Source organism: Nothoprocta perdicaria, unplaced genomic scaffold (genome assembly GCF_003342845.1).
Source record: "Nothoprocta perdicaria isolate Ctin4 unplaced genomic scaffold, notPer1 scaffold_84, whole genome shotgun sequence".
Lineage (NCBI taxonomy): Eukaryota > Metazoa > Chordata > Aves > Tinamiformes > Tinamidae > Nothoprocta > Nothoprocta perdicaria.
Window position 1 is genome coordinate 178,135 of NW_020456132.1, and position 122,691 is coordinate 300,825.

General features: G+C 45.0%; 2 protein-coding genes and 1 long non-coding RNA gene across 3 annotated transcripts; 1 reads left to right on the forward strand and 2 right to left on the reverse strand.

Moving 5' to 3' along the window:
• The first annotated feature begins 24,073 nt into the window (after positions 1–24,073).
• Positions 24,074–42,825, forward strand: LYPD6 (LY6/PLAUR domain containing 6). Its single transcript, XM_026052180.1, has 5 exons — positions 24,074–24,085; positions 38,413–38,598; positions 39,916–40,014; positions 40,975–41,105; positions 41,599–42,825. The coding sequence occupies exons 2-5, from the start codon at positions 38,484–38,486 to the stop codon at positions 41,758–41,760; spliced, it is 507 nt and encodes a 168-aa protein (XP_025907965.1). The 5' UTR covers positions 24,074–24,085; positions 38,413–38,483; the 3' UTR covers positions 41,761–42,825.
• A 2,902-nt stretch (positions 42,826–45,727) lies between these two features.
• On the reverse strand, positions 45,728–51,754 carry LOC112958353. The gene is made up of 3 exons (XR_003251411.1): positions 51,592–51,754; positions 46,420–46,609; positions 45,728–45,754 (listed from the first exon to the last, which is right to left on the reverse strand). It is a non-coding gene; the product is annotated as an uncharacterized LOC112958353 (long non-coding RNA).
• A 1,732-nt stretch (positions 51,755–53,486) lies between these two features.
• On the reverse strand, positions 53,487–64,739 carry MMADHC (metabolism of cobalamin associated D). Its single transcript, XM_026052137.1, has 7 exons — positions 64,695–64,739; positions 62,649–62,793; positions 62,292–62,509; positions 61,075–61,180; positions 59,736–59,866; positions 57,419–57,505; positions 53,487–55,880 (listed from the first exon to the last, which is right to left on the reverse strand). The coding sequence occupies exons 1-7, from the start codon at positions 64,701–64,703 to the stop codon at positions 55,686–55,688; spliced, it is 891 nt and encodes a 296-aa protein (XP_025907922.1). The 5' UTR covers positions 64,704–64,739; the 3' UTR covers positions 53,487–55,685.
• Positions 64,740–122,691: the final 57,952 nt, after the last annotated feature.

Here is a 122,691-nt window from a genome sequence, read left to right on the forward strand (position 1 = left end):
AGCACTGGAATTCAGTGAGAAGGGGGTAAGGAGAGATCCCGAGCACTGGAATTCAGTGAGAAGGGGGTAAGGAGAGATCCCGAGCTCAGCAAGGCGGGAGGGATGGGCGGCCCGCAGAGCCACGGGCTCCGCAAGCCCAGACACGAGAACACGGCCGCCCTGCGGGAGGAAGGGCATGGGAGTCTGACTCTCCCAGCTCCTCGGTAATTGTTTCCAGGGACATCACAGCTCTCACGGGGTGGAGGTTCTTTTTCCCCAGGCAGTGTAAGCGAGAGCTCTTCTAAGGATGTGCAGGAGCTCTGACACCTCAGAAAATGCAAGGAATGAGACACTGTCTAAGTGTATGTGAGCAGCCACGGAGAGAGGCAGCATGCCCTCCGTTTCCCTGTGTCTATATGTTTCTATATGGCAGCTGAAAGCAGCACTCAGGTTTTAATGTGTCCATGCATATATGTGTCTTGGGGAATGCGATTGCTAAACCTGAGGAAACATGGGCAGAGCCTTAGCTGAGCTGAAGTTCTCTCCCACAGTCAGTTTTGTTACAACTTCATCTGCTTTGACTGTCCCAGGGGCTTTGGGAAACTTCATGGGAGCCAGTCCTCCCTTCCCGACGGGGAGCTTATCCTGAAGGACATGCTCTATCCCCCGGCACTTAAAGGCATGGAGAAAATTAGGTGTTTTGTTTATATTTCTGAAAACCTGCTATTGCTGCAACTGTTAGTAGAGTAATTCCACAGTATAGCTGGACAGTGAAAATGTGTTTCACTCCTGCATTTCACCAGTTTCTGTAGTGGCCTTCTATCTGCTAGAAAATCTGAAACCTGGGTCCTGGTTAAAATTAAGAAAAGTGTCAGCGTATGGTCTGCTGCTAGTATTTCAGACAAACTGGGAACTTTTCTCATTTAAACAGGGTAACATGTTGTAGGGATTCATTCTGACTTTATTAAAGCACATAGCATCAAAAGAAGATGTGGGGAAAAAACGGTAGCTCTTTGAGAGCACGGATCCATTTCTGCACAAGGTATTTGTCTGTTTGAGCCAGTGTAACTCTGTAAGAAGCCCATCCCTGTAAGAAGTGGATGATTTCACAGGGCCTGCTGCTTGCAGGTGTTTACAATAAAGAAAACAAGGACCGCAGGTCTTGCAAAGAGGGGGGAGCACATTGCCTCCTATGCACCTGAATAATACAGTTCCTGTACTCTACCTAATGAATTAGAGCAGGTTAATCTGAAGTGGGAGCCATTTATTAAGTTTCGAGGATTTTTCTGGTGCTTGTGCCTGTTTTTCATGGATACTGTTTCTCCTTTTACAGCTAGGGGAGAAATATTGTCAATTGTGGAGCCAGCCCTTTAGATTAATGAAGAACTGCCCTGTTAATCTTTAGCATAGAAGGCCAGAAGAAGGACTAATCCTGACATCTCCCCGGTAGGATATTGCACTGCATTTTTCACAGTTTTCTGAGAAGAATGTCCTGACTTGAAGTTCCCAACCTCTTTTTCTGCAACAAGGGGGACGAGCACCACTAGGCCACTGCTTTATTCACTTTGCTTTTTGAAGCTTGGGGGCCTGCAGACTGTCACGTTTATTTCTTGGGACAGCCAGGGCACATTGGATTCCTCACGCTGGCGGTCAGTAGAATGACACATTTAACTAGGTAGGCAAGCCCAGAGGAAAAATTAGGGACACTGGTGCCCACTAAGGGTTTACAACTGAAAAATGCCTGTTGGTTGAAGGGAGTGAATGTAAAAGCAATGATAAATATCAGCATAACCATAGTGGGGAGGCACTGTGTCAGCTTCTCAGCTGCGACAAATAACAGCCTGATGTAAAGGGCAGGACAGCTTGCTAGCCTGTAGGAGTAGGCAAAGCACCAGGTGACTAATTAGTCCCTGTTATCTACCTGCAGCAAGTACGTATCTGAGGTTCTGTATGAACTTCCAATATCAGCTGCTCTGCTTCAGCTATTACTTTCGAGAAATCAAGAAGATACAGGAAAGAGCTGTAAGTTTGGGGGAGAGGGGTTAGAGGAAATGAGAATGAATAGTTTAGTATTAATAATTCATTATTTTAGACTGATTACATTTCATGGTGATTTGGCAAGGTCACTTCTAAAGTTGCTGTCAGTACTGCATTAAGCTGGAGTTTTTAAATGAAAGAAAACTAAAGATGTTTTGAGTTTGACTGATGGAATGTATTTATACAAGAATAAAGCCAATGTTATTATAGGGAGGTTTAAACTTCTCGTTGCATAGTTCATTTGTGTTAATTAGTTCCAGCCTTAGAAGTTATTTGGGGTTTCTAATCTCTGCCCATGTGTTGTGCCACTGTAAGCAGGGTGATCTGGTGCCGTTTTGAAATGGGAATGCTGGGCAAAATAGAATCTATTTACTTAGAAAATGTGGAGGAGCATGGAGCAGGATAAACAGAATTCCAACTAGTGTGAAAAATTAGGTGAATGACAAATGAGGTTCAACTCCTAGTTGCTTTTTTTAGAACTTAATCAAAATGGGGAATGTCATTGGAAGAGAGTATCTGTTAAAAAGAAGGAAGAGGATCTGTTAGCTCTTACAACTTGGGCTGGTGCTTTCTCATGGTTCTGGTTTTGTGCCTTCCTTGCCTGTGCGAGGGAGAGCTGGCCCACAGGTTCATCCCACCTCTCCTTACTCTTGGGCTTTTCAGTGCTTGTTTGGGGCTACAGTTTAAAGAGTTTTTCCTTCCAAATTTATTCTTGTTTAAAGAATTAACACATGCACACTAAACCACTGAATTTTGGCTTGTGACCAGTCTGCAAAGGAATCCTGAATCTAAAGTTTTGGGAACAGAAGGACAGAGGGAAGAATAAGAAAAAACCTCCAAATTATGGTTGTTTTTAAGTATTTTTAAATCAATTAACCACATTCATTTGTCCCTTATTCTAAAGGTACATTTTAAAAGATGGTAATCTGTCTCTTGGGCTATCTGCAGTCCCCCATAGCAGACTAACCCTCTGTTTATTTGCAGTTTTGACTTACAGTGTGGTTGCCTTGTTCTAATAGTTTGCAGTATTTTGGCTTTTCTTTCTGCCTGTTAGCATGGTTGTGTATAAAGTCACTTGTACGTATCTCAATGGCTATAGCACATCAGAGCTGTTTTGTTTTCTTAAGGTGCAGAATAGTTATTTGTGTGTGAATACTGATCCTTTTGTGTTTTCCCCCTTGCTGAATGAAGACACCCTTCAGATCACTGGTGAATCTGTCATCAAATACGTTTGTGGGGGGCTCGCTTTGTTCTTTGATGGACCAGTATTTCCAGTCCAATATGCTATTAGTGCTTTCCTATTGAACTGTGGAAACAAGAAAATGCTGCCAGAGAAGCCAGTAACACAGAAATGTTGTCATGAGGTGTGTTTGGAAAAGCCTCGTTTGTCATCGCCTGGGCAGGGCTGAAAGCTGCGCGGGAATCTGCTCCAGCAAACATGAGGGGAATTTCTCCCAGCTTCTAGTAGGTTGGGGTTTACCATTACATGTGGTTATTGCTCGTGTGTGGCAGTTGCTGTGTAATCAGCTGATTTATAGTGTCACTGATTAAATTTTAGCTAAATAAAACATGACATAGGAAATATAAAATACTTTGGCTTGCAGCAGCTTGAGTCATGGTGATATGGTCATTGGGATGGACTTATTAAGAAGACCCAATGGTTTTAAGTAAAGCAGAGACGCGTGCTCACTTAATTTTCCTTGCAGCTGAAAATGTTTGTTTGCAAGATAAAGGGAGAAAGACATTAAAGTATGAAAAGTTTATCACAATCAACAATCTCCCTTCTTGCTGTGTTTGGAGGAGGAGAAAGAAGGGGAAAAAAGTTATTTCAGTATTTTTGGGAGACGTTCTTATAATGACATTTAAAATAAATGTCATTAAATACATTAGAAGGCTTCAAGTAATTATTAATAGTTTCCTATAACTGTATTTACCTACGGAAGAGAATTAACCTTTAGAGGAATGTCCTGTATTTCAGCTCACTTGCTGCCTGCTTTCCTGGCAGGCACTCATTCTGTGGGAGCCTCCCTGGAAGTCATTCCAGAATGTGTTTCCCCACAGATATTCTTGCTGTTCTTGCTTTTCTGTATACCACAGGTGAATGACTTTTTTAAGACAGAGGACTGATTTTACAGAAATGATCAGGAGAAGGTGCCAGCTCTGTTCTTTTGCTGTTCCTAATCTGCTTTAGTCTTTCTTTAAGCAGCCTGTGCCGCCATTCCTGGCGGAGCAGGGTGCTCTGCAGGCCCAGCCTTGCCCCTCGCGTGGGGTGCCTGGTGCAGGCGTGCAGCCCTCGCTGTGCCTGTGGCTGCTCAGGCATCTCTGCTGGCATCGAGCTGCTTCAGCTGCGGGAAAGAGTCTTCAGCACTTGGTGGTGCCCAGGTAGCAGTGAGAGGATTTGAAACCCAAGGGTCCAAAGATGTTTAAAACCTAGAAATGAAAGCAACCGTTTTATTTTCTCTATAAAGGGCAAATAGAAAATACTGGCTCCAAGATCTTTAAGGCACCTGATTTGTTGCTTATACTTTTGAATCTACTTCAAGGTCATCTCCATCCATAACGATTCTGTGATTGAAGTATCACATGTGCAGCACTGCAGTGGCTAGAGGGCTGCCCCCTTTGCTCATTACCCCCCCAAAGAAGAGGAACCGTGCCCATTCCTTCAGTTCCAACACTGGGCCTTGCTGAGCTTGGCCGGGGGGTGCTGAGGAGCTGGGCCCGCAGCTTTGCCCAGTGGCCCGGGAGCAGGGAGCCGGCCTGGGCAGACTCTGGGGTGTCGGGAGGTGTTGCCCGCTCAGCAGAGCGCGGTTCTGGTGCTCCAAACCAGACCGTTTCTCACGGTAAGTGGTTCGGAGCGGCACTGAGCGCAAGTGGCTGCATTTGGTGTGAGAGGGCAGTGCTCATGGTTAGTTAGGCTGCTTGTGCTGGCACTAAACTGAGCCACTTAGAGATACGTCCCGTGGACATTTCATTGATGAGTTTCCCCTGCGGAAACCCCTCAGACTTGGACGTTGTTCCTCCGCTCTGGAAAGGGGCCCATGGAACTCGTCAATGAGAAGGAATCCTTGGAATTTCTTTTTGCTCTTGAGTCAGAACAAGACTGATCCATTCTGTGCGTGAGTTTTTTGGAAAGAAAATAATTTTGCTAGAAAATGTGGAACTTGAATTGGAGGAAATTGTAGAAATTGGTGCAATGCCACCTTCTCAGTTCACTGGTGCCTTGTTGAACAGTGTTGGGATTTGTCAGAGGTAAGAGGCAGTGGCGAGAATAATACTGCTTCTTTTGCCAACAAAATATACATATGCAAAAGAATTAAAATATTTTCTTATGTAACATGCTAAAGTCAGAAATTAAGATTATGCTATTTTCTTCATAATTAATGGTGTCTTCTCCATAGAGAAAACCAGCTCTAGGCCTGTGAATCGCTTCATTCCTTTTGAAGTTGTCAAGGATGGATTTAGGGACAGCTTAATTGGTGCCCTAGGACTTGTACTGCCTGAATTACTGGGGTAATACATATGCAAATACCTAAAACCCAGTCATTTGAGGATCATCATCATCGGTGGTTCAAGAGGGCAGTTGCTGTGCCTAGTTAGTGTGTGCGTGCTGGCACAAACACGAGTTTGAAAGAGCAACACGAGGGAAATGAAGAACTTCTCACGGAAGCCCTGTCTTCCTAATGAGCTTTTTCTGTTTGCTGTTGTCTGCTGTTGTTTACCAGCTTTTCATTGGCCTGTGGAAAATAAATCATCTCTTGCTCGCTAGTGCTCTGCGCTAGAATAAATGGAAAGAAAAGATTGAACTGAAAATGAGGAGAAAAGAAATTTCTGAAAATTGCATTGGGATGCCAAGGGTTTTATTGACTGCCTGGTGCTTTTTAAATGCCTGAGTATCCTTCTCTTCTCACTGCGTTTCAGCCCCTTCCAGGAATTCCTTTGTAAATTGTTCAGTGGAAAGAAGTGTGAGAATATTATTTTATTCTTAATCTCTTGGTTAAACTAATTTGTACGTTTGCAATTTTAGAGGGAAGGCATAAAGTTAATTTTTGTTTTCCTTCAGGGAATAGAAAGTTGACAGCAAGGTTGTTTTCTTCAGCCTCCCACTCTAAAACTGTAAATGGATGTACTCGTGCCTGGGAAACCCTGGTAAAGCAGGTAGAAATTATGTGCTGCTGTTTTCATTTGATTCAAAAGTTCTGTGATACATTTTCCTTGGCATTTGCTTAAATACAGTCTGCCAAAATTAATAGATCAAAGCTGTACGGTGAGTAGGATACCATAGGTGCTGATATTGGAGATGCTCTGAACCTGCTGTCGGTCTTGAATTGAAGTCTTAAAGGAAGAAAATCCGGATAAATACTAACCATGTTGTGGCAACTGAGGAGGACTGCAGTGACATGATTATTTCTGCTGGAAAATCATTGCTTAACCACATTAGCCACAGTGATAATTAGCTTTAAATTATCCCTGGCATAGCATGTTAGGTATAGGTGCAACTGTTAGTTATAGGTGCAACTGTTAGTGTGTATTCTAGCCAAGAGAAGAGCAGAGCAGATCCTATAGAAGTTCTGCCCGTTCCTCCATAAAGTAAGAGCTCATTGAACATATTGATGGCATGGCTCTTCTTTTGAAAATTAGTTTTCTCAAGTCTATGGGATCAGTTAGAATATGCTAGTGCAGAGAAAATTTTAGTAGAAATAAAACAAACTCGTATTTCTGTGTGTTAGACAAACATACTTTGCTCTCTTATGCTATGTTGTCAGGGCTAGCTGTTACCTAAATGGAATTTAGGAGTTTAAGGGGACTGTCACATGAGTTTAACTCCATATTTGAAGAGTTAGTATAATTAAAAGTAACAGAGAGGCTGCGGGATTGCTGATCTTCAAACTTCAGAGAGGTTCTGCAGCTGAAACTTGGCACAGGTCCCATCTGAAAATCTTTTTTTACAGTAACTGCACGAGAATGCAGGTGTCTTGGGTTTGGTTGTTGCTGTTTGCCATTGCTGGCAGTTGGGTTGTATTTGTTTAATTCATACACATGCACATATCTGGTCGGGGGCTGCAGTGTCAAGCACAGCTACAGCTGGCAGCTGGGGTTGCTGCTGGCATCTCTTCACAGATCCCTGTTTTCTGCCTTGTGAGTGGACTCCATCCATCACCGACGGGATTCTCCATCCCTCAGACATGTCCTTCTATTTGGTCAGAAAATGCTTTGACTAATTTAAGACTATGATAAATTTCTGTCTTAAACTAATATAAATCTGATATATCTCTTACCCTAACTGTCAAAAATGGGTTTCATTGAATGACATTTGACTCGCAATGTATATTTTTCTGATTGTGAATAATTTCCAGAACTGTTTTTCTTTGTCACCGCAGCTCTAAGTAAGTGTTGTAGTCGCACCCCTAAGATGTCTTAAAAATCCTGGACGTGGTGTTGACATGCAGTTATTTTCCTTTTCTTCACCTATAGTCTAAATACGTCACTAATGAATGACAGCTCTGTACTCGTCCGAGTCTGAAATTTCACATGTACCCGCACTCACAGCAAAATTGCTAAGAGCCAAAGAGAGTGGTGGGAATGCAATTGCCGGGATAGTGCAGCACAGCCGGTAACAGGGAGGGAGCATGGAGCGGGCAGCTCTTCTTGGAAAGCAGCTTTAAAAGAAACGAGACTGAAATCTGGGGAAGGGAAGGCAAGAAACCATAGCAGCAAGAGGAAACTTGACTTATGGAAATCAGCTGTGTAGAGAATGAGAGAGCAACCCGTGGTAGTGAAACTGTGGTAGCTCAACAATTCATAACTGCAGGGTGTAAATCTGATCTGAAACCTAACACCTTTGGAGTTACGGCACGGAGATAACGCTTGCCTTAGAGTGCAGCGTGTCGCAGTTGCAGCCAGGGTTGGGCTGAAGCTGCCGCCTGCACCCGAAGGAAAATGCAGGTGTTGGTGGCGCTTCCTGAGACACCCAACTCGAGACAAGGCTGCCAAGAGGAGAATGACACCCCTTGACGTGAGCACTGGCACTGTGTGAGGAGCAACTCTTTTCCCATCTGTCATCAGCACATCCAGAGCAGTTGTTTTGCCGGTGCTCTAGTGCAGCCTCTTTGGAATTTGCTGTCCTAAGGCGAGTAATTTCAGAGGCTCCTTAAGTGACCTCCAACCCCTGCTGCCATTAAGTCTGTAAATCTCTCTGGTATGAACTCAGCACAGGTAGATAGTTTTGGAGATAGCAAAGGTGACTGATTGAGAAGTTTTCTGAAAAGAGTTGAAGAGTTGGACTTTGGAGATGACCATTACTGGGATGGATTAAAGAATTACTTGATAAAGTGCTTGCTGGGTCCTATGTAAAATGGTGAAGACAGTAACTAGTTCTTTTGGACCTTAGTATATTTGAGATAAAAAAATTCTGGGAGTTTTAGGCTGAATAAAGTAAACCCTGATCACCCTGAGAAAGCAAATGTTTATGTGTGGGTGCTCTTGTGCTTTGTGCTTATGGGTGCTCTTGTGCTTTTATGAGGAGGTTACGAGAACGGGAAGGGCTTGGGATGAGGCGCAGCCCCAGGGTGCCCAAGTGACACACGCCTCCTCCTCGCGTGACTCCTGCTCGTTTTGTCCTGGGTCCCCTTCTGCAAAATGGGGAGCGAAGCCGCTCTCCTCAGCCCTGGAGACCAGGGCCAAAAACACAGGCCACTCAGCCTGGGTTTGGGGGCAAAACCTGTTCAGCCTTAGTGCTCACACGGGACGCGCTCCCTCAGTGTTGGAAGGGAGAAGCCCTTTGGGTCCCTTTGGGTCCCACTTAGTAGTCTGAGCAGTGCTCTAGGGCCTCTTAATCTTTATAGCATAATTACGCTCTCAGACTGGAGGAAGTGTTGGGAGGGTGTCCTGTTTTTCTTCAGCTTGGAGCAGAGTCTTTGCTTTGTCACAAATTGCCTGGGGTGTTTTTGAGTCTCTGAGGCATCAGATGCCTTTCCTTGGAGAAGCAGCCTCTATTAATAGCAAGGCTGCTGCTGGCTGAAGGGGGCATTAGGTTCCTTTCAGCATCTCCCGTGTTCCTTGGGTGGCTCCATGCTGTCCATGCTTCTCCCTAAGTGTTTGGGTGCCCTTGATGCTCATCCTGCTGGTTGGCCTGGGGCGGCAGAGTGTTGGCTAGTGCAGAGATGTGGTTGGTTTTTGGGCAGCATCCTCTGCTTTTGGTTAAATGTGCAACGGGCACTAGGAGCTAGAAAAGGAGCAGGAATCATTGCTCTTCAAGGCCATGCCTCATTTATGTTTATTGGTTGTTCTTACTTCTGATGAACCTTGAGGGAACTCATGGACCCCATCCTTTTGATTTTTAATGGAAAGCTACCAGAAGTCCTTATAGGATGTCATGGGCTTTATTTCCAAGGCCTGTGCATCATGGCCCATAGATGACAACCAGGAGCATGGGATACATGGACTTAGGTGTAAGTTTTCTCCCCTTTCAAAGCTGCGGGTAAACATCTGCCAAGGCCGAGTTTATGTGGGGCCTGGGACTAAAAATGCTCAGGTTTCTCTGGCAGTTGCAAACTGAAGCAAAAGGATCCATCTGACCAAACCGAACCTTCTCCCTGGAAAAAAAAACAGAGGTGGGTGCTGTGCAAAAGAATCATTTTGCAGAAAAATATTTTTTATGTTTTTTTTTTTGGTTTAGTTTTGCATATCTTGCTTTCAGTATCGACAAGCAAGTATCCCGGCAGAAAATAATATTTGTGGCTCCTGCTTGTGTCTGCAAACTGCAAGTCACAGTCTCATTTTTTTTTTGTCCCTGACTTTTATGAGAGGATAATAGTTATTTATTGGTCACTCTTAGGCAGATGACACAGTGTATGTGCACCAGGGCTGGCTGCCTGTGGCCACATCTTGCTCTGATATCCCCAGAACCGTGCAGCTGTTTAAACCCCATCATACTCCCTAGGATTAAGCAGTAATTAGATCTCGAGCCACAGCTAATAAAGTAGCTCTGAGAAAACATTGCCAGTCATAAAGGATTTGGGGGAAAAAAAACAAACACAGAACTGAGCGTTTTGGCTGCTTGGGTGATGCTAATGCTTCATTTTACTTTGCTGCCCTGTGTGATTTTCCCTGTCTTTGCTCTTCTGTACAGAGCACAATTCACATATGTCGGAGGTATTTCAACAGCACAGTAAAGAAATCAGCATACTGCAGATCCTGGTGCTTAGTTGGGTGACTGTTCCTGAGCAGGGAATTGGTTTTTGGAGCATGCAGGGAGGTGGGACAACCTCCTCATCTTGATCAATTTTGTGTGAATGTAAAGCAAACAAGCACACTTGTGGGGCAAAGGCTTGTGAAGAAGCCTTAGGAGAAGTAACGTGGCCTCTCTGGAAGGAAATGAAACAAAATGTAGAGATAGAAGATGATGGCTAAAGTCCTTTTAAATTTTCAAGGCCAGATTTTTGCAAGTGCTACTGAGTAGCATTTTTAAAACATCTGTATTCCACAGGAATTTTACAGCACTTTTAAAAAACTTGGCCAAAAAGAAATACCCCAGCCAAATTTTTATAGCAGGCACAGGTTGAGTAAGCACTCTTCAAAATACTATCCCTGGTCAATAGGAGCAATAATTATTTCTATGACTATGTGGTTAAATTGCTATAGCTGATTAGAAATCCATTGAGGGGCAGATTTTTGAGTGTTTTAATCAGGTGAGTAATCCTGAATGAATTCAAAGGGTAAACCAGCATGAACACGCATTTTGCGGTGTGAATAAGGGCGCAGTCACTCGTCTCTAGTGAAATGCAATTTCACTGGTTTCTCGTGCTCCTGCCTCTACTGAGCTGCCTATCCACAGCCATCATACACAGCAGCAGTTTTGTCTAAAAATGCAGTAAATTGTGTTAGCAAGAGCCTTTGTGGACTGTTTGTTCTTTTGTTTTTCTGGATGTGATAATTGAAGATTAAATAATGATACTACAATGGCAGCAAAGAGATTTTCCTGGCTGCTAGCAAAGGTGAGTGCAGATGGCTGTGAGCAAACTCCGCTTTGGTTTTGAGCCTTGTAAAGCAACTGAACTTGAAATGCAGCCTCCTCTGAAGCTCCTAAGTGCACAGCAATTACATAAAATTTGCTCAACTCTTCCTCGTATCCTTTGAAATCTAAGTGAAGAAGAATGCAGCATTAGACATTAAGATTGATAGAATCCTTGATAGGCCATAACAGCTCAATAGCTCTGTGTTTCCTCTCTGAATTTCTTCAGTATTCCCATTGTTAGGGTAAACTTGATAAATGCAAGGAGATAATGCAAATGGAAGGCTGGGATATTTTGTTGTATTCGGAGAAAAGGCACTGTTTTACCTTTGGTAGCTAATGAAAATGCATATTTTTGATTCTTGAATAAAAGATGCAACATTAGTTGCATCTTTGGAGATGCAACATTAATTCTATAGCATTTGCTGGCTTGCTATGCTCCCCTGCTTTTAAGAAAGTTAAACGTGATACTCAATAGGAGGAGCAATGCGAGCGCTCCCGATCTCCAGCAGTAACGTAACCCTAGCTACGTGGGTAACAAAGCTGTTATTCATGCCGCTCCTCCAAGACGGAAAAGGAGCCACGGAGTAGCCTGTCCTTCGGGTCTGAGAAAATGGGGACCACGTCCCTCGCTCTATTGGGAAAGATACTGGGAAAGACCTATTTTTCATCCTCAGAATAGGAAAGCCATGTCCATTGCTGGCTATTAAACAGCTTCATAAGTGATGGGAAAGCTGAAAATGAGGCACGGAAACTTGCCAATCCAATAAAATGCTGGACCAAAACGCTGGTTTTGCTAAGCTGATCTAAGTGGTCTGCTGGTTTGAGGTCCTCTGGTCTTCTAAGCAGTGGTAGGGGTGGTGTTTGGTTTTTGGTTTTGGGCTTTTTTCCTCTTTTTTTTTCTTACCATTTGAGATCTTATTTTTTGTGGTGTCACAAGTAAAACTTCTGATTTCATCAAGTCTAAGTGCCAAGATACCTTGTCTGACTTTCTTCACACTGTGGCTTTGAGGTTCAGGCTGATCCCCACATTTATGAAACAACTCAATTGTGTTTTCCAGAATTAAGCAAATGATAATTAATCCAAAATATCTGAATTGTACCCCTTCAAAAAAAATTAAAAGCAAACAAAAACAACATTGAGAGAGCGAGATGGCCCAAGTGAGCCTACATAGCTTGCAGATAGATCAAGGGGTGGCATTTCGGAGGCTCCAGCTGATTTTGCAGGATGGATTTCATTGAAAATAATGAAGTTTAGCTTCCCATTTTAGCCCCAGAAACACAGATGGGAAGGATAAGTGTGAATCTCCGGTTCAGTGTGGCTTGGAGCCATCTCCAGCAGCATTCAGCATGTTGGGTTTAGTTTGGTCCTGTCCCAGGCCCTGCTCGTGCTGCCTCCAGACTCAGCTTTTCCTGCATACTTTTCACATGTTCTTCATAGAGCGTGTACCTGCCCAGGCCCATGGCTCTGCACCTGATGGCTTCAGTGGTGCTTCCTCTGATTCCTCCTTTCACGTGCGACTCCTCTGCTAATGCTACAGCTTCACAGAGAAGGAAGAACAGTTGCCAAGTCTTTCTTGTAAGCGCTCCAAGTGCTCCTCTTCCAAGCGCGTCCCTGGGCCGAGGCAGCCAAGGGCTGCAGTTAGTAGAACCTCACCAAGGCTCTCGAGACGCGAGGAGCCGGCAGAGCTGAGACCTGCAGCTCTCCTGGACGGAGATGACTTCCCCCTGCATGCAGGTTTGGGGCTCAGACATCAGGAGAAAGGCAAGTCAGCAGGGGAGGAAAGAGAAGGGTCCGAACATCTTCCCCAATCTTGCCAAATGAACCAGTAAGTTTGTATTTTATTAAAGTTTTCTGGGATGTTGTCCTACAGAAACATTTTTCTTGGTTGTAATGTAATTCATCTTGAGAAGAGAAGAGAACTTCTTTGACAGCTACAGGTCATTAGCAATGATCTTTCTCAGGCAGGTTTTTGTCTTTGTCTTTCCAGTCGTCACTAAAATCTTCAGCTGTGAATCAGTGCCTACTGACTCGGGCACCAGCAGCCCAACATGAAGATTTTTGTATGACTTGCATATGGAAATACACTGTTCATTTAAAATCCTTGAGCTTTCATGCCATTTTAGCAGCTTCAGTGATATGTTTGATTATGGGACAATCTGCCCTCGTTTTGTGTGATTTACACTATGTTCTTGTAGAAGTCTCCAAAATTGTCCCTTAGTTTGTCCCAATTCCAGGAGGATTGACTTAACTATGAAATCTTGAAAGTATACATCTAAATTTCTCTTAATATAATTCCATCCTTGTCATTAATCACTTTGCATTAGCAAAATATGCTCTTGACGTGAAGGAATTTGGAGGGGGGCGATTTGTTTTTACAATTTCTGCTATCAATCTTAAAGACAACCTTTTCCATTTTTTCAGATTAACAAGATAAAGTATTCTTTCATGAGTTGGAAAAGCATGCTTAGAGCTCTCCAGCATTATTTGGAGTGTCCCACACCTGAAAAAGGTCTGTTCCAGGCACTCTTAAAGCTTAAGAGTTCCTAATAGCTCCTAACAGCTCTTTGCAGGGTTGCATCTATTCCCGGTGGCACCGGGATATCCTCGCGGTAGGACACAACTACACTCATCAGCTAGTAGGTGTCACACCAGCACGAGGAAGCAGAATCGCTCTTTTGCAGCACTTGTGCTGTATAAACTTGACGAAGGACATGCCTGAAAGTGTTCAAACTCCTGTCTGCCTAGGGGTGCCCAGTCATCATTGGGGCACAGGGATTATTTCAGTCTATTTTCTTTAGATTATGCATTTTATGGATGTTTCTGTTTGCTGAATACAGTGATGAGCGTATTGGGGACCTCGAGAAGTCTCAGCTAGGCCAGGGAACAATCCTGGCCTGCTCAGAGGTGCTGGTCTAACCCACCCCTAGGGATCTCCACTGAAGCAAGCCCGAGGAGAACTGTTCCTGTGCCTTTCTGCCTATTAGGTTTTCTTTTTTGTTCTATATATTTTTTTTCTGTCTGGATGGAGTTGTTTCTTGTGTAACGGAAGTGTTTTACTTCCCACCCAGCTGAACTGGCTGAATAGATGGTCCCTCGCCAGTCTTTAGTGAACTTGCTATTTATTCTGCTGGAAAACTTCCGTAGCTTGAATAGCCCCCAGTCATTAAGTCTTTTTCTCCAGGTCATGGTTTATAGACCTCTCTTCTTTCTCGTTGCTCTCTTTTTGACACTTCTTGTCCCCTGCTGATTAATCAGAGGAAAGCTGCTGCAGCCTTTCCTGCGCGTCTCCGGTGGTGCTGGAACCCTGCGACGTGGGTTCACGCTTGCTTGTCCTCGGAGCTTTGTGGAGCACAAGTCCTGAGATATTTCCCAGGCGGTTCCCTATCCATGCAGAAGCACCAAGAGCGACGCAGCGACTGTGACTGGTCCTGCTTCTTGTTTCCTTCCGCTCTTGGCTAGTCCCAAACTAAACATGCGGAAGGATGCGGGAGGTGAAATGGGGAGCAGAGGGCAAAGATGAGCATGAGGGGGACAGCAGCAGGAGGCAGGTTCTGCATGGCTGCTGCTCCCTTTGTGTGCTGATCCTTCAGCACTGTGTGGCTGTGCAGCACTGCTGGTGTTTCACGCTCAGCTTCCTTCTCATCTATCTTTTGTCAGCAGTGAGGGACTTTGCAATGTCCTCATGTGGATGGAGGTGTTTACTGCGAGCGTTGCTCTCATTGCTCTTGCCCGGGGTGCGGTGCTTGCCAGCCCCATCTGCTAGAGCTGGAGGTTCTCATCACCTCCTGGCCTTTCAGGATGAGTGCACCAAGTCCTCAATGTCTTGTAGAGCCCCCTTCACCACAATGAGAATCTTTATCCCTCTCTAGCTGCTGGTCCAGATAACCCATTAATGAGTCTATTACAGTTGCCAGCTGGATTAGGTCCCAACCTAAGACTATTTTAGGCACATATGTAGCTTGGATCATGTGAGTGGCTGCACCGAATTGGATTCACTTCTGGGGGTTGACCGTGGAAGGATAGAGGGGGAGCTCTGCGGATGTTAATGAGGCCTTCGCTTCTTCATTATGTTCTTGATTAATGTGCTTGGCTTTCCCAGCAGCACAAGTTAACTCTGAGTGGCAGCAAGTAGCTGCCACGGTTTGTTAGAGCATTAATTATTTGTGGATGGAGAGTTTGTGTTGGTCGTTTTGTTTGAAACTAAGCAGTAGCCTCAGTGATGAAGACTTCTATGAGGAAAATAGGCCGAAGATGATCGGTCACATCATGATCTTTTGTGATCGGAGCAGCTCAAGCGATAGCCGAGGAGTTTGAAAAACACGTGGGAAGGTTGTAAAAAGAAGATTAACTCCCTGTGATTTCTCTTATGACTTAGACCACATAGAAATCAGTACAAACTTATTCGAGCTGGTTTTCCTGGACTTTTGTGCCTACTGAAATTCAAAACTCGTGAGCGTGTTCAAGGAATTGATGTGAGGTTCTTCATTCTGTATGAAAAGCCTGAACTTTTGCCTCTAGCTTATTTTTAGTTCCAGAAATCAAAGGAATTGATTAACTAGGAGTCTAACCAGAATTAGATGTCGAGCAGTAAGGAGCAGTATATGGGGGGAGAGAGGTACTTAAAGTGACAAAAAAGTGCTGCCTTGATCCCTCCAAAGAGTCACAGGAAATAACCCCGAGGTGTTTTTTCTTGCTCAGTTTGTTTTGCATGAGCTGAATGAGAAAGAGGAGGCAGGTTTGCCAAGCAGTGCGATGAACGAAAGAACCAGCAGACCAGGACCCAGGTGGCTGCAATGCTCCAAGAAGCGTGGATTGTAAGAGTACTATGGGGGCAGTACTATGAGGCCCCTGGAAGACCTAACCCGTAAATATGTAAAGGTGTATTAATTTGTAAATAAGCACTTAACACTGAGGTCTTCTAGCTGCTGACTAACCACAGGAGTTGCTTCCTACAGAGTACCCCAACTCTTGGGTTTGGGCATCTTCCTGATTTTCATGTGGCTACGTTGTCCATTTAGGAAGCAGCTACTCTTCAAAGGATTTTACTTAATCGGATAAGAAAATTAATGACCAGAAATAAACTGTTTTTATTGATGAAGTAATTTTCACCCACTTATTTAGAAAGAAGCAGCCTTGCTCTGCAGGGCAGCTGGCCAAACAAGTCCCAGCCTTGACTGGTATTCGACGAGCATGAAGTTGTGGCTGAATTGCAATTGCTGCTCAGGATTGCCTAGTAAATGGTTTGGGGAAAGTATTACAATTTGGGGAAAAGAAAGAGCTCTTCAAACAGAAGAGAGGTCTAAACTTATAATAAATAATGTTTGTAGTAACTGGGTACTCTGTGCTTAGCCTAAGAGGTTGCCAACAGAGTGGGAGAAAGCTGTAGCTGGGATTTTGCTGCTCTGTCTGCAGGTTCTCTGCTGCGGGAACTGGAGGCCTCATTTCGCTCCAGCTCACCACAACAGCCAAGTAAGCGGATCAAATCTGGCCTGGCCATCTTTACATTCATATTATGGAAGTTTATCTCATCCTGTCTCATAAAGATTCTTTTTAGCCAGCTTGGGAGCAGCTTAAAAGAGAATTAAGAAAACAAAGATGCAATCTTGGAGTGACATGCTATAATGAGACCTTTCAGTCTCTCCAAACTTTCTCATTAACTTGCACCAAATGCAGACTTCAAAATTACAAAAGGATTTTTCTCTCGTAGCCCATAAATAGTCTGTGCTTAGAATATACCGCATTGTCTCAATCTTCTTGGCTTTTTCCCAAAGCAGCTTCTTTTGGCACGCCACAGTTGATGGGAATGATATTGTAGGAAGAACAAAGTACAATTTTTCCGAAGGAAATAATAAATCTGCTATGGGCTTTCAAAGCAGCTAACTTAATCAGCAAGTGATTTCTTTTAAGAATGTAGGAAGAACATAGATGTTATTTGGGACCATTTAACATCTAAAGACCTTGCAAAGTATTTCCCGATGGTTCCCCCACTTCTTTTGTTTATTTTTGTATTTTATCGAACTTAGAGCTTTTTAAAATCTATATTAAACATATGGCAACATCACATTGAAGTTCTGCCAAACTGCCTATATGAGCAATTACTGTTCCTCTCTACACAGAATCATTTTTATCCACTTTGCCATTCCGTTACTTCATATTTTATCTGCGTACGATGCAAGCCCAAAGAAGACCACGGGCTGAAAAGCAACTTCGTTGACAAAATAAGGGAAGCAGACAATATAATTAGGTTGCTGACACTCTGTATCCAAGACCCATGACCTAAAATCAAGAGGTAAAAACCAAGATGTCTTGAACAAATCAAAACAAACTGTTAATCCGTTGGCCAAGTTTATCTACATCAGAAACACAAACGTTTGTATTTGTTTTATAGCTTAATCAAGCAACCAGTGCACTTGATGAGAAGCTTGTGTTAATTCGACCTCAGTGGGAACTGGCTCAGGTGCTTAATCAGGTCAGATACCTGACCTCAGCCCAAAGGAGGGCTCTTGGCTTTGGGGCCATCCACAGCTCAAAGGGCCCTAATAAGGGCTGGAACTGCCTCCAAACTGGAAGAATTTTGTGTGTGATGGTGGCAAAGGGTGCAAGGATGGAAATATTTCTCCCCTTTCCCCAAATCGTGCAAAATCTTTTGGGGAAATTTGCATATTAATTTCTTCTTGGAATTTGAAGGTAGAAGGGGAGGTAAATCTGTGTAAATCTGGCTGTGGGGATCCCTGCGAGAGGCGAGGCGGATCTGAGGACAGAGCAAGGTTTGTGCGCTCATGACAGACCAGCTCGCATGTACGTTGGACAGGTATTCATCATGGATTTTTTCCTAAAGAAAATATATATTTTTAGTGGGAATTACCTGTTCTTTGCTTGCTTCTTGAGAAGGGTGAGTGCAACTTTAAAACATATAAACCATAGTATAGAAAGAAGTGCCCCTGGCCGCCTCTGAAAATTTGTAGCTGCTTGAGAAACAAATAGCCCCGGAATATTAAACTGGCAAAACAGCTCGTATCGTTGCCCTAAATTCTGGTGAATGTTTCCGTACCTCTTGCTGCTTGCATTCTGTTTTTCTAATATGTCCATAAAAAGTTCTCACATTTTTGAAATTCCCGTGTAGGGTGGTTTTCCTGTATTCATCCCTACTGGCATTTTAAAAATTTTAACTAATTTTAATGTTGTGATACTGCTCTGTTCGGCATAAGAGGGGAGACAGAGCAAGAAACCTTTTGCAGAGAGGATTAAAGTCCTCAAAAAATCCCTAGGAGCTCTCGTAGTGAGTGGGACGGAGAGCGGACAGTGTTTGCATTTCCACACAGATCCTGGAGAAAGAGTTAACTGTGTCCAGAGCTCTCAGCTTCGTTTCCAGTTTTCCACTAGCCTGTAAGGAAAGGCCGCAGTGCCTCACACCAAACCTCTCATTAGCCTCCCGATTAGTTTTCACTCCAGTAAATAAAGCAATGGTGCTGCCAGCAGTTAATAATGGGCAATCGGGGTCTCTTTCAGAGCTGTCACTTTTCTCCCTGTTCTTTGCAAAAGAAAAAATTCCGGTGTGAGATGCAGGGGGGAAAAAAATCCTCTTTTTATTCCACTGTTTTTTTTTTTTTTCTTTTGATTCCTTTATTTCTTGGCCGTGCTTTCACGCCCTGCTTCCTCGGGCTGGCGCTGCTGCACAGGGGCGCCCTGCGAGGCTCCCCTCGAGGCAGCCGCCCCGTGTCCTCCTGCAAAGCCCCGTGCGGGGCAGGAGCCCCGGAGCCTTCCCGCTGCAGCGACGGAGACACCAGCAGAGACACCCTGGGGAGCAGGCTGCTCAAGTGGTGTCCTCGCTGGCTCTAACCAGCGTGCCGAGCCAGGGCTCCCGCTGCTGCAGCGTGCTGCGGAACCAGCCCACACACCTCCTAGCTGGGTTTGCCTGGGAAATACGACGTTACACGGTTGGGCTCGGGTGCCTTGGTGTTGCAGCTGTCTTGGAATAGGAATGTGCTCCGTAGGGACTCGGGCGTTATATTTTTTTTTTGTACTCCGACCCTGTTACATTTCCAAACCTTAGAGAAATTCTTGGAGTGCGTACGTATGCTTTTGCTGTAGCTCAGCCCCGTGCGCTGGTTAATTAATCGAGTTTCTTGGCAAGGAGAGGGCTGCAGTCCTCCTCTGGGCATGTGGGATTTTCCCAGTCACCCAACGATGGCTTTTCCCAAGTCTGCGGTTCCCTTTCCCCATGCATTTACTTCTCCATGTTGCACTTTTCCCTTGCCCTTGAGGTAATCTTCACTTTTTCCCTCCAATTTTTCTTGATATCCTCCTCTTTCTGCAAACCTTATCTCATTCTGATAATACTTCCTCGTTTAATTGAAGTGCTGTTTTGTTTTACATCGAACAGGTTGGTTGCAGCTGGTTTCTGTTGAGCTGTCCTCTCTCCAAGGGAGAGCTGAAAGAAACCCCATTTGTGCCTCACCATTGAAAAGGAAGGGATGTTGAGTTGATGGAAAACCCTTTTTGGAGATTCCTCTGTAGATTGGGGGGGAGGATGAGACTGGATGCACTTAAAACAAATATTTTACCGTTTTTTAATCTCTCTTCAAGGGATTTCTAAGCTGAGAAATGTATGTAGTCTAATGAATGGCATGACTGCCTGCCCCGTGTGTCTTTTCTTCTTCAAAAATGCTGTGCTCTAGCAGTATTTCTAGTTTTATGACTGGGAAATCTTTTCTAAATGCTAGAGACCAGAATGCCATAGATATTTAATTTCTTTCCGAGGACTGGAAAAATCAGTCTTTCTGAAGTCGGAGAAGGAGAAACCATTTAGACTGCTCAATGAATATTCTGGCTCCGAAAATCTTTTAAACATGATTAAATGTTGTTAGTTATGTCACTAGTTCTGTGTGAAATCAAGCACTGTTGGGGCATGCAAGAAGCTAAGCCTAACATCTGTAATATGGTTATAAATAACGATAATTTAGTGTATGTCTCCAAGCTATTGTCCTTGAATCTTCTATCAATTAAGATAAATGCAATTAAACTTGCATAAAGTTTTGAAATGTGATCCTTTCAGGCTTGTTTCCGTGGCATAAGGTTTCATATCCTTGACGCTGATCTGCAATTTCTTCTTGCTGTGACGGTCCTTTCTGAGAAGGGCGCTCTGCGGGATCAACGTGCGCTTGGGTTCGGGTCATGGCTGGAGATCATCTCCCTGCATCCAGAGTGGTTCTGTGGTGCTTCTGCTTCCCTTTTTGGAGATAAAGCAATGGGAAAAATCAAGCTGTGTTACTCCATCAAATTATAAGAATCTTTCTGAACTGTATCTAAAATATGTGAGTTTGCTAAAGTTTCCAGCAGGAGATTCAAGGTGAGAGCCTAGCTGATGAGGTTAGCAGGACCAGGAGCTCTTGGTTTTGGACTGAGCCCCAAATCATGAGGAGCCAGGAGAAGGCTTGAAAAGAGGGCTGCTTGGAGAGCAGGAGTGCAGCGTGCCATTCGTGCGTTAGCACCTCTGTCGTTCCCTGTGTTTTTCCTGGAAATCCAGCCCCAACTCCATCGAGCCCAAAGATTAATGACAAAGATTAATGACTGATGATTAAAGACTTTGTCTTTCTAAAATCTTGATCTCGGGGCAGGAGGTTATAGCAAATATGCAGTGCACCTTCTGGGGGCTATCGGATATTGCAAGGACTGAGCTGTTCTTTCAGAAACGCAGAGTGCTGGATGCTCTTGGCAAGGCTTCAGTGAAGATATAAAGCTGATTAAAACTGGCAGGAGAAGGCTTTTAAAAAGGATATAGCATAATTTTAGACAGGCATGTTGCATCTGATGCTGGTAGAAGAGAGCTATAAATACACTTTATAGGGGAGTTAATGTCTCTGAGACAAGGGTGCAAAGTTCAGCCCTTTGCCTAAATTAGACTAGTTTATGATGGACACTGAAAATTACAAGATAATAGGCCCAGTTTAGCTATTTCCCTGGATTTACAGGAAATTTGAGGAATCTGATCCAGCAGATTAAGAACCACAGATACATCCTGCTGTTGGCATGAGCCACTGCAGCTGAAGAAATGGCTTTGCTGTTCCCCGTGTATGAAATGAGCATTCACAACCGCTGCAAGCAAGTGGATGAATAAAGTGCATTGAAAGCTGGCGCTGAGCGAAGGGCTGCTGATGTGTTTCAGGCCAGCGTGTCCAAAGAGACTTCAAAATTGAAGGCTATTTTTATACAATGGGTCCAGGCAGTGTCACAGCATTTGTTAAGGCCAATAAAAATAATAAAAATCATGTTCCTTTAAGACAAAAGCAGGATTTAGTATCAACAGAGCTAATCCTGCGAGACAGTTTTGTCTGGTTGTTAATTCTTTCATTTCACCTTTTAAAAGAATGAACAAAAACTAATAACTGCAAATTGCCGGCCTACAATGCATTGGGATTATCCAGCTGAACTCGGAGCGAGCTGCAGCCCTTGGCTGGAGCGCTCGGGGTAATTGCTGCACGTGAGTTTGCCTTCGAGTGTCGTGTGTCAGCGTCCAGAGCCTCCACAAACGGCTGCGTTTGATGCTGTGGCGGTGCTGAGCAATTCTCCCTGGGAAAAGAAATACAGATCTTTTGTAATGAGTTGCCTGGATTTTCTCTTTTTTTATTTATTTTTTTTTCTTCTTTTCCCCTTATTATTGTCAGTTATTTGTCTGCTCCTCTTTAATTCCTCTAGAATTTATAATATTTCATAACCTATGGAACTTCACAAGCTCTTTCAACACAGTTTTATATACAAACTTGCCGGAGTGTTTGAAATTACTCTGTATTTTATACATACGCACACAGAGACATAGGTAGACCTTCTCCTGATGAAGCAGCGAGTGAAATGCACTGATGGATGCCAAGCCCTTTCCGCTCGCACGCTTTGACCTCATTATCTCGCTTCTGAAGCCCAAGGCTTTTATAACCTTTACGAGATGCATGGCCTTGTTATCCCAATAGTGCTGTGGGATTTCTTGCCCGTCCTCTCCAAGGTCTTTCATCTTCCCAGCTGCAAGCTGCTGCAGAGCTTGCTGCTGCTTTTGTCTTCTGGTCATTAAGCTCGCCAGAATAGATGGGCTTAGCTGCGATTGATTCACGGGGGTGATTCAGAAATTCTTGGAGCCCCAGCTGGATGAGTCTATTTTTATTAATAGTATTCATGGGAGTAAGCATGCAATAACTACCTGGGTGATTAAATCCGGTGTACCAGGCTAAAGTTGTGGGGATTTTTGTTTTTTTATCTAAAATATGATCTTTGAGATGAGTCAGGCCTGGGGTGTAGGCTCTCTTTAGTGAAACTCCACGTGTATTCCATGCTCTTAACTTTGCTTTCTTGTTAACTCAAAAGCAGAGGAAATTTCTGCCTCACCTTCACGTTTACAGCCGTCGTGCTGGCTGCCCTCTGTGTCCAGCTGCTTAGGCAGGACTACGGCTGGCATCGAATGCTTGGAGTGCCCCAGCTAGTGAGTTTTAGAGCAACCCTCCAACGAAATCTGTAAGTACTCGCTCGATCAAGGTAACAGCCTATATGGAAGTGGGGATTGCACTGCTTTCCTGCTGCACCCAGGGCTCACATCTGCCTGGGAGATGCCTTTCCAGGTCCTCTGGTCACCTGGATCCTTTCCAGGTGAGCCTAGAAATGCACCTGCCCTGGGCCAACGGGGAAGGGGATGTTCCCCTGCCCATGCAAAGCTCCTCTGGGCTTGGGTCCCTTCAAAGGTTTCCAAGGCTGGTATTTGTTACTGGTTCCACCAGAGCATTTCTCTTTTTTCCAGCCATCTCCCTGAGACTTTTCAGCCTTTGCCTGATTTCTGGGATGTTGTAAACTAGAGAGGGCACTTGCACCGTGCCGTGCAGGTAGGTGGTAAGTGATGAATTTGAAGGCTTGGTCTGACCCTGCAGCCTTCCCAAGGAGTAAGTAGTGCCCAGAAGCTGGAGACCAAACCCCATCACGGTGCCTCGGGACCGCTCAGGGAGCCTCTATTCCATTACCACGTTCACCTAGCCATCCAGACAGGAAATACCGGCGTGGCCGAGCTCAATTCCTGCTGGAGTCAGGGGCGCTTGTGGTGAAACTGCTGCGAGATGCGAATCGGGCCGGGCTGCAAAGCTTCCCGCGTCAGCAGGAGCCTCGCGGCGTCGGAGCAGCTTCCAGCCGGGAGCCAGCGCTGACCTAATGCGGCCGCTTGTGTCATGCACTGCTCGGGTTCTGCTCGGAATACCTTCTGCATGACTAATTAACCTGCCAAAATAAGCTCTGGCATCGAGCTTTGCGCTAAGTTGTACAAATAAGTGGATGGCAGTCATAGCTCTTATTCAGTATTGTGTCTAATCTTTGCCTCTCGAGGGGACGTGGCTGCTGTGCTGCCTCTCCGAATGCCCGCCTTTCTGCTCCGTCTGTTGAGAAAGACACTTCAATGGAGCGAGGTGAATGGAATTACATTCTCCTAACGATAACCAAACCCGCTTGCAGTTGGCAAGAGATGAAAACCTAGAGGCTCCTATCTGGATCTTGCTGGGGTAGAGCGCTCGGCGAGGGAGAGCTGGGCTGGACTGCGCGGCTCCCCTCCAGGGAGACGCTCCCTGCCAGAGCCGGCAGCCGCGTGTCTGCCCCGGTCCCGCAGGAGCCGCGAGGAGCAGAACCGCGGCCCGGGCTCGGAAACGGCTCCGGGGGAACCGGGCGGCCGCGCGCTGGGACGGCCGGAGCGCTGCCGGCGGAGCCCGGCCCGCGCCGCCCGCTGCTGCCTCCTCTGCTCCGCTCCGATCCCAGAGCTCCTCTGCAAGAAGCGAGGAAGAGCTGGCTAAAAGAATCATTGCTTGATGTGTATAGTTATCAGGAGATAGACATTTGCTTGAAATAGGCATCTGCTCGTAAGGAGCGACGGAAGAGCCCGATGTGGAGCTGAGCGCCGTTAAAGCGTCCCCTGAGCGAGCAGGGGCTCCGCTTCGCGCCGCGGCGCAGGGCGGCCCTGGAGCCGGCGGGACCCGCTCTGCTCTGCTCCGCCGAGGAGGAGGAGGAGGAGGAGGAGGAGGCCGAGTCCCGCTCCCGAGGTAGGCGCGCAGGGAGGGGGACGGGCAGGGACCCCCGGCCCGCGGGCGTCACGCTGCCCAGCGGCGCAGCTCTCGGCGGCTCTGCTCGCGGGGGCATCCCTGCAGCTTTCCACAAACTGCTTTCAAAGTAAAAGCAAGCGGGGTCGTTATAGTGACCGTCTGCGAGAGAGCTGAGCTGCTTCTGAGAGCTGCGCTCTTCTGCTTAAAAAGGCATCGCTGCCTAGAAAAAATAATTTCTTGGAGAAATGTTTTCCTTCTCAATTACGACCACATCATGTTCCCTTTTCTGCTCCAATATGCCTTCCTCCAGGGAAATACTAACAGTTTTTTAATGATAATTATGTGCTGTGAGTGCTGAGGCAGAAAGCACTGAATGCTGCAGCATTTACTACTGTACAACTTGTATGCTGCACCGCTATACCAGGCAGGCTGTAGGGCTCGTTGCTGCGCTCCTGAGATTTCTCTTGTATCCAGCAAGCGTTTTCTTAGGAATGGCTATTGACAGGTGGGAAAAGCTGGAACGATCACGGGACTGTGCCCAGCGGGTCGCGGCGTTAGGGCTCCTGCAGCCCCAGGTGCGCGGGGCGGCTGAGGCGCCGGCCGGGGCTCGTCCCTTCCCGTGGCTCCCGAGCAAAGCGGTGGGGAGGCCTGATTCCCGTGGGCGATGACAGCAGTAATAACGAGCCCGAGCTCATTAGCACTGCTCTCCTAGAACGATTCCAGCCCCTCAGCTGGTTGGTTACGCAGCCGCCGCGGACGCCCTTGTGCTCGGGCTTGTCCCTTGGCCTGGCCCTGCTGGCTCCCATCGGGCTCGGGAAGCGCCCATGGGGAAGGAATGTGACCCCTCGGGGTCCCCTGGGCTTTTGGGGCAGCACTTGCATCAAAGTATTTGAAAAGTCACCTCTGGCTTATTGAAGTAGAAGGTGTGTCTGCTGCAAATGTGAAGCTTTATTTATGTGTCAGTGATCCGTCTGTTTAATTACATGTCATCCGCGCCACATCTTGAATCTGATTTCCTCTTATTCTCGGGCAGAAAAGGCCAAGTATAAGTTAATTTAGTCTAAAAGAGAAGGTCTTCCTGTTTTTGAGTGGGACTGGGGTTTGCAGATGAACCTGAATTCCCGGGTTTAAAGCAGCTCCAAAGGGGCTCGATGTCCGTAAGGGACTGTTGGGAACGTTGCAGCGGTTGCGGTGCCTCCCAGAGCCTCTGCCCTGCAGCGGTAGGAGCCAGCCCCGCGTAGCCGGTGCCCCTTCCCGCCCCGCCGCCGTGGGCTCGGCACATCCGTGTGCCGGCGAGCGGAGCAGCTCGGCTGCAGCGGGTGATGCTGGAGCAGGGCTCGGGAACGGGGGCTCCCGCAGCGCGGAGCCATCAGCAGGGTGTATTTAGCTCAAAAGAGCCTTGTTTCCCCTTAAAACAAACTCGCTTTCAGGCCAGGAGGGGCTGGCAGGTCCCTGGGCAAAATGTGATGCATTTTACGGAATTGCTGACGGGCATCTGCCTTCTGCAGGAGACCTTCCCTGCTGGAGAACGGAGCCAGGTGAGAGGTAAGAGCACAAACGCTGCCTCCATCCTCTGGATAGGTGCTTACCTTGGACAGTGCTTGCTATAACCACTGATATTAGTACAAATGTAGGCCGTGGTTGTGTCTCTTTTTTTTCCTTTGGATTCCACGAGTCTTTGGAAGGGCAGGTTAGTGTGAACAGCAGGACTGGCTGCTGCAGAGCTCAGTGCTGCCTATCAAACTGGCCATTCTTCATGTTTCCCTTTTCGCCGAGCGTTGGAATAGTTGCCATAGACCTTGTGTGGATTGTGGGTGACCTACTCGCAGGCGAGCGTAATTCTGATCCCTCGGTCACCACATGTTCCCAGCAATAAACCCGGTTTTTGGTAAGTGCCACTTCTTGTTTTGCTCTGCCTACCTTGCACTTGTCCCTATTACTGATTTCATATTGCTGGCAAAGAGGCAATATACAACCTAGCAGAGGTGCGTGCGGCTGGGAGGCCTGTTTCATCACAGAGTAGCACTTGCAACCCCTAAACATTCTCCTCCTTTGCAAAGCAAAGCAAACGTGGTGCGTTTCCAAATGGGTTTTTGTTTCCCCTTGGCACGTGCCCCAAGGGCAGAGCTGAAGGGGCTGCTGTTGGGCCCCGGTGCCTACGTGCGCCGCCGGCGTTCGCCCTGAATCCACAATGTTGCCCTTGATGGTGGCGCCGCGATGCCAAGCGCTGCCTGCGGGCCCCGCTCCCCTCGCGCAGCTCCCGCAGGCGCCCCGCAGGCTGCAGGATCCCTCCTGGAAGGCTGCAGAGCTCGCGAGTAAATCGGGATCGCTGAGAGCGAGCGTCCGAAACACCCGCCCGGCTCCTGGTTTGCAAGAAAGCTGTTGCAGGGGCGGCTGCTGCTTGTAGCTGAGGTGAGAGCTGAGATAAAATAGCATTGGAAGGGATGGGACGAACGGGGAAGATATAAGTAAATGTTTTGTTGTCTCCTCTTTCCTTGCCTGTGTTTGTCTAGTGCATGAAATCCTGTCTGCTATATTTGAAATCTAGGGATTTTATTTGACCTTTTAGGGTTTTTTTCCTACACGATTGCTTATCTTTAATGGAATTACACAGGTTTCTGTCATCGGTCGCTGTGTGCAATTACGCTGTGTCAGTCACCTAGTGCCTTTGAAGGCACCTCTTCCATCTCGCTGGCTGGTGCACAGGCGAACTGGGACTCGCGCGGGGCGCCCTGTGCCCTCGTGCCCTGCCGTGGAGCACAGAGCTGCTGCAGAGCTGCCCCTCAGCAGGGCTGTGAATTACCCGGGCTTGTATCCGCGGGCTCTGCTGAGACAGGGGCCCTGTGAAAGGAGGGGAATTTGTAGGCAGCGTCAAAAAATCGCGGGAATATTGGGAATTAGCTTTCTGTGCAGTGAGGAAAATGATTCTGGAGGTCATGGAAATGTATTTTTTTGGAATTTTATATTCCGAGGTTCTGAGGGCTCCAATTGCTTGGTCTTGGCTAATTTAGAACATGTTAAGTGTGGGTGTTTGAATTAAACAAAGGAGACTCAGCTAGGTTACTTTGCAGATGTTTTGTTTGTGGAATAATGACATCAGTGTTTTCTTTTTTAAGCCAGTTTGGATAATTGTGTGCCTCTTTGATATTCCTGAAAAGTAAGGGTATGTCGAAAGCCAGGTTCCCAAAGAAGCACAGATGCGAGCAGAAACCACACTCTGCTCTCTAAAAATGATGAAAGCACTTTCTAAAATGTTAGAAGTCTTCAGATACCTTGTCTTAAGTCTGTGCATCTGTTACTGAGGCCGTACGTAACCCGAAATTAAACAAGCAGTGGTTTGATTCCGCAGTGCCAAGGGGCAGCAGGTGCTTGCGGCACCCCAGGCCACTCCAGCCTTTCCCCCCGACCATGTTCTCCCCTTGGACGCGGGGAGCAGAGCGGTGCCCATCGCGACTCGCCGGGGCCGGGGAGTCCCGGGGGACACCACAGTTAAACCTGGCACCGGCCTGTGTTTGCGAGGGCTTCCCGAGCTGCACCAGAGTCCGTTTGCTCTGACACATCAGCAAAGTATATTTGGACTAGATCATCAGCTGGATGGTTTGATGTGCAAATGCAGTTGGTTTAAATTGGGTTCCTGCATAGGTACCATTTGAGATGGTAATTGCATGAGTGCTATTGCAGAGGATTTATGCACTTCGGTTAAATACACGTAAACAAAATCAACTGGTTTCTCATAAGCAAGCGAGACGCTCATGGTTTTGAAAGGGCTACTAGAGGATTTTCATGTCCAGTTTGCCTAATGCTCTTTACACAGTATGGTGAATATATAAATACTTAGTAGAGTTTAGGATATCTCAGGTGGTTTGGTTTTGCTTTATCTATGAGGTTGCTCAGTTTTGTGAAGGCGTCCAAAGCATTCTCACACTTTTCTGGCCTTAAATATTCAGTCAAAGAAGTTTCTTTTCACAGGGTTGTTACGTTAGTTTAACAGTGTAGAGGAGAACCAGCATGGGGCAAATCAAAAACATGCTATGAAAACCTACAGGGAGGATTCAGAGTGATTTACCCGCTTCTTGTGGGAACGTGCGTGGGTTTTAGAGCCGTCTCCCCAGACAAACATTTGGGGTCAAACGGCGAGGAAGCAGCTGCCGGTCTGCAGCTATTAGGAGCTGATAGCACTTTAGATGGGTCCTTCTCCTAAGGAGCTTCCAGCCCAGCGGGGCTCTGGGTGAGCAAGGTGGTGGGTGCAGCGGCGGTGCCGAGCGGCGCTGCAGGATGTTGGACCTGGACCCTGCATCAGCTTCCGAGCAAGGAAGGGCATTTGTGAATTACAACCGCAATTCACTATCTATGTAACTATGTACTGCTATCTAGTGAACTATGTTCACCATGTAACTAACTGTTACACCTATCATTCTGTGGAATGATAGTGAGTGTGTATATATATATATATTTTTTTTTTCTTGATCTAAGAATTGAAAGACTTAGAATTTGTTTTGTCAGCATTGAGCAACCTGTTATGAAAATTTCTCTGCTATTATGCTGTAAGATTCTAGCTCATACAGTACGTTAACATAAAGTACATGTGGAGTTTTGTGTTTTAAACTACTTACTTTAATCGCCCAACTCTTACCTATATACAAAGAGGTTTCAGACACCTTCTACTCCAGCATACGTTTGTCCAGGCTCTCAAATCCAAGTGACAATGTTGCAAGATGTTTTCCTTGCTGTTTTGTGTTTCTCTGGAGAGCTGCTTTGCTGCACAAATCTCAGCAGCCACAGCTGCCAACACTGTTGGCCCAGGGACCTCATATCCTGCTTAATGAAAGGAAAAACTATCGGTTGTAAAATAGTTGGGAATGATCCTGTGTTTAGTTTAACATTCGGACTTGCCAGGGCAACAAGCATCTGGCTTTGTGGAAATGATGAAGTAAAATTTGTAAGATGACCCAGGTGAGCTCCAGCGTGGGTCACTGTGCCCAGGCTCGGCTGGAAGCCGCAGAGCAGACGTGGCAGCGGGGCCAGGGGCCGTAGTTACGGGCTGGACGTTGACTTGCGTTCACCTACTGGAGATGCTGGAGAGGGCAGGAGGCAGCCGGGCGCTCGGTGCACGGGGCTCCGGGTGGGAAACCCTCACGCGTGGAGCCAGGTGCTCGAAGGAGAGGCCAGTTAAAGGACACTCTGGTTCCCTCACCTGGAGGAGCCTGCGGGTGTTAAAAGTTTTTGTCATTTCTAGTAACATAAAAATGCTTATTTCCTCGCTGGCTTCCAAATGCCTCTTAGTGGATTAGTTTGGATTGCATCATCTAAGAGCTTGATCGTCTGCCAGCCGCTAAAGTTGGGCCAAAGCTCTGTAAATTAATGAGCTCAAGGTGATTAGTCCAGGTTATGGTGCTTTGGCCTTCATGCACCCAATGGCTGGCCAGGCAAGCTGGGGAGGGCTCTAGGTCTGTCACTGTCTTCTTACACCTCGAAGGTTCTTGACTAGCGAGCAAATAAGCCCAAATGGAAGGCTCTGTCTATGACACTAATGAACAAAAATGATTCCCCAAAGCAGAATCAACGTTATAACCAATTTCAATTTATGAACATGCTTTTATTGCCATGATAATTCCAGTCCAAGACTTTTCCAAGCCTTGTGTATTTAGCAGACTTGTATCTGAAACCCTTCAGAGGACCCGTTATTTGAAGAGGTATCAAACCTTACAGCAAGGAGACAACGAGAGCCCTTGGGTGCTTGTCCTCTCTGGGCCGTGATACCCTGTGGCCGCCGCGCTTCCCAGTGCCTGCGCTTGTCCCATGCAAGTCCGGGTGGGAATGCCGCCCGGCCCCAGCCCGTGCCCTGTAAGCCCAGTCGCGCTTCTGGCACCCTTACAGTCTTGGCCTGGGCTCTGAAGATGGCCCAGATTTGATGGATATCATAAGCTTTCTTGAGAGGGGATTACTTTCAAGGTGATTTGCCTTGAAATGATTGCATGTGCCTTCAGGAGCAGCATCTGGCAGGGCTGGCCCCCAGTTAACAGTCTTAGCAAGAGCCGTCTGAGCGCATTCTTTTGTTGGGTTCTTCACATTATTCCCAAGCAACTCAAGTAAGACTTTACTTGTTGTTTACTTGTTTACTTGACTTTTGCTTGTTCTTTTTGAGTCCTAGATACCTGCAAGTCTGTTTCAGCTTGGAATGTCTCACAATAGCTCCATTAAAAATAGTTGATCATTTTGGTACGTGCTGTAGTCTCCAGTGAGCAGGCCCCTTGTACCTCCGGGACATGTAAGCCTATGTGTTTCCATAGTCTGTCAGGGTCTGTCCGTGCTGGCTTAAATAGAGCCGAGTTGTGTCATAGGCCACGCTGGGTCTGTGCTCTGCGCATGGGGAGCTGCTACTATGATAAGATGTGCCTGTGTCTCCAACGGGACATGTCTGTTTCCATCAGCACTGCAGAATCGCCGCTTTGTGCCCGTGGCATTGGGGCTGGCCCAGAGCAGCCCCCGTTCCGTGACGTCCCGGCTTCACAGAAAACAAACTCCCACCAATGCACCCAAAACTGGGGTGTCTGTTTAATCCTGTCGTAACAGAAGATGGGTCAGGGCTTCTTTCTGCTGCTGGTGGCAGCCGGTGTCTCCTGACCCGCTCGAGTGAGGCAAGTGCTTCAGTGTGAGCAGGCTCCGGGCCAGGGAGGCAAAGCCGAGCTGAGTGCGACCTGGGTCTAAACATTTATCCAAGAGTTTCAGTCCCTGAGATTGCACGTTTCCACTTCAACTTTAAACGAAAGGGCAGTTGTGCCGTGGAGCCCGTGTGCCTGTTGCCCCTACCCCTACGTCCGGGGGCTCCTCTGTGCACAGCCCAAAGGCAGCTCCTGGAAGGGCACCCTGAAACCCTGGGGACCGTGGCCTTGAACAGACCAAATGCTTGGGATGACTTGGAATGAGCCACGAGTTTCGGGTCTCTCCTGTTCATGGAAGGATCATTAGCCAGGTTGCCCATTTCCCACTCTTGTGCTTTAAGCCCTGGGCAGCCTGATGGGAAAATGCTGCTTAAATCTTGATTTGAGCCTTAGTGGTGTCCTTGCTTTCCAAAGAAATCTCTTCTCCGAGATACAGGGGTTCTCCAGGAGCCCTGGGGCTTCCTGATTGAAGCACCACTTAGGTAGCTCTGCCGCCCCCGTTTCCTTTGGGATAGAAATGCTGGAGAGGCCGCTCCTGGTGGCGGCTCTTGATCTTCCTCCAACTTTATTGCCTTTTCTTTGGCTATTTATTTGAGCTATCATCAAAGCTGCTGGCATCGCCGTCTGGGTCCAGAGCTTGCAGAATGGTCCCCTGTGCTTGGGCCCTTGACGTGCTGCTGAAACTGGGACTACTCCTCTGGGTAAATGGAGTTTTATCAGGGGCTCTAATTTCTTTATAGTGTTGGTTTGCTCCGTGGTGTGTTCCCACTGCAGGGCTCTACAGATCTTGCTTTAATGTCTTTCTTGGGCTGGATGTTCAAGATATTCACAGTTAACGCATGTTTCCCCAAACGAAAAAGAGCACAGAAATTCCTTCCAGCATTTTCCTGCAGATAGATCCCAACGTGGAGTTAAATGCTTAGATGTTCTTATAGTCAGTGAATTGTGGTATCACTGGTAAGGAAATTAAACCCGGCAATTAATCATTTACAGTGCAGGAATGTGTAGCTGTGGGCGAGTATGGTGGGGATGAGGGTAGATATTGTAGCATAGTCTGTTTTATGTAAAATATCCTTGGAGGAGCCACCACGCTCTGGAAGTGCTGGAAGTGTTCGGGAGGTCACAATTAAATATAAAAGAGAATTAATGAGGATAGTGCTGTGGAAATCGATTCGAAATTCCTCTCATTAAGCATATTCTGAAGTATCCTTCCAGACCATTAAGATTTTCGAATTTTCAGTCCATTCACCAATTAACTTCTCTGTTGATCTTCAGTGCTTTTTTCCAGGTCAACTTAAGTGTCTTCTTCTTCTGATTTTTAATGATCCATGACGGTTTGCAAGTAACCAGGTCTTCCTAAAGCTTGACGTATGCTCTTTTTCTGAGTTAATTTTTCTTTTTTTTTTTTTTTCTTTTTTTTTTCTTCCCCTAAAACATCATGTGGGCCCCTTTGCTGTGCTGGTGGTGCTGCCAGCCCTCGTGCTGCCCCCGTGGGCTGAGGGCCCCACTCAGGCTGTGGTGGCCCCAAGGAAGCAAGAACAGGGGCTGGGTCACCAGCTCTGCGTGACCTGATCCTTCCTCCTGCCACCAGCATTGAGGTCCTCAGCGCTCAGGAACATCAGTGTTCACAGTTGGTCTCGGTATAATTTCTGGGTAGGAAGGTTAGAAGGTTTCCAACTTCATTTTCCAACTACAGTTCCAGGAAGGGGTGATGATTTTTGACACTTTTTGGGGATAATTGCTGCTTCATCATGAAATTGCCCCATTGTAAGAGTGTGTGTGGAGGATCCTGGAGAAAGGCAAGAGGTGAGTGAGGTCCTGCTGCCTGGAGGTTGGGGCCTTTCAGACGAGTCGGAAACCCCAGGGGCAACCGATAAGGCCTGTGTGAAAGTGGGCGTTCTTCTGCATAAGCCGGAGAACAAAACTGCACAAAAACTCAATTCAAATATTTTAATGAAAATGGAATCTTTAAATATTTTCCTGTGTTGATTGTGATTTACAAAAATACAGCAGTGCTGGAGGCTGGGCCTGTCGTGTCGCACCCGCTGGGTCAGGGCACATCCTGCAAAACACTCCTGCTTTTAGCATGTTTTTCAGGTGAGTGTTTAAGGCATGTGAGTTTGAGCACAACTCTGGGGTAAATTCCTCTCGCTTTGTTGAAGATACCATCTCTCCCTTGGCAGATGGGAGATGGCATTGCAGATGACACGCCATAACTGTGGAGCCGGGCTTCCACAATTCCACAATGGGGAGCTGGGCTTCCAAGCCCGGTGCACGGCCGGGGGGGAAACGATTCAATTCCTCCTTTGCGGAGGTGTCCTGCGATGAAAGGAGGAAATATTTCCTGAAATGTAAGCCCGATACTGCAGGCTGGTTTCTCTTCTGGAGCTTCCCGGCGTGTTCAGTGAGGCTGCCAAGCAAGGTGTCGTGATTCAGCCTAAGTCGTGCTCCTTTCTGAGCACCGTCCTGCCCACTCCGGCCCCCTTGGCACATTAAGGTAACAGATGTAAGTAATGGCAGAAGAAGGAAAGCTTTCCAAGTGACTAGATCTGCTTTTCCAGCAAATCCAGGAGGATGGGAACCTGCTTCGTGTTTACAGGGGTCTTGGGCAGCAGTGTGGCCTCTGTGCAGTGCCTTCATTTATTATTAGTAAAAAGAAAAAAGAGCAAATGATAATATACATGCATTAAATTTATGGCATGTTTGCTGCTAATTAATTAGCGTGGCAATGTTTTTGCCCTACCAAAATATTTCTGATGAAAACATCACGTTATGCCTCTATGGTTGCTACAATTGGTACATCACGGTAAAATAATGATTGATAGCGATTAGCTATAAGTGAAATACAGCGAGGATACGAAAGTTGTCTTAAAAATTCAGACTCAAATGTAGAAGGAAAGTGGTGCAAAGCAGAATGGAGTTTTCTGGCCACCAAACCCAACTCCAAACAACCAAGCGATTCAGACCGGTGTAGCTTCAGGAAGGTGAATTATAGCTAGGGTTAATTTGACTCTTCAGCTGCTTTTACGAGTGGTGCCCACCAAGGCTAAACGGATTGTGCAGAACGTGTTAAATAGGCGATTACTCTGCTAAGGGCGCTGATCCGCCGCCGTCTGCGCGCCGGGCCCGGCCTTGCTGGGCTGCCCGTGAGCAGCAGCTCCCACCAAGGCCCTTGGGCTCCGGGTGAGCGATTTGGCCCCTGCGCCGGCTCCGGGGGTGTCCGGGGGGTCTCGGGGCTCTCGGCTTGGGGACGTCCCCTCAAACACCCCGGTGTTGGGGCGCGGGCTAAGCTGCCAACGGCCTTTCGGGCTTCCCATCGCGCCAGACACGATCGTTTTCTTTCAGTTGCCCCTTTCCGGCAGCAAATTAAATAAAATGAAGGGATTAAATTGCTTTTCCGAGAGGGTGCCAGATAATTAATCGGTCATTGAGTTCGAATAACCCCGGCAGCTCTGTAGAGGCAGGGGCGGGTTGTTTGTTTTGGGTTGTGTTGGGTTTTGTTTTTCCAGAAAAGCTATTGAAAATGTAAGTGAATTAGTGATGCTGAACAGTCAAGTTTGTTTACTGCATGGGGCAACTGGCCGTGCCCTACTTGGTCAGTTCTAATTTGGGTGTCTTTCACTCAACAGTGTGGAGCTTTTCAGAAGTTCAAACCAAACTAAATGCCCATTAAAACCTGGGAGACAGCCTTTGGACAACCCTGTGCAAAGCTCTGTGAGAAAAGTATTTGTATTTCCGTAGCACGTGATAGAAAATATGAACTGATTTTGCCCTTTTATTTAGACTAATGAAATAAGATTTGACTATGGGAATTGCTGCAAAGGGAGGTTTCCTATGAGGAAATCTCCTCCTCCTCTCCCTACGAGGTGTTTTAAAGTCCTTAGTCAGACTAAGTGCTAATAATGAAGCAGCGCAAGGGAAGGGTCCCGTTTATTTTCGTGCACGGGGCCGATTGCCGCCGCCTCGGGCTCGTCGGCGGGACGTGGACGAGCCCGATGGGCAGCGGGTTCGGGCCTGGTGAGCGGGGCCGGGCTCGGTGCCGCCGGCGCGGTGCCGCACGCAGCGGGAGCCGCGCGTCTGCCGCCCGCGCCACGGGCACCGGCCGGCGGGAAGGGAGCAACGCCGTGAACCCCGCGCGAACCGCCGAGCAGCACAGCCCTCCACAGGTTAATGGATAGGCTGCTCCCGAGCCGGGCCCGCACCTCCCGGCGGTCATTAGCTCCGTGGAAAGATGGTGCGTGGTTTGGGAAAGGCACAGGGCTGTGCGGCATGGACGGGCAAAGCCGGCGGCTTCATTAATACCTCTCCCGCCACCATGACTATTCATGGCCTAATCCTGTTTACATTAAATTCAGCAACAAAGCTCTCGCTTGCGGGGCAAGGCTCAAATTCGGTATTAGTTAATACAATGAGATCTCATTTTTTACCATACCATGTTTTTGGCACTGCTCTTTCATAGCCTCCCTCTGGGTCGGACCTGGGCATGGGGCTGTTTCCTGTTTAATCCAGCATGTCAAATGTGCCGGGTGATGTCCAGCACGGCCTGTCACGGCAGCCCTGCCGCTCCGAGGGCGAAGGCATGAGCGGATTGAAGACACAGTGATGCAGATTGATGTATGGTTTCATTAAAGCACATTTTGGTACATTAGGGACAAGCGTTTCAGCCCACTCCACAACAGCAACGTCTCTGACGTTGTTCAGTCCTGCCGTCTCTGCACGTTTTGCCAGCAAAAGAGGGTTTTTGTTGTCTAGGGTGTTGATTAAAAATATATGTTGAACTAATCCTTGCATGAGAGTAGAAAAGAGCTTAAAATATAGTCTTGGATTTACAGCTGTCCTTTGTGCCAAGCAGATTTTGAGATGTCGCTAAGCTCAGCCCGAGCGGGCTTGGTTAATTGGGGAGAAATCATGTCGGTAATCGGGGGTCAGGGCCGTCTGCTTTGGGTTGTTCCTCTCGCAGCCGTGATCCTGGCCCTGTGGAAAGGGCCCCTTTGCTGTTTTCCAGACAATTCTACTAAGTGCCTCACTGCACTTTTTTCTTGGATTTTTCTTCTTTGACTTTTTTCCTGATGTGGTAACTGCGTGCGTTTCTGCAGGAGTGCCCTCGAGGTGAGTCGCCAGGTGCCTGATCCTTTAAAAACCCTGGGTTTGTGCTGATGATCTGCCTGGTCTCTAGATGGACTCCGTTTCCTGGGCTTAATACAACGACTGTAGTGAAGTTGAGGGGCTGCCCTGCGAACGGACCCACATGCCTCTTGCACTTGTTCCTCTTCTATAACGGGATGACCTGCGTTTTGCAGACCCGAGAGAGCCTTGGCAGCTTTACTGTCTCTCGTATGTCCCAGTAGACACACGTTTCTTGGTGGACATTAGTGTAGTAAGCTCTGTCGTCGTCGTGATTTCTCTTGTCTCCCCGGCATCTGCAGCCCTTGACCAAATGTAGCCCCAGAAGGAGACCTCAGTTGCTGTTGTTACTTGGATTCCTACCAGACCTGAGTTCATCCCGTGGGCTCAGGATCTTGTCTTGCGTTTTCCTGGAACCAGAGCCCTTGCAGTTGCCCTGGTAAATCCAAATGTTTACTTGGAAAGAATGGAATTTCTCCTCGGTTTGCATGGAGCAGCTTGTCTGAAGCTGGGCTCTCACCTGGAGGTGATGTCAGGAGATTTTGATAAAACCCACTAAAGCAACTGGGTCCATATCAGGTGTTTGTACAAGTCCTAAGGAAAACACGAGACTTTGTGGAAAATCGAACTGGAAATGGAAGCAATACTTGGCACAGGCACATGAGCAGTATTTGGTGCAATACTCATAATAAGAATTATCTTCAAAATGCATCTTGTGAAGGATTGAATTGTATCGCAGGGGGGCCGCGTGAGAGGGGATGTGTTGCCCGTCCCCCAGACCTGGCCTTTTAGCTCAGTGAACTTGGGGCTTTGCGACTAGCAGCAGGGAGATTAGGTGGTGCACGTTGAGGCGAGCAGCCTGTTCGCACGGGTCGCTGCTCGTGCTCGAACCGCCGAGGGCTCGAGCCTGGCGGCCGCTCGGCTCAGGGCATCCCAGTGGGAGTGCACGGAGCGGGCCGGCTCCCAGGGGCTGGGAACCCCTTCACCGTGATTCCCGCGTGCCCTGGGACGGGCTCATGCTGCAGGTTTGGGGGGCTGTGTTTGAGCTTAGAAAGGTGCAAACGGGCCCCGTTTTGTGGTTGAGCAGCGGTGTCTGAGGCGCTGGGCGCTGCAGGGTGAGGCGTCTCCCAAGCGCAGGGCAGAGGCGCCCGAGCGGGGACACCTGGAGACGGCCCTGGCAGGGCGCTGGAGCTGGGATGCAGGCAGCAACACAATGTCCCGGGAAGTGCGAACGTGATGGGAAAGGGGCCACCTCCATGCCCAAAAGCAGAGGGACGTTTCGGCTCCCGCAGGATGGAGCGGGAGGGCCCTGGGCGGGACTGGGATGTGGAAGAGGAACCACAGAGACGTCCGCAAACCAAGAATCCCTTCGGGGCCTGTTTGCAGCTGGGGGGTTCTCTTCGGTTCGGAAGAGAAAGCTGCCGAGGGCGGCGGAGACCCCTCCAGAGCGCGGGCGAGGGCCGCACAGCAGCCCGTCAGTCCTCACCAAGAGCTTTGTCTGCGAGAGTCGCCCCGCGCGCCCGCCCCGGCTCCAGAAGCTCCGTCCCGCTTCCCGAGGACCCTGACCTGCCTTTGTCTGCCGAGCAGGTGACAATGCGGGGACATGTGGCCGCCCTAATGAGACCTGACAAAGGAGCAATTGTGAATCTAATGGTTAATTTCCATCGCGCCGGGGCAGGGCAGAGGGCAGGCACCAGTAATCCCGCTGCAGCACCGGGGCCTTTCCGCCCGCGAGGAGCCGGAGAGCCGGAGATAACCGGGATTTGTGTGAGCACCCAGGACCTTTCCCGAATGGACTGTGCCGTCTGCCCGCATGTGGCTGCGTCCCCTCGCCCCAGCCCGCGATGCCGGCTCCTGTCCAGCGCCGCGGCGGCCCTGGCACCAGCGACATCCGCCCAGGGAGACTCTTCTGCGCCACGCTCGGCTGCTTGCGCTGAAAAACCTCACGCTGAGGCGGGCTCGTTGGGAAGGAAAGCCTCCCGATCCCTAAGGAAGCCTTCCAGGGCTTATGTGGCTTGTGAAGGGAAGCCACCTTTCTAGCAAAACCCCGTGCTGGAGAGGAGAGTGCATCGCTGACAGCTTTTCTGGCAAAAGGCTGCGGTTTTCAAATTGTCTGTTACAACTCTGACCATCTTAAGCCTTTGCTTTGAACACAGCAAATTCTGAGCACAGACTGCAGCTCTTTATGTGTTTGTGAAAAGCACAGGGGTCCCTTTTCCCTCCACGGCACTGGCAGAGGTTTGTTTTATTTCCTTGTTTTCCTTCCTTCCTGCTTCCAGGCGGGACTGCCTTGTCCCCTGCCTGTGTGTGTGGTGGGAGCTGTGCAGCCCGGCCCTGCCCCAGGCCGCGCTGCCGGTACCGGTACCGCCGCTCTTAAGGGTTTCGAGGTGTTTAGTAGAGGGCAGCCCTCAGATAAGAGCCAACCATGGGATCGCGCTGCCAGGCTGCATGCGAGCTGGGGACAACCCTCCACCCGGGGCTGTGGAAGCTCCTTTGCCGTGGCTGTGCCGCTCCGCTCACCCTCCGCGCGTGTCATTGCAGGGCCTCTTCCCGCCGGATCCGGAGCTCCGCGGAGCCCAGCGAAGCCGCATGAGCGTGGGGCTGGCGCAGCCATGGCCCCCCAGCCCGCGCTGGCCTGGCTGCTCCTGCTGCTTCTCGCCGCCTGCCTGGAGGCCGCCCAGCCCCGAGACTTCACCGTGCAGGATATTGTCTACCTGCATCCCTCGAGTAAGGCTCATCCGCTCGCTCGCTCCCTTGCGGGGACCTGGGGGGCGGCCTGGAGCCTTCCTGCCGCTCGGCCTCCCTTATGGAGCGGACACCAAGGCCCGCGCGCCGCGGCACTGCGTTGGCTCCAGCGTGGCCGTGGCTTCGGGTACCAGCCCTAGAGGAGAGTCCCCGCCAAGCTGTGCCCGCCACCTCTTCCCCAGGGGCCTTGGGACCCTTCATGGTTTGGTGCAAAGTCGATATTCCCTGCAAGAGGCCAACGTTTGTGTTATATGTCATAGTACATGATTTTATACACACGTGCTCTGATGCAGGGAGAAGAAGGAGTGTTTGCGGCTCCTTGCTGTAATCTGGGGGGCTGAATCGATGGAGTTGTCAAGTCCGCTGTCCTGTGGCGTTAGGCAGACCTGCATTGAATGAGTAAAACCCTGAGCTGTGGAAAAAAATATATATATTGAAAGGAAGTGCAGAACTTGCTATTTCTAAATCAGATCTCGTCTACTGATTGTAGCTGCTCCCTAGATATTAGTGTTTAAGCCCAGTATTAGTCCTGGGTAGCCCATCTGGGGAGAGCCTCACTGAAAATCTTAAATCTGCTGCTCAACCCAGTACACTTTCTTTAAGATTATGTAGTTAATGGAGAGGAACAATAGTACAGGGCTAGGTTCAAAGTTTTGCTTAGAGAGCCCTATGGAGTGGCTGCACCGTTAGTTTGTATAAAGTTTCTTTCTTAAGTTGAGCAGCTGTTTCAAAGTTGATTACTAAACTACTTTAAAGCACGAAATTTTGTGCTGTTAGTAGCCAGTTATCTTAGTTCACTTCCTATAAAATACCAAGATGTTTTTATTGATCTTGTAACATGACATGTGCATATATAAGACAAAATATGTTTTGTTTTAATCTGGCTTTCTGCTGTCTGTACCTGGAATGCCTGAATTTTTTTCATCTCCATTTTTTTCCTGGTCTTTCCCCTTAGCACAGCCAGAGCTAGGCCAGGTTTATGCTACGACCTCTTCTCGAGTTTAACTGCTTATGTTACTCACGTTGTCAGGCTGTTTCCAATGCTAGTGGTAAAGCTTCTCTGTAGCACGTGCAAAATCCACTTGGTCACTGTCCAGATGCCACATGAGATCCATGGAGCTGCTTCCACCTGACCTGGCCGTCCCATTTTCCCCAGGGAGGGTCCCCAGCAGCCAGACCCACCCTGGAGCCCGAGCAGAGTCTGCACCAAGCGTTCGGGCTAAAAATACTGCCACGTACCCGCGAGAAGCGAAGCTGACTGAGGCCGTCCTTTAACCAACTGCTGTTTCTTGCTTCCAGCCACCCCCTATCCGCGTGGATTTAAGTGCTTTACCTGCGAAAGGGCAGCCAATAATTACGAATGCAACCGCTGGGCTCCGGACGTCTATTGCCCACGAGGTAACGAGCTGCACGTTGCGCGCTGCGCCCGGCGGCAGGGGAGCTTGCGCCCAGGCCTGGCCCGTTACCCGTGGCTGGACCCAGCTCAAGCGCCATCCAGCTCCCGCTAGCCCAGATCAGAGGATTTGCAGCTGCTGTGATGGAAGGTGCAGCTTGTGGAAGCATTCGGAGCACCTGTGCCACAAGATTTTACTCAACAGAGAGGGAAATGATGTGGTTGCTTATAAACGGTTCTGAATGGATGGAAATTTGCTGGTCCCAATGAGCTACACTGTGGTAATTAAGGAGCAACTGCTGAGCCTGAGTTACTGTTTTGAACGAGTGGGGAGCTGGGGAAGTAGGGCCTAAGATGCCACAAACCTCCCCACGCTGTCCCAGCAGTTTCCTAGCGTTTTACTGCTATTCCAGAACTGATAAGAGGGATGGAGAGGCCGACTGGTCAGCTCAAGGAGAGCCAGAGAGCAAACAGGGAGGGTAATCTGCAAAGTGCATTAAAATAAAGCGAAAGGGCATTTCTGCTTTACGTTAGGCAGTTCTGAGGACTAAGCGATTGTACTTGAAGCTAGGAAAAAAAAATTCCTAAATGTGAGAAGCACCAACACTTCAGGTGTGACTGGATGCTGCAAGCTCTCATTTTGGCAGGTAATCCCTATAAAACTAGTGGCCTGCAAGGTTTGGGAGGGCTCTGTGCACCCTGCTCCATAATTTGACTGTACACACGTGTGCACGTGGTTCATTTACCAGTGTCATCCAAACCTGCATCAGCTTTGAAGCCAAACCTCTTCCTGGCTCCACGAAGGGCTCTGTGTTTGGTTACACCCATTTGCTGTAACAAACACACACAATTCTTGTGTCCCGTGAAACCCTAACATTTCAAAAGCCAAAAATGTCTTTCCTCTTTGTAGAATATCACCAGCTTTGAACTTGCTGGGAACAATAGCTGTCTTTTCCTCTTCCCAGGTACAAGGTACTGCTTTAGCCAACACATCATGAAAATAACGGGAGAAAGCGTTTCCGTCACCAAGCGCTGCGTGCCCCTGGAGGACTGTCTGTCTCCTGGATGCACATACGTAAAACACGAGGGATACAAGGTTAGAGGAGAAATTACCTGGGTTTTTGGTAGAAGGCCCAGCAGACTTGACAAGGAGCCACTGCGGTTGTTGGAATTGTCCTTCCTGTTCCTCGTGCGCAGGAGCCGTGTGCACCGGCGCCGCGGGGGCTGCGGTTCCCCCCACATGTGTGAGAAATGAAACTGTGAGGCAAACCAAGGCCCTGCAAAAACAAAAGCACCCAAGTAACGTTAGGGCATCTTAGGCTTAGGGGCATTAGCAGCCTCGTTGCTCTGAGTGGGCTCTGCTGGGATATTGGGAATAGATCCCTTAGATCCCTTCAGGAAAGTGTGGGGCACCGCAGGTCAGCTCCTCTACAGGCGGATGCTCTTGGTAAACAGTTGGCTCAATTGATTAAAACAAATAAAAGGCACTGCTGATGTGTAGTATGGCACCGGCTCCACCAAAGCTCTATTTAACAGCATTGCTGTTTGCGCAGATAATACCTGGTTGGTTGACACCTCCTCTCTTTCAGATCTGCACTTCCTGCTGCGAAGGAAGCATCTGCAATTTGCCCCTGCCAAGAAACACAACAAATGCAGTATTCGCCACGCTGTCCCCCATCAACCAGACCCGGAGACTCGCGCGCCCTGCCGTGCTGACCACAGCCTGTCTCTTGTTGGCCTTGATGTCGTAGCACTGGCCGCCGCTGCCGCGTGTGCAGAGTCCAGGGCTAGAGGAAAATGTTTGCATGAACATCCAACCTTTTTGTACGTTCTCAGGACTGATATTTTGGAAATCTCTTCAAAAAACTGATTTTCCTGTATTTTTGTCAATGAGGACCTAGCGACTCTGGTATGTAGCTGCAGCTGAAGGGATAAAACCTGAGTTTCTTTATTGTTTTTATAGCAACTCATGCAAAATTTTCTCACAATCTGTGGCTTACACCAACGCATAGGCTTTTCTTAACGTCTGTCTTTTCTCCATGAAATATGTTTTGTTTAAAAGTAGTTTAACCCTGTCACTACCATTGTCATCTGTTCACGTGACAGTTTCTTGTTGCAATAATTTGTTACAGTAACTCTGTTCTTAACGTGATTTGAGAGCACGCAGTAAATAATATAGACATTGCACCTTCATGTGCACCCAAATCTCCCCTTGTACCCTCTAGAAAAAAGAAAAAAAATGGAGAAAAAAAAAATGTTTGCAAGAGCAGCACAAGCTCAAGCGGCTCCGCTCTCGGCGTCGCAGAGTTTTGGGTGTCCCCATTGTAGCACCCATCATGCAGGGTGTCACTTTGGCCCCTGTCTAGCAAAGCATTTAAATTTCAAGTTTAATTCTAAGCATGAATAATCCTGCCAATGTCTTCAATTATGGAACCACGCGCAGTGCCCTGGGTCTGTACGTGCTCTTCCCAGGGAATTAATGGATGGAGAGGGACTAGCCCAGCTCAGCTGTCCCTACAACAGGACTTTTACAATGGATTAATATAAGGCAGATTTGTTTCCACGCTAGGAAACAACAACTAACACTGAGTTCATCTATTCCATATTCCCATTGACTTCAGTAGATATCCTGCATGCAGGAAAAGTGAGGGTATTTATTAAGGATTTTAAACTGAAAAGGATTAAATTAAAATATATGAAGGGCGGTGACTGCCCGGATGGGGCTGCGGCGGCTACTGAGCAGCCTCTGTTCCCTTCTTGAACAAGCTCCTGTTACGCAGTAGGGGCTCTTCTTATCTATGCAGTTTGATAGCTGATATTTCTTATTTTGCTTGGAAGTAGTTTCTACAATATTTATTTTTGTATCTTGAGTAGGATCCAAAGTGTTTTTTTAAGAAAATTCTTAATTTGATATTGCCAAACAAAGCGGTTACTTTGCAAGTGCATAAGCCTGTAATATATAAATTATCACATATATATAATATTTTAATATTTAAAAAGCATCAGCTTTGTTTTGTAAAGTCAGTAATAAAACTAGGGTGTCTATGGACTGGTTTTATGCCAAACTCTTTCGTTAGGGATTTTTTTTAAATACAGTTGTTGTAAATTGCTTTTATGAGCTTTTATGAGCTAGGCTTCAGTAGTGGTTTCCCAAGGTAACTTGCACTTTATCGAGTTACACTGTGCTTATGCTCTGCAAGGCAAGGGTTCCAATACACTGAAATACGGGGGAAAAGGGAAGAAAATGCTGGAATCTCAACGCTTTGTAAATCCCTGTGCCTGCGCCCTCCCTGCTCGAGGCCTGGCCCGTGTCACACGTGGCACTGAGCAGCAGAGCTGCCCGCGTTCCTGACCGCTGCGGCTGGTCCCTGCAGCCGAGTGGGATTTTAGGGATTTACAGTTTAGATTCGGGGCTCTACTGTGTGCACTTAAGGCCAGTAAATTAGCACACGAGCGGCAGGAATTCCCTCCTGGAATTACCTCTCCGCCAGGTTTGTGTGTCCCTGTTCGTTCCCACCTCTCCCTCCGCCTCCCCGCGTACCAGCAGGAGCTGCCAGAGGGCTATTTAGGCTCTAACATAACTCACCAACTCTCAGCTGTACCGGTGAGCTCGGGAGGGGCAGCCACGCGGATGGGGCTGCCGAAAGGGCTCCCTGTCCCCAGGAGCCAGTGCTGGGAGCGGCCCCCGCGCTGCCGCTCCGCTCGAAGCACAAAAGGCCGAGCTGCCCCCTATTTATTTGTAGGCTTTCTATAACGTTACGTTTCTCTCAAATGGCTAATTTTTAACACTGTTGTAAATTCTGTATGTTTGTATAAATAAACGTTTTCAGTACTCAGATGTGTGACACGCCGGGTAATGCGGCAGGGCTGCAGCTGCCTCCAGCAGAGCTGCCCTCCCAGGCGCTGCCGTCCTGGCTCGGGAACCAGCGACTCCTTCCCCTCGGCCCCTTCCGTCTCACCCTGCATTTTGGGAAAGCAGCTGAAAACCAAAACCACAGCCTTTCAGCAGGCCAGTCTTCCCAGCCTTTGCATTTGGTGCTACAGAAAGCAGTTTTGTGCAATACAAGGCGCAGGGCAGCAGCGGGAAGCTTGGTGCTGTTTTCTTTGCCATGAGCCACAGATCAGCCTTTGCTCTCCTTGCAGTTATTTCACATTCACACTCCTGAGATCAAGATTTTCTGGGATATAAGCAACTTTAAGTAATGTAAGGATTCTGACAAAGCTGTCAAGCATAAGGCAAAGAGGATCTAGCTTAAGGTTAGAAACAGACATTAAAGTTCTAAAAAGATACATAAATTAAAGGCATAAAAGAAAATACCTGTAGTATGAGGTAATGGTGGAAAATCCTCTGCTCTTTTCTCACACTCGCTGTCTATAGAAGTGAAATGCCAAGTTTTTCAATTCCTAAAATAGAGCAGTGTCCTTGGGAACCTGAGGCACAAGGTTTATCAACCGATTTTTGAGACAGGTAGAAATCAGTCAGTAGTGACTGGATAATATTTAAGATCTTAAAACACTATGAGAGCATTTTTTTTCTTCCATCAGAAGCAATACAAAATCCTGGACCTTTTGCATCCCAGGTCCAGCACTGCTAAGAGCTGGAGTGTCCCATGGAGACCCACAAAGGTGGGGACAGGAATAGGTCTCCTCAGCCAAACGCCACCATCCGAGCAGGTGACGGGTGTTTACAGGACAGGGCAGGCTGATGAGGGGCAAAGCTCCCTCCAAAAGGGCTACCAACAGGACAAGCATGGATCAGGGGATGCCTGCAGCAGAGTCTAGGAATGTCAGGCTTTTCTAAGCCCCTCCTCTAGGCCTTTCCAAGGCAACACTGATGGTGGCTCTTTCCTCTCGCCTTTACACCAGGGCAGACCTTGAGCTCATGGCTCCCAACACCATGTGTCCCTGCACATCGCCCCATGGGCTCCATGGGCCATCACGACTTCTCCTTCAACTCCTCACCCAAAGGACTGTGTTAGGACATGGGCTTTCCTTGATTTTAATGGGCAATGAGTCACAGTTGTATCTAGCCCTCACCTCTAGTAAAATAACCCAGAAATAAACCTAAACCAAACACTTTGTACAAGGGAAACAAGCTCACGACTAGTGATCCCGCCTTGCGCTGCTGTAGACGCTGCCTGGGACTGGGAGGTGATTTCAGGACCACAGTGTTTGCACTCCTGGAGAGCCATGAAGGTTCATTTCAGTTTTTCCTGAGCTGAACAGGCTGCTGGGGCGAGACAGTAACGTGGGGGATCTAAAAGACCTGGTGCTCAGCCAACCCCCTGAGCCACATGTCACTGTCCTCACCGCCAAGGTGACTCTAACAACAAGATTAAATAACACAACAGCAGTCAAGAGTCGCCCCACAGGGACCAAGGGCCACCTCCACTAGTTAGTTTTCTGACAAAACAGCATCATGACAAGCTGAACACCCCAACCAGCAGTGTTACGTTCTCAACTTCTCGTAAAGGCCGATCTCAGACTCAGGAGATTTTCCCCTTTAATACAATGCAGGCAGGTTTTCAGTCAAAATGCCAATAAAGTGCAGATATTTTCAAGGCATTTTCATACCTCCTAGTCTGGGGCAGCGGGTTAATCCCGATGCACGTGTTTAAAGCCAAGGACATACTTACCTCATGTGGTGGGAGCTGCTGCAGCCGTGCAGCTTTCCATGGGCCTGTTCCTGGGAGGTCTGGTTGCTTCTGCTCAACAAGCAAACAACTCCCCACCTCTCTTTGAAGCCTGATAGAGAGATCCTTGTTTTAAAACAGCGTGGCATTAGTTACAGCATGGATAACCTTTCTGCAGCTCTACAGCATTATGTAGAGGACCAGACCCGCCCGAAGCTCAGGCCTAAGAACGCATTTCCTTTCCTTAAAGCCTTCCCTGCCTCGGCAGTTTCGGGGCAGCGACTGCTCTCTCAGCCAAGCGTAACATCCAGCTGCATGAAATTTCAGTCTCCTAATCCCGCTGGCTTTCCCGTGCAAGAATCCACACTGATTCAACCTTTGTATTTGTGCAATTCATGAAATAGTAGTCTAAGCCTTATTTAAAAAAAGGCTTACCATTGCCAAGGTGAAACATGGTTACTTGAAAGCATTTCATGGAAGCTACGAGGCCTGGTCATTCTGCAGCCACTACCTGGGTCTCCTGGGGCTGCAGGGTCTTGTGTCACCCTGGGGACCCCTCCAGACGTGGCAGGTTGTCCCAAAGCCCCACACTGAGATCTCCCCAGCCTCGCAGTGGCTGAAGGCCTCATTTGTGACACCGGGACCCTGCCGTAATGGAGCTGGTCACCAGCTGGATCTGTTCTCCTGCTGTAGGGCAGGGCTGCAGAAATGCTCATCCCGACGGGAGGCAGCAGGACGGCGGGGAGGGCTGGGTTTTATTGCTGGCATTTTGCGTACCGACGGTTCAGGAACTGGCGCCGCTGGGGGACCCTGTGATGGTAGCGGGTGCAACCAGGTCCTGCAGAGCCCGTGCAGCCCCAGCGACCGTCCAGCAGCAGGAACCACAGCAGCCTGGTCCGTTATTTTCCTTCACAAAAATCCCGGTGTTTTGACTTTCAGGTTCACTCTCCATAGGATGCCAGTTCTCCTAAATGAGATAATGTTATGTACAATGTCACCCACACGAGAAGCGGCCAGGAAAGCAACTCGCATTACGAAGTGAAAGGTGCCCTAGAGAAACTACCTTTATAAAGGAGAAAACATTTCTGGTTTCAAAAAGCAGATTTTTTTTAGGCTTTGACATATATGCACATAAAGTTGTATATGAACCAGACAGGCACATGAGCACATCTAAATAGCATGCACATTTATACTCACTATGTGTGCCACATGCTGCCTATCTATTGCTTCAGAAAACAAAACACGGGACAGGACATCCCTGAGAAGAAAAACAGGGTGACCACAGACTGCTGCTGCCCTCAAAGAGGAGGGAATCCACATTTAAGATCAAATAAACAGAATAACTACACTAGAACTAACAGCAAGTACAACAACCTCATAGGTGGTGATTTTTTTTAAATGTTATTTACCATTAAACAATAGACTGAACAAATGAACTTAATTGGATGAATCATTAAAAAGAGAGACATAAAAATTTGATTAGATCAACAAAAAGCAGCCCGATCTCAAAGTGACGGTATCTGTGCAGCGCAGCCGGCGCTGTTCTCTTCCCTGCTGTTCCTGGCACACAGACTACATGAGCTTTCCACTCCATCCCCGCCCTACTTTTTCCCCTCAGGGGTATCAAATTTCTGTCAGAATCAGCCCACGATAATCGTGGTTTTGTTAAAAAGAGGAAAAAAAAAAAATCACCATTGGCAAAGGCAAGCCGAGCTCCGTGGCTGGGCTGGGGAACACAAATATTTTTGGATTGCTAATCTCATCCTGCCACAAGCATCGCACATTCTTCAGCACCATTAGTGGCCTCGTGGGGCTCCCACCGACACCGGCTGACCCGGAGGTTTTAGGTTTCCCTGGAGGACGTGGGTCGCCCTCTGGGATGCTCCCCCAAAGGCAGCTCTCAGTCTGCGATGGATAATTATCTAGTCTGCACAACCAGAGCCTTTCTTCACCAAGCTATTTTAGGAATCCCATTGCCATGTTTCTTGCTCCAAAACTTTCATAAATAACAGGATGGAGTTAAGTAATTGGGATTGCCTTGATTCTTACTCCAGGGGGTATAATAACATACCCATGTCTCCATGTCTCATTATCCATGTTTCCATGTCTCAAAATCCTGGACTTTCCAGATGTTCTTTCTTTCCCCTCTCCCAGCTCCTCACTCTTTAGTCCAACCAAGATCACAGGGCATCGAGGTGGCAACGGGCACCGCTCTGCCCATACCCCAACACCCAACCTCCCCTTTCACACAGGTAACTACTTCTCACAGGTAACTCTCCTGCACCTCCAGCTCTTCACATTTTACTGCTCATCACCATCTTTGCTCTGTTTTATGGCATTCCTGAATCTTCACACTTCTGGCTCTAATGCACATTAGTTGTACAAATAGTCCTGCTTAGTTACAGGGAGCAAAGATCACTGGACAAAATAAAAAGGAAAAAGAAAAGCAAATAAAAAAACCCCACAGACCTCTGCAACTCCTGGAAGCAGACAAAGCAGTCCTGAAAATTTTTAACTATGTGTATTTGAGCTTGTTAGCTCCACTCTGAGTTTGACGCTCTATTCAAATTGGTAAGGAATGTGCCCTAAGATTTTTCCAATTTCAGGCTGTCCGCAGTGAGGACAACATTATAGCTGAAGCCACATGGTACCTGGCTGATCAGCAGCCACATGGTTTGTGCAGCAAAACCAGCCCGGAGGAAATTCCAGCCGGTTCCAAACCACCCAAGCTCTCCAGCAACGCGAAACCTCCCCGAATGTCCCCAGGCTTTTTCTCCTCTCGCCGCACGGGCTGCTCAGCACTCAGTGTCACCTTTCATACTCGAGTCTCTTTCCTCAAACTACTGCCCAGAGAGAGATAAGGCTCTCAGACCAAGCAGCAATTCCTGCTAAAAGCCTGGATTGCCCCTCTTCCGAGTCCCATCCTCCCCAGCCACATGCAGGGACAAGCAGGGATGGGCTCAGCCCCAGGGCCCTTCCTTGGGAATCGATGCCTCAGACAGCACTTTCAGGCACCCTTCAGGCTTCACAGGACCCAGAAGCGAAGAAAACCTACCTAGATCGAAGCAAGCCCATCCCATCAATCACATAATCCCACAGAGAGGATGAATTCCCTGGATCCTGCAGCAGATCCACGCTCCAGGAATGCAAGCGGAGCAGGACCTCAGCAGGAGCAGCTTGGAGGAAGGCGCTGCAGGGCCATGTTGGACCCCACTGCACACCTGAAACGTGCTGGGCCCCTGTGGCAACGAGCAGCACCAGGAAGGGGGGTTGCTTAACGAGCAAGGCCCACATTAGCACTCACATACTGAGGTTAAACCTTGTGCATTAGCAGGACACAGCAAACCCTCACACACAGCTCTGCACCTCTGAAAGAGCCCCATGTGCTCTGCATGGTGGGTGCTGCATGCGGCCCACGCGAGGATTTGCTTCTGCCAACTGTCATTATCCTCCTGCAACAAAGAGAACTGTGACAAACAAAGATGCTGTGACAAAGCCAGCCCATGACTTACCCTGCAGCCGACACAGGACGTCATTGTTGCCACCAAGCAGCTGCCCCAAGCTTGGAGCGCGTGTGTGCGTGTGTGTGCATGGAGCTCCTGGACAACCTCCAAGTTTATGGAAAATTTCCCCTATGCAAGTGTCAGCCTGCACGAAACCTTCGGAGCACAACAGGCTTCAAGTGCCTGGCTTGGAAGGCAAGCAGGAAGCACGTGTGCATGGAAAGGCTTCACCTTCCTTAGGTGTGGGGTAGATGTATTTGGAGGGCACTGAAACAATTCTGCTGGCTTCACTATTTCAGCATTGCTATCGGCATTAGACAGTTAAACCCACTTAAAAGTTATGCTTCAAAAGCTAAGGAAAGGTTAATACTTAAAATAAAACGCAGGAATGTTACTATATATTCATATTTTTTCCATAATTATGTTCCTCTGCTGGAAAACAACCGTTTTGCTCATTCCCAATACATCAACTGAATGGAGGGTACATTTTTTTGGAGCTCCCATCTTTGTTTTTCCATCACACTTGTCTACAAACAGCATCCACCATCTGATGCTCTTTCAAGCTAAAAGCAGGAAATAAAACATAGCCTCCTAAAACACAAAATGACACAAAATGAAATAAGATGAAATATTTACATTAAAAGGCAAAACAACATAGCCACCAGTGCTGACGTTTCAGGATTCTGTAAAGTCCCAAGTGCAATTATATTTATGCGAGCATCGAGTTTAAGGCTGTTTTCAAGTGCTTTCATCTTCCACTGTACGACCGTAGCACTATTTGATCTCTGCTGTTGTCTACAGAGCTGGTTCTTTCATTTCTCATCCTACTTTCTACATTTCATTCCAGCTATTTCCCCTGAAAACGTATCATAAGGCAACAGAAGGCTGAATTCCAACTGAACTACAGATTAGTTTCTTTTTGATCTTAAGCTAAGTATTTTACCCCTTTCGGATTAAATGAGATGATAAAGAATGGGCTATTCAGTGGAGCTATCAAAGATTACAAAGAGTTGTTAGTGCTGCAAATGAATATACTGGTTTTACTCTATTCCCATCACGTCCTGAAAACATTTATTCAGAAGGCTGAGGGACTGCAAATCTTGCTGCATCAGTGATACCTCTCCTCAAAAGACTTATATGAAAACTTGGCAAAATGCACACAGTAATTTGTGCAGGAAACAGTCAGCTATGTGAACTTGGCCCTACTAATACCTAAGTACATTTGAGCATATCTTTTTTCCCCCTGGAGGGACGCTGGAATGGAAGCTTTAATGCATTCTGCCTTGTCTTCATTACAAAATAATTCAGGTACATTAACTTGAATTAAAGTCTTAGTGTTGGCCTGAGTTAACAACCAATTGGAGCTCTGTGTTAACTGGACTATACCTTGTTTTTGACATGAGTTAAAAAGAAAGCTGATACTGTCTGAGGTCTTAATCTACTCAGTAAGACATCATCAGGAGCCATGGATATACAAGCTATGGACTTCATGTAAGCCAAAAAGTATATTTTATTCTAATATATTTTCTTTTTCCCATGAAAATGTCCTACTTTTCTAGTAAATGAATATCTAAAAAATCTATATATGAGATGTTTTATTTTGAACCAAAGGAAAGGTTTCAACCCTCTATTCTCCGCTCACCAGGACTTCCACGTAGTCAGTTTTTGCTAGCTCATTCATTTGGTATCACACGCAGTGATCAGCAGTACCTAATAAGAACGTGCCTGACAGCAAGAGAGGGACTTCACTTGATGCACACAATAACTTTAGCAGTTTTATGAAGTGCTAACGTGGTGGTTAAAAAGAAGTTACCCGACTGCTGATTTCAGAGGCACACGTGCTGAGTATCTTGTAATGTAATGTAATGTAATTGTGTCATGATAATGGGACCTCCTTACTTCAATTCATCAGGCATTTCAGAAACTTCAATAGGCCATGCATCCAATAATGCCTTTATAAACACTTAGAATGTGACGTTACAGATGCAAAAATAATATTAAAAGGCAATTCCCTACATATATTTTTAACCATCAGGATTTTTTTCAGTCCAGCAGACAAACTGCTCAGAGAACTGCTCTGTTGCTAAAGAAGAGATGACGAAAACTAGAGCTTAGGAAGGGTGCCCCAGTCTTGAATTAAACTTATCACCAAGTGAATAAAATGGTATTGCCACTCCATACTTAAGTCAGATAGCTTGAGTAGCACCAAGGCACACAGCCGCTATATTCAGAGCTCTTCAAACTCACACTAGTTCCTCAGTGCACCAAAATTCAGCCATGAATGAACATGAGCTGACCATATCTCTCAATGTTCTGGGTATTTACTCACTGTTTAACTTCTAAGCTAACTTAGCCTGTCCACACAGAAGCTTTGAGCGTTAAGACAAGCTCACAGCCCAAACTCTCTGCGTTACCTCCACAAAGCAGTCGCATTCGGAGGCCTTACCTTTCTGGATGCAGTACTTGGAGCTGTCTAAAGTTACAACGTTCCTTTCTTGAAGGTTTATTAACCAGAATAGCCCTTGTTGAATGACACCTCAATTAACGGAAAGGGCAGTAGGCCTGCAGTCAAGATGACAGTGAAGAAAAGGGGTCTTCTTCCCGAAGAGGCATCTTTGACCTTGTAGATTATTTCAATAGCTTTTCCTCATCCAGGTGGCTGTCAGTGGAAAAAGAATATGATTCTTTACCATTTAGGCTGTTATAAGAGAGCACTGTCTGATTATTTGCTTATTTTTCCTATTCTCTGCAAGGGTACGCACAGAAAACATCAGTGTGGTGGCCTGTTTTGAGGATCCAGCACAAAAAGTGAAGCTGTGAAAGTGAACCCTAATGAAGAGGGTCCTTGAAAGCACAGGGCACGTGGGAGCAGGTGACAATTATTTTGCTACTTCTACATCACTGCTAGTAGTATTTTTACTCATTCCTTCCAAATAATATACTCTATATAAAACACTTTTAACATTTGGAGAATGGCTATTTTAAAATGTATTTGTTCTCCTGCAAGTTCAGTATTGTTTAATATGAAGCCAAGTACCAAAATTTGCACTGTTACCTGAAGATGCACCATGAATATATCAACTATCACCACATCTAGACTTTAGGATCTGAGTCTTCAGAGGGAAAGATCCTCCCCTCTGTAGGAATAGGATGGGACCAGGGCCTCTTTGAGAATCCCAAAGTGTGGGACACCTCAAGATAAGGATCTCCCTCTACTGATTCAACCAAGCAAACAACATCCTCCTGTTTCGGTCTCAGCTCAAAGAGGTAGTTATGGCTCTTTTCTCCTATGGGAGAAACACACACCTCTTTCCTGCTATGAGCTGACCATTTCTCTCAATGTCTTGTTCTAGGTATTTGATCACCATTTAACTTCCAAGCTAAGTTACGCATTTATTTCCGTAATTTAAATGAAGACTCTGTCCAAGCAATTGTCCATTGGCAATAACAGCACCAACTCTTCCGGACCATGCTGTTGAAGAGTTTTATCAAGTCAATGGCTCACATCAGACTTTTCTCCCTAAAGTAACCTAACACCAAAAACCATAAAATCAGGAACAGCTCTAGCAGAGTCCAATCAAGCATATACTTGCCCAGAGCACAAGCTTTGTAACTGCAGCAGCAAGAAACAGTAAGCAAAAAACAAAGCGAGAAACAGCAACTGATGTCAAATCAGTAGCTAAGCTGTTTCCAGTTATTTTTCTTGCCTTTAATAGAAACTGTGAAACTTATGCTTAGCTATTTCTTCATTACTCTAAAGCACCTAAGCTACAAATATCTATGCAAATTATTTAGCTTCCTCATTAAGTAATTTATAGACCAGCATCATTTTTTAAAGCATATTTACTATGTACATCAATGTGTTTAAAAGTGCAACTACGTCACAATTGTAGTCAGCATCAACACTTTAAATAACTTTTATGGACTTTATTGCAAAAAAACCAGTTCTGTCATATGTAGTAATGAATGAACAACTCTTTTAAGTTATCAGTGTCTCCAGACTATCAGAAATAGTATTTCCCATAAAACTGTAATCCTACAAGAGATGTGACTTCATATGTAATAGCACTTTTCATGTGTTTATTTTTCTTTACCACAGAAAGAAAAATCACTTTGTAACAGTAAAAAAAAAGTCTTGGCTTTTATTATCAGAAGTTAATTACACTGTATTCAAGAACTTTTATTTCACAGTAGAACGTTAATATACAATAATTCTTTTGATAGAGGAAAGTAGAATTGGAACAGTACTAGCCTCTTCAAAGCATTTTACTATGCAAGTATCAGAAAACGTTATCATTTAGAAAAATATCAGGAAATCTTACCTCCCCTCCAATTCTGTCATGAAATATTAGTGACATCAAGACAAAACTATCTGCAGTCAGGACAAGATTCTGCCTCTGGTTGAAGCTGTTTTAAAGGCCACTGTGCATCTTTCCAGCATGAAACTTTGAGGGATATGAATTCAAAACCTAATGTCCACAATTTAAGTTGGATAGCTGCCTGACAACTTTTTTTCTGCATTGTAAAACACATAAAAGCAAGCACAGCAATGTCACTAAAAATAGTATTAACAGTCTCCAAGGCAGTTAAAATACATTTAAGACATTATTTCATAGTCTTTTTAGTATCTATCCAATGAAGTTTTCTACATCTACATTATTTCTATTATGCAGAGACAAACCCTCTTTTGTCATATGACGTAATCTGCATTCTGCAAAAATCATTGTTTCAGTTGATTTTGCAAACTGACATTTTGCAGATTCGAGATTATTTGGGGATTTCTTTTTGGACCTCATCCTCATGAAAACCTGCTCGAGTATCCTCAGACCCTTCTCTGAGGATGAATCCCAAAAGACTAAATCCCACCAAACTTCTAGGACAGGAGAGAATGTCAAGAGCTGAGGCTCTGGCACCTGTCCATGCCAGAGGTAGAGCATTTCACCCGTCCATGAAAGAGATAAACAGATCCTGCCTCAGCACCCATATACCTCAACCTTGGAGCGTGCACAGGCTGAACCAACAGCGATGACAGGCGGTGGGCAAGCAAGATAGACCCTGAACTGGAGGGTAAACTCAGCTGGAGGCTTTGTGACACTGAATTCAATGTAGATAGTGCTCAGTTCTCCCAGGGAGAGTCTTCATTGCTGCCATCTCCACAACAGGAAAGGTGTGGGACTGTTGCAATCACTAACAGGGATGTAACAGGCACTTAGTGTGAAGGATTTGGCTCTAAACCCATTAAAACCAATGAAAAGATAGAGAGCTAGATAACAGAGCTAGATAACAGAGCTAGAACTCAAGTAGGGAATAAAAAAATGTATACAAACACAGGGAAGAAAAGTTTAAATATAGAACTGTCAGTACAGGAAAAAGACATGATTAAAAAAACCACTAGCTTCTTGAAAGGAAGCTAAACCTCTCCAAGCATCATCGTATGCAGCCATTATCCAGACAAGAGCACCATTACATTCTGACGGAATCAATACTAAAGGATCCCCATTGTTGCACACGCTGGCACAGTTACAGCAGCCGAGTTATCAACAAACGACCCTGATAATTGACCGACAGATTGAAATCTAGTTTGTTGCTTATCTTCTGTAGAGGCAGCTGACACAGAGTTTTGTAATCTCAGACATCTTGAATTTTCCCCTGGTTCTTTCTCCTGTAACTTGAATTGGCCTGATGCTGTTTACTGAACTTTCCTATTGAAATACTTTTATAATTGATCATAATTGCCATTTGCTCAGGCATTTCAAAATTACAGAGACAAATCACGATTATCACCCATGTTTTTCCTGTACTTGTATCTAGCTATTGCCATTACAATTATCTCTTTTGAAAGCAATGTATTTAATGACCTAAGAAAGTTACAAAAGTATCTTTATATTGCATTTGAATGTATAAGCTAATTAAATATATTTAGCTCTAACACTGATAAAATAAAATCCCAGGCACCCTGAAGACCAAAAAAAATTGAGATGACTAATTCTAACATAATTTAAGATGTTTTAATCAAGAGTCTCTGGATGTAGTAATCAAGGGAACATTTCCTTACTTAAGCATTACTCATAGATACAGATTGCTGAGAGCTTCTCTCATTCTCTTCTCAGAATAGTGAAAGAATAATTAGCCCAACACTCCCTGCTCCAAGTTGTATATTTTGGGATAGCATTTGAAATATTGACCTTATTCTCATAATTTTTAATGCACAACATACAAATTTGTCAGAGACACTGAAAGATAAAACAGTCAATTAGGATGGTTTGCAAAATATTTTTTAAGAGAAAAAAGCTAAATATGTACACGTTTTCAAACTCATTCAAGATGAAGGAAACTCACAGCTTAAAATTCATGTGCAGATGTTAAAACACTGTCAATATTCTAAGTCACAGGTGGTGAATACTTATTTCACAAAGACTAAAATAAATAACAGACACTTTATTATCCACTTAAGATACTACCAAGTGTGGCGTTTCCTGACAGGGCTTACAGAGAAACAAGAAAGCAGAGGTCATACATGAACTTGTAAAACTGACAGTGCTAGTTTCCACTCAGCTTTCTCATGATCGGGCTGTCAGGTTCAGCATTAGTAAAAATACTTCCCACAACCACATGAGTACCCCAGATGTTATGACGAATAACTTTGCAGCAGCCAAGATCATCAACACGGAATCCCAGGTGCCGGTAACGCTCATCTGTTTCAAACAGGGTGTTGTTTGTATATGGTCCAAAAAACTAGGTGGAAAAGAAGAGAAGTTTTCACATTTCCAAGAAGATTCTAGACTGCAAGGGCTAACAGCTCAGTAACAAAGCACTCTAGGATATATTTATATTTAAAACAATATATGTATTTGAAACAATACATATTTTAGACAATTGAACAATTTTAAACTAAGTATTTATGTTTCTAGGGTCAGAACTATCTCTTTTTTAAAAAAAAGCCCTGAAGCACCAGTTCCTTTTTTTTGAAATAGGTATAGTTTTGTTCAGAAAAACTATGCAGGAATATTTAAGCAAAGGACCTCCAGTATACTTATAATGAAGACTCATATATAAATAATCCCCTTTACTGCTGACAGATAGTTGAGGACATAGTGTTTGAATAACAGTTACGTATGAAAAAAAATTTTTTTAAAAATTAAGTTAAGGATAGAACAGATCTTAAGTAGGAAAACAAAAACTTGTTTTCAGTGAGCCCACCCCATAAAGAAAGATGTTTACAAGAGCGGAGCATACATAAATTGGAGTTAGTTCTATCAGTTGCTTCACCTCAAAACAAGAGGAAGCTTAATATTGACACAAAAGTTTGTTTCTGATGAATAGCTTACGGGTAGGGATGTTATTACTGGATAGAAACCTCTAGACAGAAGCCTGCTTTTATCCATCTGCAGCTATTCTTTTTATGCATGGAACTGCATTAACGGGGGAATGCATATGCATGGAATGGAATATGCTTGTGCAGGGGGGGGTGGATCATCTCCAAGGGTCCCTTCCAACCTTAATCATTCGATGATTCTGTGAATTTTCTGGGAAGGTTTTAAGTGCCACACACACCTTCAACTGTGTTCAGACTAAACAATACCTGTTAAACCTATCTGTCTTTAATGCCACAATAAATAATTGCCTTTCACAGTAATTTTAAGTTGAACTCTACCATAATTATATTAATCAGTGAAAGTGTTTTAAAAATTAGTTCTCATACAAAAAATGCACAGTCATGTGTGTCTTGATAGAAATTATGTCAATTCTCTTATAGATACCTTTGAGTTTTAAGACTATGTTGCGTTTCACAGATGTCTTTGGGGGTGAAGGGGGTGGCACAGAGGCTTTCAGTTCCTGCAGAGAACTGGTTTAACCTGACAATGAGAACCAGCCTTGTTTAATAGGAACAATATGTTCACTACTTCCACGTAACAGATCTGCCTAGCGCAAAGAGATCTTAAGAACTTCTCCCTCGATAAATAGGTGTCAGGAAAACCAAGTTCTCTTTGGAGGTCGTACTGGTGCACTGAACAAAAGTTTTTTGTATACTACTCCTAATTAACGGAAATTTATTGCTGAACACCGTCTTCAAAGTGCCAACTGCTGAGACAGATGACAGTATGGAAATTTGAACGGCATCTCTCTCCTTAGCTTTTGAGGGGAATTATGCTGTGGTAACAGCTTTTGGTCAATATGAAAAAGTTGGATTTAATCCACAGAAAAGAGAGATACAATTGTGGGTTAGTACATAGCAGTGCCCACTGCATAGTCCCTGCAGCATCGTAACTTACTGCCAGTCCTGAGGATGGATCGATGAAGTCAGCCCAGTACCCTTCAGAACAAATTGCATAACAAATTTCCTTGGCACCATTAATGAACTTTAAAAAAAAAAAAAAGAAAAACAAGATAGAAAAAGGGAAAAAGTTAAATGAATTTAAGTATGCACACATCAGAAAACATATGAAACAATCTGAAAATGAACTAGCACAGTTTTTAGCCTCCACCAAAAAAGGGGAAATTCAACATCCTTTAAATAACAAGAACTAAAATCAATGACATACATTAGGCTACTCAACGAGATTTAGTAGTGTTCCTTGTGCTAGTCAGTAATGCATTAATTGCATGCACAAGGAATGATGCAATTGCTTTGATCATTCAAGCAGACTGCAGCCCTGCTACCTGTTAGTAGGTCAATCATTACTTCAGGGTATTTCTCTACAAGTTTACAGATCTAAATTCAACAAATTTGACACTAAATGTGGCACTAAATATATCAGAAACCAAAAATACTATTTTGTCATAGGATCCTATCATGGTTGACAGCACAGTAAGTAGTTCCCTCTTATATTAGTTCCTTTTATATTACAAGTATCAATCTGCAAATGATTTAGAGAACATTTTAGCTTAACATCATGATATCAAACAGTTCCATAAGCATTTCACTTCAGTGATCTACATCAATTTTCATTCTGTCGGTTTAACTGATGGCCAGGATAGATGATGGTTTCAGCCTCATCCATTAAAGGACTGAAGTTATTGGTCATGTCATTGGCCAGGGTTTTGATGTTATAGAAAGATGAGTTATTCAACCTCAGTTCCTTCATGGCCCAAACTAAAAAATTTAACCTGAACAGTAAATGGTTCAGTGCTCTATTTTGATGTGCAATTGATCTGAAGATTAACGATGTCTCAACCTTAAGTCACAAATGTAAGCAAGCCATCTGAAGACAGCTTACAAGGTACACACTTTCCTATCTTTTGATCTTTTTGACTTCCTTTTTGATCTTTTGATCTGGAGCTGTAACAATCCTGCAGCAAGCCCTTACAGTGATGCTAATAAACACTTGAGAACTGCTGTAAACATTTAGGCTCAGCTGTAAATTATTCTTCTTACTTGAGCACAAGCCTCTCAAATTAATTTTTTTTTTTTTGGGGGGAGAGGGGAGGGTATAAGATTACTTCCTATCATCTAAGGAGTAGACAAACAGTCCATTTTATTGCAAATTTGCTGTTAGTAACCTTCAGGCCAGGAGGTTACATCTAACATGCTATAACCCCTACAGTGACTCTATTAGACTTGACAGGAAGGTGTACAAGGAAGAAAGATGCCAACTAACATATAATTAGACCAGATTACAATGCCAAAGATCAACAGACCATAAATAATTCAAACAGAAGAACCCACTAAAATGAAGGGAATTTTAATTTGTGGGTAATCTTTATGTTGATCCTTCTGACTGCTGCTTTTTCTGTGGTTGCCTTTACTTACATTGCCCTCATTTACAATTCACAGAATTGAAAAGCAGCCTTTTTTCAACCATAAATTTGACCAAACAAGTTAAATTTCCACATGGTGATTTTTACTAGTTGTAGAAAAATGGTATTAAAATTGGGCTTTTTTAAAAAAATATTTTCAGATGCTAAGAAAAACCTGCCAGCCATGGTACACAGCGACACCTGCTGGAGCATTCACTACAATTTCTGAAAAACGCAAAATTTAGCTATTTTCAGAAAGACCTCTAGTCAGCAACAGAACTTCCTGCAGGTCTGGAAGAAGTTTTAACATGTACTAAGTATCACTGTTATGCAGACTAAAACCATTAACCACATTAATTTGCAGACTGAAGAAAAACAGAGCAACCCCTTCTAACCAGTAAGAAGGCACACACTGACAGACATTGAAGAAAAATCTCAATTACTTGAAAAACAGGGCGCAGTAAAAGCTTACAAAATTAATTATACTACTGCTGAAATAAGAGAAAACAGTTGCTGTTTCTTAGGAATGGCAATAGTGCAATAATTAAGCATCTTTGAAAAAGTTTACTACACCATTTAAAAATCTTTTTGACATACTCCTGACTCTCTCTAATCTAAGGAACTTAATGGATGTGTGAAACATTTCAAGTATAATAATAATAATAGTTAAAAAAAATGGGGAAAAATATCTTCATTTTACCAGCAAGAGAACACACATGTGGATTAACTCAGAAATGCTCTTAGAAAGAACACAGTAAACTGCTATCACTTAAAAACGGATCAAAGATATAAAAAATACATATAAGTTTCACCTGCAAATAAAGTATATTGATGTTATTGACAGCTACTTACATTTTCTAACAGCATTTCTCTCTCATCCTCCACTTCTTGACTCCAGACAGTCATATCATTTTTAGTTTTCTGAGTAACAGTCAGTACTGTTAAACGATTAGCAGTCACTTCTGGAAACATCGACTCAAAGTCTAAAGAAAGTGAAACCAACATTTTAATGGGTTTATCATTTTACATTTCACTCAAAATTCTGCTTTAGACAAATTATTCATCCTGCTTCTGGGCCTTCAATTTCATTTAAATGTTTGTGTGCATGTTAGGGAAGTCTGGCATATAGAAGACTGGCTTGAAACACTGATTCTGCTTTTGTAAAAAAAATAATGCACCTTGCTCAGGTCCTTTGAGAAGTCACTTATGGACTGGAAAGATGATAAAAGCCCCTCCACTCTGCACATTTTGGAGTTCACGAACAAATGTCTTGCTTTGCAAGGACATATTAAGTACAATAATAATTTAGTATTTCAAAATGAAAAAAACGTGCAGACACACATGCTTCCTGATTGCACTATATTATTTATGCACACTTATTCTACATTAAGCTTTTTCGTAGAAGTTTCTCAGATCTTCTTCAAAGAGAACATTCCTAGGATGTGATAGCAGATTCAGAATGCTGGTACTGTACTGCAGACACCATTTGGGACAGTGTGTCCCCTAGGGCAGAGGAGGACCAAAACCACAAATATCATCTTCCTATTGACTCTTACGCTAAAAACAAAAGCATCAAAATTGCAGTTAGGCTTTATTAGCATAAGGACTCTTGTCTTCAGTTTGGAAGACACACTTTCCAGAACTGAAAGTCCAAGGGTTTGTTCATTCTTGCACTTTGAACAGTCTCTTCAGCTCCTAGATTAAGATTTCGGTCACATTTCAGTCTCTTCTGTTAATTAACAGTAAGAAAAGATTTTATTAAAGTCAGAAGTTTTTATCCCAATTAAACTTGATGTACATCCTTCTGGCACAAATCAAAGAAAGATACAATATCAAATCAATCAATGGTTTTGTACTTCCTATCTGCTATTTTCCTAAGCAGCAGGGCAAAAGGCTGGATCTTTCACCCACAGAGGAGTTCGGAGAGCAAATCCCAGAATCTATTTGACAGTAAAGAAGGATCCAGAATTTACTTTCTTCCAATCTCTACAGAAAAGTTGATGTTAAATTTTCATATATTTCACTGTAGGCAATACACTATTTATAATAAAAATGATTTTCATGTTATAATACATGCTAACTCTTTTCTCGTACCTATTCTGTGACATCAGTTCTATCAGAGCCTTTATTTGCACGCTCTTACTTATTAAGTGCTTATTTTTTTAAACTGTCAAAATACTGAAAAACGTACCTTTTCGCAACAGTTCAGGACAAGCTTGTACTGCACATTCCACCTTTGCATTTTCAAAGTAAGTTTCAATATTATTTATTTGTTGTTTATGTGGAACATCAGTATCCTGAAAAAAAGTAGAATTTCACATTTATTAACGCGTAACAAGAGTAACTTTGTACACCAAATCTCTTTGACTAAGTGTTCACAGATTCATTTCACAAAAGATGACTTGCAGTAAGATTTAACGTTCGTTTCTAAAATACTATAAGCACAACAGGCACAGGTATAAACTACTATTAATTAAACCTAGAAACGTAAAACTTCCCATATTCCCAACTTTCTCATATTGCATTGCAACTCTTATCCCATATCCTTCATGCAGAAATTTCTAAAAAAATAGTCAACATAATTACAAGTGATACATTTTGTACCAGAGACATACATTAAGCACATCTGGTTTACATTAAGTAAACAGACCAGAAGAGTCTGTTGGGCTTTTAATGGAAGGTAAGGCTTGCAGAAGTTTTTAGGAAATTCACCATAAGATTACATGCTCCGAACACTCTAGAATACAGACGCTGCATTTTCCAAGAAAAATGCAACATGGCAAATTTACAATGCAGATTTATTAATTATTTCCAAAGTCTGAGTGTGTCACAAAATCAGATCGGCTGGAAAGTTGGGTTAGCAGCTAATGGCAATAAATGCCTCTTGAAACATTGTGATTCTGCAAACTGAACTAGCAATTGCCAAGCTAACTACTGCTAATAAGGAACATTACACACTGCAGATTTTGTCATTCTCAAAATACAGTTCAAACACTGCACTTGAGTGACACGGGTCTGTTTTGCACATATCAATTCAACGGTTGTTGGAAATAAGCAGTCAGATTGAGCACTCATTTTCCAGTCCACTTAGGAACAGATCCATTAAATGAAATACCTAGGTAAGGAACTACTAGTACTCTTACTAACTCTGGTAAGAAAGAGTTGGTAAATAGTAAGTGTCAAAACATTTTTTTTGACATATCCATATAAACAAGTATTAAAATGTTATTTTGCTATGGTTAGATGTTCACACAAAAAGACTGAAACATTTTTCCCACCAATGAAACGGATAAAAAATCCCTCATCTTTCAAAATCAAGAATATCAATACCTCTTTTCAGAAGGAAGTGAGATTATGTTTACTCCATACAACACATATCAACGTTATATAGAAAATGCTTGTTCTTACCTGAAATTCATTGAGGTATTGTGCCATTACAAACTCATGCCTTTCATTTTGTGAAGGTTCTGCTAATACGTCAGGCAGATTTTTATGAGTCTGGATTTTCTTCTGAGAAGCTGTACCATTTAGGTGACAGTCAAAACCAATATTACCAGGCAACTGGAATCTCTGGTCCTGAGGGCCAAATGGACCCATTACTTCATCCGGCCACACAGTTCTTGGACCTGTAAAAGCAAAGGACTTAACATTATTCAGAAAAACAGACAGACTCTCCCCACTCAAATACCAAATACAGGTATTTGCTTTTGAGTGACTGTAATTAAAGCAATCAAAACTTAAGCAAATTAATTTGCTTTTTCTTACATAAATCGGGAGGTGTAGCAGCAACATGAGACTCATCTGAGCCTGAGGAACCTGCTGTAGAAAAAGCCTTGGGATTTACAACTCTTTTGACTAAGGAATAGAACCCTGGCAGGTAGGTGACCAATCTTGCTCTACTACAGAGCACCTGAGGAGGAAAACAAAACAAAACAAAACCAAGTATTACACAATGCTAGCAAAAATAGTAGTTTAAGTACAGCTTTGCAGAACACAGGATCAAATCTCACTCCATAATTACAATTGTAATTTATCATTAGTTATGTTTTTAAAACCTATTTTAAAATGAGTGTATGTAAATATTTATGTGTGTATATATACATAAATACGTATGTATATATACATGTATACACACACACACTTTTTTTAAATTAAGGAAGAACCTCAGAGACTCTCAGCAAAAGGCTCCTCATTTGAGGAAGAAAGCAGGAAAGTGTAAATAGCATCATTGAAACACCAAAGCCTAAACTAAATTTTGCACTGGCAAAAATAATGCATCCAGTATTATTTCTATGATTGCTGTAATTTAATAAACCCAGAGACTGATTATAAGAAATACTCAGAAATAATGTTAGGTTAGTATCCCCTGATAGGCAAGATCAGTGGCCTGAAGACTAGCACAAATTTTAGTTCATGCTCCCAATTCTTACAACCACAAGCTAAAAAAAATCAAACAAAAACCCCAGTAACATCACAGAGATCTTGTAGCTCTCAGCTAGAAGCAAACATACACGTATCCACAGGTACCTCTTTGCCAGCAAGGAAAACATACCAACAGTTCAAACTATGGACGGGACATACGCATCCGAACAGGTGAGTATGACAATTTCAGTTGCTCTATTTTGCACTTGAAATACTATAAATATTTACCATGTGCAAAACGTAATAAGTTAATACAAGCCATATTATTTACATTTGAAGATGTGATACATTTACATATTTATAAATGAATATTGCTGCAAACAAATTAGTACCATAGGCAAACTGCCAGCAAAGCACAGAAACTTAATAAATCCTAGTCTTGAAATACCCCAGAAAACCTGCTTCACACCACAGAACTGTGCTGTCAACAGAGCTTCCAACTGCTAAGAATCCTTCTTGCAAGAGCTGATTCAGCCACTCAGTAAATAGAAGATGATGCAACAACATCTTCTGGAGCACACAAACAACAACAGTGCTCCAAAGGGCTAGTAGGTTCTGAGCACCAGAATTAACTTTGAAGTCCAACAGTGACCCTTTATACAGTGATAATTATTACTTTTTTTTTTAAACACACTTGACATGGTGAAGCTAAAATGAAGCTAAAAGTCTATTTTTTTTCCTATTTCAGAAATAGATTGGCCACTCCCATGATACAATTGCACACAATAAACAAAAACAACTTATCATACACTTAAATAATGCTTTAGTCTACATTTTAAAAGTGAAAAGCTATTAAATCTTTATAAATTGATGTAAATTATGTGATATAAATAGAGTTAGACACAACATATAATAAAAAGAGGAATTAAAAATGACTTTCTATACATGGGGATGCTTCCCATGCAAATGTCAAAACTTAACTACAGATTGTGACCATGCTCATGTTGATAAATATTTGCAGATGTGTGAGCATTTACACATTAAGACAAGAGAAAACGCCACTGAACGCAACAGATTATCCATGTCTATGCAGCCAAACTAAACCAATAAAGCAGGTTTTACTCTTCAGTCTGAATCACTCCAGGTCGATTACAACATGGTAGACTTTGACGTTTCGTTTTAAGCGATGATATTAAAAAAAGGGGCCCCTTTAACTCATGCATAGGTTACCTTTATCGTACCCACTGAATTTGCCTTTGGGGTTTAAATGTGAGAAGGAAGGCGAGCCCCTCCCGGGGGCTCCGTGTCGCTAAGAGTGTTTTGGGCCCAACTTGAGCCTTTTACGAGGCGCTCGCGGCCCCACGAGCGGATCCCGGGTGGGGGAAGCGATGGGCGCCGCTCCCCTCGCCGCGGGCGCGGCTCCGCAGCCGCCGCCCCGCCGTTACTCACGGTGGCCATGGCAGGCGGCGCGCTCCCCTCTCGCTTGGGCGCCCGGCTGCCCCTGCAAGGGAAGAGAAGCGAGCGCAGCGCTGAGGCACCGCCGCCCTCCCCTCAGCGCCGCCCGCCTTGCAAACCGGGCGGAAGGGGGAGAGGAGGCGGCGGGGGGCGGGAAGGGGCCGGGCAGCCGCTTCCCCCGGGACAGACCCTCCCCAGCGCAGCCCTTACCTGTGCCCTCGCTTCCTACAAAATGGCGCCGTCCCGCCCCGCAGCCGGCGGGCGGGGCGTTCCTCCCGCCGCCAGGCCTCAGCAGACGACGCACTGACACATCGATTAGCGGGGCGGGGCAGCAGGGGGTGGCAAATCCGCGGACGAGAAAACGGTCATCGATTGCTCGGGGCTGCAAGCGGAGGTCGGGCCGTGGAGGGGAGCGGGGCGGAGACCGTTAAAACCGTTGGCGGCGGCGGCGGGGGCGTTTGGGCGGAGCGGACGTTGAGGCAGGTGTAGATGCGTGGTCATTTCTGTGTTTGTTAAAGTAATTCGATAGCAGTAGCCTGGCAGTGTTTGTGTAACTGAGCTAGGGTACGTCCCTCTGTGTTAGCAGTGAAAGAGGGCGGCTGCTCTCTCCCTTGAAGATCTCGTATGCCCCCAAACAGCTGGGTTTGTTTATTATTTTTAAAAATATCTAATCTCTACATTAGAGATTGCCTATGTTGCTACGTTGCCTAGTTTGTGCTCTTCAAAATAAACTTGAATTTTAAGTCAAAACTATATTCTAAGTCAGCATGTTAATTGTTGCTCTAATGGTAGCCATCTAATAAAAGCTGTTTCAGTTGTACGTGAGTTTTCTGTGCTTCACTCTTAGCTAGTTTGAGTTAATTAATATAAGTAGTTTTATGTGCTACTGTGAGAGCCTGGTTTTTCTGGCCTGTTTTTCTGAAATTCCCTTTTTTCACAGCTCAGGTGTGTTGGTGGTGAGGCCTCTTGTCTCAGATGGCAACTCCACACACCTAGATATCCGTGCTCCAGGTAAGGAGACTTTCCTTTGTAAGATACATTTCTGTTTGCTTGTTTTGTTTTGGTTTATTTTTCCTAGATAGAAATAACAAATTCCTCCAACCCAATCTCTGTTATATTTAAAGGATACTCATGTTTCAGTCACAGTTTATTTTCTAGTCTGAGCTAATGTTACTCCTTTCCATAAATTGCAAAGTTTGTTGTTGGAGTTGCTTGGGATTTGGGGATTGCCGTTAACATACATTTATTGTAGATAACTGCATTAGCATACAGTTATCGGCATTTATTACTCGGTAATGCAGTACTCCTAAGAAGCACCAGATGTCAGTAACTTTACATGAAATAGGTGTTTGGGTGCACGTACCTATACATATGCGTGTGCATAAACAAGAATCCTCAACTTAGGGTATTTCTAGGATTCAGAAATAGAATGAAGGACAAAAGTGAGTAAAAATAAGCATTGTTGTAAAAGAGAATAAAGGAAGAGATTTTCAGAAACCTATAAGGCCCCTGGATGCGGAGCGGTCCTTGAAACTCGCTAAGAGCATAAAATGCTGTTTCTGCTAATGGAAATTACTGGTCCTCAAAGTGCAGTGTGTAATTTCTCCAAATAACGGTCTTAGAGTGGAACAAGACCCTTCTTTAGCAGACCATGGGCTTGCTTTTCTTTCCTTTTAATCTACCTTTCCTTTCTGATTCAGCTCCTTGCTGCCTGGAATGAGCTTGGCTTGGAAAGTCAAATTTTAAAATCAGCTTTTCCATTCGCAGTTAGATTTGTGCTGAGTTAGTTCCATGGGTTGCATTTTTAAAGTTTTGTTAATTTACTTACTTGCTGATAAGTAAAATTAATTAACTGCAGAAGTGACTAATGCCATTACACATGTGCATGTTGAACACATTTGTCCCTGTGTTTTGACTGAGCAGCTTTGCACTGCGGGTCTGCTGGAAGCCCTGCTGTGGGAGGAGTTGCTCAGCAGTGCCAATGGCAGAGAGACGGAGTGATGGTTTTAACCCCTGGTACTCACAGTCTGAGCTGTGTTTGTGGGCACATCCTTTTTTCCCCAAGAGAAAGGGGAGCTACAGTGATAGCTTATGATTACTGTTGACTATATATATTCTACTGGTCTCCTATCTTCAGAATATATATATCTCATATATCCGTATATATTTAGAGAGAGAGAGAAAATAAGAGAGAATATATACTGTGTCAGTCAGGCTCAAGCAGAATAGATTCCAATGCCCTATCCCTGTGCACATTCAAAGAATTCTACTGCTTTTCCTTCAATGTTGTCAAAATCTTTCATATCTTCACAGTTTCATAATCTCTGTTCAGATATTCATCCTTTTGAAAGTTTGTCATCTGAAATAGGACACATTTGTCCTCTCTGTCCTCATTCGTATTTCTAATAAGGATTGTCTTAGTTCATTCCCTTTTCATCTTCGTATTTGCCTTTTCAACATCCCATTCAAACACTGCACCTTCTCATGTCACCCTCTATGTGCCATGACTTCTCATGTGCTACATCATTCCACTTTTTTCTACAAAGACTTATCAAATTTCTAATTCTGAGAGCTTTGTCCTGATTCTGAACTATCTTTTCACATGTACTGTACTGAACAACCTCATGGTCTTGTGTTCACTCTTCTAGGTAAATCTACTCTATCATTCAGCTGGTTTTCAATACCAATCTACTTGACAGGAATGAAAAGAGGAAAGGAGAAATCTTTGCAGGTGGCTAAAGACTGTATTTTCTTTTCAGGTGGATTTTTCTGCCTTTTTTTTCCCCCCCAATACTGTGATTTAATTTAGATTATGAGGCCTTTAAGGCGAAAACTTCCCTACTTGTGTATGTGAAAAGTGCTGTGCATACTAACACAACTGTCTAAACACTAAATTAAAAATGCCACAGCATAGGTGCCCCTAACTAAATCTTTAAAGCCAATATAAAGAGCTGTATTGATGTTTCCTTCTGCAGTAGCCGGGAAACATGCATGCATCATAATCAAATATTAGCATTAGGATACATATTATTTCTTGCTATTTTGTTGCTGTCCGTTTAGAGCAGTGATGCTGGTGAGAAAGGCAACTTCAATCTCATACCTTCAAAATTATAGATTGGTTGATCACATTCCTCAGTGAATGTGAATGTGGCTTGCAGTTCAGTCTGGAAAATTTCTGGACAATTTTCTCGCTTTGCTGCTGTGTTACTAGCCAATTCTAAGCTATTTCTAAAGGTTTAAATTCATAATGCAATAGCTAAAAATCAGAACATGAAATCATTCAGTTTTGTTCATAGCAATAATGAACAAAATTAGTGTTCCAACTGAATTTAATAGAATGACTGATTTATTAGGTGCAAGAGAATTTCTATATTCAATTCTAGACAATAAAATATAATAGATATTTATAGCGTTAGCATTTTCAGTTTCAGATATTTTTTAATGAGACCATTTGCTCGCTATTGCCTGTTGCTCTTAACCACTTTATTAATTCCATGTTAGTATACCTACTTCTCCTTTGCTTCCAAATTAAGTATTCATGTTGAATCTCTGAACTTCAGGGAAAAAAAAAAAAAAAGACTAGAGAAATGCAACTTTAACTCCTTACAGAATGTAATTTATTTTCCTCTAATAGGAGTGCACTCTAGATTACATTTAGTCTATATTAACTTGTCCTTAGGCAATCCTAATTTATCTTCACTCCAGGGTTAGCACTTCGAGATATTTAAATCAATCAATGAATTATCATCCCCTGAAATTTATGGCCTGAATTCATAAACATTAATTTCAACAAAGTTACTACCTCTATTCAAAAGAGACTGCAAAATCAAACGATCCAATTACAGATTTATCAAATATTAATCATGAAAATTTTCCAGATTTTTCTGATGCCAACATTCCTCTCCCCTGGTGTCAGGAAAGTAATTAGCAGCTGGCTTTGATTATATTCTTCCCTCAGAGAGTACTTTCCTCAGTTTGAGAGAGGAAAAGGAATGCATACAAGATGATGCCTAATTCATCACCTTATAATCCTTTTCTAAAAGTACATATAGGCTCAGTAAACTGATTCGTTTGAAAGTGAGACTGTCAGAGCACTGGTGAGGAGCAAAACATTCCTGAGAAGCTGGTGTTTCACAGTATGTGCGTTCTGCAGAAAGGCCACCTCCCACCAGCTTGCATCTACCATTGCTTTGGAATTTGGGACTGCGTATGACATTGCTTTAGCAGGCCAAGGGGCAAGACATAAAAATAGGAAACTGTTTCTGTCTAGGAACCTGTAGTGATTTTGACTGTACAATGTGAAGTTTGAAAACTGGGTTTTCCTGTTGTGTTGCTAAGATGCCTCTTTTCTTGTCCAACTCCCGTTAGGGTCAATGGCTTCCTCAGCAGGTTGTACTAGATGCAGTGGCAGGGGGATTCTGAGCAAGAGTGGCAACTTCAAAGTGACAGGGGTGCAAAAAGGAACTTCCCCAACTGCCACTCTGCTCTGCTTGAAAATCCAGCTCTAAACCCTAATTACTGTTTTGTTTCCTTTGCAATCTCCAAACTTGCAGGATTCCATTAGTCTGCAAACTAAGGAGCCAGAGATGCCTCTGAAAAACAATTTTGGTATCTAAGACAAGCAAAGTGTAACGTTTCAGCTGTTTCCTACCCTGCTCTTCACTTCCTGAACTCTTGTATCCACCCCAGCTCTCTCCAGATGCCTTTCAGCTGATCTGTACTTTATTGCACAATGTGGGTGGAAAATTGGCTGCCCTGCCAAGCTCAAAGAGCTGTCATCAGCAAGGCCGAGCACAGCTGGTGCCTGGTCACTACTGGTGTCCCTCTGGGGTCAGTGCTGGCACAAGGACTGTTCTGTGTCTTTGCCAGTGATATAGGTACAGCTTAGAAGCAAGAGGCACAAATTAGAACAAGGAATATTCTGATCTGATATTAAGAAAATAATTTTTACCTTGAGTGGTAAAACACTGGAAAATGGGCTTAGAGAAGCTGTGGAAACTCCTGAGACACCTGATCTGATTTTGAATTGGCCATACTTTGAGCGGGAAGCTGGACCTAATATCTCCAGAGGTTTCTCCTCCCCAAATTAGTCCATGAGCTTGCTATTGAAACAGTCACATGAGCTGGCAGAAGTTTGCAAGGGCTGATTCTCATCTCATGCTGTTGTATTCCTCTTCCTGAGGCACCGCACGAAAATGCAGCTTTTCCTATGGTCAAATACTTCTGTTTTAGAAAGACACTTGAAAGCAGGTTAGAAATAGTCTTAATCATTTACCAGCTGAGTGGATCAGACAGAAAACATCTAGTTGAGTGTTACACCTTGTTGTGTTTTGTTGTTGTTGTCGTTTTCTCTGGCTATCCCTAATTATCTGTAATTAGTACCATTCAATGCAGTGTTGCAAATCACTGTCTGGTTTGCAACTGTTCATCTCATCCAGTGCCAGCAAAGGGACTTGGCTCCTGCTACTGGCAAATGAGAAGCTGGTATTGAACCGAACCCCCTGGAGATGAGGAGCTGGGGACAGAAGTGGGCCACATAAAGGCAAGTGTGTTTGGCTAGAAAATGCCTCCTTTCTGAGTGTTAGCCAGCATCTGTTCTCATTCAGGTAGGCGTGATGTGTGCTTCAGTGTCCTCTCAGCTCCACGGCGTGCTCTCCTCATCCTGATTATGTGCTTTCTGAATGGCGGATCTGTCTTGCTCAGTTATAAAGGGAAGCTTGCCTTGCTGCTGAGAAACATGCTCTTTTTGGAAATGTGTAGCCTGCTACATTAACACGTACCCAAGGATGCTTTGCTATCCTCTTCATTTTTGCAGGAGTGAGACCAGAAACACAAGCGCTCTGGTTTCATTTTCGTTTTCAAGCTGAAAAGTCAATTTTCTTAAGCCTGTGTAAATAGAGCCTTGTGTGATTTTTTTTTCAGTGAGTTTTAAAGGTGTGGCTCTTGCCTCTTTTTCCAAAGGCAGGGTTTCATCCTTCCTGTGGGTCTTTGTTGCTTGTATCATCTGTAAATAACTAAGTTCACCTTGCAGACAATCAAATGTAATTCTGAAGAGAGTGGAATTGTACCTGGATGTGTAAAAGGGCCTTTTGGCTTTGTGGGTGCTTAACTTAATATTGTAGGGACTTATTAAGTGGTCATAAGAATAATGAGATGTTCTTTATATACTCACCTAAGAAATTTTAAAACTTTTTTTTTGAGATATCTCCATTTTTGTGATTAGTGCTGGTGTTTGCAATTTACCTAACAACATCCATTGAACTTCATTAGGACTTGACTACACTGAAATTAAGATCATTGACATTGATTTTTTTGGTCTGTAAAACCTGTTCCCAGTAAATCACTAAGTGAGTAGGCTAAAGAACATCTGGATCTCATAACATGCCAGCCACATTGCCTTTAGTCCAAATGTGCTTAGTAAGCAAAGGAAGAGGGAAAAGGGTCTCGGACTGCTGCCCCCCTGATATTTAGAAGTGCCAAGAATGTGACTCACAGAGCTCAGCCCTGTACTAGGAAGCTTTTTGAGCTGATGGACTTTGGGTGTCCTGTTTTGCCTGTGAGTCACTGCCCTGGTTGCTTTGTTTATTCATTTCATTCTGCACATTATTTTTTTGTCTGGAATATACAACTGCTGCTCTGCCTTCGCTTGAACTGCTAAACCTTGTGTTTGAAATGAGGAATGTCTGTGTCTAAGTGCTAGTGAAATGGTGATGAAGTAGAAGGGAAGAAAGGCTTGAACATGCTCCTTCTCTAGAAATGTAAACATCCTCTGGCTATAGGAAGAGCAAACTTCCCCTGGAAATGTATGTGTTTATATGAACAATCTCTTTTTCTTCTGGCATCCCCAGATACTAGGCTGCAAGTAGATTTATTCACTACCACTGGGAAAATGGGGGCTTTGTTAAGTGGTGCAAATGAACAAGATAAGTCTTATCAACATTTTGTTTTCTTTTTGGAAAGACCTCCCAAGATTTATTTCCATGACTTTGAAAGGAATTTCCTCCTTTATTTCTGGGACATTGGTCTGTGTCTCATTTGGCTCTCCTAAATGTTTGAACACACTGTCAAAGAGAACAGAAGGTAGGAGTGAATTTTTCTGGGGCAACGGACTGGGATCCAGCTGTGTTGGAGGTGAGGGAGCTTTGCTTGAGCTTTCTCAGTATATTTTAAACAACTAGCATACTTTTTTACTTACGAGGAGCAGTGCATCAACCTTATTAACCAGGGATATGTAGTTTTCAAATATGGGGATCTTCTTTAAATGGCAAACCTGTTGAGTGGTTATCCAAATGTAAAGGACTTTGTAGTTTAAGACATATCATAAAATCCACTGTTTCAGAATGTCTCTAGAAAAATCCAGAGCATCAGTAGAAAGATGCTTTTTTTGTACTGAGGATGATTAACTGTAAGAAAAATTCCAGCTAAGGATATGGGTAGTCTCCCAGGTGCTATCTTTAAATCAGTGATATCAGCAGATGGGGTCAAACAGGGTTTGCCTGCCTGTGTTTTTTCAGGGTAAGTTTGGATTTCTTCTGCCTGTTAAAGTGGATTTGAGGATGTAAGGCAGACATTAATTCATCTCAATCATTATTGTTGCTTTTAATGTTCGGTTGGAGAGGGGGAATTGAACTCTGAAAGCTTTATCATCTGCGTGGTAAGGATTAAACAGACGTATTTTTATAAGAGTTGGCTTGGGATGGCAGCATGAGCAGCTAATGCTGCTCTTGGCTTGTAACCTGCCTGCTCACATGTGGGGAGTAGAGGGATTCCCTTTTCCTGCAGGTATCATGCGGGTATCATGCAGCCTCGGAGGCCTCTAGGACACTAACTGCATGCAGCATGACTGGGATGCCTGGGAAGTGGGATTGGGGGCTGTTCTGGGAGGTAATTGCATTTACAACTGAAGGGTATTCCTACCCTTCTGAATCTACCTCTTTGTGGACGTTCAATAGGAAATTTAGCTATTAAACCTTCAGTGCTTGGGATAGCACTAAAGCTGGATTTCAGAAGTAGCTTTTGCATAAGCTGAATTAGTTCTATACTGAACTAGATTCTGAAAAAAAGTATTTTGGATCAGGACTCCTCTGATGCACTGCCATGCTGCTAGACCAAAGTCTACTTGTCGCAGGAATGTTTTTCTTGGGTGGAGAGAACTGAAGGGAGGAGGAGGTTGAGTCTTCCCCTCTTCCTTCTGGTGGGAAATACAGAGGTTGGGACAAGTCCAGCTCTTGGGGCATCAGCCATCTATCTGGTCTTCAAAGCTCCCAGGTGCTTTGCTGGGATTTGTGTGCCAGATGTGCTAAGTGGTGAGCTGGCAGGTAATGAGACAGCTTCCCATCAGAATTGTATCACAATCAGTGTTTTACTGGACCCTTCTATTCTGCTAAATCTGTATTTCTCCATCTGGAAAGTACTCAGAAAACTGGAGAAATCGTGCTTCAAAAATTCATACTCTGACACTGCTATTGGTGATGGACACTTTATGCTCAAGATTCCTCATTTATAGTTTTTCAAATATTTAACCGTCATGATTATGAGGTATGTCTCACCAAAAAAAAAAAAAATCTTTATGGTATTCTGTATTGCTTACAAGTTATTAGACTCTGTTCCTGTCTGACAGTGAATGAAAAAAGCCTAACATCTGGCAGTATGTAAGACTGAGTATCACAGAACTTTTCACTTTGAGGAGATGGGAAAATATGATGAATGCTGTGATAAAGTACCTCTTGACGTGTAGGACAGGACAGTTGGATGCCTTCTCAATAAAAATGTACTGAGCTTAACCAAACCTCTGGCTGGAAGCTTGAGGAAGTCAGTCACCATGAAGTACTCTTTGTGCTATGCCCTGCAATAGCAAGAATATTGGGAAGAAACTTCTGTTTTACTGCTGGGTGAGTATATCTGTGACTGAGTTTTGCACAGAGGAGATAAGAAGTGCTCAGAATTTCAGGGACTGATCCATAAAATCTTCATAGAAAGTCTCACCTGTGTTTTTGTTGCCTGAATTCAGAGCCTTCAATGACTTCAGTGAAAATTAGAATAAAATCCAGACATTAAGGTATGTCACATTCTAATAATTCCCCGAATATTTCACATAGTGGGTGGGCAAGACAGAATCCGCACGTGCTCAGGTTCCACAGTATGCCTCCTACTTAGAGGGTAAAATTGGGACTATAGAGCAGTGTTAGTTAGAAACAGTGAAATGAGTCGATGCTAATTATGTGACTGCTTTAGTACGTTCTGCTTTGTAATATATCTGGAGCTAAACCTGTTAACTTGGAGAGCATCTTTAAGAGCAACATACTTCTGACAAATCTGCTTAGTGTAGTTATTGTATATTTCTGTAACCAAACTGTCATTCCTACGTCGTTATTTTGCTATGGTATTTTTGGATTAGTTCCATGATACAATATCTTTTTATGTTTTAGAAGGAAAAAGAAATTGTATAACTTTCATAAAATATTCTTGGTAGGTCTAACATTCTCTTTTATCAATTCAGGAATAACAAACACAATAACAGTAATTTGCTTTTTTTCTTGTTCTAATGACTAGAACAAATGCCTGAAAACTGCATTTTGCATGTGTCAATCCATTTTGAAGGGAACCTAAAATAGGATCCTTCACTTCTTTACATGAACTTCAGAAGTGAATGTCAAAATCCCTTTTAAAAGTTACTGTATGAAAAGGTGAGATCAAAGGAAGAGTAAAGATGCCTGAAAATACCATGCTTTCATGATGAAAATCTTAAAATGTTATGGATTCACATGCTGCATTTCGTATTTAAACGTGCAAAGAACAGCCTAAAGCTTTCTAAATGCAAACCTGATATTTTATTTGTCAGCATGTTTAAGGTTACTGGGAGAAAAAAAAAAAAAAAAGTGGCGTATGTTTCAGTTGATCTCATTTTTCTCTTAGAGAAATACTGATCATAAGAAATAAGTCTAGGAGGCACAAAATTGCAAGGTTACATTGGCAGTAATAATTCCTAGTCGATATCACTGATTGCCTGTTGAACCTTTAATTGCATCTCCAGTTACTTCACAGCTAGGCTGTAGGCATTGTAGATACACCAGCAAAAGCTGTGGCTGTCCCAGTTGGGTATGTGTACAACCTGTGGCTGAAATATCATTTAAATACAGCTGGAGTTGAATGAGTATTTGTTCAAAACTTATGGATGAACTGTGTGAACTAGGGCCATATCAACATGCATGCAATATTCTTGAACAGCAGACCCTACGTTTTATTCTGCTTTCAGAATGCTATCTTGATTTTGGCAGAGCGTATAAATCGGTGACTCAGTTGTCTGACAAAAGGCACTATCAAACATATCTATATATACTTGAATATGCACGATTTTCTTTATTCATCTGCCTAGAGCAGTTCCAAAATTGTTCATCACCAACTATGGTGCTAAACTATCTGAGCTATGAGCTCATTATCGGGTTCTCCATAGACAGACATAGAATTCCCATAGTAAGATCATGGTTTTGTGATGCTGAAACTAATCTGCGGTGTCCCCTGGGAGCAGACCCAGCCCAACTACTCACAGCCTGTTCTGATCCACCTATATAAGAATGTACAGCTTGTGAAAAAGATGTAGACTGTGCTCCCACTCCTGTTCTCCACCTTGCCAATGTTATCCTATACTTTTTGCCCAAACTAAATATATTTTAGAGTGAATTAATTTGAGGGCAAAATCCTTTGAAACAAAATGTTTAGCTGAGTAAATCAGCTTGGTTGTGGATACAGTGGAAAACCAGCAGAAGGGTTGAATCTGATCTGCCTTTGAAAAGGATTTATGAAGGTTTGCCCCTCTCTGTTGCATTCATGTAGAGAGTTGCTTTTCACCAGGAAGAGACTTATGGCAAATTATGTTGGGCTGTTTGATTATGCTGTTCTGTCATTGGAAAGTTTGCCATTGGTTACATCTATTCCTCATGACTTTGGCATTCCTTTGGAAGCTTTTCAGGAATGAAATAAATTGTGAATAAAATGAAATTTAAAAGTATGGATACAAATGGTCCACATTATAGAACTCAGATGAAATGGATGTATTTTGAAAAGTCATGGAGTTGAGCGGCTGCATTGTATGCACATCTCTGGTAGCACATTATCACTTGGCAGACTCCTTTGGAGCTTGCCTGTCCCTATGGTTTTCCTGATGATGTACAGAAAGTCTCCATAGCTCATGCAGTGCAGTACTGAGTGGCCAGAACTGTCATTCTTTTAGCAAGAGGGCAAAGGAAATGAAAGATCTATTCCCTGGAGCTCTTCTTGAATATTTATCATGGAAGTGCTAAGCATTTCTATCAAGCTGCTCAGCCTTCAAGGGTCTGGAATTGATTTTGCTGCTGATGTTTACTGTAGAAAATGCATGAGAGGAAGTACCCAAAAATGCAAATGAAATGTTTCAGTACCCAGTGGTGACAGGGGGCCACTGCAGGCATGTGCAAAGATCCTATGTCTGTTGTTGTATTTGTGACAGATTTCTGCCCCTAATGAACCTGGTCAACAGCTCCAGGGAGAGAGAGTGCACAGCGGAGCTGTCGATGGGTCACCCAGCCACCCTGAGGAAGCCTCCGGAATACAAGCAAGGAGCAGGAGCGATTTGTGCCCATTGAGGATCTAATTTGCAAGCTGTAAGCTCTTGGGAGAAGGATTTGTCTCCGTGCAGTCTGCCATCACTACTGCTCCTGTCCCTCCCTCACAGCTGATCAGGTATGCCCATCTTTTCAGCTTCACTGTGTGCAGATGTCGACCAGTTTATATAATTGCCAGAATGAAGATCTGAGCACATCAGCTTGTACCACTAATGGGTGTCCTGTGATGCAAGTGAGAAGCAGAGAGGGGCAGGTGTCGCTCTGAGCACTGTTCCTTGCCAGCCGGCAGGAGGTAAAGAGTCTTGTTTTGCAGCACTGCTTATTCTGGCTAGATTTGGCTGAGGGTGGCCCGGGAGATTTGTCCTCCCTCTGCCAGCAGCACTGCTGCTCGCGGGTCACATCTGTGAGCTGGCAAAGCTGTTGTGCCCTGGTGGGCTGCGTGCCCTGCGCCAGGGTCCAGCAGCAGCCTCACGCTATGGAGCTCTGCCCGGCTCTGTAAATCAGGAGCAGTGCTAATTGTTTGCATCCAAGCACAGTCGTGTGTGATGGAACCAGCATGTGCCCGAGCCAGGGTTATCAGGACAAAGTGCCCCAGCAGATGCTGAAAAGGAAGGGCCACATTTTCAGTGTATTTGGATGTTATGTGTTTCCAATGAAATTTGTAGACCCAAACTGTTTTTCCTCATAGAACTGTCCTTCAGTATAAGGATCTCGCCTGAGGATTTTATGAATAACATAACCTATGGCCAACCTCAAATTCATGAGGTTTTCAGTATTGTTTCAAACCTGTGGAGGACAGAAACAAATTCGGCAGTACGTTTTGGTAAATTAAATTCAGTTTTATCTGAATTTTCAATATTATTTGAATCCACTATTTCACATTCTTGAGTAGAGCTGCAGGGATCTGCAATAGTTCAGAATTGTGCATAGGACATTCAAAATGGGTCTTGTAACTCAAAGGGAGAATTGTCAGAGATGTGTTTTGTGAGGCCAGCTGCAGATAGCACCGATGAAAGAAGCGTGGGGTAGATTCAGACTATTGCCTTTGTCTACATTATTGACCTTTTGCCTTTCATATTGCATGGCCTGTGGGTAAAGGAATGAGGATTAAAGGTTAAGAAACCTCTCTTGAAAGAGTTAGGATGCCTAAATGTTTAGGATGTTTTCTTTCCCCTGTAATTCCAACATATATTAAAGCTAAAACCCCTCTGAGAGGTAATAAAACAGAGCAGTAGTGAAGATCATGAGGAAGATTAGGAAGAGAAGAGTTAAGAGCTTACCCTTGATGCTTTCAGTTTTATACTTTGTTCCTATTTTATTCTGTCAGTCTCTTCTAATAATTTTCACTCTGATTTTTATTGTATTTTTATGGAACCGAGATGGGGGTGTAAACTACTACAGGGAAGTTTGTTGTCATTGAGTGGAGGGGAAAAAGAACATTCCTTTGCACATTTTTCAGTGTTTCTGTTATATATCAAATTTAAAAAGTAACAAGAAGTAGCATCCCGTTTTCATTAATGCTTCGGGGGTTTCTTGGTGCATATGTTTCTATTTCCAAGTGTTCATACAAGAGTCAAAGGAGAATATAAAATTCATCATTCCTCGCCATCAGTAAGAATATGTATTTCTTGTCAAAAACATGGGAATTCCAGGATCTTACTATCAAATAGCAGGCTGATAACTCGCTTCTTCCATTTGCTCTATCTCCAAAACCAGGAGCAATGAGAAATAATACCATGGTATATTAGGATAAAGGGCCATGTGTAATTACTTTGCTTATGTGAGTATTCCTGTTGACACTGTTTGGCTCATGGCCCATATTAATTTGCTCAAAAAAAGATGGTATTAGCATTCTTGGAAGAGTTGTGTATTCCATCTGGATGTTTGTGAGCCTTCTAAACCTGCCCAAATAATTCCCGTGTTCATGTTAATGACTGATTTTTATGTGCCTTGTCAGTTAAATATATATATAGTATTTTTATATATATATATATATATATATATAATGCAAAAACAGAGTGTGAGAGCATCTCATGCCTGCCACTACTCTCTTGTAGTGTGAGGAGTGTCCTTGGGAATTGGTAACAAAAGGTATTTGTCCAGTGATTAAATCACAGCAATGCAAAACTGTCCAGAATGGGTCGCAAATCAGTATTGTGATTATGTTTGTAAATTATCATGGGATTAGTCTACAGCTATTTGGACATGTACACTTTAATCTTTTTTAAATCCTTGTCTTTCACTTTAAAAAGATGAAGCAGTGATTGACATAAGATCACATTATCTCCCCCTTCTCAATCTGGTTGTGATCACTGGTGCAAGCTAGGCATGAAGAGGGCTGGGACAAACGCAGGGATTCTCAAGGGATGGTGTTTTCAGTAGGGACTGGAAATGGCTTTAGTACTTATTTATAAAGTACTGGTATCATTTAATTAGAATATTACATGCTATAATCACCAATCTTAAGAAGATGCACTTAAGTAGGGACACAGAAGGGCTAAAAGGATGATATAAGGGATGCAGAAAGAAGATTAAGACATCCTGGCTTGTTCAGTCTAATAAAACATATCAGAGGGATGGTGTCCGATGCGGGTGGCCTCGTGCTCCCAGATGTACAAAGAAACCTCCAGTGCCTGGTCTGCAGTTTTATTTCTTGAGTTGGGATGTCAACAGGTCTCTAGATCTTCTGGGATCAGACACAAGTTCTTCCTAGATCACAGAGCATATATATACATATGTAGGGAGAGAGAGGATATGTATGTGTATACACACTTATACACACATTTTGGTTTAAGGATTTCTATGCAAAATGTCCTGATGATAAAATGCTAAGAAATAATAAAAGTGCATTACTGCACTTCTAACTTGTTCCTGTAACTCCTGTTCTAAGGAAACAATGTGAAGCATTTAATTTGGCTCTTCTTGCATGTGAACCCCAGTTCTGCAGTGTCAAAAACTGTGTTTTAACTTACAGAAACAAATGACTAGCTGCTTTGGGTGTGAGAGAAAGCAGAGCAGTGGCCTTCTGGGCCTTGGAAAGCCAGTTAAATATAAACCTTAATGGAAAAGAGGTACTGAATGGAACTCCAGGACTGTTGATGACTGCTGTTGGGGCAGGTGTAGGCACTAGATGTTGTTAAAAGTCCTTTGTATCTCTTAATTTCTGCGTTTCCATGGAAACAGTTACTGAATGGGAATTGTTCTTGCCTGCCTCTTTCTCATCATGGTTTCATTAGTGGGAAAAAGTGAAACTTCAGATGAAAGCCAGAGCATTGCAGTACTGCATGATCTGATGGCAAACAGAGGTGCTGCTCTGGACCAGTCTCACCACCAGGAGTGTGGGTGTCCTGGGAGAGATTGAAGGTGTTTTAAAAATACCAGGACTGCTTCCTTACTGCCTCATTCCCATCTTTGTCTTCAAGTCTAGAAACATGTAAGTAGAAGGTCCCAAAGCTTTGGTTTGTTTTTGGAAAATTATTTCTGATCTGAAAGCAAACAGTGACCTGTGTAACCATAGTCACCTGCTTGAAATGAGGCACGCTACAGTGTTAGGACTTTACTTTGCCCAGACTTCTGATGACAATTCTGACTGAAAGCACCTCGTTCTGCCTCTGATTTGGGTTTCAGGTAGAATAAAAATATAGGCAAATAGGCTCTGAGCACTGTACTGTGTACAGTCACTCAAATAAAAGGGAGTTTTGCATGAAAACAGCTCAGGCAATTATGGACTGGCCTGTATGTGCTGGTGAGGTGAAAACAAGCTGCTTTCTGCAGTCTGGGGACACTTGGGTCTTGTCCTGATCCTCCCGAGTAACAGATGTTCTAGGGTGACCTAGGGACCAGGAGGTGACAGGTAGGGGGTCAAAGCTGCAAGAAAAAAGTAAAATTCCCTTAGAAGTTGCCAGTGAAGCGGCATCTTGGCAGTGGCCTTTAGGAAGTTTATTCCTTTGGTGACACTTAAGTCTGGAAAGCTAATCTTTTTATGATTCCATTCTGGATGCCTTTGTTAGAGAAGGGAAAATGTCGTATACGGTTCTTTATTGCAGAGACAAGAGGGTAACTGTATAACAAAATCTGGCCCTGTGAAAGGAACATCCTCATTCTCAATATGAGTTCATTTGTTACTTGGGTCTGGTTTTCTCTAGCGATTCTGCAGCATTGATTGTGCAGGAGAAATCCAATTTTCTTGTCAGTGGTCTTAACTCAATGAGCTTGGGACTTCTGAGGCATTTCTAATACTCTTAAATGCTGTCACTCAGCACCACAGCAGGGTGACAGATTCCATGGTGGTCTTACTGTCCTTATCTTTATTCCAAAGTGTTTCCACTAATGGACAGCACACTAGCTTCATTTGTTGCTGCAAAAGATGGCACTTGCTTCAAGATCAACTCTTATAGCACCTGTTGGAAATGCACAGTGGGATAAAAAGGATCATTTAGGTTCTTCCTAAAGAAGCACTTGTACTCTCTGGCTACAGAGTTAGAGGAGAGGCAGGAAAAGGAAAGCATCGTGGAAAACAGATGAAGAATGGGCTCTTCTGTTAATCCTGGAAACAAAATAGAGGCAGATCATACTGGGAAGTCTGTTACAGGTTCAGTTGTGAATAAATCACTTTTTAGAAGATTACTCATTGCTGTGGCATTCGGAGGCGAAGAGCAGATCTCAGGAATACCATCTGGTAGTGATATCTGTGATGAGGGAAAAAGCTATCCATTGCCCTCTTAGTCACCCATGAGGGGAAAGCAGAATTGTCCAGGATTTCGGACATTTTTCCCCACATTTTTCTATATAGAGGCAACTGTCTGTGCTGAGCTAGAGACCCTGATCTGATCTAAGCTGATGTAATTCTCTCCACTTCAACCACTTCTGTCATTGATTTCTACACTTTCTATCAGGCTGCGGTCTCCAAAAGGAGACATTTTCCCCTCCTACATTTTTCTGCTTTACCCATTTTCTGCTGTTATTTCTGCATTGCCTATTTCTGCCCTGAGTAGTGTGTGCCGTACAAGTCTGAGATAATTAATAACATTGATGGTAAAAATAGAAAAGGTGTGTTAAAAATAGGCTGTACAGTTAGCATGGAGGAGGGAGTTCAGAAGGAAAAAGTCTTTTGTGTGCAAAGAGTTTCTATGCACGACTGTACCTGGGAAAGCAGCGCCGCTCTCTGAGTGGGACTGGTGGGGTGGGCTGTGATTTGCAGTGGCACAAACAACTAGATGCACAACTCTCTTCATAGTGGCCCAGAGCACCAACATTAGGGGTTTGCTGCTGTGTGAATATGCTGTTGTACTGCCACCAGACAACACTGAGCAATAACCACCTTCCTTGCAAAGGTGGGTATGAAGTAGCTAACCTCTCTAGCTATTATATTTGCAAATTAAGAGATGTTAATAGGCGTAGAGGCTGCTGATACCAGTCAATAAATGCTTCTGACATGTTGCTTCCAAAGTTCCATCTTCCAAACTTATTAATTGCTTCCACGGAGGAAAGGGTAGTAAAGGGCAATGGAGATAAGGCTGTGCTGTAGCAGAGGATGACATGGTGAACAGGATGAGGAGAGGATTTGTCCTGTCGCTGGCACAGGGTGGCTTGTACACACTTAGCATGCTCCTGAGATTTAGGGCTCCAGATCTCTGTGATCCTTAAAGCCTCATTGAATTAGCTTGCTCATTAATCAAAGGAGTCTTATTAAGCACTGTAGGGTCTAATCATCCCTGGTGAGGCTGTCCTTCAGCTTAGTCCTGCTTTCTCAGCCGTATAAAGCCTGAGGTCTTCTATAGCTCACAGATGTGTGATTGTATCCTCTCATTTTTATCCTTTATGTCATATCCAGCAACACTGGCTATCCCTGTGAAAGCCATACAAGGGACTGATGTGTCTTAAGTTCCCTTTTCCTGCCTGGAGTCAGTAAGAGGTTGAAAATTGCTTTCTAGTTATGCCTACATAGAGGCATATGCTCTAGTGTATGTCAGAAGGTACTTTCCTTATGTACTTCAGATGCCCTTGAGAAACCCAAGGGAAACCTTTTTTGCTTCTTCCTGTTTGCAACTTAGGGCTATCTTAAAAATGAAGCAGTTAGGAAAATAAAAAAGTTGTTGAACTGAAACAATTGAGATGAGCATCTGACTGCAAGCCCAGGGCCAACATTCTGACAAGGCAAACGAGTAAAGCTGCTCACAAGCTATTCAGAACGCTCCCGGCGCCAAGTAAGTACAGAAAACCCAAAAAGCTAATCTTTAAATTTAGCTCACATTGGGATTGGGATTATTGCATTTATTAAAAGGCAGTCATTGGAGAGCTGTGGGTCTCTGTTAGGATATCTCCAGCTCATCAAAACATGTGCAGGAATGTGGCCTGGGGATTTTCTTGTTAATGTGTATGTTGACTGGCAAACTCCTTTCTGTCTGCAGATCTGGCTGGGGGACCAGATGGGATGTTTCTATATGGGGGTTCTATTGCTGCTGATTGAGGTGAAGAGGACAGTGTGGGGAGAATGAGAAAGTCATTCAAAACTCTGGTGTGATTTAGCCTTCTGGTGCTTTAACCTAGCTATAAACACTAAACACCAACTTTGAATGGACTTGCATACTGGGCCACTGGTTCCTCTTCCAAACAGCCACAACCTCATCAACCTCCAAGCTGCTGGAGTGACAGGACAGCAGCATTGCACAAGGGCAGGAATCCTCTGCCCTCTCTTTCTCCACATTTTTCTCTCATCCTGTTCACCTTATGAGGAGCCTAGGGAAAAAGAGGTTAAAAATCTCTTATTTGCAAGACTGTCTCAGAATTGGAGCAGTCTCTCCCTTTGCTTGGGGCATCTTTTAGCTTGTAAAAGGAGCAAGGAAATGCAGAGGTGCAAGGGGAGGGAGGGAAAGCACTGAGGTAGAAACATCCTGTAGAGTCTGATGGACGTAGTGTCCCCTGCTGCTGTTGTCTGCATGGAGGTACAACCATCTGAGGGGTGTACAGAGCTACAGTACGCAGGGCTTATTCCTTCAGAGGACTGTAAAACACCTGTGCAAGAAGTGCATGTGGATTATTAGTTGCAATTCAATACAGAAGTGTATTTCCCCTAAGTCCCAATGACTATATACAATATTTCCCTTGTTCGTTGTAACTGTTGGCATGCTTGCATTAAATAGGATTTAATTAATAGGAAGAAGCTTAGAGAGCCAGCCCTTTCTGCAGTTAAAAGGGCTGGAGCAGAGAAAGAAAGATCTGCTATACTCGGGAAGGCTGACCCAGACATGATGCATGATGTGTGTGCAAGGGATGCGCCAGCATGGTCAGGATCGCAGCACAGGCTACTGGGGCAGGAGGCACTCAAATGGCAATGCCAAGGGGTTAGCATATGGTCAGCATAACATGGAGACATCCTCCAGCTGCTTTATTTGGGCAGTGGGCATGGCACAGCTGGAAATCGTGTACATCATTTAAGCCAGGGTCTGGCTTAAAGCCTCGCATGGGCTGCTGTCTGCATGCCCTTCTGGAGGGGCAATAGAGGCTTGTCTAATGCCTGCAGAACTATCATTGTCAAGGGGCTCAGGTATTTTTGAGAGGGAAGATCCTGGTTAAGATTTTTTCAGCAGTGGAGAATGCACCTGAATCCTGTGTAAATTGTTCCCCTTAAATGTACTTGTGTTTGGAAATAAATTGGTTTAAAATGAAGGATGCTAGGCTAAATTTCAACTTTCAGCAATGGCATCTTTTGATAAGAAAAAATTAGATTAGATTGAAGAGTGTGTCTTATTAGATTTGAGCACCATGTATGTACTTACAGCTTCTGACCAAGTTAATCTTTTCCTTGATGAGAAGATTAATCTATTTAGCCTAAGCCTTTCACTATTTAAGTGTATTTTGCATTATGCTCTGAGTGCATCCCCTGGACTTTTCTAGCCTGCTGGCATCCTTGTCTCCAGAAGTGGGGCATAGTGTGTCCTGTAGCAGTTTTGCAAAGTTTAAATGCCAAGGTAATCTCTTTTCATACCTGACACACATTAATGCTGTTTACACATCCAAGAATTGTGCTAATCCTTTTAGCCACAAACATGCTCTGGGCTCTCGTGTCCAGCCAGGTTTCTGTTGTGGCTGCAGAGTTGCTGCTAGTATTTTACATACCATCCTATCCAGCCTATATGTGTGTAATGAGTGGCCTTGTTTCTGGGCATTGCTTGTATTGAAGTGACTGTTGCTAATTAGCTTGCTCAGTGAATGAGATGCTTCTGAATGGGGGATTCATCCTCTTCATATATATTAGTCCTGTATGTCTTGTTACTTGCACACTTGATGAGAAGCAAACTAAATAGCAGTGGGAACGCTTGAAGAATATGTTTTCTAGGTTATCCCAAGCAATCTTTGCGATAATCTTTGCAACGCAGTCATGTTTTTTCTTCACCAATCTGCCATACCCTAAATGAACCCAAACCCATCTAATTCCTACCATCCAGTTTGGAAAAGAGCAAGCAGAAATTCAAGTGGGGCAGCACCATGGGGAGTCCCTTGGTTCCGTAGAGTGTTTCAATAATAACATCACAGAAACAGCCCTGGCAGCCCTGTCCCCTCTTTGTCCCCTGAGCCATCTGCCTGCTGAGGTGCTTTAGTCCTTCCACAGCCTCTGCAGTAGCATGGGATCTGAGGTCCTCACCTCAACTCTCATGTTTTTCCTGCTAGAATTGTTTTGCATGGGAAAATTTGACTTTCAATTAAATGTTGCTTTGGGAAGAGAAGCATATGCTTTTAACAAAAAATACTGTATTTTGTCAGAGTGGTTTTCCAGCCTCTCCATTTTTGATTCCTCGTATTGTTTAGTCAGGAGACTTGATGTTTTCCCTGGGAATGCAAATACCTCTAGACAATTTTATAAAACCTAAATTTATTTAACTTTATTGGGAAGACTTCAGGAAAAAAATAGCTTGGAACAGCTTTACTGACTGAGCATAAGACCTGTAACAGTCTGTGTTACTCATTGCCTTGTACAAGCTGTGTTTAGTTGTGCAAAGGCAAGCTGCAGTTCTGCAGGTGTGGTACTAAGTGATAAGTGCTGTTCGTATGCATGTGAAAATAAAGGACCACATTTTAGCTTATTTTAAAATTATCCTCCTGACAGGTACCGTATGGAAAGGAAACAGCTAATACAGAAGATTAAGCACAGAATCTGTTTAATGTAGCCAGCAGAATCTGTGTGTAATGTATCCAACTCTCCTAAGATTCCCAGTGTAAGGAGCGCTGCGTGAGAATGTGAAACCTCACATCTTTGAACTGAATCCTTCCAACTTTGGGGATTTTGCAGACAGAAAGACTAACGTTATTGCACTGCAACACGCTGCCTTCCTTTCCCATGCTCGCAAAGCCGCGGAGATGGATGCGCATCATTCCCATATAGAGAGCATCTCTAATGGTAATGAAAGCATGCCATAAAGTGGTACTTTTTGGTAGAGCTTAATCATTAAGATGATTTTTGAAGCATAATGAGATGTTGCAGAGTGCGGCTCCATTGAAAGCAGTTTAAATAATGTTAACATTGAGTATAGCAATCTTACAGAGAAATAAAATCCCTCTCAGGGTCTGTTTCTGTCTCTGAAAGGAAATCAATTTTCTTTGCCTGATAGCTTTTCCCAGCACTTAACATAGATGGGGGAAATAAGTTATTGTTAGTGTTTCCCATGATTACCTTCTGAAGGTCAGATCCTGTGCGAAAAAAAAAAAAAAAAAGGAGAAAACCCCAAGAGGTCATATGACCTCCTCATAAAGGCAGCTTGGATGCATGGTGCTTTTTTCCTATGTAATTATGTCCCCCCTCTCAGAGAGCGTGTAGAAAAGCGCCGCCACCTCCCTGATGTGAGATGCGAGTTGCTCTATGGCTCTAATGACTGCAGACTGTGCTGGCTAATTTGAACCTTGGTTTGCAGCCTCCTGCCCGAGATGGGGGAGAATTGGGTGGTTTCATGCCCATTTATTTTTACATTTTTGCTCTCCCTCATGTTCTATGCAGAGGCAATGACAGCCCCAGGCGTGAGCCCTTCAGAGACGTTGGGAGAGGAGCCTCAGTGTTTCAGGTAACAGAAACCAGAAATTCCATAAAAATTATTCCAATTTGTTCAACTTTATTGTGTGGAGAAGAGCAACGTGCAGGAGGGCAGGAAGCATGGCCACGAGCAGCACAGTGGGGTAACAAGCCCCTCAACTTTTCCTAATACACAGTGTTATCTCTTCAGGCGGGAGACAGGCTGAAGTGCCAATAAAAACTGTAATTACGTTCACAATGGGAAGCTGCATTTAGACTGACAGCCAGGCTCTTTCTTAAACCCTGTTATGGTAGGTTAAGATTGCAGGTCTTAATTATATGTGTGAGGAGTTTGTGTTTGTCTCTCTCAAAATACTAAGAAGGAACCTAATTATATCCTGGCCCAGAGTAAATTGGGCCCTGTTTAGACAGTGACTATTTGGGTATCTGTCTGTTTTAGCTACAATGTCTTGACTTATGCGGTTCAAGCCAGCTAGTACATCCAAGCACACTATTCCTATTGCTTTTGAGACAAAGCAGTATAAAGAATAAATATTAAAATTATATATTCTTTGCTTCAAAACCTTCCAAGCTCCCTGCTCTATAATAGGAGCTTTTTGCAGTAAGAGCTGCAGCCTGTCCCCTCACTGGGGCATTGCGATGGAGTCCTTTCTGATCGTTCTCCTACAGAATTTGAGTGGCTTTCCAGCCTGCCTTTGGTGTCATTCCAGCCTGCCTTTTAAATGAATGGTTGAATGACTGTAGAAAGTGTGTGGCTGGTGCATCCACAGAGTGTAAGTGTATCCTGCCTCACCGTGGATGTGGCTCATGCTGGCAGGTTGTGGCCATGCTGCTACAGCCCCTGTTTATTTACTCCTTCTACCAGCTGCTGCAGAGGGAGAAAGGGACAATCTCATGGCAGTTCCCCACCAAGAGACTTAAGTATAACATGAAGGGAATTAATACAATTTTATCAGTCCCCAGTACCTGAAGGAGAGGTTCTGCAAGGAGAGAAAATGGTTGGAGAGGATTGGCAAGGCAGGCAGCTCCATCCACCTGCCGTGATCCCTGCAGAAGCCGCATATCCCAAATGGAGACAGATCTGCTCTGCAGATGTCCCACGAGAGGAAGATCACCAAAGCACGCGCTGACAGAACGAGCTACTGTTTGCCCACCGTGGCTTTTGAGGCCGTGCTAAGGAAGCATGAAAAAGGGAAGGTGTTTGGTTTGCCTTGGCTGCTCTCTGCAACTGGAAAAACAGTGAGTTAACGTTTTAGAGTGAAACCATGACTATTTAGGCCAACTCCTACCCTCAGTTACCTTCCTGCAACTCCAGTGAAGTCAAGATTAATAGTCTTTAGTGTGCTTTGCAGGGATAAAGTAAGGTAGGGTTTGGCCTACGGTGTATATTTTACAAAATGTAAAGAGTAGGGGATGTATGTTAAGTAATGAAATGCCTGCAGTTGTCAAAGTGGGAGTTCAAATAATAAAGGAGGAGCATTTAACATAAAAATACAACTCGGAAGTAATTTTCCCCATAAAATTCCAACTGCAGAGTGTCACTATAATGCACTGTAATGACTAGGAGGGGGTGTAATTTTAGAAAGTGGTTTTAAAATGCTGTTCTGGAATACATCTGGATTCTCTTAGGAACAAGCAAAATCTCATCAGGGACCACTTCAAAGGCCATTTCCTCATGGTTAAATTATCTTGTGCGAGCCTGCTGTTGCATGTACATTGTTACATTATGTATGATTTTTGACTGCTCCTAATATGAACAAACTGCACGATATTCCATTAGTGATTTTCAATTTGTACAGAGCCTTAAGTCATGGAGACAGCATGCTTTGCTGCGTTTACTTTGTAGACATACATTTGAGCAAGTGTCACAGCCCTCTAAGCTGATGTCCTGCCTAGAGAGTTTGGAAATTGGAATCGCTTTGTTTCTATTCAGAATCCTGGTGTTTTGTTTATGGTGATGTTTAAGTGACTTTCTAATTTAGTGTTTTTATGAAAATGAATAATAATGATGCTACTGTACAATGTGGATAATTTGCACACAGCCTGATGGCTGGGTTTGGATGCTGTCTGGGATTTAGTTACCACACGCCAGTGTCTTGCTAGATAATGACTTCTAAGCTTACAAGGTAATTTTTAGCTTCATTTTCTTCCACTTTTATGGTATACCATTTCATCTTAGTTTCCTCTGTGTAACATACAGCTCGCACGTGTTGGGTCCGTCTTCATTCATAAATTGCTAGTGCAAACATGTCCTTGGGAGCCTGAAAATTCCCTCTGAGCGGATCTGAGTTCAGCATCTGGCTCACACTCTGGTTTGTACCCCTGCATCTGTCCAAACACAGAGAGTGTAAGGAGCTAGATAACATAGGGTAGCTTATAATACTTCAATAGTCCTGAACAGAGATTTTCCTCAATAAAGGAATAAATAAATAAAAGGTAAGATGTAAAGTGTATGCATTAAAACACATCCTTGCGTCTTCATTTTACAGATGATTTCCATAGTCTTTGGGATTACGTTGAAGTGCTGTTACAAATCATCTGGTCACTCCTTGTTGACCTCTCTCCCTTGAGCCAAACTTTCGCAATGCTATGTTAAAAATAATTAAAATACATCAGTGCCTTCCTATTACTACTCTTTCATGGAAGCAATTGCTACAGCTGCTAGAGGGAAATTATTCACCTGCCAGAAGGATTGGAGGGCAGAATGCAAAATAGTCTTTCTCTGAAGATGCAGTCAGTGTTAGAAAAGAGCTTAAATTTTGACTTACGTAGTCTTCTGTCTTTTTGGCATATAATCTGCACGGCTTTTATCCTCCTTTTCATCCTCCCATTCAGCGGGGCAGAGGTCTGAGAGGGTCTCTGCATCACTCGCTGCTTTGTCTTGGGACTGGCCCCAGTTTTAATTCTGACATACAAAATCTCCCAGCTCTTGCCTGACTCACTGCACTACCTGCAGTGTCAGGACAGGGTAGTTATTTTAAATAACTCACATGGTAGATAGCAGTGATTTGTGCTAGGCTAGAAATGAGAAAATCCTTACTATTGTCTGCACCCGGTCAAATTAAATCTGGTGCCTTGCACAGATGGTGCCAAACGCAGCAGTGTTACTTTTCTTTGTGTTCATGCATAAGCTCAATCAGTCTGACATCCCAAAGGAACATTTACATGTGCACCCAATTTACAAAGAATCTTATTGGGGGGGAAAAAAAGGAGGAAGAAAAATGATTCCTCTCATTTTTCATCTTTTCAGCTCACCTGTTATTGAAGACACAAAGCAAGTGTAGAATAGAGGAGGCTTGAATGGCATTTTTCATGCAGATAGATTGAGGAAGGGCTGCACAGACTGTGCCCTTTAATTCATTATTAGTTTTGCCTTGCCAGGTTTTTCAGTCTTGCTTTTGAAAAACGGCTCCTTAGGGCGCCCGGTCACTGGCGGAGGAACCGGCTGCTCCGCGAGGGCCTTCCTGGCTGCCCTGCGCTCTTGGGGACCCAACCCTGGCCCCCAGCTCGGCTCCTTCTGTGCCTCACGTTTGTGTGGCCGTGCTCCTCTCCCCTCTCACTTCTGCACTGAGAAAATAGATGCCCGGAGAGGGCTGCTGCTCCTTGCCTGCGTGCACAGAAAGTCCTCAAAAAGCTAAAGTCATAAAAACGCTTTTGAAATGCTGAGCTTAGAAATAACAGTCTAGGAAGTTACTCCCAATACTGAGTAATTGAAGTAATACAAGTCAAACTAATCTCTTGCTACCCGGAGAAAGATTCAGGAGGAACCAGAAGGATTCCAGAAAGCAGTTCCGAGATGGAAAGAAAAATAATTTGCAACCAAATGCAACTGCAAATGCCTGCCCTCCCCAAACATCATCTTCCCTGAGCAATCTCCTCAAAGCCTCCTGCAAGGAAAGGTTAATGGAAACTTGAGCAATGCCTGCTATTTGCTTTGAATCATTCTTATCGCTGTCCTTCATTACTCTCTTTGAATAGCGTGCCTCCATAGAAAACTGCTATACGCTTTTAATCATGCGGAGTTGGAGCAAAATAAGAACAACTGGTGCTTCAAGTGGGAGAGGGACGGCTCTGAATGCAGCTGCAAACGTTTTTAGCTGCTCCGCTTGCCTGGGTGGCTGTCCTGGACCAGCTCCCTGCTTTGCTGTTTCTGTGGTTTGTTCTGGGACAATATTGCCCAGGAAATGGTCAAGACCAGCATGTTCCCAAAAGAGGTTTTCGGTTCAACAGAAATATTTTTCTGTAAGAAATTCCTGTTTGCAGTATGAGCGGAGAATAATGAGCTGCAAGAGAGAGAGCATGGAGGGGGAATTGCTCTCCTGTGATGCAGATTGCTGCGAAGCTGCACAAAGAAAATGACCCTCTTGCCCATGACCTCTCTTCCCATGTAAACCCTTCATTTTCCTTCCAGTCACTGACAGCTCGGGCAGATTCCACGCCCCTTTCTTCTTTGCTGATGAAAATAGTGTATTTGATGGTAAAGAAGCGCGATCTTGTCATTGCACGAGCAGCTTATTTACGTTTAGGCATTCCTCTGTGCTTGAAACACCCACATTTCTGAGGTTTTTCTTTGGGTCTGCCTGTAAGGAAAAGGGACATTCTCAACACTGGAACAGGATGCAGTGGAATAATATTTACTCATTATTCAAGACAGCTAAAAGATAGCAGGCTTTAGCATATATTTATTATCTCCAGGAAAGTCACAGTTGATCATTTTTTCTTCCTCTAAGCATATACAGATGCTTTTGATAAATATTTACACATCAGAACCCCCCCCGGTCTCCTAACGCTTCTTTAACAGCCCTCGCAAGAAGATGTATCGTGCTGCCTGTTATTGCTGAATTTCACTAGCTACAGAGTATGATTTCCACTAATATTGACTTGTTCCAAATCTTACAAAGGACAGAATATCTGATGAGAATTTTAATAAAATCCTGCAACATAATTTTAATTACAGAGCATATATTCTCTTTTTATGAGTTAATAATTTTACCTGCTTTCAGTCAGTTTTGTATCAAATATAACTCCTGTAGTAAGACAAAGTAATTAATAAATCATGGTAGTTACCTGCTTTCTCTTGGAGAGAGGATTTAACATACCTGGGTCAAGGAACTTCAGCAAGAAGCTGTTGGCTCTGAAGACAGTTTTGTGTGCAGCACCACTAATGGATCAGAAAATGCCCAGGGAACTAATGGCCAGGTTTTCCAAACGGATAGAGCTACAGAAGCGTACAGGCTGTGGGGTGTCTGTCCCCTCCTGGCTATTGTATTTTAAGCCAGGTAGTGATGCGCTGTGCTGGCAGCTCAGGAGCCCTGGCACCCACTGGTCAGCATCCCAGACAGGGAGTGAGGCGGAGGAGCTGTTCTGCATCCCTTGGTGTGGGGCGGTAAACTCTGCTCTGAAGTCTAAGTCTGAAAGCTCTGGACTAAATGGGCTACCTAGAAAGAGAAAAACAGAAAAATATCCCTTTATAGCTATTAAAGAAGGTACTTTTATAGCACGTGAAAGTCCAAACTGCTTTGTTCATCATAGTTTAGCGTGTGCAGCGTGTGTTTCCAGCAAGTGTGGCTGTGACACTTCTCAGGAATCTAATAAACCCAGAGTAGATTTTTTTTTTCTTTAATTGACTCAAATATAGCTTGAGGTACACATTTGATATCCTAACATTACTACTGATTTGGTTTCATGTGCTATTTTCTAAAAGCTATTTGACTTCCAAATCAGCACTCTAGGCTATGCTTTGTTTTCTATCACTGGTGGTTTAGTGGGGGGAACTCTGTATCTCCCCCCACACTCCAGATTTGATACACTATAAAACTTCAGCACTCCCAAGCATTTAAAAGCATTAGATTTCCAGGTAACTTTGGTTTATTCAAAGTGAAAGCTGACAGTGTAATTGAAGCTGGATTGTTTGTGTGTGTTTATATATATATATATATATATATATATATATATATATATAAAAATGTACAAGTGAAACCAACAGAAAGTTGATTTATTTTTCAGAAAAAAAATATAGATTTTTTTTCTTTTCTTAGAGAAAAGCATTGTTAGAGTCAACCCTAAACATCTCTTTATGTCACAGATGAGATGCTTTACACAGTTTGGGGACTGTTTAATTGCACTATTTAAACTCTTCCTTTTTTAATGTGAGACAATTTCCCCATTTTGAAATGCAAAATCAGGAAGAAACATCCAGTCATTTCTGAAGGATTTCGACATTTTCCTCTTGTTAAAGTCAAAATACTTTGCTGAATTCAGCCACAATTCCTGGACCATTTTGTTCCTTGCAGTGCTGTCCTCTGCTGGTAGGGTGGCTTTTCCTCAGTCTCTGAATTTATGCTGCACATAAGGAGAAAGAACAGGGTTTCAGTTCATTTTTAGCAAGGCTTAGGGGACGGGGCAGTGGGGAGAAGCTGCTGGGCTTGCTCTCCTGGGCTGCTGCTCAGCTCGCACACCAGGAACGACGGAGGAAATCCCGGTGTGCCCTGCACCGGCAGGTCGGAGGTCTCAGCAGGCTCTACACAAGATGCTCTTCCATTCGCGACAGGAAGCAGAGGTCGCCCATCGATTAACCCTGCCGGGCTGCCTGCGGACGCTCTTCCCAGGGAGGTTGGCGAGTGGGGTGTCCCAGCTGCTTCTCTGCCCAGCTCTTATGCTGGTTTCCTGTTACCCCATCACTGCAAGACAAAAAGCAAAGAAAATACAGCAGAGCTCGCAGCTCATCTCAGGCTCAGCGTCGTGTTACTGGGCGCGCAGGCAGGTTGGTGCCGTTGAAGCTACGGCCAAGCACAGATGCATCAGTGCAGGAGCACATAGGTGTCCTGCGGAGGGCAGGGGAGCCCCGGGGGTTCGCAGGGAGCGCAGTCCTTTCTCCCTGCCTGGCGCCAGCCCTTTCCCCGGCACCACTGGAGCGGGGCAGGAATCAAAGTGACAGGCTGTGTGGGGCAGCCACTGCAGCCACTCACCCGAAGAGAAGCAGGGAGGCGTTTGGGAGGCTGCAGTGCGAGGCCTCCCCTGCATCATCTTCATCCTCAGCGGTGTCTGCCTCTCACCAGGCAGGAGAGGCCGGCGGTGACACGGGCACAGGTCCGCACTGTAATTGGGGCTGACAGAGGGTTCGGGTGCTGTACAGGCTTCTATGTGACAGGAAGCCAAATTTAATGCATCCCTCGGGAGTCTGGACACACAAACATAATGCTTATATTCTCCACGTTGTAATTCTGAGGCAGATTTTGGCATGAGCTTCTCATTTGCCCCTGTCACTGGTGACAGATTTTATGGCATTCAAATAAGGTTTTCTTTTTTATCATGCATAATGGGCTATCATTAGAAGATGCTCTTCTCATGATGGCAAACAACTGCTGTGGTCTCGGCTGAAGACTTCTTGAAGTCAGTTTGCTGCAAATCCGTGAAATATCTCTGCCTAAAGTAAGAAATGATTCACAGCATCCTCAAAATGCTGCCCTCAGTCTAAAGATTTACTTACTCAGCCTCCCACATCCGTCACCGGAATGGTGACTTGCCGTGTGCCACGCGTTCCTTGCTTGCCTTTCAATCAGCTCTCCTGTCCCTCCCCTCGGTGCGAAAAGGCTCAGAATTCATCACAGGGCAGCAGCAGCTGACTGCAATATTCATGTGCGCCTAAAAACATCTCTGCTGAATTTATAAACAGCACAGCTAGGTCGTAGTCCCTCAAATCTATTCCTATTCCTCCTAGTAGATGGTCATGCAAACCACCAGCATGTGGAATGAGCTGTGTTTTACCTCTGCAAGTGCAGAAGTCCTGGCTTGCTAAAGCTTAAGCCTCCCCAGAGCAGGGTACTGGAATGGGACTGCGTGGAACCATTTTTGTCACTTCCAAATCATGTGGCCGTGGCAACAGGATCCCTGTGCTGTGTCCCGTCAGCCTTGGCACTCAGAGGAGTGGGTGTACGGCTGCTCCTGGCACCAGGATTGCCTAGGGATTTGGAATTTTCCCGCTTTTCCAGATTCACATAAATACAAATTCTCTCTGTCATCAGAGTCCTATTTAGAAAAGCAAACAAATGACAAGACAAGATAAACCTGTCTTGAAATATGAACTTTGATGGGACCATCTGCTGAAATAACCTGATAAAATTCACATATTTTGGATAATATATTTCAGACATTATTTCTGACCGGGATATTCATTAGGTGCTAAAAGTCTTGCCACACTGAGAAAAAAAACAAGGTCGCAATGGAATTTATCACAGCTCCTTTTGCTCAGTAAGGACATGTTTGTATTTGTTTATGAAAAAGTATGAGAGGAGGGAGAATACTGAATAATATTAAAGAACACTGCCACATTTGTTTGTGCTCTGATGTGGCTGATCTAATGTCTAGAAAATGGAAAACAGTATCTAGAGAGCCAAGATGAAACCAGCTCTCTGGTGGATTTCCTTTTATTGAAACAAATGCTGTTCACGTTTTATGAAGTGCATCATGATTCCATAGCATAGCAAGCAGTAAGATGATTTTTATTCTTTGGCCTGAGAATACTTCCTTTTATTTATTTTCACTTAGATAACTCAAATGCTATAAAGAAGGTAATTGGATCTCTGGTGAAAATTCACTATAATATTCTGAAAAATCTGCCTTTCTGCACATGCAGCTGGGCGCCGCGTGCGCTGAGCCCGGTGTCCGGAAGCAGAGCTGGCCGAGCGTTGAAACAGTTTCCAGTTGGAAAATACTGTTTCGTTAAAATCCAAATTTGGCAGAGTTTGAAAAGCATTCTTTGTAAACATTTTTTTCTATTTGAGCTTGGAAGGAAATCTTGTCAACTGAGAATAATCAATCCGTGGTGAGGAAGGCAGTCAGCTGGGCCAGGGGACCATGGCAGAAAATAAAATGTTGTTCTCTAAGAGCCACTTGAAATTATGGTGACACCAAGTTGCCCAAGATGTGACTGCTGTGGAGGTTTGTTGTAAAAATGTGAACAGTTTTAAACATTTAGCGTGATTTAAGATCATTTTGTAATTTCAATTTTTGCTCGAAAATCAGCAAACGTTTTGACAAGGTTTGGGTAGAGTCTTTGACAAAATGTTGGTAAAGTTTGACAAGGTTCTGACAAAGAACCAGACAAAATCAGCAGTTTTGGCTGAGTTTGAGCTTTGTTTTTTTGTTCAGAGCAAAAAAAGACAAACAAGAACAAAATCACTATTCTTTTGGGCCACGGCAAGTCAGAAAGGAGAAACTGCTGGTTGTGGCCTCCCTTCTTGGAAAGGGAGGAGAGGAAAGAGCACTTACAGCTTTGCTGTTGGGAAAAATTGGTGAAGGAGGCACTTCAGTGTGGAGCCCCATAGGTCTCCTTGGGCTCGGAGTCAGGTTAGGGAGGCTCGTGCCAAACCTAGCACGAGTTCCCTGCGGGAAGCAAGGGGGACGTTCAGGTCCAAGTCACTGAGAAGATGCTGCAGATAAAGGCAGTATATGGCAGATTCTCAAGTATTCCACAGTGTCATGCAAATTCTGTTTATTATTAATGCAAATCAAAGGGCTTGAGCAAGGCCTGATACTTATCCGCTGGCCCACACCTGCTTTTTATTTGCTGTTTTAATTCAGGCGATTCTGAGTCTTATCATGCTCTCATTGCTTCGTTGCCAGTGTTTAAAGAGACTGAGCGTTCAAACGGTTTGGGTCTGTATCAGGACTTTTCAGCATTCCTCTGTTGTGATATGAATGAGGTATTCGTTTCAATACAGCAGTGATGAAAAACTTTGTTCTTTGGAGGCATTGAAGGAGAGTGAAATGCAGTGTGGATTGCATTTAAAGTTCCTCTGATTCACATAATACACATCACTGATGAAAAATGCAGTATGAAGAGAGCAGGAGAAAATTAAGGTCCTCTTTCCCTAGTGCAGCTTGTGTTTTTGTCCCATATCATTCTGAAAAACTTACAACTGCTTAAAAATGTCCTGCAATTGTCAGTGTCTTTGTTTTCCGTCAGAGAGTTCTATGGCTTGTTATGCTCTGTACTCTTGGATTGAATTTCCTACAATCTTGTGGTTGTTTAGCACTGAAATAATGTAATCCAATTTTCTTTGTTGCCATAAAGGCCTTAATTATGACTTCACAGGATATTGTAATCAGAATCTGCTGGATTTTCCCATATGTCAAAGTGACGTCTGCTTCAAATTCATCAGTGTCCTTGTGTTGTTATAAGCACTTGGGTAGTCTGGAGGTCATGCCTCACTTGATATGCTGTTGCAGAAGATGGATTTATTCAACATCAGGTTCTCCTGCAGCAAAATAAAATATGTGCTTGCTTTGAATTCTTACTTTTATCTTTAGGTTATTGCAGCTGAAATATGATAATCTCTCATTTGCGCCAGTGCTGATAACATCTTGCCTGCTTTGGTTTTTCTGTTGACATTTGCAGGAACAGTTTTAATTCCGTCCTAACGCGTCGGGTGGATTGACCTTTCACGGTGCAGTGCTCGATGTGCCCCTCGCTGCCCCCCGCGCAAGGTGGAGCTGCTGGGAACGCCGGGAATGCCGAGCCACTCCGAGGAAGCAGCCGGGAAACATGGTAATTTGCGGCCTTGCTTAATTAACACAGGCATTTTAGTTCAGAAGTGAGAACATATTTTTTTTTTAAGAGCTTTACTGACACATTCTTTTTCCCCTGTGCTGCTGTGATGGATTTTTCGCTGAGGCCCTTATGGACTCTGCAGAGGGACAGGATAAGCAGGTCTGGCAAGGTCTGGGGGGATGCAGCAGGGAGGACAGCAGATAATTCAGTGCCCCAGGTGTACGAGGGCTGTGTGGCCAACAGGGTCTGTCTCTCCCAGCCCTCGCTGGCCCCAGGTTCAGCCGTCACAGCTGCACGGGGAGGGTATCTCAGCCTTGGCAGTTCAGCACTTTAGCTCTCTTGACTGCAGATCCTTGGCTTTGGTTAATAGCAGTGGGTGTGCTGGTTCCCCGTTCCTCAAGGGTCATTTGCAAAACTGGCAGTGCTGTTTTCCCCCCTGACAGCCCTTCTAGACATGAAAGGTGGTTTTGCAGAACTGCGTGCATCCCTCCGCGCTGCTGGGTGCTGGTGTCCTGGAGGCTGGCGTGGCGCTTGGGCGGTCGGTCAGCGGCGCTTGGGCAGGGCTGCGAGGGAGCCAGCCCGCACCATCAGGCAAATATCCCCCATGGCCAGTCTCCAGCAAATGCATTTGCAAGGCACCTCCCCAGATTTCTTTTCAGCACTCTAGGTTAAAAAAAAAAAAAAAAAGAAAAAACAGAAAAAGAAAAAGAAAGAAAAGGAAAATCACATTTCTGGTAATTGTGCCCCAGGTTGCAGATCATTTCTCAGCAGGAAGCTGAAGCCTGCTGAGCTGTTGTGCTGCAGACCCCACGCACCAGGGCACATCCTTTGGGAAGAGCCGCCGTTCAGCCGGGCGCTGCTGGCATTGTTTGTGTAATTTGGCCTGGATGGGAAGGGCGACACAGGGCATGAGGTGGAGGACGGCTGGGCTGTGTGAGCCTGGTGGAAAGAGCCAGAGCCGAGGTGCTGTGCCAAGGAGAGCGCCGCTTTCCCGGGGCAGCTTCCTCGTGGGCAAGAGGTGCCAGCGCAGCCACAGCTGCCCGGCCTTGCCGGGAAGGCAGCAGATGCAGGAGCAAAAAGGATGCGCCTCAATAAGGAAACTATCCTTAGGGCAATGCATTTTTTAAAATGTAAAACAGTGCTTTTCCAGCCTAACTGAGGACAAAAGACAATCAGAATGTACAACCAGCAACCTGCCACTGTCAGACGGGGCTGCAGGGCCTCGGGTGCCAGAGAGGCTTGTGCTCTCTGCCCAAGCTCTGCTAACCATTTTCCTCCTGCACAATAGCTGGCCAGTGCTGCGCGGATTTCTTTCCTAAGAAGGAAAATTAAATCACTTCTTTTATTTGATCATTTCCCAAGGATCTTGACAATCGTGGTTCCTGTTGACAAAGCAACTGATCTGTAATTCTCTGAGCATACATGAATAGACGTGTAGGTTAGTCACGATAGGGAGGGTGAGACTTATTGTTCAATTAAAATATTACAATAAGATTATTCAATAGGATTTCCAAAACTTCCCAAACTCTCTTTTTTTTAAAAAAAAAAAAAAAGTCAAAGATAAGTTATAGCTATTTTGCAGGCTTAATGATCAAATGTATTGGGAATTACTTTATTTTCCAGAAATAAAGTTGGAGTGGTGCGTGCCTAGCCCTGGGAGCCCATTAGGAATGTCCTCCTCATAGCAAATCCAGCTGGGCATAAAATGAGCCCTTTTGTTTGAAGGAGTCACTGAAGGGGGTGAATAACGGGAGAATCAATCTAGCCGAGCCTCTGAAAAGGGCCAGACACAGCCCTTGTGACAATAGGAAATATGCTTTAAAAGCTCGGCACTGAATGCAGCCGATTGCAAATAATAGAGTATTTCAGCAAGGACTTGGGGCAGTTCAGCCAAAGCCCCTCGCCTGGAGTGGTGCCCTTGGATGGGGCTCGTTTTTTCCTAACCTAAGTGTGATAATAAAATCCCAGCACCACGCAAATTCATAACCTTGAGTGTGTTTGTAAACAAGCCTCTCTTTCTTCAAACAGACTTGCTCTTATGACTTGAAATGCTGCTGTCCTGTCCTGCCAAACAACCATCCATTTTAGTTAACAGCCTTGTACCACATCCGTAGTTTTTGTTCCGTGTTTAAAATTAAGTAATCAACATTTCTCGTAAGTCCTAGTGACTAGTTCTTTGATAACATGCTCTATGAAATATTGCTGCACATTCGATGTAAATTTTCTTTGAGCTTCCGCTGTTTATAAGCATTTACTGCTGAACAGTTTAAATACAAAAGTGGCTGGTACTTCCAGCACTGAAAATGCCAATTGCTGTTTGCACATATGCAAAGTGAATGTCTCTGCAGGCGTTTTTTTAAGTCAGACTGTAATGAGGAGGAAACCTCCAGAAAAGACGATATGAACTATTTCTCTCCCAAGGGAAAATTCTCCTTGCAAAAGCCTCTCTTCCAACCTCATCTCCCATGGGTGCCAAACTGCCTGGCCGTGCTGCAATTGCTCCAGGGGAGAGAGTGTATGTGGGGGAAGATCCGGGTAGCCCCTGCTGTGGTCTCCAGGGGTCATTTTCAATGTATTTCTAAGCCAGAGATCATTTTACAGTTTTGAAAAGAATCCATTCCCATCACAGGTCATGTTGCTGTTGACAAACCTTCAGGGGCATCTGCTCTGCTGTGGACGCCTGGGCTAATACCAAGAAGGATTAAGGACCCGTAGCCTTTCGTTTGCTTAACACAGGTTTTCAGTGTACTCAGTAGGAAATCGAAAATATTGATTTTAATACACATAGGTGTTCAGATTGATTGAAAACTAGGTATCTGTGTATCATCGTGCTCAGCTCTCCTTTATATTTGCAGTAGGTGGCCTGCTGGGCACGTAATGTGTCTTCATTGAGCCTTGAACCATGGTCTTAATAATGTGCCCCAGTCGAGCTGCATGAGATGTGTTGCTCAGATACTTCCTTCTCCGAGAAAATATGAAATCAGATCCCTCAACATTGTTTGCAAATTCTTCTGTAACTCACCAAGATTTTTTTGGCTCAAAAGAAACCTATACAAATTCATTCCAGCAATTCCCAAATGCATCGCTTGGATTTTGTTTTAGAAGAGCATTTTGCATGCCTATTTTGATCCTAAAATGATAAAAGGAGCTATGATGAACCCTCCCCTCATCATTTGTTTGCATACTTCATTTTCATGAAAAAGAAAACCACAAAGAATTAATTAATTTATTGGAAATGATTGTCACCCTGCAGTTTTTCAGCTTAGCAGCCAGCAGAAACCCAGCCATAGCCGAGTCAACGTCTCGGCCCCGTCGCAAGCCAGCGCTCCGGCCAGCTGGGCCAGCTCGGGGAGCAGAAGTTTGAGCTGACTGCTCATTTCCATGGAATGGCACCAAAATGGGCTTTGGGAACACCGTGGTTTGACAAGTCCTGGCGTGAGAGAAATGTTATTCAGGTTGTTATTTGAAGCTTGATTTCTGTTGCAGCTCTTGGGGGGGCCTCAGTGGCTATAAAAGAAGCCTTGGGTCACTCTGCTTCTGCTAAAGGTTGGATCTTCTCCCTTCTTGCTCAGCTCGTGCAGGAACCTCATCTCCGAGGACTGCCTAGACATACTCAAAAACCTTGTTGGGACACTGTGCCCGAGTAAATCCCAGAGATTTACTGGTTGGGCAGATGGGAATTCAGCACAAGAGCGTTATAAATAAAAGTGCCAGCTCAGGGTTACTGGAATTGCCACCTCTCCAGAGATTTATTCTATTTGTGGTGTCACTTTATGGGAATTGACTACTTTGGTCACACATGAGGGGTTACCCTCATTCTGCTTTATAGCAGGTATAATTTAAGCCTTCACGGAACGTGAACCTAGCTCACCAGTTCGGCGTGGTTCCCTTGCTTTTCTCTTTGATTACTGCTTGTTGGGAAAGCCGATCACACTTCAGGTTTAGAACACGCCTGTCTTGGGTGGCTCTCCAAGAGGAGTCACCAGCCGGGATGCAGAGCCTTGATTCTGCTCGGCTTGCCAAGTACCTTTGAGCTCTGACACTTCCCCATCGTCAAACCTTGAAGGATTATTCTGTTTTCTAATTGACCTTTGATTTGCAAGTTGTTAGATGGTAGTTTTGCTTTTAAGTAAGAATTTAGTACTTTATTTTATTGGAGAAAAGTTCCCATCTTCAAGTATTGTCACTATCACAAAAAATCAAAATATCACACATTTCTTCTGGATTGTTTCTCCTGAAAGATCACGGGTGTGTTTTCTCATCTTTTCTTTGTCTTTGGTCGGATGACTGCACCCTTTCTTCTTCTGCACGTTGCACTCTTTCATTAACTCCTAGGATTATTAGCTAAAATCATTTCTACTTAATGTTTTTTCCTCCTCAGTTTATAGTGATCTCCCCTGGGAGATGGGAATCTTTCTGTGGATAGCCTGTCTCTTGAATAACACTTAGAGCAATGCTTGGCGAACATGATATATACAGTAATTGCTGTCGTTAGTGAGCTAATGTAACCCAGCAATGAGACTGTAAAAGCTTTGTCGTTCACTCGCGCTCGCTTTGCAGCATCTTCTCTGCAGCTGCAGCACTGTCCTCAGTTCTTCAGCTCCATTCCAACACCTCAGATGCCCTCCTGGATTGAGATATTATCAGAAATAGATGACCAAGAGGAGCAGACCTCCGCTCTCACTCTCAGCAGGTGAAGGAGAAGCTGTCCAGGACCCGTTGCACTCGCATGTCACTGCCTGCCTTTTACCTGCTTCCCCCTTCCCGTCAGCTCCGCCAAGAGCGAAGATTTCAAACGTATCCACTGCTTTACAGGGCGCTGACTGTGCTAGGAACTTTAATTGGCTCCGAAAGAAATCGCCCTGTAAAAGATTAATAGCTCTATTGATCAAGCCAGCATGCTCTAACAGCCCTACGTGCAAAGCTGCCGCGCACATCTGAAGGCTATCACACTTCTCCTACATGAAAGTCACATCAGACATGTACATTTGTCTGAGCGACATTGTTTCTTGTGTTCCCCCCCTTTATATTTTCCTTTATGTTCTGCATATGTAAAACGAGGCTCTGCAGAAGGAATGGGAGAATAATGAGTGTCAGATGGCAGACTTCTTATTTATGAAGCGCTCCCTTGTAACCTTCAAAATAACTTCCAATGTTATTGGGTAATCAAAGCCAAGGATAAACATACGATCAAAAGAAAGAAAAAAAAAAAGGAATTAACAATACACGCCAGCAAGCAAATGTCAAGAAAAGGGGATATAGCATGTGAATGCCACTCACTTTTGCTCCCCAGGAAATGTTCAGAGAGACTACAGGTCATCTTAGATATTGTAGATAGGTATAAAGTGATATAGGTGACAGGAATCTTTCTGTTCTTTGCAGAAATTGGCACCAAAAGGACCTTTAAATCAGTAAAGGCCTAGGGCATAAATTCAGTTATGAGGCATCAGCTAAAAGATGGCTGTACCCATTGGTGTTGGTCGGTGAGACAGAGGGTCTCCTTCATTCTGCTGGCCAGAAATTAATTTGCTAGTAAGAAGTGTGAGGGAAGGGAGAAATTAGCTTCTGAACATCCCCAAACGGGCTCTGTGATATCTTTGCATACAGCCTCAATTAACTGCATGATTTAATGGTTACACCGGAGGAAGCACTGAAAATATAAGGCACAGGGCTGCAGTGAGAGCAGGGATGAATTGGAGGATCCTGTTCTCTAAAGTCGGAGATTTCAGGTTGCTTTGTCAGCTCCATGTCCCAGAGTAGTTATTTGATGCTGTATTTTAACAAACTCTTTTTCCCTGAACTGTCCAAGAAAAAAAATTGGGAAGATGGGGCTTTGGAAACATACCTCTAAACTTCCTAAATACAAAGGTGTTTTTAAAATACATCTAAGGAGATATCTTGATATCTCTGATGAGCATCTTGAGTGACACATTTGTTGGCTTTTTGGTTCTCTCATTTCAAACTCTCATCTGAGTGACCTGAACTCAGTGGGCACTGCTGATAGCACTGGTACCCACTGGTACAAGACCAGTACAACAAAAAACGAGAAAGTAAAATGAGACCATATGACAAAAGTAAATCAATTCCTTATTTAATACTTGCTAAATACATCAGGGAGAAACATAATTCGGGCCTCAAGGAAGCCTTTTTTTAATGCTGCTTTGTGTTTTTCAGATGAGTTCCTGTGCAAGGCTGCTCTGGAGGGCTGGACCAGCTCGCTCAGCTCAGGTGGCCGCTCTCTCCTCCTGGCCTTCGGGTGCCAAGGGCAGCTGCTCGGTCTGGCTGTCACCTCAGCACTCCGAATTAGCTGATCAGGAGAGCTGCAGAAGAAAAGGCCGTCAGGAAATACAACACAAAAGGCTTAAAAGCTGGAAATCCTTGGAGGAAGCAAATGTCAGCAGTGGAGCTGATAAAACGCGGCTCAGGCATAAGAAGGAAGCCCCAGTGGAGTCAGGAGGGGAAGAGGGATGTCTCTCGGAGGCAGAAGTGTTAACTGCGGCATCTGAAGCAGGAGGTGACCTGAGTTACTGTGCGTGAAGAAGAGAAGTAACAACAGTGAAGAACTAAAGTGATGGGCGTCGTGACCCCCAGTCCCGAGGTGCGAACAGTGAGTGGGTGGCTGCCCTCTGCATGTTGCCCTGGTAAGTAAATGTGTTTCTGCACAAAGATAATGCAGAGACGCCTGTGTGGAAAGCAGGGAGCCTCTGCATGTTGAAAGGAAGCGGCGGCTGCAGAGGCGGCAAAGCCTGTTGAGAACCTGCCGCTGGCCGTGACCGCTGCCTAAGTGTGCGGCAGCTGACGGCGTTTGTGGGAAACAGCTCCCCTTCCTCGAGCACACGTGCAGTGGAATTGATGTAAGAGATCAAGAGATAACAGCAGAGAATAGCAATTTTGGATTGAATAGATTTCAGATGCGCTGTGGGTAGGTCATCAAATTCAATACAAGGTGCAGGCGGGTTTGTGGGACTGGGTCGATCTGAGGGTTGAGTCCTTGCGTTGCCTGGCTGCATCACAGTCCACGGCCAAGGAAACAGCGAGCGCTGCAGAGGGCAAAAGGGCAATTGAACCTGCCAGCTGGAGGAAAGCTCAGGAACGGCTCCTGTGTCTGGAGGACTCGCAGAGGTCTGTGCACCTTCAGCAAAGGTGCTTGGAAAACCACGAGCTGTTGGGTGGGAAGTGCCAAGCTGCGCTGGGGCTCAGCAGCTGCGTTCCCTCTGGTGCCTTCTAGGAAACGAAACAGGGGTCTGGAGGATCCCTGGTCGTGAATGAGCTCAGGGCTGTGCAAGGCAGCATGGATCCTGGCTATGGATTAGGGAGCTGGTCACAAGGGTATTGGTGGGATGCAGCGGCTCTCCATGAAGGGCTTCACTTGCCCTTTGCAGGATGCGCTCTGCAGCATCCGTGTGGAAAACGGAAGGAACGCCCTCAATCTGGGTTATTTTCCCTGGGGAGCTTTTCCCCATTTTTTTGACTGCATTTTCTCTTGCTCCATTTCTGAGCAAAGCCCTTGCCAGCGCCCCCATCCTCGTTCTTAGCTGAGACAACAGCCGCAAAGGTGACCGGACCTCGTCCTCGCTGCGGTCCGAGGCCACCCCCTTCGGCAAGGCTGGCATGGAATCTCGAGCGTCGGAGCTCGCGGCCGGTGCGGGAGGCGGGATATTCCAGCCTGTGTTCCTTGCAAACCTTAAGCTACCTCTTGGCTGCTCTCCAGAATGTAAACATACTTCAGGGCCGGGCCTTGGGAAGTCATTTAAAATGTGTTAGCGCTAACGTGGGGAATTTGGGACTCCCGAAGCCCGCGGCCTAGAAGGAACATTGTTTGCCATCTCATTAGCCCTTTCGCTGAACTCGGGTAATAGCCTCCCTCGACTTTCCCACCAGTATCTCCTTAGCTAATGGAGCTGAGAAGGAAAACCTGTTGCAAGCATTAAATATTTTCTGATAAGTCATATGCTTAATTATGGCTCTGTAGGGTCGTATTTATGTTCTACGGAGCGATTAGGAGCGTTTCTAATGTTACAGCTCGGAGCTCTAAGGATGCAGCCATCTGCAGAGACCAGCAAGCGGGGCTGCAATCTGCTGACATGGCCTCGCCGTGCTTCCCGCTGCGTGTGGGTCGCTCCTAGTGGGTTTGCAACCAGTCCCAGTGCAAAATCACGTGTGCTACAACATGGAAACTGGGGACCTGGCGCTGTTAGCCGTGACAGGCTTCCCAGTCGTCCTCTTCCAATCTTATTTGCTGAAAAATTGAATTAAATTGCATCATTCCAATGCAACGCTGGAAAATTACTTTAAAATTACAGCCAAGCTGCTGTAATGTGTGTCGGGCTGCCGGGATGCTCTGAGGGTGCTTGCTTTCCCCTCACCCCCTCGCCTCTTCTTGCCAGAGCCAGGCAGATGTCGGAATCCTGAACCACTCTATTTGCTAAAGCAAAAAGGAGATCGAATCGCATTACTCTGTGTTGCCTTATCGTAATTACTAGCTACACATGGTCTCAAATAGCAGCAGTTCTTCCCAAGGTAGCTGAGGTCGCCTGTGCTCATTAGCTCGCTCTTAGCAAGCTCCGGATCCGGCCTCCTTCAAGGCTCCCTGCCTCTCGCTTGCCTGTGCGGTACAGAAGAGAGAGCCTAATCCGAACGGTCCGGGCTCTGCTCGGCTGTCAGGAGGTAAAGCACAAGTGAGAACACCTGTCAACAAAAGTTTTGCATTAGGAAGAGAAAAAATAAACTCTTATGAATCCTTCTCTCCGTCCTCTGGGAAGTAGCATGGATACATACTAGTAATGCAGCAATAGGAAGTGTTACCTTTAAGAAAGCATGGACCTTAAAGAAATCCATGAAGGGGAAGGAAAGAAAAAGGAGCAGGCAGGCAAGCCCACAAATATCAGGGACATATATGTATATCTGTGGTTATTTAAGGTAATCAAGCTTCAGGAGCTGTGGGCTGAGACAACTGGAGTGCGGCACTGGTTGAGCACCAAGCTGCATCTCCTGGAAGAAAGAAGCGCTTTTGGGTCTGTCGATTGTTGAACAATTTGAATTTCTCAATGCATTGCAATTAAAAATACGTATCAAATAACTTGCTGCTGTGTCATATCTGCTGCGACTCTGTGCTGTGCTCAACAAGCCACGAAATTTCCATTTCTCAGCATGGGTGCAGTGGGCGGCGTGGCGCAACGTGCTGCAGGGCACGGTGAGAGGTCCCTGTGCCGCCTCCACACCGGGTCCTGCTTCCAGAGCCCAGCAAAATCACCTTGCGTGCGCTCTGCCTTGGCAAGGGCCAAGGGAAGCCCATAAAAAACGAGACAAGCTTCAAATGAAGGGAACGCAATGCAGGTTTGGCCCTGAGGCAGGGTTTGCCTCCTCCTTGAGCAATTCCAGGCTCTGCCAGCTCCCGGCCTGGCAGTGGGCGAGACCAGTTTGGATCCTGAGCAGCGGCCCATAAAGCCTCAGGGTGGGAGGTGGTGGCATTTCCAGCCTCCCTCCCTGCTTCCCAGGGAGAGTTTGAATTCCCTGGTAAAAGAAGAGCAGAGGCGGTCGGTTGCTGATAGAGTTACCATTCAGGAGAGTCTCTGGCTCAGCCAGAGGGTCATTCCTAAGACGCAGGAGTATCCTAAATTTAATCTCTCAGGTTCCCTGGCCTCCCATGTCCCTGCTCCCAGTTGCATTAGCATCTTGAGATCCCACCCAAACGGCACCGGGAGCGACGGGTGAGGTGCAAACGCCCGAGTGGCTTGAGCACAACGGATGGGGCTTCCTCCTCCTCCTCCTCTTCCTCCTCCTCCTCGCAACCCTGCCTCACCCTTCTGCACTTGCCCTGGCTGCAGGCAATCAAGCAAAGCGCCGCCAAGGACAGTGACGGATGAGCCTCATCAGTCCCCCGCTGTGACCGCCGGCTTTCCGAATATTAATCAGAAAAAATAGCTCCCTGATTGCCATTTAAATTGTACAAAAGATATATTTGTCTTGTGGCGGTCCATGACACTTGGATGTGATGTAAGATTGCAGCTCCTTAAGGGAGCTTTGCCGCTGGATTTCCCAGGAGCCCGCGGAAGCAGAGAGCTCATCCTGCAAAACTCAGCGTTTTGCTGAGTTCTGTTGTTCCCATTCTGCGCGTGCATCAATTTAACACACATTGGCAAGTAGGTGGTAAAGAGTAAAAGCTATTTACTAGTTACTGTGACTCAGATGCTCACCGGGGTCCCCTGCGTCTGCCTGTTTTGTAGACATGGAATTTGTGCTAGCGCGGTTATTTTTTATAGCTGGTGAGCAAAAAGCCTTCCCGCAGAACTGAGCTGGCACTGCAGAGCTGCAGCTGCCTCTTCTTCTTCCCCCCGGGGCTAAGACTTGGTCACATCGGGCTTGTTTCTCCCTGCTCCAGGATGGGCCCCTCCTGCTGTCACCACCACTTAGGGAAAATGTCAAATGGGCAGCAGATTCACACTCTTCATTGAAAAGGTCCGAAGATGTGGGGGGAAATAACATGGTGCCTGTGATGGGTTTTTGTGTGATGTGTGTAAGAAGAGAGCAGAGAACTGAGCGACTTGGTGTGTGATGGGAGCAGCCTGGGGAGGACAGGACACGGCTCCGGAGGCACCGGCTCCTCACCGAGGGGAAAGATAAAGCGGCACAAGTGACGCTGAGAGCATCTGGCTGGGGCTAGGGAGGACATCATGTGCAGTCCTCCTAAGATAAATTACACTAAATGACCCCCTGGTTGAATAAAGCAAAGTGCACGTGAGCTTCCCGCGATGGCAGGCTGCACGGGGCAGCCTGAACACAGGGCGACAGGTTAGCTCTCGTTTTTGCTCATGGACTAATTCCTTCCTGGCCCAAAACAGTGAGGGCAGCAGCTTCAGGTGGCATCAGATGCAGCTTCATGGGATGCACTTTACATTTCTGAGTATTTATTACTGTCTTGTCATTTATAATTACCCTAAAAATCAAACATCAGCACTGTAAACATCTTTCTCCAGGCTAAGGCTTGCATGAATAGAGATCAAGTGACACTTTGCATGTACTCCAGAAAATCGAGCGCAGTGTCTCGTAAGCGCCTAATAAAACATGCAAAGTTTTGCAAATCCGTTTTGCACAGCCCCATCTGTCCGCCCTCCCTCGGGACTTTGCCTGGGCCACGGAGCTGCGATGCCAAAGGGATCTCACTCTGTGTGTCTGTAGTCGCTGCTACCTGGCACAACGACTTAACAACTGAAAACCTTAAAATTGAACTATTAATAATTCATCCGGAGGGATCCGGCACCTCCTTGTAAAGCAGGTTAATGCGCTCTCCTCAGAGGCCATAGGAGAGAAATAAAGAGCAATGTACGTCAGCCCACCATCCCCGTCACCCCTCTGAGGATGAGGAAGGACTGCACCTGCAAGGACACATTCATGGCCGTGCAGAGGAAGGGCTGTGACACGAGCTGCTCCGCTCCATTCGTGTCACCTTGTCCCCAACAACACGACTTTTCTCCTAGAATTGCTCTATTAGCTGCTTAGAAGCTCTCGTCCTACTCGCTGCCCTTCCAGGCCCCCACCATTTGCACAAGATTACGCTGCAACCTTATGTCAGATGATCTTTCAGCAAGTCCCATCGTAATGTAAAAATTATACACTATATAATAGGCCCAGCTGTACTAATAAGAACTGTTTTTTTTTTTTTTCTTTTCCAGTGGAAAACAGCTTTCAACAAAGTGGGAAGCTATGGGAGAGAAAAGATGGGTTTTCACCAACTTTGCTTTGCATAAAATCCTAAAATAAGCTACCGTAGGTCTGCGTAGCTGTAGCCTCCGCTGAAACACGGACAAAATCTTTACATTTTCTTCTGAAAGCCAGAAAGTCTGTTTGCAAAATCTCCTGCGTACATTGGTTGTGCTGGTACATGCTCTCCCCGCTGCTTTGATGAAAAGCAAAGGTAAGAAGCAGCTTTGGGGCTTGGTCCCTTGGAAGCACGAGCAAAGATGCTGGAGCTTTTGGGCAGCCGAGGGCACTTGTGCAACACGACGGGGCAATAAAACATCCCCTTGGTGCACTGAGAGTTTCCCTCCAGTTCCTCAAGCTTGAGCTGTCTCCCCCTGTGCCTTTTTTAATGGGCAAAGTAAAGCGAGCTCTGCAGAAACCAGCAGTAAATACCTGCATACTAAAAGAGAACCCAGAAAGGTGAGTGGGTTGTCTCTAAATACTAATACTTATGTCCGAGGAAAATGTATTCAGAAATCTGGAGAGTTCAGGATCATCAAAGGGCATCAGGCAGCCCCCAGGAATTTTAAAATTTGTTTTTATTTTACAGGGGGAAAATAATCCTCCCTTTTACTGACTACTTTTTCCCAAGCTGTCAACTCGTTTATATTTTAAAGATGAAAATGTGTTAAAAAAATAAATATTCTCGCAGCTGAGACCAGCTCAATTCAGTTTAGGGGAACTTGATCCATCTTTTCAAAGGTGCCAGGATATATTATGTTAGAGCTTGCCCATGGCCACTCTTGCAGACCCTGCTCCGCTGGTTTTGGTGACATTTCATCCATTCTGTTAGGTCTTTGAACAAGGATCAGGGTGGCTCAAAGTGAGCTGGGACTTGTAGGGTCTCTGTAATTCTCACTTTACGGCTGGGGAGAGCAAAACACACTGGGTTTGCAGATTTGTCACCTCCAGGCTGTCCCTTTTCGATGGTTTTCTCCATTCAGATAGCCCACGTCAGTCCCTTTTAGAAAAATAATATACATCTTGACTTCTTCTGTGAAGTGAAGCTGTCAGAAAATGGTGTGATTTGGAGCATATGGATTCCAGGGGGTACCAGATGTGGAGCTTCCCTGTGAATTAACTTTCCTTGCCTATATTGGCTTGGTTAAGAGACATTTGCAGGGTGCCACAGAGGCAGGCAGGACCTTCAGTCTGCAGTATATCATATTATATTAAGTTATACTGTGTTATATATATTGTGGGCATTCCCCTCCAGGCTGTCCCAAGTGTGGCTATCAGAGTTCAGCTCTGTTCTCGTGTCCCTGCGTCCCTCCCTCTCTGGTTTTGTGTCGCCGTCACTTCGGCGCTGCCTCTGTGAGAGCCAGAATCCATGTTCCACCCTCGGACTTCAGGGTCCTTCGTCATTTCCACCCAATTTCACTTTGCTGTGAAACTTTCCTTTTGTTTAATCTTTATTTCTTTCCTTATTTGTGTGACTATGCCAGCTTTTTCTATCCTGTTTATTGTTCAGTGCAGAGTCTATGTGAGTCTGATTTTAGTTATTTTTCTGCTTATCCCAACACTGTCTAACTGCAAACCATATTTGCAAATCTCCATTCCCTATTGAGTATCTGCCTGCCTCTAATATCATACTTGCAATGATAAATGCAGTTAACTAAAGCTTGTTTCTCTCCTACAGCATTTTCCACCTTGTCTGAAGAAAACAATGTCTAAATTATTCTGCTATCTGGCTGTTGCTTTCTTGATATTCCAATTTCAGAATTAAAATGATTTAATTTGCTACAAGCCCCTCTGCAATCCTTCCGTTATCAGTAAAGATTTCAGCTGCATGAGCTTACACGTAGTTACTTCAATCTGTGCTATGTTATTCTTCCTCGTATAGATATTTTTATACTTGTTTGAGTGTGCCAGTATTGGGTATACAGAGGAGCACAGACGCACGTACACACATACATACTGTTGTATTAGTCATAAGTAAAGCTTTTAAGCAATTCACTCCAAGGTCAAGAATACATCCATGTACGCTGGTATTGCAACAGTATGTTCAAAGCAACTTCAAAATATAAATGCAGTTAAAAGCTGTTGCCATCCCTCTGATCTCTCTGGTAGTGAACTAGTCCCCTAATTTGATTAAAGGTCTCAACAACAATGACAAAAAAGCAAGATTGATTTTCAGTAAGCTTTTTTGTCGTGTTGAGCATCATTTGCACCTGTTTATTTTTGCCTTTATGGCTTCAGTTAAGGCAGTTAAGATGCCTTAGAATGAAAATTTGTGTTTTTAAAACTCTGAGCGCTCTTGGCTGAACCTAGTGGATGCTCCATCACGTTTAGCTGGGAAATCTGAGGGAAGCCGAGGGAAGGGCCCCGTAGGCTCCGTGCTGGCAAGGATGAAGCCTGGGATCCGCAGCCCCCAGCCCCGCTCCAGGTCTCCCCATTCGCCGTGGGGCTGCGGAGCAGCTTCCCTGCACATGCACTTGTGCTTCTCCTATTCACCTGCTGTTCTACGTAATGCAAAATGCTAGACTCCCCTTTGATGTTCGTGGCCCTGAGTGGGAGCTGGTGCTATCCTGAGGTTGCCGCTGGCATCAATCTCCGTCAGACCCAATTTTCTCTCCGGTAACACCTTCCAGCAGCAGCAACTCATTAGCAGCACGAGAAAGCTATAGCATCTGCCTTGCCCTTGCAAACTGTTATGCAAATATCCTTCGCTGACAGCATAAATACATTCATTTTAGTGTCGCACTAATTGATTTTAGCTCATTAGGAGTGATTTTGCCCTAATTTGATAAGGAAGTGTGAAACTATTTTTTTCCCGACAGCAGGTTTGTTATTTGTTGAAGTATTAAGAAAGTGTTAATTAGACACAGTTCTTCTGTCACGTCGATGGTTTCAGGAGTAGTCACCGTGCAGAGCAAATAGGCTCCAAGACAGCCGTGCCTGTTGCTCAATGCAGTTAGTAAATTAAGTTAATTTTGCTAACACAGGAGGCACGTGGCACATAAGGATGGGTGTCAAAGACAGCGACACAGCCCTTTGGGTCTGTTTTATCTGTGTTGCTTGAAGAGGAAAGACTTGAGTTTCTCTGCAGAAGTGACCACATTATTTGCTCCTGTGTTTTGCTTAGGACAGATTTTCCCCCTTTTTTACTGCGTTTCCAGGTGGCAGAGGCCCAGTAGGTTATTTCATTGTGCTCCAAGAAATATGGAGAGGGCTCTAGAGAGAGAGGTACTGAGAGAGGCGCATGGAGGGGGCTCTGTATTCCATGGATCCCTTGTTTTCATTGGCATAGCCAACCCTGTGGCCTTGGGGACAAGGGGACGCCCAAGAAAAGTCCCTGTTTTGTCACCGCAATAGGGTAGAGCTCTTGGCTTAGTGTGACTGATGTGGATTCCCTCAAGTGTTCCTAAGGACCTCCTGGATCCGGAGCGGTTTGAAGGAATGTCTGTTTTACTGGGAATATCAGTGTTTCAAAAACAGTCTTTGTTTCACTTGAAATGAAGCCAAGTATTTTCAATTTCTCTATGAAAGTCAAAAAAGAAAAGTCATGAAAGCACAGCTTTCTTGTTTCCAAAAAGAGAGCTTCCAAAATAAAATTATTTCTTTTTTTTTTCTAATGCATTAATTACTGACATAACCAGAAAACAAACAAACAAACAAAAACCAGTTGTGTTATGAGCAAAAAAAGTCCAGTGACAATTTGTGCAGATGGGAATGCCCAAGTCCACGTCCCTCCATGCAAGGTACCTTGTCCCAGTCTCCGGACTGATCCGGGCTAGACTGCAAATAGGCCTTGTAATAACATGTCACAGCTAAGTGAGTGTGACAGCCTCGTGCCGTGACCCCAAACACGTCTCTTCACACGTTTATTTGTTCTTTTTTTTCAGATAATTTTTGTTACAGCAAACATGAAAGGACCAAAGCCACAGACGTCGAATCTAGGTGGAGATTCTGATCTCAGTTTGGTGCAGGAATGCCTGGATTGGGTTTCCTCTCTTGATCATTTGCAGACCCGGCCTCCAGTTTGAAAAATCTGAAGTTTCCCTGACTTTCTGCAAAGGGGCTGAATCCCGTGTGGCTCCTGGCCTGGCAGATGTGACAATATCACCAAAGAGGCACCAAAACCCAGTGTTATAACAGGTACAGGGAACTGCGTTTTCAGACGAACTCTGTTTTATCCATTTTGTAACAAACTCGAGTTACAGCGAGGATGGTCCAGCAGGCGTTCGTTAGAGCCGGGAAATTAAGTAACATGATTAATAAGTAAGACAGGATATCCAAGAAAAAAAAAAAGATTAAAAAAAAATCATGTGAAGCACAAAGCAGGAATATATTATAAGGAGAGAGAAGTTTTTATGATAAACGAGCCTTTTTTACCACTAATCCGCATACAGAGAGTGTTCCAAGCAGCGCAGCAATGCAATATCTGAAGCTACATTTAAATACTTCGTGATATTAGCAGCTCAGTGGTTTCTTTCCAAGGTTTGATAGCAGAAAACCCCGCTGCGGGGGCCTGCGTGAGCATTTTGGTGGCACGTGAGGTGTTCGTTAAGGTGGCCCTTTGGTCCAGCCTGGCGGGTCCCCGTCGCCGTGCCGCTCATTCCCACCGCGTGCTCTTTGCAGCCCTGTTCAAAGCGCTTTCAAAGGAGGAGACGTCGCGGGGACACGGTGCCTCTCTCGCATTATTAGCAGAGAATTCAGGCTTTTTGGACCTCGCTGTTAACACTCACTATCTTTCAACCTCTTTTATTGTTCGGGTTATATTTGGTTGACAATGAAATGACAGGTATATTTTTATGACTACTACTTTTAGCTTGACAGAATGCATTCATTGCCAAAATGAGTACTATTGGTCAAATTATCATATTAACATTAAAGTTACTATTATTAGAGTAAATTTTTTTTCCTCCCAGGATTTCTAGTCCTAGGCTTTCTAATGTGCTTTGTAAGTCAGAGTACCTCTTGTGAGGGCAATTAATTCTGTTAGGTCAAAAGTGCAGAGAAAGAGACTTGGGAGGCGATGCAGGTGATGGACTTATGGAAAGCCCTTATGGCAGAGGCTTTGCTATGGCTGGGGCTGCTGAGGTGAAAAATCTGGGTTAAAAATCCCTTTTTTTGCAATCCATGCCATAACTACCAAAATTACTGACTGTACAACCCCAGAAATTGCTTCCTTCAGTCCAAAAATGGTGGCTTCTTAGTTGGAGTTCATGCAAATTACCTTCTATGTTATATATAATATATATGTATGTATATATATGTATAGTGGAATTTATTCGATTAAAACTTCTCTAGGAATAGTTGATGATATCCCCTTGGTCACTATGAGCATAGGGGTCAGATGAGCACAAAGTCCCCTTAAAACACAACCCAACAGCGATTTACACTTACCACCAGCCAAGTTTAAATCAGTCTATGCCGCAAAACAATAATAAAGGCATAAATTTACCCCTTTGTGAAACAGCATAGAAATGTCCCACTTGTCGGTGCCGAGTGTTTGTTCCAGGCAGGGCCAGGGTTTTCTGTGAACATACTGGTCTGTGTAAACCTTACCGAGGTTCGGCAGCGCCCTGGCACACACTTGTGTGCTTCCTCTCGCTTTCTGTTTGCTCCCCTGCTCCTCCTTTAAGCGGAAACCTGAAGCAGTCTGCACCGCTTTTCTGGGTGCTGTTTGAGCTGAAACGAAGCGAACACCTGGGATAAATGTGGTTCCGCAGGTTAACTCCGTTGTGGAAGGAGCTGGTGTTTCTTTCCCCCCGCAGGAGCGGTGCGAGCCCTCGGAAGCGTTTGCAGCACAGTCGTGGGTGGAGGTGAATTATGAGGCCAACACAAACTTCCTCCCTGCGCTCCAGGGATTCCCTTAATCTCCAAATGTCTCAACTTTCTAACCTGCAAAATTCTGCTAATGCTTCTTCCGAAAAGCTGCCTCTTCATGCAAACGTCTGTACATACGTCCGTGCATACATTCCTGCATACATCCATGTGTACATTCATGCAAACATCTGTGCATACATCCATGCATACATTCCTGCATACATCCGTGCATACATTCCTGCATACATCCATGTGAACATCCATGCAAACATGCATGCATGCATTGTGGGTGCAGCCTGTTGCATGGTGCTTTGCTCCTCCTGCCCGGGGAGTGCTGTGCAGTGCAATATCCTCCTAATTACACCACGGTGCAGGGTACTATATATAATAGAAACGTCTCCCTCCACATGGGAATACAGACACCAGCAGTGCCGGCGTGACCCTCCGGGGACACTCCAGGACGTGTCACTGTGGAGCAGACCCTGAGACAAGAGCAGAGCGCAGAACAACCAGGCGAGCTGGGGACAGAGCCTCCAGTTGCACCAGGCGGTGCGTTCAGGTCTGGTCAAGGGGAAACAGGCGGCCTGAACTGTCTCAGGTGCAGATATAGCGAAGAAGGGCAGATATGAAGTGTTCTGGAAGACACTGAATGGGAAATGTGCCCTTCAGTGTTTCCCAAGCCTCTCCAGGTGCCTGCAACCTTTGGCTTCTAAAACCATCCTGAAGAAAAACTCTTTTTTAGTTAATTAAATGTCCAACTTAAGTATTCACAGAATGTCATCGGCTTAAAACAAGATAATGAGGAAAGCAGAAATGATACCTGTCCTCGTTGAATACAAAATAAATCTGCGCCAGGCTTTGCCCTCAAATAAACAACATGATTTCCAAGAGACACTCATAGCACTGAGTAGGGCATAGATCCTAAAATCGTACAGCCTGTGGTCTGTTCTTTTAGTCCTATCCAGACAATGTAAGCAGCACCTCAAGGACATAAGGAGTACATGGTCATCAGTAAATATACATCACTAAATTGATCGCATAAATCTTGGAAAATGGTAAAGCGTAAGAGCCACCGTAAGAGCCACCAAAAGAATTGCCTTAGAAAAGGCAAGCGTTAAAAAAATATTGTCAAAGTCTCTAAATATTGACACTGTCTGTTCCTGTCTCTCCACTGCTCTTCTATCCATACCTTTTCCATAGAAAGCAGCTTGGAATGAAATAATACGGATTACAACGTGATAAAATCACCAGGTGACCTGTTACAAATGGCAAGGTTAATGCTCTCCTGATCAATCCGAACGTGGTTCCCGACGGGTGCGATGCTGCACACGGGGACGCACGCTCATTGTAAAGGATGTCGAGGGCGTTTCCAGCCCTCATGGGCCACCCGTGGGCCATGGCACAAGGGATCCAGCACCCAGCGTGTCCCAGGTCCCACAGCCTTCCACAGGGGAGCTGGACTAGGCTCCAGGACCGCCCATCCCTTCTTGTGCCTAGGTGAGCAATGAAAGACTTTTTTTTCCAAAGAAGTAGTCCATTTTATTAATACTTTTTAGGCCAATATATGGAAAATATATTCCAAAGCAGCAGGTGGAAACCAAAGGGGACAAAACGGCGGGGTGGCCTGGGCAGGTAGGAGGAGAGCTCGTGAGCGGCACCGGCAGCCTCGGCGCCCCTCGTGCGGCCGGACACGTCGCTGCTACCGTGTGCGCTGCCGGCCAAGCCGAGGGGAAAACAGAGAGAGACACTTGGAGCGGCTCCGAAAGCCGCACGGGTGCGGGAGGCACCCACCGTGATTGGAATCGGCAGCGCGCGCAGGCGGGAGCTGCTGGGAATGGGGCGCATCCCCCTGGCAGGAGACCGAGCATCGCCCGGAGAAGCTAATTGCTGCTCCGTGTATTATGCAGGAGGGTTGGGTTTTGTGTGCATTGGTCTTGTATCAATGGAAACGCGCCGATACAGAATACGTGTTGTCCGGCATCAGAAACGCTCGTTTTGCTGCCAAGGTGCCCAAGCTGCTACAACCAGCTCTGCCAATGCCCAAAGCCTGAGGTTGTTCAGCGGCCACAGCAGCAAAATGTGTCTGCTCTGCAGGGCTGCAGTGCTGCTCGTGGAGGGCACAAGCCTCAAATAAGTGGGGCTCAGGCCCCCATAGATATTTGTTGCTAATAACAGCAGTAAAACAGTGCTAAGTTACACCGGGCAAGAATTTTATGTGGAGAAAAAGGAGGGCAATCCTCTGGCGTGACAATATTACTTCTTTTAAAATTTAGATTTGGAAGCCATAAAGTTGTAGGGTTGCTGTTGTTTTCCTTTCTTTAATCCGTACTGGATGTTGACTTCTGCCCACACTTCCCCAGGTCTGCAAAATCTCTCTCTGTGCAGGGCTGAAAGGCTTTGGAAACCTCACGGCAACCAGAGGGCAGCTTGGAGACAGCGTCACAGCTGAATTAGCTGCAAGCGGGCAAAAGAAACCGCGCAAAATCCCGAGCCTGGTTTGGAGCCCTTTCTAATTCAGTGGCCAGCGGGTAGGGGAAAAGGCAGACTTACAATGTGGGTGAAATATCTAAGCAGGAACCTGGCTCCTAGCAGTGATCTGGTTAATCCAGAAAGATTTCAGGGTTGCTGCAGCCAGGCTCGGGTCTGGCAACACTCAGACACAGACCCGTGGGGTTCAATGCACCACATCTTCAGACGAGGCTTCATGTTGAATGCATGGGAAGCAAGAAATTCCTCGTGTGAGAGTGACAGTGACACCAGAGCTGCTGAGGTGGCCCCGGCAAGTCTCGGCACGAGGATGCAGGGTGCAGATAAGCCATGAAGCCACTTGTACATGAATTATTTCTCCATCCCCATGGAGATGCCATCTCCATCTCAGCCACTACTGCAGGAACAGGATACAGCTCCGGGATGGGACCCGGGTGACGAGCTGTGGTGGCCCCGTGTCCCCCCTGGACACCCCTTTCCCTGCAGGGAGCGCTGAGCTTTGGTCACTATCCGAAGCGCTTGTCGTGGAGGGAGGTGTTTGGAACGCAGTGAAGAATTAACGGCTGCCAGGATAGATCTAGTTAAAACGCTGCACACACGTAAGTGCGTGCACCTCGGAGAGAGGGGGTGCCCATCCCTGGCTGCTCAACGCAGAAGTTATCTAATGTGTACAGTTTAATAATGCAGTTATTTTGTTCTTTTTTTTTTTTCAACAAAATGCCCTTCAATACCCGATTTTTGGTGCAGAAGCAAAAGCTGCCAATAAATGCTTGGTTGGACTGCAGGAACACTCTGCTTTTTAATAGAGAGGCATCGCGTCAGGGCAGGTACAAAGGCAGCTTTTTCTTCCAAGCATTTGCAGTAGCAGAGGCAGAAATGGTGAGAAGGAACCTTGGGGACATCCATGTCCCTGCATCCAGAGCTGCACGTGTCGGGAGAGCCGGGCAGCATCGCCCGGCACATCCCTGTGTCGGGAATGCCGTCCGCGCGGCGGGGACGCAGCAGGTTTGCACACAGGACACCATTTCAAACCAGGATTTTTTTCTGCAATCCTCTGAAAACTTGATTAAAAAGAAAAAAAAATGGAAATCTTCCTTTCAACTGCTTTTCCAAGAGCAGGGAGAAGGAAGGGCTTTCCAAAGGAGATGCACAGCCAAAAATTGCAGAGAGCACCTTGAAGTGGTGCCCCAGGCTGCTGTGCAAGGGGGATTAAGGACTTAAAAAGGAAAAAAAGTGGCTGTTCATTTAAGAAAAAGATCAGTCTCTAACTGAATTCCCTGAGATTCACCCCGGAAACCTGTCCGGCCCCCGCCGGCTCCACACACGGCTCGTTCCTGTTCCACAGACCCAAGGAAGCGCCCAAGAAACAGAGGCAAAGCAAACCCCCAGGCACTGCGCTTCAGAAGGGATGAAACCACATTAACATGCACTAAAATTAACATGCATTTAAAAATTTGAGGCAGTATTTAGCCACCGGATTGGAATTGTCAGTTTGCCGTGACTTTGTGAATTTATAGGTTAGGAAAACCCTGGACCTCTGTCATTTCGGGTATTTGAAGCAAGGAACCCATTTTGCTGAAGTTTCAGACTTCCTAACTCTTTATGCTGTAAAGTAAATGTATTTGCTCTTTTTGCTTATTTCTCCATGAGATTTGCTTCCTCCACGTGCTGCTATGGAGGAAACACAGTGAGGAACAGGATGATTCCAGAAAACACAGTTTGTACCTGAGGACACAGGGCCGGGAAGGGCCTGGCTGTGGATTAACACTCCCCGAGCATTTCAACACCGTGAGTTATTACAGCCATTGGGTTAGACTTTGCTGCCTTTGTGTTTGCTTTGGAAGCTGGGGCTCCATGCATCTCTTTATTCGGGAAAGGAATCAGAAGGAAAAGGATGATCTCAACTTGGGGGGCACCTCCTTGGCCACTTCTCCATTGCAAACCCTCTTAAGCAGATGTTTCCGGCGGCGTTTTGTGGTGTGGGGCCAAGATTTGATGAGTAACTCCTCACTTAGAGCACTACGGGTGAGAAATGTTGTTTTAGAAATTAAATGCTCAAGGCCTTTGGGAAACGAATCCCCTTTCAGGTGTCTCATGAAAGGGACTCCACAAGGAAAGTGTTTGCAATTAAGTAATTTCAAAAATATCTTGGCTTCTAGGCTTAGTGGCTGAACTTCTTTCATCTTGTCTTGGTAAATACTGGTAGTGGGTTCTGCGAATTCTAACAAATTTACCATTTCACCTCATAAATGAACTGACAATGGAACAATATTCTTTAAAATATAGGTTACATTTTCTCAGTTAATTATGTGGTTTGTGATGGTTGGAGTAGCCTATAAAATCGGAGCAGCCCGGAGAGCTCTGATCAAATATGGTCTTCATTTTTAGACACATATGGCCAGTGTCTCTGCGCAATTAGAGCTAATCCTAGAGTACACAGTTTATTATTCAGTCTGGTTCTTTTATGTTCCCCATATGTATTTAATTTTGCAAGCATTACATATCTACTTTTCCTGATTTTGTACATTTTTTTCTCATAAAACCAGTAAAATATTTAAGCATTAAAGGATAGCCGTGTGATGGCTTTATTTTAAGGCAATGTCATATGGACAAAGTTCAGCGCAGCCCCCACCTGCTCTTAATTTATTGTAAATATGATTGAAATGTTATCTAAGATTTTTTTCCCCCTATACTTAGCCCTTTATTCCCTGGGTTATTTTGGCCAAAGTCCTTCCAAAGTGGTTGGATGCAGCAGTGAGGGGGTTTCTTTCCCATCTGTATGGAGAAAGCAAAGGTTAATGCTGTAGTTTTCTTTAAGATGTAACCAGATTTGCTATAATACTCTCTGGATGTCATGGAATAACCTGGAGCAACAAGAGCTGAGGAATCCAGCTCTTGGATTCCTGGTTCCTCTGCAGCAATGGGCAACGTGCGGCGCCTTTTGGACCTTGAGAAAATTCCCCATGGAGCAGGATCTGCCCTAATCCCAGCAGCGTTGGCTCCTGGAGAGGCAGCTTTGCTCTGGTTTGGGTGAGGAGCATCTCAGAGCCGACTGCAGGCCGAGTCATTGCCAGGCCCCTCTCTAGCTTCTATGGAAGGTCGTGAGATGAGGAGAGGTGCCCAAGGGCCAAAATCAAGGTGATCCTTGGCCAAAATGGGCAAGAAGGAGGAGCCCGGCAGGTGACCCTCACTTCCATCCCCGGGGAGGTGACGGATCTGCCCGTCCTGGCTCTCATCCCCAGAGAAGATGATCAGAAGTGGCCGCTATGGATTCTCCAGACATTCCCATTTCAGGGTGCAAGCAGAATACAACTGAATTCCCATCAAATTCCGTGTTTTTGGCAACCCCTTGGAAGACGGAATCTGTACTTTTTTGAGCAACCGCTATAAGCGCTTAGCAGTAAAAAGGCACTCGGGCAGGATCTGCTCTCAGCAGCGGATTCTTTCCGTGTTTTCAGTCAGTTCATCACAATTTTCCCGTCTTAGAATTTAGGCAAAAACCAAACCGACGGGTAGTAAAAAGCAAGAGCCCCTAAGTGCAGCCCATCTGAACTGCTGCCTTGTAAAGTTGGGATGAATTATAGCCGCGTCCTCCCTCCGGAGCGTGTTGTTTCCCTTCAGCCACAGGTACGTGGGCAGCAGGGGTGAAGCGTGTGTCGAGCCTCCCCGCGGGGGTTTTATAGCGATTTTTTTATGCCATACGTGCCGCAGGAGGGATGACGGAGAGGAGCAGGAATTCGGGATCCGAGCAGCTTTGCAGGCTGGGAAGTGCTAAAGGAGGTTTTCCAGGGAAATATTTTCCAGGAAAGCCCTTCTCCGTGAACCTGGACACACAGACTGGAAGGCCACCGACAAGCCTGCTGCAAAGCAGCTTCTTTTTTGCCTCGGTTCCTTTCAAACGGGCAGCATTGATTTTTTTGTTTTTATTTTTTCTGTTGCATTTGAGGCTCCACGGTCCTTCCCTCACTCCCATGGCCAAACTGCTGCCTCCTGCGGGATGGAGCTCAGGCCACCAAAGCCTTCCAGTTAACCACAAGAACTAACCAGGGAAAATGCACTGGGCATGGTGGGGAGGAGGCCGAGGTAATGGGACGTGGCTGCGCTCCTCCACACTCACGGAACATGTGCGTCTTTCTAACTTCAGCAATTTGACAGACTTTGGCTTCAATGAAGGAATAATTGCTTGTTTTCGTAACGATGGGAGCCGATTTACATCCGCGAGCTTCGTTTTGTGAATTCAAGGCGAAACGCTTGACTCCGTATCCATCAAGCTCTCGGAAGCAACGTGCCTTCAGCTCAGGCTCTTCTCCTTGATTTCTGTGCCCTGGTCTCAATGGCAACGGGAAAGCAGGGAGAAAGGGATGCTTTTGCAGGAAAGCCTTGGCGAGGGTGGGAGTTTGGAGCTCTCACCTTGCTCTGGGCCACCTTGGTTGTGAGAAACACGCAGGACGGGCCGGGTCTTGCCCAGAAATGGGGGGTTGTTGGGTTCTTTAGCGTTGGGCACTGTGACCTCGTCCAGGCACAACCAGAAATGTCTCTCCAGCCAACGCACGAGCTTAGAGGTGACCTGGGAATGGTTCGGGATGCGCCCACATGGAAGAGAGTTCTGAGGTCCAGTGGAAAATGGCAGGAGTGACTGGAAAGACAAAGCCAGACTAAGAACAAGGGGGAAAAAATAACAGAAAAGGTAAAAAATTGTCCTTAAACAGGAAAAGGAAAGAACCTTTCTCTCCTAAATCATTTATTTTTAATCCAGACTTACCCAGAACACTAGGTCCGCAAGGAGCAGCCGGCAGCAGGCTCCAAGGTGGCCTTCAGCATCCTCTGGGACCCTCCAGTGTGTCCAGGAGGAAGCCCCAGCTCCGGACCTGGACGCTGCGAGGGCCTCAGGGCTCAATATTGCCCTTTGCAAACACATCTCGGAGAACCAGGGTGAGCATCTCGATGCTTCCAAACAAAAACTGCCCTCTGCTTGAGCTTCCCCGTGCATTAGATGATTCCTTTTTTCTTCCCTCACTTTGCACGCTGGGATATTGGACGCACTGGCCCTTTTCTTATCCTTATTTATCTTGGTGAGATCCTAATTGCTCATATAAAGCTTGATCCCCAAAGGGCATGCGGTGGAAATGAAAGGGCCCTTTCTGCTTCCCAAGCCAATGTCTTATTGTGGTTTTAAATCTCCTTTTTTTAGCTATTGTTTCGGAACCTTGCCGTTCTTTCAGGAGGCTTCAGTTCCGATATTCCTGCTCATCGCTCATGAAACAGGACAGAAAGAAGCCAAAATCGCCCGTTTTCGTTGTCTCCTTTCGCAAGGCACGAAATGAGCAGCCTTGCGAGTCGCTTTTGTGAATGATCACCGGCTGCCACCTCCTATCGCGGCGGAGCCGGGAGTGACACGGCGTGAAAAATCGGAAGGGACCGGGAGAAGGGCGGCCCATTCAGCCACTGCCCTGGAACCGCTTGCTGCCTGCAATAATGGGGGAAAAAAGGCCCAAATAGGGAAATGCAGCGCGTTCAGCATGTTGCTCACTTCAGTGGCTATGGAACAACAACCCCCTTTATTCCCAGGAGTGCCGGGGAGGAGATGCGGGCCCGGGAATGCAAGTGCAGAGCCATTTCTCGGTGCCCTTAATGGGCTCGTGCTGCACGTGCGGGTCACACGTCAGGGCGCTCGCAGGAGCCGGGTCTTGTCTTGTGCTGGGGTCATTGCAGAGCTTGCAGAGCATGGTAGAGCAATGCAGGGCATTGCAGAGCTTGCAGGGCATTGCAGAGTTGCAGGGTGTTACAGAGCATTGCAGAGCTTGCAGAGCATTGCAG

What these genes read in the sequence shown, in the direction of transcription:
- LYPD6 (XM_026052180.1), top strand. Translation starts at nt 38,484, where the DNA reads ATGGCCCCCCAGCCCGCGCTGGCCTGGCTGCTCCTGCTGCTTCTCGCC. An exon ending in GGACGTCTATTGCCCACGAG is followed by an intron (nt 40,015 to 40,974) that starts GTAACGAGCTGC and finishes TCCTCTTCCCAG; the next exon opens with GTACAAGGTACTGCTTTAGC. An exon ending in TAAAACACGAGGGATACAAG is followed by an intron (nt 41,106 to 41,598) that starts GTTAGAGGAGAA and finishes CCTCTCTTTCAG; the next exon opens with ATCTGCACTTCCTGCTGCGA.
- MMADHC (XM_026052137.1), bottom strand. An exon ending in GAGAAATGCTGTTAGAAAAT is followed by an intron (nt 57,506 to 59,735) that starts GTAAGTAGCTGT and finishes TTTTTTTTAAAG; the next exon opens with TTCATTAATGGTGCCAAGGA. An exon ending in ATCCATCCTCAGGACTGGCA is followed by an intron (nt 55,881 to 57,418) that starts GTAAGTTACGAT and finishes TTTTCCACCTAG; the next exon opens with TTTTTTGGACCATATACAAA.